The sequence below is a fragment of the Dama dama genome, chromosome 13 (genome assembly GCF_033118175.1).
Source record: "Dama dama isolate Ldn47 chromosome 13, ASM3311817v1, whole genome shotgun sequence".
In the NCBI taxonomy this organism is placed as follows: domain Eukaryota; kingdom Metazoa; phylum Chordata; class Mammalia; order Artiodactyla; family Cervidae; genus Dama; species Dama dama.
Window position 1 is genome coordinate 14,448,073 of NC_083693.1, and position 144,179 is coordinate 14,592,251.

The following is a 144,179-nucleotide window of genomic DNA, read 5'->3' on the forward strand; positions in this document are numbered from 1 at the left end:
CAGGAACTCTGCATTCAGTTGGATATATCTTTTCCCTTCTCCTTTGCCTGTTGCTTCTCTTCTTTTCTCAGCTATTTGTGAGGTCTCCTCAGATAACCACTTTGCCTTTTTGCATTTCTCCTTTGGGATGGTTTTGGTTACCACCTCCTGTACAGTGTTACAAATCTCCATCCATAGTCCTTCAGGCACTCTGTCTAACAGATCTAATCGCTTGAATCTATTCATCTCCTCTACTGTATGATCATAAGGGATTTTATTTAGGTCATACCTGAATGGCCTAGTGCTTATCTCTACTTTCTTTAGTTTAAACCTAAATTTTGCAATAAGGAGCTGATGATCTGAGCCACAGTCAGCTCCAGGTCTTGTATTTTCTGACTCTATAGAGCTTCTCCATCTTTGTCTGCAATGAGTATAATCAATCTGATTTCAGTATTGATCATCTGGTGATGTCCATGTGTAGAGCTGTCTCTTGTGTTGTTGGAAGAGCATGTTTGCTGGACCAGTGTGCTCTCTTGGCAAAACCCTGTTAGCCTTTGCCCCTCTTCACTTTGTACTCCAAGACCAAACTTGCCTGTTACTGCAAGTATCTCTTGACTTGCTACTTTTGCATTCCAATACCTATGATGGAAAGGTGTTCGTTCTAGGAGGTGTTGTAGATCTTCATAGAACCGTTCAACTTCTGCTTCTTTAGCATCAGTGTTTGGGGCATAGACTTGGATCACTGTGATGTTGAAGGGTTTGCCTTGGAAATGAACTGAGATCATTCTCTTGTTTTTGAGGCTGTGCCCAAGTACTGCATTTCAGACTCTTTTGTTGACTCTGAGGGCTACTCCATTTCTTCTAAGCCATTCTTGCCCACAGTAGTAGATATAGTGGTCATCTGAATTAAATTCACCCATTTTTGTCCATTTTAGTTCACTGATTCTTAAAATGTTAATGTTCATGCTTGCCATCTCCTGCTTGACCAAGTTCAACTTACCTTGATTCATGGACCTAACATTAGATCTCTATGAAATGTTGTTCTTCACTGCATCAGACTTTACTTTCACCACCAGACACATCCACAACTGAGCATCATTTCTGCCTTGGCCCACCCTCTTCATTCTTTCTGGAACTGTTTCTCTGCTCTGCCCCAGGAGCATATTGGACACCTACCAACCTGGGGAGCTCGTCTTCTGGTGTCATATCTTTTTGCTTTTTCATATTGTTCATAGAGTTCTAGAAGTAAGAATACTGGAGTGATTTGCCATCCCTTCTCCAGTGGACCACATTTTGTCAGAACTGTCCACCATGACCTGTCCATCTTAGGTGGCCCTGCAAGGCCATGGCTCACAGCTTCATTGAGTTAGACAAGGCTGTGATGCATGTGATCATTTGGCTAGCTCTCTGTGATTGTGGTTTTCATTCTAGAGACTGTGGGATTATAGTTCTCACTTCTTCTGTCTGCCCTCTGATGGCTGAGGATAAGAGGCCGGTGCAAACTTCCAGATGAGAAGGACTGGCTGTGGGGAAAATTGGGTCTTATTCTGGTAGGGCCATGCTCAGTAAATCTCTAATCCAATTGTCTGCTGATTGATGGGGCTCTGCTCCCTCCCTGTTAGTTGTTTGGCCCCGGAGTCTACAGGCTCTACAGTAGGGCTCTAGGGAACCCTCCCAAGGACTTATACCAGCACACACCTCCCAGGACTGCTGCTGCCAGTGCCCCCAGAGGCTGGCCCCTGCTGACCCGCGCTCCTGCAGGAGACCCTCAGACACTCACAGGCAGGCCTGGCTCAGCCTCTGGGCGCCACTGGTCCTCTCCCCTGGCTCCTGGTGCACACACAGTTTTGTCTGTGCCCTCCAAGAATTTCTGTTTCCCCCAGTCCTGTGGACGCTCTGTAATCAAATCCCTACGGCCTTCAAAGTCAGTTTCCCTGGGGATTCCATTTCCTTTTGCTGGATTCCCGGGCTCTGGGGCCTAGAACCTTCACAACCTTCCTTCAGTAACTGATGGAAAAAGTAGACTCAGCAAAGATGTTTTAGATCAACTTGATCCAACTGACATTTACAGAACACTACACCCCAACTCAGCAGAATATACTTTTTCAAGTGTTCATAGAACATTTCCAAAGGTAGATAATATTCTGGCCATAAAATAAATGTCAAAAAGTGTTTAAAGATTCAAATCATACACAATGTTTTTTTTTTTTTCTTTTCTGGTTGTCATGGAATTAAATTAGAAATCAGTAACAGAAAGATATCTGGAAAAATCCATTTCTCAAATATTCGGAAACATCTAAATAATCCATGAGTCAAAAAATAAAGGGAAAATTAGCATTTTAAAAATATAAAAATACAACACTCAAAACTTGTGGGATGCTGGTAACATAGTACTTGTGGGAAAATTTATAGTATTAAACACCTATATCAGAAAAGAAAAAGGTCTCAAATCAGTTACCATCTCTCCTATCTCAAAAAACAAGAAAAATAAAAGCAGACTAATCCCAAAGTAACTAGAACAAATGAAATAATAATGATCAGAGTAGGAATCATTGAAAAAGGAAATAATAGAGAAAATCAATAAAACCAAAAGCTGGTTCTTTGAAAGAAAAAAATCAATAAAATTGAAAAATCTGTAACCAAACTAATCTGGTGGGGGGAAGAAAAAATACAAATTACCAATATCAGAATTGAGGAAGATAATATCACTATAGATTCTGTAGATATTAAAATGATAAAGAGGAAATACTATAAACTTCATGCCAATAAATTTGATAATTTAGAGGAAAAGGATAAATTTCTTGGAAGACACAAACTACCAAAGATTATTTAAGAAAAATAGGAAACCCAGGTGATGCAGTGGTAAAGAATCTGCCTGCCAATGCAGGAGGATTGAACATGGGTTCAATCCCTGGGTTGGAAAGATTCCCTGGAAAGGAAATGGCAACCCACTCCAGTGTTCTTGCCTGGGAAATCCCATGCACAGAGGAGCCTGGTGGGCTACAGTCCATGGTGTTGCAAAGAGTTGGACATGACTGAGCGTGTATGCACACACAGATAATCTAAATTGTCCTATGTCTATTAATGAAATTGAATCTATAGTTTAAAAGTTTTCCACAAGAAAAACTCCAGGCTCAGATGGCTCCCCTGGTGCATTCTACCAAACATGTAAGAAAGATATAATACAAATTCTACACAAACTCTTGCAGAAAATCAAAGCGGAGAGAACTTTCTGACTCATTCTATGAGAATACCATTACCTCGATATGAAAATCATGCAAACACCTTACTGAAAAAAAGAAACTATAAATTAACATTTCCCAAGACATTTCCCATGAACATAAATGCATAAATTCTAAATCAAAATCAATAAAGTTCTATAATTTATAAAAAGAATAAAAAGGCCATGACATAATGAAGAAGTGTGAATTGTTTTAACATTGAAAACCAGTCAGTATAATTCAACGTATTAAAAAACTAAGAAAAAAACACCATATGATCTCAATAGGCACAGAAAAAGCACTTAGCAAAACTTAACACCAATTCCTAATAAAACTCAGTGAACTAGGACTAGAAAGGAACATCCTCAACTTGATAAAGGGCATCTACCAAAAACAACCAGTTGTATCCATACCAGAAAGGAAAGTAAAACTGTTATTATGTGCAGATGATCTGACCATCTATGTAGAAAATCTGATAGAATTTACAAAATGTTATCTGAACCTTTGAATTTAGGATGGTTGTATGATTGGTCAGTATGCAGATTTCAATTGCATTTCTGTATACTAGCTATCTAATATAAACAAAAGGAAACTGAAACCTTAAAATGATATTCTCATTATCACCAAAAACAAGAAATACTTAAATCTGAAAAATATGTAAAAGATCTGTGTATTGAAAACTATAAATCTTTGCGGAGGGAAATAAAACATAAATAAATAGATTACATAGAAAAAATAGGTACATAAACAATATATCTATTTATTTATGAGTTACAAGATTTCATATTGTTATATGAACATTTTTCCCAAAATTGATCTAAAGATTCTATGCACTATCAATCAGAATTTCAACAGGCATTTTCATATAAATTGACAAGGCAATTCTAAAATTTGCAAAGGATGTAAAGTATTCAGAATATCAGAATAGTCAACTTCAAAAAAGAAGTTGGAGGTCTAACATTACCCGATTTCAAAACTTGCAAAGCTACAGTAACCAAGACATTGTCCAGGAGGCAGTGATCAAGACTATCCCCAAGAAAAAGAAATGCCAAAAGGCAAAGTGGTTGCCTGAGGAGGCCTTACAAATAGCTGAGAAAAGAAGAGACGTGAAAGGCAAAGGAGAAAAGGAAAGATATTCCCATTTGAATGAAGAGCTCCAAAGAATAGTAAGGAGAGATAACAAAACCTTCCTCAGTAATCAATGCAAAGGAATAGAGGAAAATAATAAAATGTGAAAGACTAGAGATCTCTTCAAGAAAATTAGAAATACCAAAGGAACATTTCATGAAAAGATGGGCACAATAAAGGACAGAAATGGTATGGACCTAACAGAAGCAGAAGATATTAAGAAGAGGTGGCAAGAACACACAGAAGAGCTATACAAAAAAGATCTTCATGACCTAGATAATCATGATGGTGTGATCACTCACCCAGAGCCAGACTGCCTGGAATGAGAAGTCAAGTGGGCCTTAGGAAGGATCATTACAAACAAAGGTAGTGGAGGTGATAGAATTCCAGTTGAGCTATTTCAAATCCTGGAAGATGATGCTGTGAAAGTGTTACACTCAATATGCCAGCAAATTTGGAAAACTCAGCAGTGGCCACAAGACTGGCAAAGGTCAGTTTTCATTCCAATCCCAAAGAAAGGCAATGCCAAAGAATGCTCAAAGTACCGCACAATTGCACTCATTTTACACATTAGCAAAGTCATGCTCAAAATTCTCCAAGCCAACTGTGAACTTCCAGATGTTCAAGCTGGATTTTAAAAAGTCAGAGGAACCAGAGATCAAATTGCCAACATCCATTGGATCATTGAAAAAGCAAGAGAGTTCCAGAAAAACATCTACTGCTTTATTGACTTATGCCACATCCTTTGACTATGTGGATCACAACAAACCAGAAAATTCTTAAAGAGATGAGAAGACCACACCACCTTACCTGCCTCCTGAAAAAACTGCATGCAGGTCAAGAAACAATAGTTAAAACTGGACATGGAACAACAGACTGGTTCCAAAATGGGAAAGGAGTACGTCAAGGCTGTATATGGTCACCCTGCTTATTTAACTTCTATGCAGAGTACATCATGCAAAATGCTGGGCTGGACGAAGCACAAGGTGGAATCAAGATTGCCGGTGAATCAAGATCGCCAGGAGAAATATCATAACTTAGATATGCAGAAGGCACCACCCTTATGGGAGAAAGCGAAGAAGAACTAAAGAGCCTCTTGATGAAAGTGAAAGAGGAAAGTGAAAAAGTTGGCTTAAAACTCAACATTCAGAAAACTGAAAAGATCATGGCATCCAGTCCCATTACTTCATGGCAAATAGATGGGGAAACAATGGGAACAGTGAGAGACTTTTATTTTCTTGGGCTCCAAAATCACTGCAGATGATGACTGCAGCCATGAAATTAAAAGATGCTTGCTCCTTGGGAGAAAAACTATGACCAACCTAGACAGCATATTAAAAAGCAGAGACATTACTTGGCCAACAAAGGTCCATCTAGTCAAAGCTATGGTTTTTCCAGTAGTCATGTATGGATGTGAGAATTGGACTATAAAGAATGCTGAGCGCCAAAGAATTGATACTTTTGAATTGTGGTGTTGGAGAAGACTTTTGAGATTCCCTTGGACTGCAAGGAGATCCAGCCAGTCAATTCTAGAGAAATAACTCCTGAATATTCATTGGAAGGACTCATGCTGAAGCTGAAACTCCAATACTTTGGCCACCTGATATGACGAACTGACTCATTGAAAAAGACCCTGATGCTGGGAAAGACTGAAGGCAGGAGGAGAAGGGGACGAGAGAGGATGAGATGGCTGAATGGCATCACCGACTCGATGGACATGAGTTTGAGTAGGCTCCGGGAGTTGGTGGTGGACAGGAGGTCACTGCAGCCCATGGGGTCGCACAGAGTGGGACACGAGTCTACGCCTGAACTCACTGCTTTTAAGTGTGCAGTTGAGCAGTGTGAAGCGTACTCACGTTTTTGTACAGCAGCCCTCTAGTTTAACCTTTCAAAACAGAAACCTTACAGATTAAACAACCATTCCCTCTTCCTCTTTGCCACCTTCTGGCACTGGGCGTCTACTTTCAGTCTCCATGAATTTGACTGCTTTAACCTCATATAAGTGGAATCACACAGTTTTTGACCTTTTGTGACCAACTCATTTCACTTAGCATAATACCCTCAAGGTTCATGCGTGTTGTAGCAGGATGATCCATGTGTGACAGGATTTCCTACCTTTTTTGAAAAAATTGAAATATAGTTGATTTACAATGCTGTGGCAGTTCCTGCTGTACTGCAAAGCAACTCATATATATATAATATATATATATATTCTTTTCTATTTTTTAAAAGTGAACAAAAGCACTGAACAGACAGTTCACCAAAAAAGACATATAGATAGGTATTCATGAGAAGGTCCTCAGCATCATTAGCCATTAGGAAAAAGCAGATAAAACCACTATGAAGTTCTACTACATACTTATTAAAAAAGTTAAAATGACTCACTATTCCAAGTGTTGATGAAGATGTGAAAGAATTGAAATTCACTGCTAGAAGAAAAAAAAATGAGAAAAGTTTTGCCAGTTCCTAAGTTGAGGGCTTCCCTAGTGGCTCAGATGGTAAAGAATCTGCCTGCAATGCAGGAGACCTGAGTTTGATCCCTGGGATGGGAAGATCCCCTGGAGAAGGGCATGGCAACCCACTCTAGTATTCCTGCCTGGAGAATCCCATGGACAGAGAAGCCTGTCAGGCTACAGTCCATGAGGTCACAAAGAGTCAGACACAACTAAGCAATTTTCACTTTCAAAAGTTAAATCACACTGCTCTGTAATCCAGTCATTCCTCTTCTAAGTATTTGCCTAAGGGGAATGAAAGCATGTGTTCATATGAAGACTTCCACATGAATGTTCAGAGCAGCTTCTCATGTAACAGCCTAAGTCAAGAGCAATACAAATGTCCATCAGTGGGTGAATGCAGGTGTGTTCATAGAATTCAGTGCTACTCAGCAGTAAAGTGGAATGAACTCTTGATACATGCAACAACATGAGTGGACTTCAAAATAATGTACATGAAAGAAGCCAGATTTTTTAAAGTAGATACTCTATATTTCCATTAATGCAAAACTATAGAACATGCACCCTAGTCTATAGTGATCAGTGTCCCCGAGGTAGAGGTTGGGGCAGGGAGGGAGTAACGTTTGGGAATGACAGATGAGTTCACTTTATTGATCATGGTTGTCTCAGTCTGTTCAGGCTGATACAACAAAGTACAACAGATTAGGTGGCTTATAAACAACAGAAATGTATTTCTCACAGTTCTGAAATCCTGAAGCCTGAGATGAGGGTGTCAGCACAGTTGGGTGAGGTCCCCTTCCAGGTCTCAGACTTCTTGCGTCCTCACATGGTGGGAAGGTCTAGAGAACTCTGCGGGTCCCTTTGTAAAGATGCTAACCTCTTTCATGAGGGGTCTCCATCCCAAGGGCCCTACTTTCTGATGCCTTCACCTCAGAGGTTAGGATTTCAGCATATGAACTGGGAGGGGGGCGCAAACATTCAGCTTATAGCAGTGGTGGTGTTTTCACAGATTTATGCTTGTATAAAAAATTTAAAAATTGTACATTTGAAATATGTGCAGTTTATTGTAAATCAATTAGATCTCAATAAAACTTAAAACATTTCTGTTCAAATGACTGGCGAGGTTTCTATCCCCTGACTAGACCCTGATGGCACAGCTGGCACTGATGGGGGATCAGAGCTCTCTGTGGGATCTGTGAGTCTCTGCCAGTTTTGCTTTCTTGGCATCACAAAGTTTGAGTCCAGGTGTGTCATGCACAGCTCCCATGTCTGAGCGGAAGTAACACAGCTTCTCATCCTGCTGATGTTCACCACTTGTAACTTGGCTTCATTACTATGAAATATTTAGAAATAGAGAATGTATTGCAGTGACATAAATGCTAATTTCTCATTAAACCAAATAAAACAGTGATTGGAAAATGACATAAAACCCAGAAACTATGGAGTAGAAACCAATTATACTAGTTTAGTTAATCTACTTCTGTTCACTTCAACATCATTGAAATGTTCGGCATCAGGGCCAACTGTGTCGAGGGCCACTTTTAGTTTGTGACAATGAAAGCATGTTAGTGATGAGATTTTTCTTGTGTTTGCTAGGTGGGAGGGCACTTGTGCAGGGACCCCTCTGAATTCAGGTGTCGGTCGAAACTGATGTCCTCCTTGCGGGGAGCAAAAGCAAAGCAAATGCTGTGTGCAGTTGACCACACCACCAACAGTTTAATCAGAAAGATTAAAGGTGGCTTTTTGAGGAGAATTGCAAAAAAAACATTTGGAGCTCTGGGGCCTGCAGACAGCCTTTCCAGTGTGAACCCCTTTGCAGCTGTGAATCTGGGCAGTTGCAGGAGGAATCTGCTCCCATATACAATCAATTTACACTGGCTGATACTTTTCATATATTGAGAAAATCAGCCAATTTTCCACAAGAAAGCAGATATCCATGGCTCTCAAAACTATTTGGGTATCAGAGTCATGAAGGGGAAGTGAGTGCTAGACCTACACTCCCCCAGAGCGTCTCACTCAATTTCAAAATATGAGGAAGGGGTAGGTTCTAGCTGACTGTTTAGTTCAATTCCTCTCATTTTTACAGTATCATCAGCTAGTTAGTCACAAATCCAAGACCAGGATATCACTTTGGCACATGCTGGTAAAGTGGAACCGTAAAATAAAATACCTGACATTATTCTCTTTTGAGTCCAAGATTACAGGCCTTCTGGTAACAGAAATAACTACGCACCATAAGAGGGCGCCATTGTCACAAAGTTCTAGCGCTGCTCTAAGGTTTCTTGTGTGTACTGCTAAGAGTTTTGAAAGATGGATTTTTTTTTTTTAAGTAGGGGGGAAAAGATGTGGCAAGAGCTCCTAAAATTATGGGAGATCCAAAAACTAAGTCCAAGGATGAGCCAGTACAAAACAAATGGAGAAAGAGATCCTGAAATGAGTACAGGCATGTCCATTTTGATGGTTTGAGAAGGCTCTTAGTATTTCCACACCTGGAAGAACACTTATGTGATATGCTAAGGAAACTGGAAAGTAAAAGTAATTAGACCTCATAAATTAGACTTCATTTTAACCAGTTCCTAAGGGGCAAGAGACAAAGCTTGAAAGAAGATATTTGGGGGATTCGGTCTGAGGCATTCCGGCCCAGAAGCCAGGCTGGTTTGGGGGCAGCTCTCACCGTGCGGCCAACTGGCTCCAGTTTTCCCGTCTATTAAACTAGAGCAGTTGAAGCAAACACGTCATCAGGGAGAATCTGTGGTCTTAATGGTAGGTAAATGCTCTGCGAATAGCATTTTAGGGCTTCACCTTGTAGGAAATGGGTACTCTTTTTGGAGAGGTGGATAGATAATACAGTCACACACTAAAAAATCAGAAGGGTATTTAAAAGTATCGATTGGGAACTCCTGGCTTATGTCTCTCCTTTCAACCAGCCCCACCACCCACGCCAGGTTTCATTTTTATTTCTTGTGTATTCTTCTAGTGTTTTGTTGTAAAGACACAAGCAAAATTCTTATTCTCTCTGCTTTTTGTCCTGACGGAATGGCAGTCTCTCACTCTAAGAAGGGTGAGGATTTCGTCGCCCTGTTTTACATCTGCAGAATATCTCATTCTCTGATGGGTACAGTGTGGTTTACTTCCTCAATCCCCTTTAAATGGACACAGGTCTAATCATTTACTATCATACACAGATGACAGAGAATAATCCAGTACAAGTGTCATTCTGTACTGGTATGACTGGAGGAAAAATTCTCAGAAGTGAGGGTGCTGAGTCAAAAGTAAATTCATTAGTAATTTGCCACTGTGATGAAATTGCCGTCCAAACGGGTTGCAGGACTTCACTCTCCCAACTGGTTTCAGAGCCTCTTTCTCCAGATTCCCCAGCAGAATGTCTCATCTCACTGTGTTTATTTTAAACTCTGGTAGAGGCCTTACCACCATGATTGATAACAATCTTATCACCCATCACTGGGTGATAGAAGTCTTTATGACCCTAGCCTGAGCAGAGCATGATAGCATGACAACAAGGTGTACAAATAAATGAGCAATGCAGTGAGGTCATTTATCGAGTTTTATGGTGTTACAGTTTTCTTATCCTCTCATTGCCCTTTATGTGTTTGTGGATCTGAATTTCTGCTGCCTCAGTTTGAAGCTTAAAGCTTCTTCTGCAGCCTGAATTCCACCACCCCCCGCCCTGACCCCCAGGCAATTTTATGCTTCATTAGGCCTCGAGTAAAGCAAAGAGAGTTTGAGTTGCACATCTGGAACATTTCCACAGACTCTCAGGCCTGACCACCACTGTGTGCAGCCTCAGGTGGCAAGATGGCAGACCAGCTGACCAGTGTCTGGGGGTGGGGAGGCTCTCCTTCCCTCTTGAGAAATGGAAGCTTTGTCTGTGCAAACTCTCCAGCTGTGAAAACTCCAGCACGGCTTTAAAGATTAATGGCATTACTTGCAATGAATGGGAAAGGCAAACTGCTCTGCTCCGCAAGGATTAAGTCTTAGACTAGGAACAAACTGTCGCCAGCCTCTGCAGTGAAGTTATCTCCCAGAGAACACTCAGGCAGTTTCCTGGTGCTGGCAGCCACCAACGTTTTCTAGTTAGTAAGATTACATCCCATCCGGACAGCACACAGAGGGGTGCTCAGTTCCTTGTCTCTCTCTCCTATATACACAAACACTTGCACTTGTGTGAGATACACACACTGACTCAGAGTCTGACAGAGGAACAGACAGAGCTGATAAGCAGAACAGGGAAGTGTAAAGTACATTCTAGCACAACCAGCATCGCAACCATTAGTGTGTGGAAGCCAGAACATAAGGCATATCACTTGCCCTTTCCTGCATCTGGCTGGAAATGCTGCAAATACAAGGGAAACAGGGAGCAAAATTCATTAGCTAATGAGGACCTTAAATGTCAGTTTAACAGCAGCATTAATAATAGAGCAAAGTTTTATTGGGTTAATAGAGGTTAAGTGGTAATATTAGTAAAATGGTCATTATAGATTTTCTTCTTTGCAGGCCATGAACAGAGCCTTCTGAAAGCACAGATTATAACTCCCTCCTCTGCATTTTCTTAAAAGAGGCATTTCTAAAGGTTTTAAAAATTATGACCACTTTTTGCATTGCCCCCTGTTTGAGGCAGGAGTCTAGTAGCTGTGTCTTTAAAGAAGCCCTTACAGGGAACTCTGTCGGTTGTTCAAGGCTTGCTGCCAACAAACAATTGAGGTATTTACCAAGGGTTTCCAAGAAATTGCTGCAAATTATATGAAATATTATACCTGTAACAGGCATTCAATATATTAGGAACAGGAAAAAAATGTAACATGTGTGGGAACAGTGTTGCAATTTGTGAGAAAGTATTCAGTAATGTAGGTAGAGATGAATCACAGTGATGAAAACAGAAAGGAAGTTGGATGATGTGGCACTTTTGAACAAATTTTTCATCATCTGTCCAGAATCACTGAGGAGAAACTTCTAACATGAACTAGTGGAAAGGCTCACAAGGAAACGAAGACCCTGAGGGGTCTGCAGATGCTGGTCCAGGGGGTACCCTCCGTGCAGAAGGAAACCGAGGCCCCACACTCGACCGGAGGCCCTGATTCAGCCCAGGCCGCCTCATGGGTGGGGTATGCCTTTAGGAGTCTTCATCACTGAATACCTCTATCTGATTGTGGTAACGCCATTTCTTTTTTAAATGAGAAGGACGGTTAGTGACTTCAACTTAACAGAGAGGGCTCCCAGTACAGCTCCTAGGAGGAACATTTTTTCCTCAGTTTCCTGAGGTGAAACGCCTAGGAAATCTGATGAACCGACTTCCTCACCTTTGCAAATAAATAAAGGAAAAGAAGACACGGGGAATGAGGACCTGCTCTGGCCTTGAGGGAGTTCCGGGGCGAGGCCATGTGTGTGCAGGGCAGGGGTCTCAAGAGGCGCGCCCTGCCCCAGGTCCCTGCTGGTGTCAGCTGCGTCTGCGGTGGGGCCAGTCTCTGGACGGACCTCCGTGCTGCGCTTATTTGTCTGGCTCTTGGGGCCTCTGGCTGTTCCTGCAGTCCTTGGTTCTGGGCACTTGCCTCCAGCTGTGAAATCCTGCCACACAGGAGAGTTCTGCCTCTTGATGAGTGAGAGGCCCTTGCCTCCTCACTCCTGGGCCCCTCCCCAGAACTGCCTTAGCCAGACAGCTGCAGAGGCGCTTCCTCTTGACTTCCCCAGGAAGCTGCCCCGACCCCAACGTGCAGGCTCTTGGAGACCCTGGCCGGCACCTTCACGACCCAGCCCTCCCTAGTCTCCTGCTTGCTTCTAGCCTAGCATCACCCCCAGCTTGTCCAGAGGACTCGACCTGTGTAGCATTTCCCTTGACCCAGGTGTGTAAACCTTCAGGCCCAATCTTTATGGAAAACAGGTTATTCTCTCTACTTTAAGAAACACACACTCCCATTGAGTCTACAGGTGTGCAGCTAAGGCTGCTGACCTGGGAACTGATGGGGACCTAGGAGCCAGGAAATGGAGGAGGACAAAACATAATTTAAAAAACTAAGATCATGGCGTCCAGTCCCATCACTTCATGGCAAACAGACAAGGAAAAAATGGAAACATTGACAGACTATTTTCTTGGGCTCCAAAATCACTGTGGAGAGTGACTGGAGCCATGAAATTAAAAGATGCTTGCTCCTTGGAAGAGAAGCTATGATGAGCTTTGACAGTGTATAAAAAAGCAGAGACATCACTTTGCCAACAAAGGTCAGTTCAGTCAAAGCTATGGTTTTTTCGATAGTCACGTATGGATGTTAGAATTGAACCATAAAGAAAGCTGAGCACCGAAGAATTGATGCTTTTGAATTGTGGTGCTGGGGAAGAAGACTCTTGAGAAGTTGGGTCTCAAAACCTGCCTTAAGAAATCTGCAGCACTTTTATGGATGTGAAGAGCCAACTCATTGGAAAAGATCCTGATGCTGGGAAAATTTGAAGGTAGGAGGAGAAGGGGATGGTAGAGGACGAGGTGGTTGGATGGCATCATTAACTCAATGGATATGAGTCTGAGCAAGCTCCAGGAGCTAGTGAAGGACAGGGGAGCCTGGCATGCTGCAGTCCACAGGGTCACAAAGAGTTGAACGTCATGACTGAGTGACTGAACACACCACTTATGTGCTTTTAAATCAGATTTTAGTCTAGGTGAGGAAACAGAGTAGTTTAAAGTAAGTCAGAAAATACTGAAATCACTATGTCAAAAAATTGAACATCTGTACCTAGCTAGATTTGTGCTTTATGGACATCATTGTGAATTATGAGGCTGTTGCTGAATTTGGGGGAACTTGGCATTTGCGGCTTATGGTCTTACTGGAAAGCCCTTTGACTGATTTTTGAGTCTGTGATTCATGATTATGAGTTTTGCATTTTTCTCAAAACCACTGTTGGAATCCTGTGTTCACTGTATAATGAGTATTTTATTTTTAGATGTGGATCACCTACCCAGGGAGCCTGTGGGAAGGTGGGTAATGAACTATATCTGGCACAAATCACAAGTGCCAAAGAAAGTACTGATATCCAAAGAATACTAAGAGTGACCACTATTTAACTGCAGAGATGATATCTCTCCTGTAAGATGGCACTTTAAATTGTGTAATATTTCATCATTTGGTCATCTTAGCAATGAAGAAAGATCCAAGGTTTACCCAAGCATGCTTATTTTCTATCCCTAATTCTTGGGTTCATTTGTTTAAATGAAGGCCTGAAGTTCCCTGTCAGGCCGAGGAAACTACTGTGCTGACTGGGAGTTTCATTAAAAAAAAAACCCCAACACACTGGTGACTAAATAATAATACCGTTTACACAAATATTTGTTGTGTGGTCATTTCATCAGCTTTTGTTACCTTAGCTGTTTTAAGAAGTGCATAAAATTCAAAATCCATCATAGAGAAACCGGTTCTCAAACACTGTCTTTAGAAATCCACGGCACTTTTATGGATGGATTATGTTAAAAAAAAAAAAAAAAAAAAAAACAGACTCAGATTAGAGACACTAACTGATGAGTTTCCACATAGAATGTAAATAAAAGCGTATTAACATCGTCTACCATTTCTTCAACATCCTTTAAATGCTGCCAGTGTTAGAAGGCTGGACACTTGAGTATAGCTTTTTTTTTTTTCTTCTTTCTTTTTTTAGCTTAGAAACTAGCAGCAGAGAACAAGGTAGCTGAATTCACGGTTCATTCTGCAGTCATGCACGTTTCAAACGGCTCCTGAGCTGTTTACGCTATACATGCTCGCTCGTACCCACAGAGCTGCGGGAACAAAGATACAGTGTGAATCGGCAGGACGCAGGGAAGGTGGCCGGAGAGGTCCGCCCGGCTGGAGGGCTGGGCGTGGGGAGGCGGGTGTGTCTGAGGACAGTGTGTGCAGGAGGAACGTGCGGCTCGTCCTCCACGAGTGCAGTGTTCGAGGACCAAGAAGCCCCTTCTTAGAAATCCCTGCTAAGATCCACGCTGGCGCAGCATCTCGCGGCAGCCGGAGGCCGGGCGGGACGGCCTCGGGCCAGCGCCGCGCGCCGCGGCAGGGATGCCCAGCGCGGGCTGGCGGGGCGGTCCGCCGGGCGGGTAACGGGCGGCCGGGCGCCTAGCTCCGGGCCCCAGGCGGCGCCGAGCCCGGCCCACGCCCCCTCCGCCCCGGGCCGCCGCAGACCGCGCGGGCGGGGCTCCGAGGTGGGCTTTCTTTTTCGGGCAAACTTTCGCCACGTGAACCGCCCCCCATTCACCGCTGCGCCAATCGCGCGGCGCGGACGGGTCCCGAGCGGGGCCACAGCGCGCCGCCCCCTGCGCGCCGTGCGTGACGTGCGGCGCCCCCGCGGCGATAGCGCGCGGAGCCGGACGATGAGCAGCGGCCGCGCCGGCGCCGGCCAGGGACAGCAGCGCGCCGCGCGCAGCGCCAGCAGAGCTGAGCGCCCGGGGGGCGCCGCGCGGGGAGCCGAGCCGGCCGGGGGGCGCGGGGCGCGGGGCGCGGGCGGGGGGCCGCGGCCGGCGCGCGCCGGGCATGCTGCGCCCCTGAAGGCGGGGGCGCGCGAGCGGGACCGAGCGCCGGCGCGGGGCCTGCGGGCGGCCCGCGCTCCACGATGGGCACGACGGGCCCGCCGCAGCCGCGGCGCTGCCCGGGCGGGGCCGTGTAGGGCGGGCTGGCCTCGGCGGGCGGGCTGAGGGCGCGCGGGGCGGCGGCGGCGGCGGCGGCCCGGCGGGCGGAGCGGCGCGGGCATGGCCGTGCGCGGCCGGCGCGCCTGGCTCAGCGTGCTGCTCGGGCTGGTGCTGGGTTTCGTGCTGGCCTCGCGGCTCGTGCTGCCCCGCGCCTCCGAGTTGAAGCGGGCGGGCCCGCGGCGCCGCGCCAGCCCCGAGGCTTGCCGGCCCGGGCAGGCGGCCGCGGTGCCCCTGGCCGGCGGGGCGCGCGGGGATGCGCGCGGGCAGCGGCTCTGGCCCCACGGCGAGGCCCAGGATGGCATCCCGCGCGACAGGAACTTTCTCTTCGTGGGAGTCATGACCGCTCAGAAGTACCTGCAGACCCGCGCGGTGGCGGCCTTCAGGTGAGCCCCCCTCCCGGGCGGCGTCCTGCATCCGCGCGCGCTGCCCCGCGGCCCGCCGGCGGCGCGCGCCTTTGCCTGCTTCCCAGACCCGGTGCTCGCTGGGCTTCCGTGGGGCCGCTGTGCCCCGCGGGGCGTGCCCGGCGTTGGCAGCGGGCTCAGGGGCTGTATAGTGAGCGCAGCGCTCAAAAGCAGGGGCTTTGGGGTTCAGCGGACAAGCTTGGCCCCTCTGGATGTAGTCTTCTCGCGGACTTTCAGCTCCGCACTTCATCTTTTCTTCTCCAAGTCCTTTCCTTTGTTGAATGAGCACGACTGAACATTTCCAAACACTCCTAAGAGTGTTTGGAAAACTCAGCACAATTCTGGTGATAGTGGCGGCAGCGGGGCTTATTATTTGAGTCTCTGAAACCTGCACTTTTAGCCTTGCAGAACTAGAGCCTGTGTAAATTAATTTGGTTAGAGGCCTTCCACTTGCAGTTTTCACTGTTGGAACCATTCTGGTAAATGGAAGGGATACACGCTGCATACTCAACCCCACCAGACTGTTTTGTAATTGGAAAGAGAACCTTTGGGAAAAGCAATTCTTGGCTTATGTTAGATTTGTTGTTAACTAGCCCAATTTAGTGACGTGTGAGTTATCTGGTATCTGGGTCCTAGTTGGCCATATAAGTCAGAAAAGTGGCTGGAATCATGTTCAGGATTAACAAAGGGATTAGCCAAAGTAATCTTTTAGAAGAGTGAAAGAGAGATGATATTGGAATGAATTTGAGGTAGAAAAAGGATGTATTAATAGATTCAGTAAAGAGATTTAATGGAAACCTTATATGTGTGAAGTACAGAAATGCTTACCCTACAGATAAGATTTGGTATTCATCCAACCACAGAGCAAACCAACCTGAGAGGTCTGCTGGGAATGGACTCTTAGAGCAGTCATTACTGAGCGAGGCCAAGCTGGTTGTTGTTCTTAGTTTATAACCATCACCTTTATAATTTCAGCTTTTAACTGTAGTCCTGGTCTAAATTTTCAGGCATTAGATGTTGTGAGGAGAAAAGCATCTTTGGATCTCTGTTCCTCTAAAGGAGGAAATAAAGGGTTGAAAAGGAAGGTGAAAGAGCAATAGAGAATGTCTGCCTTTTCAGTGCATTGATTCCCCATTCCTGTGTGTTTCCACTGGGATCTAGTTTAAGTCCATAACCTAGGTTCTGCCAGAAGGGGACTGAGTGCCTAAAAAGGTTAGAAAAGGTAGCATAAATTTGACTAAGATCATGACTTGGGAACAAACGTGCAGATCATGGTTTTCTCTCAGATCTGTTGAATTAGGTGGAGTTGTGCTTTTTGTTGTTTTATGGGTGGTTGTTGTTTTTTTTTCCCCACTGAAGTATAGTTGATTTACCGTGTTTCAGGTGTACATCAAAAAAGCATTTGATTTTTGAAAAAAAAGAATATATAATCAGGAATTGAGGATGAGCTGTATGCATTGTTTACAGTATGGTTTTTAAAGTAAATCTATATGACTTCAATTTGGTGACAAGTTCTTTGAAATCACAAGTTTGGGACAGTTACCAAAGTGGTTTGTTCAAATAGTGGAAGTGGAACTCCCTGCCCCCCAAGCGAATACTTTTTCGTAGATACAAAATCACAAACTAGAAGGGGTCTGGTAACACCAGCAATACTTATAAAATGGTTTGCAAACTGGATACTATTTAACACTTGGAAATGATCTTTCCCTAAAACCCATGCTTAAGGCTCTATGCTTGGCCTCCTTTCCAAATCTCCTACCTCATCTTTTTTGGATGTAGGATTTTATCTCATTGTTTATTTTCTTTAAGGCAGCTAGGGAAAAGTAGACACATAATTTGTCCTTTGGCCCTTCTTTGTGGAAGTTCTGCCTTTTTGATAAATCCCTTACTAGGAAATGGTATATTCTATTCAGTCCTTCTGTCAGCTTTCCTGCATACTTTTTCTTGTATCGCTCTGATCTTAAGTAGTCACATTAGTTGGAGCCTGGGGGTGGACCTGCCTTTCTGGTTAAGGTCCTCTGCTTCTCAGCCTGTCGACATTGTGATTAGCCTGGCTGCAGGAGATGACACAAGACGATTTTAGCCGTAAGGAACTTTTGGGGAAAGCCAAAATTGGGATGGAGGTTATAGGATGTAACTTATAATTATGGCTTTGCTGTGCTTTGCAGCCTGGGCCAAAAGTCCACACTCAGCTCTTAAACTGGAAATTTCACGCAGTATAAAAGTTGGCTTGAATCTTCTAGCACAGGGTAGAACTCTAGTTTGGCACTGAGTTCTACATTTCCGCTGAAAGGTGAATACATTCTTTACCTTAGGGAAAAAGTCAATGTTTTTGTTTATTAAAGTAAAATTTTTGTTCGGCTTCTAGGTCGAAGGAGATGGCAGTGTTTTTAAAAGATGGCACTGTGATGTACTTTTATGCTAGGAGGTTGACGATGTCAGGATTCAGATTTAGGGACTACTAGCTGTCTTAGATTTAGAAAGGAGCTAAAAACCCTTTGAAAAATTCAAGGAGATACACTTGTCTGCGCTAAAGTTGGTGCACTTAAGTGATGGGAGAGCACCATCATTACAGACTTTTCAGTTCTGCTGTATGCTTCCAATGAGGAGAGGGAGCGCCAATAGATGTTAGCAGTGCATCGATAGCTGAAAGCAGGCGAAGCAAAACTCAAAGTGTGACCTTCAGACAGGCCAGCAGTAGCGCTCCTTCACAGGCACCGAGCAGATACCATAGCTCTTATGTTCAGGGGAGTGATCTGGGTTCATCAGAATGATCCCATACACTTAGGTTTCATCCCTTCGTTCAACAAATACGTGCATGGTGCCTTGGGTCTGGACTCTGAATGTTTGGGAACCCCAAAGTGAAGATGCTTGTTCTCATGGAGCTTCTGTTCTAGTGAGAGGGACAGATACTTAAAAAGAGGGTTTCAGCTAGTGATGAGTGCTGTGGAACAAGTAGAGCAGGGTGAAGCCAGGGTGAGGTGATATTCTCTCTCTGTTAGATGTCTGGGGAACACCTCCGAGAATGTGGTGTTTGCTGAGATCTGGGAATGTCATTGATGAGCATGCTTGGCAGAGGGAAGAGCTGGTAAATTATAAGACAGGAATCAGTTTGGAACTTGAAGATGATCAATAAAAGAAAGAAGATGCGTGTGTGGTGTCATGGAATTTCCCTCTAAGTGAATTAGAAAGCCTTTGGAGGTTTTGGGCTTCCCTGGTAGCTCCGTTGGTAGGGATTCTGCCTGCAATGCAGGAGACCCTGGTTCAATTCCCAGGTCAGGAAGATCCTCTGGAGAAGGGATAGACTACCCACTCCAGTGTTCTTGGGCATCTCTTGCGGCTCAGCTGGTAAAGAAGCCGCCTGCAATGCAGGAGACCTGGGCTCAATCCCTGGGTTGCGAAGATCCCCTGGAGGAGGGAAAGGCTACCCACTCCAGTATTCTGGCCTGGAGAATTCCATGGACTGTATGGTCCATGGGATTCCAAAGAGTAGGACACAACTGAGCGACTTTCACTTGGACGGTTTAGATGGGAAAGGGATTATATGCATTATATTCTGAAAAGTTAATTCATGCTATTGTGTGAATAGGTTATGGCGGAGCAAGGAGCTGTAGGAGGTGGTCTAGGTGAAGATGGTTGGGATGGAGAGAGGAGCATGGCCCCAAGATATATGCAGGAGCCAGAGTTGGAGACATGTTGACAAAATGCCTCAGAGGCCATTAGGCAGAGAGAAATTCAGGATAATTTCTAGGATTTTGCCTTGAAAGAAAGGGCGGGTGGTGGTGTCATTTATTGAGATGGGGAAAACTAGAGGAGGAATTAATTTAGGGGAAGGAGGTAAGGCAGCAGAGATCTGGTTTTGTACAGGAGCGGGTAGATGTATCCTTAGTTTTATAAATGTAATGAATTTTAAAAGGAATTGAGAAAAGATTTATATCTGAAGTGACTACAGTGTTGGAACTCTGAAGCTGTCTTAAACTTAAAATTCCCTTATGGTTCTGGATAGGGTGGTGGTCTACAAGTCAATATGTAAGATTTTTTTTTTTTTTAACTCATATGCAAAATATTTGTATTCTAGGTAATTTCACTTTAAAATGGGTCTGTGATTCTTCCAAAGTAATTTAGTGTGCTGGTTAGTGACAGTTCATTGGAGCCTCCGGCTGGGTTCATTATGTCTTACTGTTACTAACCGCAATTTTTTTTTTTTTTTCATATTTTTCTTAGTTACATCATTTGATATACAGAAGTTAGATGTCCATGTAGTTCAGTCTCTTCCTTTCAGGAAGCGCAGAAAGTTTATTGCCCTGGAGAGGTTTTTTTTTTTTTTTTTTTTTTTGACTGTGCTTCTCAGCTTGTGGGATCTTAGTTCCCCAACCAGGGATTGCAGCTACTCCCTCTGCATTGGAAGCGTGCGGTCTTAACTGGTGGACAACCAGTAAAGTCCCAAGATTTTTTTAAAGAAACATTTTTCTCATTTTAGAAGGGGTACAAATCATCTCACCATCATTTTCACTCCCAATGATACATTGTCTCAGCACTACCTGTTAAATAAACTCCCATTTCCCTACTAGTTTGAAATGCCATCTTCATCATACTCAAAATTCTTGGGTATGTGTTTGGACTTCCTGTTTTGTTTCATTGATCTTTCTGTCTGTTCTTGTTCCAGTACCACCCACTGAAATTATTGAAGATTGAATAATATTTTAATATCCGGTAGACAAGTCCCCTTTGTTACTCTTCTGTTTGAAGCATTACTTGGCTACACTTACCTGTTCTTGCTGAGAATTTTGGTGCTGTTTGGATTTTTTTTTAATTAATGGTTTGATTTTTTTTTTAAATTGTATTTAGATTTCAGTCTATTTTTATGCCCTGAACACTAAACTAATACAACACTATCTATTTATCTTGACTCTTGCTTCCCCTGGCTGAAGATGGGGAACTGATTTGTTCTTTTTCTCAGAATAGAGAGGTGGATGGTTTCCCTTCTTTGGCCCAGGAGTGATAAAGGGCGCTCCTGAATATTAGCATTAGTTTATAGGGAATTATGGGAAGAAAGTTTGAGAAACAGTAGCTTTAGATACAAGAATCTTATTGCAAGATGTTTTATCAATTAGTAGCCTCTTCCTAATGTTTTAAGTGAAGGCAAACTGTTCCTTTTACCAGTCTCCATGAGTAGATCTCATGGACTTTTCCTGAGGGCTCAGACGGTAAAAGCATCTGCCTCCAATGCGGGAGACCCAGGTTTGATCCCTGGGTTGGGAAGGTCCCCTGGAGAAGGAAATGGCAACCCTCTCCAGTATTCTTGCCTGGAAAATCCCATGGACAGAGGAGCCTGGTAGGGTACAGTCCTTGGGGTCACAAAGAGTCAGACATGACCAAGTGACTTCACTTTCACGTGAGCAGATCTCAGAGTTCCTTCTTTCTTGAATGCTGTAAACCATGTTTATCTCGAAACAGTTTACAGCAGTGCTCGCTCTCTCAGAATTCAGTTTGGCAAAAAGTTACCGAAAGCCTTTTATAGTCAAAATAATTAACATGTAAGTGAACTTTACGGGGCACAACCCATTTCACATTAGAAAACTGGTGAAAATTGCAGTCCTGAAAATGAGTTTAATGTTCTATATCATGGTTCCAGATCTGGATGTCTTCAAATAGAATATTCCAAGGATAGTTGTGGTTGCCAATAGAAGATATACACGATTATGTTTTTGTTGCACTGGCAATTTCATTTTCCCCCATTCATTAGTTAAGCTGCAGTTTTTGAAAGTAGATTAATAATTCCATTCTTGTGGAATTAATTGTCTAGGGAAGGAAGCAAATGATACTGTTGAATGATAGGGCTCGAGAGGTGCCTGGACTTTGTTACTGTGTGGGTGCAGAAGAGAGAGGTCTGCACTGACTTATGAAGGGGATTGAGGAAGGTCTCACTCACAGTCTTACCCCTCTTCCCTTACATAGTCTTGAAGGCTGAGCTGGAGTTTCTGGGGCAGACACAACAGCTTCCTGGAAATGTGAACTAGCAGGAGGTAGTGAAGGGATGATGAGAAAGAACAATTCATTGGGACTGGGAGCTGCGATCTAGCAATTCCACTAGAGATGTTTCCAAAGGAATTTGAACATGTGCTCAGGTATGTATTCTATGAAGTGGGAATTGCAAGAGCCTTTGGTGTCCTGCATTAGGAACTACGGACCGTGATTGATTTCTCTAGTTTGTCCATTTTGTGATCTGCTTCTCTAATCGTAAAAAATGGTGTGGCTGAAATATGTTTATTGGAATGAAGAAAAGTTCATAATATATCTAAATGTGAGTAGGCTGTAAGTAATTGTATGCCAAGTATGAGACCATTTTTAAAATCAAATGAAATGTTTCTTTTTGTGTGATATAGAAAAGAAAGTATAAAAAAAAAAAAAGAAAGTATAGAAGATATACTTACCATGATGCTGAATGACTTTTCATATTCTTGGCACTTTTTGTATTTTTGAGTTTTTCTGCAGTGAGAACTTAATTTAAAATAAAGCTACCTAACTACAGTTTTTTAAAAAACAGAGAGATGACAGCTCTTGGGAGGAAATGTGAATGCAGTTTTGTGTGTGTTAATTGCAGATACTTGCAGGACTCCTGGGCACAGGGGGCGTGTTGGCCCTGGGTTCCCTGGGGTTTGAAGTCAAGGCCATTCTTGTTTCAGTACATGACAGTTATTCCTGCCCCCAAATGTAGGGTTAACACATGTATGTGGTGTTACTGTAATTCTTTTCTTCAGTTACTGTATCTGTGCCCTTCCAGATGATACTGAGGAGAGTCGGGTGACAGCGTTTTTACCGTGAGGGCTTTTGTGTATTCATAGTAAGTATTCTCTGCCTCCATCTTCTGTCAGTGTCTTTCTGGCTTCTGGTTCTGGATGAAATTGGAGGAATGAGAAACTTAGTTACAGTGTTAAAGGAGCGAAGCTGGGGCTTGGCCGGTGGTTCAGTGGTAAAGACTCCACATTACAATGCAGGGGACGCCGGTTTGATCCCTGTTCTGGGAAGACCCTCCATACAGAGGAGCGGCTGAGCCTGTTTGGCACAACGGCTGAGCCTGTGAGCCTGGAGCCCACGCCCCGCAGTAGAAGCCTGTGCCCCGAAACAGTGGCCCCTGCTCGCCACAGCTGGAGAAAGCCTCTGTGTAGCAACAAAGACCCACCACAGCCAAAAGATAAAATATATAAATCTCTTTAGAACAAGGTAGTGAAACTGTTCATCTCAGCTTAATTGTGTCATGAGCTGTGTTTGTTCTGTAGTTAAGTACACTTTTCTGTGGATGATTAAAAATGAGGTGGTCTGCTCTGATTTGATGTCAGCTCTGGACTTGCAAAGCCTAAGGATGATTGAAAATTTAGCTATTAATGCCATTAAAATAATTGCTTTGTAAATTGAACCTAGATGTAACCTAATACCAGAAGATAATTGGGCAGGATTTGGAGTGACAGAGGGACCTAAAGACAGAATGAAAGTTTCAGGAAGTTAGTTTTGAATGAAGTCTTCTGGCCTTTGAAATCAGCCCAAACTATGAAGCTATCCTTCGATGGGCAGGTCTTAGCCAGGCAGACGGACAACATGGGAGGCAGTGACTGAAACGGGTGTAAGGCTGCTCTCCGTGTCTGTGACAACTAAAGTTTTCTCAGCTGGGGCTTCCCTGGTGGCTCAGATGGTAAAGAACCCACCTGCAGTGCGGGAGACCTGGGTTCGATCCCTGGGTGGGGAAGATCCCCTGGAGGAGGGCATGGCAACCCACTCCAGGATTCTTGCCTGGAGAATCCCCATGGACAGAGGAGCCTGGCGGGTTGGAGTCCATGGGGTTGCAGAGAGTTGGGCACAACTGAGGGACTGAGTGCACACACACAACAGCGGAGGAGTGGGGCGTGTGGGTGATGGCCAGGGAGAGCGGTGTGAGACGGACAAGCCCATGGGCTGGCCAGTGCACGTGTTAGAGTCAGACCTCACTGGTGGCCTGGCTTCCACAGTTTTGGCTCTGTGATCTCAGGCAAGTTACCTACCTGGCTCTGAGCCTCAGCCTCCTCCTCTGTAAAAGGTGGGTCTCGGTACCTCCCACATCTCGTGGCGTTGTCCTAAGGTTGAGTGTCCGATGTGCTCAGCACGCACTGCCCTGCACGCCGTAACTGCTGTTGAGTTGGTGACTGTGAAGCAGGCTTGATGCCAGGGGGCACTCCAGCAGAGGGAGAAGACTGGCTTCGCAGGAGTTGGCTGTGGGTTCAGGGTGGTTTCAAACAACACTGATTTTTTTTTTTTTTTCTTAAAATTACATTTATAAACTTAATTTTGTTCATGCATGGTTAAGAATTAGTTCTGTGTTCACACTTTTTAAGTGTAAGCAGCAAAATATAAACTTATAGCTTTCTAAAAGTAGCTAAGACTTGAAGCTTGGAAGTGGACCACAGGATCAGAATTTATCTTCTGCTATTAACACTCCAAATTTTCATTCTCGTGTTTCATGGATGGCATATTTGTGGTCTCTGTTGATAAGTGTTTCTGCTGTTTGCTGTGAATCTAGGCTCAAAGGGCAGGCTGCTCTTAATACCTTGGTACTGCCTCCTGGGCTTGTGCCCAGGCCATTGTTGAGGTGGGAAGCTGTCATCTACCCTCCAGCAGCTTTATTGGGGTGGGGTGGGGGGGGCTCATTAATGTTTGCTTTTAGCTTAAGTGAAGTTTTCAGGATTAATGGTAAGTGGTCTAATTTGATTTTTCCTTTAAAAAATTTTCCCAACCTTTGTGATCCCTGTTATATACTTCCCCACCTGCTTCCAAAAAGATTTTGAGATTGCTCATGTTATACGGTCATAGCAGCGAGGCAGTTAAACATTTAAAAAGAGGAAGCCCCGTGTCCGGAAACCACATGCGTAGAAGAGGGAACCTCCGGCTGAGTACTCTGACTGCAGGGCTCCTGGAGGTAGTGGGCTGAATAAGGCTTCTGGTGTCCTGCCAGAGACATGCCTTCTGTTCCAGGAGAGGCTGTGAGTGCTCACTGGGTAGCCTGCCTGGGAAGCCCTCCGAGTTTCCCAGGCCCGTGGCTGCTCTACCTGGCAGTCCAGAACTGTCCTTCATGCACTTTTTCGGGAGGTTGAGCTGAGACCGCTGCTCCGTCGCGTTGAGCCTCCTGTGAGAGCGCTCCGTGCCTTGGCTCCATCTCTTTGCCGTGGACACGGGGGAGAAACTTCCTTGAGGTCTTAGTATCTAGAATCACTATTTCACTTCACCCTGAGCAATGGTGCACAGTCTGTGACTCCTCTTGGTTGCCTGCTGGAAGGCTTACAACTAAATTTGGCGCCGTGTTAGCAGACGTAGAGGACGTGTTACGACTGGGCTCTCACCCCGGGAGCTCACTGGGTAATCATGGTCGGGTACTGAGGTGGGCAGGCAGACCCTACCCTGATTTTGTCCTCTCTGCTACAGGTACCACCTTCATGCCTTGCTCCAACTTTCCTACTTTTGTTTTTTTTTGCCTAATTTTCTTGATTATTCTTTTCATTTTGTATGCATTTTGGTTGTCTTAAATCCTTTCTGTAATAGGGAAGAATATAAATGTGTACATTTAATTATACAAACATAATTACAGGAGCCAAACATCCTGGAATGTAAAGTCAAGTGGGCCTTAGGAAGCATTACTACGAACAAAAAACTAGTGGAGGTGATGAAATTTCAGCTGAGCTATTTCAAATCCTGAAGGATGATGCCGTTAAAGTGCTATACTCAGTATGCCAGCAAATTTGCAAAACTCAGCAGGGGCCATGGGACTGGAAAAGGCCAGTTTTCATCCTAGTTCCAAAGAAGGGCAGTGCCAGAGAATGTTCAAACTACTGCACAGTTGCGCTTATTTCACGTGCTAGCAAGGTAATGCTCAAAAATCCTTTAAGCTAGGCTTCAGCAGTATATGAACTGAGAACTTCCAGATGTCCAAGCTGGATTTAGTAAAGGCAGAGGAACCAGAGATCAAATTTCCAACATATGTTGGATCATAGAAAAAGCAAGGGAATTCCAGAAAAACATCTGCTACTGCTTCCTCGATTAGAATACCTTACCTGCCTCCTGTGAAACCTGTATGCAGATCAAGAAGCAACAGTTAGAACCAGGCATGGAATAACAAGCTGCTTCAAAATCAAGAAAGGAGTATAGGCTGTATATTGTCAAGGCTGTATATTGTCCCCCTGCTTATTTAACTTCTATGCAGAGTACATCATGCGAAATGCCAAGCTAGATGAATCACAAGCTGGAATCAAGATTGCCGGGAGAAATATCAATAACCTCAGATATGCAGATGACATCACCCTTATGGTAGAAAGTGAAGAGGAACTGAAGAGCCTCTTGATGAAAGTGAAAGAGGAGAGTGAAAAAGCTGGCTTAAAACTCAACATTCAAAAAACTAAGATCATGGCATCTGGTCCCATCACTTCATGGCAGATAGATGAGAAAACGATAGAAGCAGTGACAGACTTTATTTTTGGGGCTCGAAAATCACTGCAGATGGTGATTGCAGCCATGAAATTAAAAGACTGTTGCTCCTTGGAAGACAAGCCATGACCAACTAGACAAACAGCATATTAAAAAGCAGAAGCATCACTTTGCCAACAAGGGTCCGTCTAGTCAAGGCTATGGTTTTTCCAGTAGTCATGTGTGAATATGAGAGTTGGACTGTAAAGAAGGCTGAGCACTGAAGAACTGATGCTTTTGAACTGTGATGCTGGAGAAGACTTGAGAGTCCCTTGGATTGAAAGGAGCTCCAACCAGTCCATCCTAAAGGAGATCAACCCTCAATATTCATTGGAAGGACTGATGCTGAACTTCCAATACTTTGGCCACCTAATGCAAAAAGCCAGCTCATTGGAGAAGACTTTGATGCTAAGAAAGATTGAGGGCAGGAGGAGAAGGGGACTACAGAGGGTGATATGGTTGGATGGCATCACTGACTCAGTGAACATGAATTTGAACAAACTCAAGGAGATAGTGAAGGGCAGGGAAGCCTGGCATGCTGCAGTCCATGGGGTCACAAAGAATCGGACGTGACTGAACAAACCAACCAACCTGTCAGTTCGTAGGGGAAAACTATATTCTCCATTCCTTCCTTGACTAGAAATTGCAAAGTGATTTGAATCATATGAGTCCTTTCAAACTTACACTGTAACCATCAGACCACATATGTAATAGTGATTCAGGGCAACTCACAGAAAATCTCCCCTTATTTATAAAAGTGAAAAAGCTTAGAAAATGTGAAAGAAAAGCACTCAATCTTACTCCATTTTTCTCTTTGTTTTTTTTTCCTGGTGAATAGAGTAAAAAGTGTTACACGAGTAAAATTATCTCCTGTGAAGTTCTATTTCTTTGAATGCTTTTTAGTTTGAAGCTTTCCCTAAGACTTAAATTTTTTTTTTTCCCATAACTGTATTTGTTGTAGAAAACATGAAGAAAAGTAAATCCCTTTCTGATCCTCTATCCAAAAATAACTATAGTAAACACTTTGGGGTAGAGTTGTACATTATTTTACTTAGTGTGTGTACTTCTGTTCCCCTGTTAATCCGTATCATGAGTATTCTATTGCTTGCTTTGAAAATTTACCTACATGAATGTGTACCCAGGATGGTACGCATGCTGTAGATGTGGTTTTGTACAGAAATGTATTTCATATAGTTTTTCTTAAAGTGACATAAATAGAGATGGAGACTGTTATTAAATCCCAGTTCAGCAAAGGCGTTCCTCAGCGAAGCTAATATTGTCCAGCTGCGTGACTTCAGTGTGACTTAACTCGGTACAGGGGCAGGGTTTGGAAGCCTGGAGGAAAGGAAGATTATTGGCTTGGCATTCGCAGATTTCAATTATCTTGTCTGCTTTAGCAAGAGTTGGTTATCAGCTCATTGAAAAGTGAGCTTTCTGGCAGGGACCCATTCAAATGTTGAGTGGTTTCAATTAAGTGAGAGCTCTTTCCCCCCAGTTACAAATGTGTTGATGGCAAAGTTGACATTTGCTTATGAAAATTAAGGATGCTAACCTGATCTAACACGTTTGTATGATACTGGGACCTATACTTGTATGTTATGTAAATAATATGAAACTGTATATTTTTCAAAGTTTTTTTTTTTTTTTTAACTTGAGGAATGTTCTTTTGTTAAGATGTTAAAGGAATAAAAGCTGGGGAAAAAAAAAAAAAAGATGCTAACCTGTTTCTGTCTCAGAAAGGGGAGGGCAGTGTGCTTCTTCAGTAGCATTTACTTCATTTCTTTGGAATTATCAATGCCCTCACCTTGGTTCCCCCAGAGTGGTGAATCGTGATTTGTGTTCCAGAACTCTTTAACTTTATGGAGCTAGTTAAGCTAAAGGTATCCTAAGTTTAAAGATTGTAATTTATCGAGATTAAAGGATTTACAACAACTCCATATTGAGAGATTTCCCTCAAATCACCAGCCATCTAAGCAAAAGGGCAGCATGAGATTTTTCCTTGGGTTACCTGAGGAAAAGATAATAATGGCTGGTGTTACCTTAAAACTGCAGAGAGGCTTTGAAAGATGGTTTGAAGCTAGATTGTCTGTTTTTAAAATTAGTTACTTGCTCTTCCTGGACAAATTAATGCTATTTCAGGTTACAGTTCAAGTATTAATCCCCTCACTGATGGATGTACTTCTAGTGCTTCCATCTCTGCATTTTCTTTGGGGCAGCCTTGGGAAGCAGAGCCAGACCAAATGGGTTTTTATCCTCAGTTTAGTATGAAGGATTCTGGTGTTTTAAGTGAGAGCACTTTTAAAGTCTTTTTAGACTTGCACCCTGATGTTGTCTTGAGGCTCATAATATGATAGAACTTGTCATATAGCTTAAGCGTCAGGTTTTCAGCTAGAAATAAGAGAAGCAGCATTTATCTCCATGCTTTCACTTTGGTGTGTCATCTTGAGACTGACTATTCTTCAGCTCGCAGTTTCCTATCTCTCTCATTTTTATTTCAGTACCTTATTTTATTTGCAAACGCTTGTCTTCCCTAATGAGTCACACCTGTGTACTTGCTTATCTCATGCCAGGCTGGCGTTTTTAGATATAAGAATCCACTTCCCCCTCACCCTAACCCTATAAAGCAGATATTTTTTATTATCCCCAGTTCACATAGGCACAGAATGTTTTGCCCAAAGTGAAGGCAGGATTCTCACCCCAACAGCCTGATTCCTGAGTCCATGCTTTTAGCCATCACACACTGTATTGTGTCTTGAGAGCAGGTTTTTCCTCTGAAGGTAGATGTTGTCTTAGAGCCCCTGTATTCCAGATAATCCCATGATGCTTTAGTATTTTAATGGCTTCTGGGATTGACTACTTTAGTACTACTTTGAACTTGGTCTTTGTTGTTAATCACAGAAGCAGTTGGATGGAAGCTAAAGCTAAATTGATTTTATTCATTACCCTTTAAAAATCAGTTGTGAGATACAACAGACTATTTAGCTTTAAATTGCATTTCAGAAGTAGCATGAATGGTAGTATATTTCAACTCAAGTATGCCTGTGGATTTTACCTCTTAATAATTGTATTCTGGTTGTGTTTTGATAAAATTGGTTTCTTTGTGCACATAGGAATATTAATGTGGCCCTCTTGGAAATTTTTCAAAGATAAGAAACAAATGGTTTCTTCCCTTTCACATGCCCACGCATGTACAAAGGTATCTTTTAGTCACTTCACATGGGTGAGCAGTATTTACTGAACACTATTACATGCCAGGGACTAATATATAAGTTATCATATTTTGTGTAGGTTGGGGCTCATTCCCATTTTAAAATGGACTTTCTCTTTACGGGAGGGGTTGATTTCTCTTTAATTGCCTCATTCCTGCTATGTTTGCATACTTCTTTTCAGGAGCATATCATTTGTAAAAATGTAGTAACCCGGTATATTTTCTGTAGTCCAGTCAGGTTTCATTTATGCCAAATTCTTTGTTAAGGATTCTGTAAATGGCATAAGACCTATAGGTCCATTTTAAATCCATAGGCATTAAGGGAAAAATATTATCGGGTGGCGCTAGTGGCAAAGAGCACACCAGTGCAGGAGACAGAAGAGGTGCAGGTTCAATCCCTGGGTTGGAAAGATCCATCCCTGGAGGAGGGCATGGCAGCCCACTCCAGTATTCTTTCCTGGAGAGTCCCATGGACAGGAGCCTGGTGGGCTACAGTCCATAGGGTGGAAAAGAGTTGGACACAGCTGAAGCGACTTAGCACTCATTACAACTACTATACTATATACATTCTAAGATGTGCATTGTTTTCGCATTTTAGCATCTCTGAAGTGAAGATCATTTTACAGTTGCTGGCATTATGTGATTACAACTGGCAATATAGGCATATCTCATAGTTACACTGGAAATTCATAGCTGCTGCAGGAAAACAAGTATCACAAGAATGCAACTCACACAGTTGTTCTGACTTCCCACTGCATATAAAATTTATATTTATGCTAAACTGTGGTCTTTTAAGTGTGCAGTATCATTATGTTTAAAAACCAATGTACATATGCTAATTTTAAAATATTATATTGCTAAAAATGCTAACCATCGTCTGAGTCTACAGAGAACATGTTTTTCATTGATCTTTCAGTCACTTTTCACTATAATAAATACAGTTGTAACAGTTACATACAATAAGACTATATTGGAAAGAACATCATTTGGAAACTATGCTTTTTGACTGTATTAAGGCTAAATGTATGGTTTCATTTATTCTCTATGATATGTTTTTTCTAAAAGTCGTTTGTATATAAATGTATTTTTGTAGCTAGACTACTTCAACTCTTAATACATAGCATAAAGAAAGCATAAGGAAAAATGTAATCTGATGGTCTTAAATCTGTTGTTTGGCAGCAGAATTCGTCACTGTTTTCTCTTAATTGACCCCTAATGTGTCCTTTGGCAGTGGGATGAGCAGTTTCCTATGAAACGCTTATGTTCCAGAACTCAGGGCCCTTCACCTTGATTCCCGTGTCTTCCTGATGTTTTAAAGCATAAAGGCCCCGTTGCTGGGGGGCCATGAGGCCTTGCAGTTTTCCCCTGCTCCCCCCGAGACTGCCCCTGGTCCCTGGGTCTGCTTCTCCTCCTTGAGGTCCCCTGCCTCAGGAAGCAGTCCCTCTTCCGCTCTAGTTTGCATCCTTTCTCTTGGAGAGAGATGTATCTCTGCCCTCCTGTTGACTGCACTTCAGCTGGAGGGTCTGTGTTTTGCTCACCACTGCATCCCTGTGGCCTAGCACATACTTGGCACTTGATGAGCGTTCCAAGAAAATGTGTTGAATGAACAATTTTATTTTTTAATCTTTTGTTTTTTAGAGCAGATGGTTTTATAGGTAGGGAGTCGGTAGTATCAGAAAATTAACCTAAATATCTAGACTTGGTGCCCTGGCGATTTTTCAGCCTTAGCCAAAACATAGTTATCTGGGAAATATTTTAATATTCATCATTCTTTTTTATTGGGATTCATTTGAAAAGAAGTTAGAACTTTGCAATACCCGGTAGTGTGGGCTTCTGTTAAGGAGAAGCATATCAAGTAGCTTTTTATCATCCTTTTGAATGTACAGTGATTCAACATGAGTCAATATGGGAATTTATAGAAATGGGAAGCTTGGAATAAACTGTTCTCTTACTGATGTTTATTTTAATTCCAGGACGTGGTCCAAGACAATTCCTGGGAAAGTTGAATTCTTCTCTAGTGAGGGTTCAGACACATCGATCTCAATTCCAGTAGTGCCACTACGGGGCGTGGATGACTCCTACCCACCCCAGAAGAAGTCTTTTATGATGCTCAAGTACATGCATGACCACTACTTGGACAAATACGAATGGTTTATGAGAGCAGATGATGATGTTTATATCAAAGGAGACCGTCTGGAGAGTTTTCTGAGGAGTTTGAATAGTAGTGAACCCCTCTTTCTTGGGCAGACGGGACTGGGCACCACGGAAGAAATGGGAAAGCTTGCTCTGGAACCTGGCGAGAACTTCTGTATGGGGGGGCCTGGTGTGATCATGAGCCGGGAGGTTCTCCGGAGGATGGTCCCACACATCGGCAAGTGCCTCCGGGAAATGTACACGACCCATGAGGACGTCGAGGTGGGAAGATGCGTCCGAAGGTTTGCGGGCGTGCAGTGCGTCTGGTCTTACGAGGTAAGAACAAGAAGAAAATCTGTTGATTTTGTCATTAGTTCTGGACCAGTCATAGGAAACTATGATAATGTCCTCCTTAACGCTTAACAATTGGTACTAAGTTATTATATATTTTTACATTAGTTCTTTTGAGTTCTCTTTTATTACCTTTTCTCTTAGCTTTTAAATTTACCTTCTGTACTTTGGTCCTAAAATTTTAGTTAATGATGGCTTTTGGGACCCAATGAAAAAGGTTAATACAGGTCACAGTGATACTTTCATGATTTTCCCGAAGATTCATTTAGTCTGACTTCTGATTCTGCAGATGTGATTTGCGAGAGTGTCCTTTTTCTTCCAAAGGCCTGACCCCTTTCATCTGGTCATGCTGACCTGCACAGTTTAGAGACTTATGTGTTTTGAATTCATAAAATGAGTAATGTAAAACAACCAATAGTATTTGGGTTTGCATTTATTTTAAACCTTGACTTTTTTACAGTTACCAAGATCTGGAAGTTTGCAATATAGTTTTCCTCTCAGAATAGGCAGTTTATGAGTTATATTGATACATAAGTGCAATATTTTGAAGGAAACCTACTTGGAGATGTTTTCTTTTTAATAGTTCTGGAGAATATGAGTTAGCTTTTGATTTTTCTGTGTTTATTGGCAGATGTTCACCTCTTGCCTGCAGTTGCAGGATGTGATATTAGTCAGAATGGAAAAAATTATTTAGGTTGTGTTGTGTTTAGATGGATAAAATGCTGATAGTTGTGAGGCACAGAGGGAATCGCTAGACCTTTGCCCAAGAAAAAGAAACGCAGCTTCAGATGTAAACTGTTAGCCTGTCTTCAGTTAATTTTCTAAAGTGCTTATGTGAAGAAATGGTATTCTTGCCTGTACTTGTCTTTTCCCTGGACTCCTTTTGAAATGTCTCCTAATCATACTGTTTCTTTTGTTTGAACTTTTAGGGAAGTGGACACTTGCAAGTATATAGGAAGTAGTCTTCCTACAGTTTCCAATTGTAAAAGATGCCTTTTAAATCAGAATGCCATCTGAGTGAGCCCTGTGGTCTCTGTCTCTTCCCCTGATCCCCGTCCACCAGCTGTTGCTCCTTGGATCTAGGGGGGATTCTGTTTTCATGGATTTTTGCTGCCAGGAAAGCTATTTGGGAATTTGGTGGAGTTTTAAACAAAATACAGCTGACGGTATTCTTGCATTTTCCTCATCCTTAATTAAGTAGTTATAACTTTAACATGTTTCATTATTCTTCAAATGTGTAATGCCCTCTGTATTTTGGAGTGCTTTATACTGCCCCTGAACTCTGAGGAGCTAGCTTTCTTGGTAGAAATGGAGAGGACAGGCCTGCCTTTGAGATGTGCCATGTGCGTGCTAAGTTGCTTCCACCGTGTATGATTCTTTGTGAACCCTACGGAGTGTAGCACACCAGGCTTCTCTCTTCATGAGGTTCTCCAGGCAAGCATACTGGAGTGGGTGGCCATGCCATCCTCCAGGGGACCTTCCCCACCCAGGGATGGAACCCGTGCCACTTCTGTCTCCTGCCTCGGTGGGCAGGTTCTTGGCCGCTCACACCACCTGTCATGCAAGTCTGTCTCAGTGTGGTCACACCGTTAGATCTTACACGCTGCTAGATAGACAGCAACACTCGGTGTCCTCACTTGTCGAGAACTTAGACCTAACGTTAATGCCAAGATGGAGGGAGAAAGTAGTATCCTGAGGTTGTAGGGGTCGGGAGCCAGTTTGAGGGGCTATTTCTCTTTTTACCATGTGATCGCCAAAGTTTTGTAAGGCCTGAAGTGAGGATGCTGGAATCATCCCATCTGTGTACTTGGAACTGCTGGTTAGACTTGATGGGTCTGGTAAACGACCTTATTAAAAAAAGGGCCTGGTGGGGGAGGAAGCCCCCTTCACTGCTTGTGTGACGCAACACTGCTTGTCCCTGCCCAGGATCTCCTGAGTCACCTTGGATGCTGGCCCCACTTCTCTGCGTTTCTCTAAAGCCTGATGACAGTTTTTTCTAGATCCTGCTGGCTTGGCCTCCACAGGGCTTATACCAGATGACTCTCCTTTTGTGGGAGAATATCTTTTACCTGGGCCTTCCCTGCTGGCTCAGAGGTAGGGAATCTACCTGCCATTGCAGGAGACTCGAGTTCGATCCCTGGGTTGGGAAGATCCCCTGGAGGAGGAAACGGCAGCCGGCTCCAGTATCCTTGCCTGGGAAATCCCACTGACAGAGGAGCCTGGGGGGTCCAAAGAGTCGGGCCTGACAGCAACTCAACAGCAGCAGCAATCTTTCACTGGAGTGTAGCTTGTCTTTTCACTTTAAATATGGTATTTTTAATATATGCAAGTTATGAATTTAAGTGTAGTCTAACTCATCATTCTTTCCCTGTGTGGTTTGTGCTTTTCATGTCTTAAGAAATTCTTCCCTTCCTTGGGCCACAGGAACTTTATATATATTTTTCTGTAAATTTAGTTTTGCCTTTCACATAGAGTTTATCACTCTCATTTTTAAGAATTCTACTGAGGCATTTACCACTTTGTTAGACTTTTGATTTCTTTTCTCTTTCCCCTTATGTAGGGCTTTAAGCAGTTCTAACCTGAGAAGTTATTAGAATTTATTGTTGTATTCACCATAATCCCTCACATGGATGAGGAACTTTTATTAAACTTTCTGTAAAATCTAGATTTTCTGTTAAGGCTCACATTATGAGAAATTATTGAGGTGGAGTCTTATATTAAAGACAGTTACGTTAAGCTTTGGATCTTGGAAGGTACTATTATAAACCTAGCCAGAAGGTGTAGTTTTTTTTTTTTTTTTCCTTTTTGCAAGTCCCAAATAATGCCTTGGGATTACACTTATATAATTAAAGTGGCTTCTCGGGAGCAACTGTGAATCAAAATTCAGATTCATTTCTACACTTGTTTTGACTTTTTTTTAGTTCCCTGACTGTAGATTGAACTCATGATCCTCTGCATTTGAAGCATGAAGTCTTAACCACTGTACCACCAGAGAAGTCCCTGTTTTGTCTATTATTAGTGGCTGATTCTTAATACCTGACTTTAAAAACTTTATTTGGCAATCATTTTAATTTTATAGGAACATTACAGGAATTTAAAAAAAAATGCAAGCCTACACTCAGAGTAACCTGTTAGTGTTTTATCCATTTGTGCCGTCATTTGCTTGTATTCCCACTTGCCCCCCATTCCTTCCGGTGCAGAGACACAGACACACTCAGCCACCGTTTAAGGGGAGCTTTCTTTGTGGCCCTTTACTTTAAACAGTGTTAGTGTATTTTGACCACAAATACAGAAATTCTCTTATACCACCACAGTACAGCTTAAGTAAATTAAACATGATGTCTGTAGATTCAGTAAAGTCGCAGCAACATCTCTTCCTTCTCCATTACAGCCTCCCTCCTGGGGTCAGGCATTACCTTTGGTTGTCATGTCTGTTTAATCTGGGATGTTTGCACAGCCTCTTTCTTTGTTTTTCATGACCTTGGCATTTTCAAAACATGATTTTCATAATGAAAAAATGTGACTTAAATATAGTAAACCATTAAGTAGTTTTTAGTAATGCCCTTCAAGGTTTGTTAAAACCTCCCGCTGAGAGGACCTCGCAGCAGAGTGTGGGCCTTGAGACTGTTAACGCCAGGAGAGAAGTCAGGAGGAGCTTGCAAGCCTGATTCACCCTTGTCACACAGGGTCGGTATCACTAACCCACATTCTTTTCTTAAGAAACATTATTGAACAGTTTGAAATGTTGAACAGTTTGAAACAGTAATTTATTTAGGCAAATATATGACATATTATACCATGCAGTACTCTCTAAATAGGAGGGACAAAAAGAAAGTTGAGCCAAGTAACTCATTCATCTTCATTTCTTATTGAAGTATATGTTATGCCTCTGGAAAAGTACACAGATCATAACTAAGTGCAGAGCTCAGTGGGTTTTGGTGAACTGGACACAGCTGGGTAACCAGCATCGAGATCTTTTGTGTATTATTTTAACTCAGTGTTTGACTAGTAATGAATGTGTTTGGGGTAGAAAATAATCATTACCAATGAAAGTTAGTAACAGGAATAGATAGATATAGCAACTTAAAGTGAAAGTCAAAGTCACTCAGTCGTGCCCGACTCTTTGCAACCCCATGGACTATAGTCCATGGAATTCTCCAGGCCAGAATACTGGAGTGGGTAGCCTTTCCCTTCTCCAGGGCATCTTCCCACCCCAGGGATTGAACCCAGGTCTCCCACATTGTAGGCGGATTCTTTACCAGCTGAAACACAAGGGAAGCCCATTTTTAGCAACTTAAAGATCTTTTTAATAGTTACTGCTGTCACGTGGTTCAAAATTCATACGTGCAAAGGGCTTACAAAGAGAAGTCCTCCCACCTTTATCTCCAACCACTGGGTTCCCCCAAAAGTCAGTCACCATAGTACACCTTTACGGTTATACCCCATGCATTGTTTCTTGTTGTTCAGGCTCGAAGTCATTTCTGACTCTGCGACCCCATAGCCTGCAGCATGCCAGGCTCCTCTATCCTGTATATTAGCAGTTGAGTTTGTCTCTCTTACCCCTTTTATACAATGGCAGCATGCTTTACTTACTATGCACATCTTGCTACTCTACACTTACATGTCTTGGAAGGTTTTCAATTTGGTACATAAAGAGTGTTACCTTTTTTATGGCATTCAGGCTATTTTTAGTTTTTTCCAGCAGTGTTTCTAACCAGTCATGTATCCTAATGTTTCCCAGTCTTTTTCACATCATGGCACATGTACTGAGGCAACTGCCTCTACAGGGCTCCTGCCACCCCAGCCCCTAATGCTCTACCCACCCGCTCCAGACCCAAAGGGGTTGTTGTTTAGCACATCCTGAACTGTTTGGGGATACATCAGTATACCAAGACCATCAGTTGTGATGTCTGAGTTAACTGGTAAGTGTTTGTTAAGGGAAACTGGAAGGAAATTGCCAAAGAAGGATGAAAGATGAATGGCCTTTTTCTCTCTCAGAGACTTTAGTTAAGGAGATAAAAATATATATGTTCATGAAATAGTTGAAAAAAACTTAGAAGTGTAAAACCTTGTGATGCTGATTTTAAAAATATAAAACAGGGAAAGGCAAGATCTATGACATTCTTATTTTAGAAAGGCGTATCACCAAGGGAGATTGGAGTTTAGAGCAAAATATATCAAAAGAGTTCTTCTGTGTTAGTCTGACTGGTTTTTAAAGGAATATTGAACAGCCTTACATCAGAAGCTTGAGGTTTTTTCCTTTCATCACAGAAGAAATAATATTTCTTAATGTTGATTGTCATAGAGCTGGTTTGTGTTATACTGGGATGCCTTCCTCATTCCTTTAGGCTGCCCCTTAACCTTACCTGCTCAGGAACCAGGCAAGCTTCTACATGGCTAGAGGCTCAAATACTGAGCACTGCTGCTGCCTGCTTCTTCGCGGCAGAACCCCTTGAGGTCTTATACTGAGTCTTCTTTTGTTCTGGCAGTTTGGTGGTTCAGTTTCCAAGCCCTAATAGATTACCTTCTAATCTGTTAGCACCCCCAGAAGAGGGCTACTGTATAAGGACTGTGTCAGTTGTGAGTGGGAAGGGCACGAAAGGAAGTGAAAAAATAAGAGAAAATGCAGCAGTGACCTGCACAGTAGTCTGAGACCAAATACTATGTTACTGATTTCTTTATAGTTTCATTCAATATGGTTGGAAAACATACTTTGTATTTCCAGTTTTAAAAAATTGCTGAATCCTTTTTATGGTGTCACATGTGATGTACCCTGGAGAATGTTCCACGTGCACTGGAGAAAAGTGTGTACTCTGCTCTTGTTGTGTGGGCTGTTTGTTAAATCTGGTTGTTTTTATGTTGATCAAGTCTATTTCATTCTTTGGCTAGTTTTTCTATCCATAACTGAAAGTCAGATATTGAAATCTTCAATACTGTTGTTGAATTGTCTATATTTCTCCCTTTTATTATGTCAATTTTTGCCTAATACATTTTAGGCCTCTCTTGTAATGTGCATTTATGTTTATAACTGTTATATTTTCATGATGAATGACTCCTTTTATCATTATAAAATTTCTTCTTTTATCTCTGGTAACAATTTTTGTCTTAGTGCAGTCACTCAGTTGGGTCCAACTCTTTTCGAACCCATGGACTGCAGCATGCGAGGCTTCCCTGTCCATCACCAACTCCTGGAATTTGCTCAAACTCAAGTCCACCCAGTCAGTCATGTCATCCAGCCATCTCATCATTTGCTGTCCCCTTCTCCTCCTGCCTCCAATCTTTCCCAGCATCAGGGTCTTTTCAAATGAGTCCGGTCTTCATATCACGTGGCCAAAGTTTTGGACCTTCACCATCAGTCCTTCCAATGAATATTCAGGACTGATCTCCTTTAGGATGGACTGGTTGGATCTCCTTGCAGTCCAAGGGACTCTCAAGAGTCTTCTCCAACACCACAGTTCAAAAGCACCAATTCTTCAGTGCTCAGCTTTCTTTATAGTCCAACTCTCACATCCGTACATGACTACTGGAAAAACCATAGCTTTGACTAGACGGACCTCTGTCGGCGAAGTATTGTCTCTGCTTTTTAATATGCTGTCTAGGTTGGTCATAGGTTTTCTTCCAAGGAGCAAGCATCTTTTAATTTCATGGCTGCAGTCACTGTCTGCACTGATTTTGGAGCCCCCCAAAATAAAGTCTCTCGCTGTTTCCACTGTTTCCCCATCTATTTGCCATGAAGTGATGGGACCAGATGCCATAATCTTAGTTTTCTGAATGTTACCAACTTTTTCACTCTCCTCTTTTCACTTTCATCAAGAGGCTCCTTAGTTCTTCTTCGCTTCCTGCCATAAGGATGACATCATCTGTGTGTCAGAGGTTATTGATATTTCTTCCGGCAATCTTGATTCCAGCTTGTGCTTCATCCAGCCTGGCATTTTGTATGTTGTACTCTGCATATAAGTCAAATAAGCAGGGTGACCATATACAGCCTTGATGTATTCCTTTCCCAATTTGGAACGAGTCATGTTCCATGTCCGGTTCTAACTGTTGTTTCTTGACCTGCATGCAGATTTCTCAGGAGGCAAGTAAGGTGGTCTAGTATTCCCATCTTTTGAAGAATAATCCACAATTTGTTGTGATCCACAATGAAGAAGTAGATGTTTTTCTGGAGCTCTCTTGTTTTTTCAGTGATCCAGTAGATGCTGGCAATTTGATCTCTGGTTCCTCTGCCTTTTCTAAATCCAGTTTGAACATTTGGAAGTTCACGATTCACGTACTGTTGAAGCCTGGTTTGGAGAATTTTGAGCATTATTTTGCTAGTGTGTAAAATGAGTGTAATTGTGCAGTAGTTGGAACATTCTTTGGCATTGCCTTTCTTTGGGATTGGAATGAAAACTGACCTTTACCAGTCTACCAGGCTATTGCTGACTTTTCCAAATTTGCTGGCATATTGAGTGCAGCACTTTCACAGCATGATTTTTTATCATTCGAGATAGCTCAACTGGAATTCTATCACTGCCACTAGCTTTGTTTGTAGTGATGCTTCCTAAGGCCCACTTGACTTCACATTCCAGGATGTGTGGCTCTAGGTGAGTGATCACACCATCATGATTATCTGGGTCATGAAGATCTTTCTTGTACAGTTCTTTGTGTATTCTTGCCACCTCTTAATATCTTCTGCTTCTGTTAGGTCCATACCATTTCTGTCCTTTATTGTGCCCATCTTTGCATGAAATGTTCCCTTGGTATTTCTAATTTTCTTGAAGAGATCTCTAGTTTTTCCCATTCTATTGTTTTTCTGTATTTCTTTGCTTTGATCACTGAGGAAGGCTTCCTTATCTCTCCTTGCTGTTCTTTCAAAATCTGCATTCAAATGGGTATATCTTTCCTTTTCTCCTTTGCCTTTCACTTCTCTTCTTTTCTCAGCTATTTGTAAGGCCTCCTCAGACAACCATTTTGCCTTTTGGCATTTCTTTTTCTTGGGGATGGTCTTGGTCTTGATCACTGCCTCCTGTACAATGTCACGAACCTCCGTCCATAGTTTTTCAGGCACTCTGTCTATCAGATCTAATTCCTTGAACCTATTTCTCACTTATATAATTGCAAGGGGTTTGATTTAGGTCATACGTGAATGGTCTAGTGGTTTTCCCTACTTTCTTCAATTTAAGTCTGAATTTGGCAATAAGGAGTTCGTGATCTGAGCCACAGTCAGCTCCTGGTCTTGTTTTTGCTGACTGTATAGAGCTTCTTCATCTTTGGCTGCAAAAAACACATCAGTCTGACTTCGGTGTTGGCCATCTGGTGATGTCCATGTGTAGAGTCTTCTCTTGTATTGTTGGAAGAGGGTGTTTGCTATGACCAGTGCGTTCTCTTGGCAAAACTATTAGCCTTTGCCCTGCTTCATTTTGTACTCCAAGGTCAAACTTGCCTGTTACTCCAGGTATCTCTTGATTTCCTACTTTCGGATTACAGTCCCCTGTGATGAAAAGGACATCTTTTTTGGGTGTTAGTTGTAGTTCTTCATAGAACCATTCAACTGCAGCTTCTTCAGCTTTGCTGGTTGGGGCATAGACTTGGATTACTGTGATATTGAATGGCTTGCCTTGGAAACGAACAGAGATCATTCTGTTGTTTTTGAAGTTGCATCCCAGTACTGCATTTTGGACTCTTTTGTTGACTTTGAGGGCTACTCCATTTCTTCTAAGGGATTCCTGCCCACAATAGTAGATATAATGGTCATCTGAATTAAATTCACCCATTCCAGTCCATTTTAAGTCACTGATTCCTAAAATGTCGATGTTCACTCTTGCCATCTCCTGTTTGACCACTTCCGATTTACCTTGATTCCTGGACCTAACATTCCAGATTCCTAAGCAATATTTCTCTTTACAGCATCGGACCTTGCTTCTATCACCAGTCACATCCACAGCTGGGCGTTGTTTTTGCTTTGGCTCTGCCTCTTCATTTTTCCTAGAGTTATTTCTCCACTCTTCTCCAGTAGCATATTTGACACCTACCAACCTGGGGAGTTCATCTTTCAGAGTCATATATTTTTGCCTTTTCATACTGTCCATGGGGTTCTCAAAGCAAGAGTACTGAAGTGGTTTACCATTCCCTTCTTTTGTGGACCACATTTTGTCAGAATGCTCCACCATGACCCATCCGTCTTGTGTGGCCCTACACAGCATGGCTCATAGTTTGACTGAGTTAGACAAGGCTGTGATCCATGTGATCAGTTTGATAAGTTTTCTGTGATTGTGGTTTTCATTCTGTCTGCTTTCTGATGGAGAAGCATAAGAGGCTTATGGAAGCTTCCTGATGGGAGAGACTGACTGGGGGGAAACTGGGTCTTGTTCTGATGGGTGGGGCCATGCTCAGTAAATCTGTAATCCAGTTTTCTGTTGACGGGTGGGGCTGTGTTCCCTCACTGTTGTTTGACCTGAGACCAAACTATGGTGGAGGTAATGAAGATAATGGCGACCTCCTTCAGAAGGTCCCATGCAGGCAGGCACTGCCGCAGTCAGTGCCCCTGACCCTACAGCAGGCCACCGCTGACCCAGGCCTCCACCGGAGACTCCTGGACTCTCATGGGAAAGTCCGGGTCAGTCTTTTATGAGGTCACTGCTCCTTTCTCCCGGGTCCTGGTGTGCACAAGGTTTGTGCCCTCCAAGAGTCTACTTCCCCAGTCCTATGGAAGTTCTATAATCAAAACTCATTGGCCTCCAAAGTCAAATTCCCTGGGGGTTCTCGGTCCCTTTGCCAGATCCCCAGGTTGGGCAATCTGTTGTGGGTCCTCGAATTTATTTGGTATAATTGTTCTGCAGTTTGTGGGTCATCTGCTCGGCGGCTCTGTGGTCGCGTTAATGGCAACCTCCTCCAAAAGGGCTTCTGCCACAGGCTTTGTGACCCAGGTCTGCTGCACCTAGAGCCCCTGCCCCTGCGGCAAGCCCCTGCTGACCTGTGCCTCCGCAGGAGACTCAAACACTTAAAGACAAGTCTGGCTCAGTCTCTGTGAGGTCTCTGGGTCCTGGTGTGCACAAGGTTTTGTTTGAGTCCTCCGAGCATCTCTGGTGGGTATGGGGTTTGATTCTAAATGAGATTTCGCCCTTCCTACCATCTTGCAGGGGCTTCTCCATTGCCCTTGGATGTGGGGTATCTTTTTTTGGTGGGATCCAACATTCTCCTGTCAAAGGTTGTTCAGCAGCGACTTGTAATTTTGGAGCTCTTGCAGGAGATGAGCGGAGGTCCTTCTACTCCACCATCTTATCTAAAAGTCTGTCTTATCTGATGTGAGTATAACCACTCCATCTCTTTTGCATGGTACCTTTTGTTCCATCCTTGCTCTTCCATCCTGTTTGCGTCTTTGAATCTAAAGTCTGTCTCCTTTATGGTTGGCCAGCAGAAGGATGGGGGAGGGGTGGTCAGGGAGTTTGGGACTGGCGTGCACACGGCTCTATTTACAGTGGATGACGACAGGGCCTGCTGCGTAGCACTCAGAACTCTGCCCGGTGTCACGTGGCAGCCTGGATGTGAGGGGAGTTTTCCGGGAGGGTGAATACTTATGTGTGTGTGTGGCTGAGTCCCTTTGCTGTACTCCTGAAGCTGTCAACAGTGTTAGATGGCTGTACCCCAATACAAATAAAAGTTTTAAAAAATACAGTGTATCTAGTGGAAACCATATAGTTGGGTCATTTTTTAGCCTATTTTGCCATTCTGCTTTCTGATTGGAGTGTTTAACCTATTTATATTTAATATTACTGATGAAGTGAACTGCCACACAGTTGCACTCATCTCACACATTAGCAAAGTAATGCTCAAAATTCTCCAAGCCAGGCTTCAACAGTACATGAACTGTGAACTTCCAGATGTTCAAACTGGATTTAGAAAAGGCAGAGGAACCAGAAATCAGATTGCCAACATCCGTTGGATCATCGAAAAAGCAAGAGAGTTCAGAAAAACATCTACTTCTGTTATATTGACTATGCCAAAGCTTTTGACTGTGTGAATCACAAAAAACTGTGGAAAATTCTTAAAGAAATGGGAATACCAGACCATCTGACCTGCCTCCTGAGAAATCTGTATGCAGGTCAAGAAGCAATAGTTAGAACGGGACATGGAACAACAAACTGGTTCCAAATCAGGAAAGGAGTACATCAAGGCTGTATATGGTCACCCTGCTTATTTAACTTCTATGCAGAGTACATCATGCAAAATGCCGGGCTGGATGAAGCACAAGCTGGAATCAAGATTGCCAAGAGAAATATCAGTAACCTTAGAGGTACAGATGACACCACCCTTATGGCAGAAAGTGAAAAAGAATAAAGAACCTTTTGATGAAAGTGAAAGAGGAGAGTGAAAAAGTTGGCTTAAAGCTCAACATTCAGAAAATTAAGATCATGGCATCTGGTCCCATCACTTCATGGCAAATAGATGGGGAAACAGTGGAAACAGTGGCTGGCTTTATTTTTTTGGGCTCCAGAATCACTGCGACAGTGACTGCAGCCATGAAATTAAAAGACGCTTACTCCTTGGAAGGAAAGTTATGACCAACCTAGACAGCATAGTAAAAAGCAGAGACATTACTTTGCAAACAAAGGTCCGTCTAGTCAAAGCTATGGTTTTTCCAGTGGTCATGTATGGATGTGAGAGTTGGACTGTGAAGAAAGCTGAGCACCGAAGAACTGATGCTTTTGAACTGTGGTGTTGGAGAAGACTCTTGAGAGTCCCTTGGACTGCAAGGAGATCCAACCAGTCCATCCTAAAGGAAGTCAGTCCTGAATATTGATTGGAAGGACTGATGCTGAAGGTGAAACTCTAATACTTTGGCCACCTGATGCGAAGAGTTGACTCATTGGAAAAGACCCTGATGCTGGGAGGGATTGGGGGCAGGAGGAGAAGGGGATGACAGAGGATGAGATGGCTGGATGGCATCAGCGACTCAATGGACATGAGTCTGAGTGAACTCCGGGAGTTGGTGACGAACAGGGAGGCCTGGCGTGCTGTGGTCCATGGGGTCACACAAAGTCTGACACGACTGAGTGACTGAACTGAGGATTTATGTCTCTCATTTCGCTTTGTGTTTTCTATGTCATGTCTTTTTTTGTTCTCCATGCCACTTTCTTTTGTGTTAAATACACATTTTCTGTACATTTTCACTCATCATTTTTCTTATTTTTTGTTATTTTCTTGGAGGTCACTCTGTTACAATTAACATATTAACTGATAAAAACCTTGGTCAAATTAATTCCAGCTTAATAGCAGTAATACACAAAATCCTTGCTTCTGTATACCTAATTCTCCTCTCAGTCCTTCATGCTGTTATTATATGGAAATTATATATCTCTGTATAATTATGTATGCCCACTGAGGTAAATTTATAATTGTTGCTTTATGCAGCTGTCTTTTAAATCAGGATAGAGAAAAAAAGACTTAGAATTTTTAAAAATGCATTTATAGTATCTTTTGTATTTACCTATGTAGTTACCCTTAATGGACTTCTTATTCATGTGTATTTGTGTTACTGCCCAGTGTCTTTTCGTTTCCATTTGAAAGACTTCAGTATTTCCTGGGTTGGGCGGCGCTGCATTGGGAGGCCTGTGCACCCCAACGAAGAGTAGCCCCGCACAGTGCAGCTGGAGAGAGCCCGCATGCAGGAGTGAAGACCCAGCACAAGCGAAAAAGAAAGATGTTCTTGCAAGTGCGGTCTCCTGGGCACCACTGGCCAGGTCGGGCGATGACGGCTCTCTGGGAATGGCGCTGTGAAGGACGCACAGCCCCTCCCTGCCTCCTGCCTGGGCTGCCAGGCCACTGGTTTTCACTGTGGTGGGGAGCTAGTGCTTTTCAAATTTAATACATTGCTAGGAATCTGGGAAGGGAAATAGGGCAAGTTATAATGTCACAAACCCACTGTTCTTACCAAAATTTCAGTTATTCTTGTAGAAATGCTTCCTGAATTGCTGCAGACCTTTGACTAATATTCAGAGTCCCGAAAAGAGTGCCTGAAAGAATTTCTGGGCATATGTGTTTGTTTCTGTGAGGGCTTCCCAGGTATGGTGAAGAACCTGCCTGCCAGTGCAGGAGACAGGAGAGATGCAGGTTCAGTCCCTGAGTCAGGAAGATCCCCTGGAGGAGGGAATAGCAACTCACTGCAGTATTCTTGCCAGGGAAATCCCATGGACAGAGGAGCCTGGCGGGCTGTGGTCCATGGTGTAACAGAGTCGGACATGACTGAAGCGACTTAGCATGCATGCATCCAGGTGGCCCAGTGGTAAATAATCTGCCTGCAAATGCAGGAGATGCAGGTTCAGGAGATCCCCAGATCAGGAAGATGCTCTGGAGGAGATGGCAACCCTCTCCAGTATTCTTGCCAGGAAAACCCCATGGAGAGGAGTCTGGTGGGCTACAGTTGATGGGGTCACGGAGAGTCGGACACGACTGAACGACTAACGCTTTCTCTTTATAGTAACAGTGTGTTCTTGGAATCTCTGTTTCCTTTTACAATTTTGAGAATACTGTTCTGATGGAACAAATCACAGTTTACCTGAAATGAAGACGTCAGTTGCTTTGGACCTGTAATTATCTTTGTGGCAAGGTGAAACCTCCTATAGGTACTTAAACACCTCTGAAATGGTTTCACTGTTTGATATAGCAGAGTCTTGTGGTTGTGAGCTGTGGGTCTAAGGCAGATAGATACCTCTTCATGATGTTCACGTTTGGTAGGAGTGTGTTAAAGGTATTCTAGGCTTTATATATTCACCACATTTCTTACTGGAAACTCATAACAAGACATGTTTAACTTAATGTTCAGTTGACAGGAAAGGGCTCCTAGCAACATTATCAGGAGATGGGCTCCATGTACCCTTTTCTTTATCTTACAGTACAGCAGAAGAGCATTTCCTGTATAGTTGAGAAGATTGAGATCATAAAGGTCATCACTCCAATTCTTGCAATAAACTGACAGTCTTATCTTCTAAATTGTATCGCAGTATTCAAAGTGCTTTACAAGCCATTTTTAGATGAGTAAAATGAGCTCTAAAACTTACTGTCACTATGTGAAAATGGACTAATCTATGTGAAAAATGCCTCATTACCTAATATTAATAATAATAAACCTACAGTAAACCAGGGCACATAGTGTAAACCACACAGGAAAGTGTGGAGGGCCTGTGGCACAGTTAGGATGAGGCAGGATGACTTGGGAGAACAGTGTGGAGGGGGCTTGCCCTGTCTGGGCCGCCGCCTTCTCTGAAGATGGCTGGGTTTCCGGACTGTTGGGAGCAGTTAGGAAGCTGTCTTGTCACGTCTGGGTGAGGTCTCAGGATGGCAACAGCAAAGGTTTCTAAAGCTGTTAATTCCAGTCATCTCCCTGGTCAACCCCCTCCCATCACCCCCGCCCCGCTACATGTTTCTGTTCCTGCCGTGCTGGTAGGTTCATCTGTACCACTCTGGGGGGCTTCACTGGTGGCGCAGATAGAAAAGAATCTGCCTGCAATGCAGGAGACCTGGGTTCTTTCCTGGATCAGGAAGATCCCTTAGAGGAGGAAATGGCTACCCACTCCAGTATGCTTGCCTGGAGGATCCCACGGAAAGAGGAGCCTGGCGGGCTGTTGTTCATGGGGGTCACAAAAAGTCCCACGTATATGTGTTAATATATGATATTTGGGGTTTTTTTTCTGACTTACTTCACTCTGTATGATAGACTCTAGGTCCATCTGAATCTCCACAGATGACCCAGTCGGACATGACTGAGCAACTTCACTTTCACGTTTCACTTTCATGCAATGGAGAAGGAAATGGCAACCCACTCCAGTGCTCTTGCCTGGAGGATCCCAGGGACGGGGGAGCCTGGTGGGCTGCCGTTTGTGGGGTCGCACAGAGTCGAACATGACTGAAGCGACTTAGCAGCAGCTGCAGCCACAGTCCAAGAGGGTTCCTTTCTCTCCACACCCTCTCCAGCATTTGTTGTGGATTTTTTTGATGATGGCCATTCTGGTTGGTGTGAGGTGTTAATTTCATGGTAGTTTTGATTTGCATTTCTCTAATAATGACTGATGTTGAGCATCTTTTTTCATGCGCCTCTTGGACATCTGTATGTCTTCTTCAGTGAAACGTATATTTAGGTCTTCTGCTCACTTTTTGATTGGGCTGTTTTTTTTTTTTTTTTAATTAAGCTGCATGAGCTGTTTGTATATTTTGAAAATTAATCCTTTGTCCACTGCTTTGTTTGAAAATATTTTCTCCCATTCTGTGGGTTATTATTTTCTCATATGGTTATGGTTTCCTCTACTATGCAAAAATTTTTGAGTTTAATTAGATTTCATTGCTTATTTTTGTTTTTTATTTTCATTACTCTAAGAGATGGGTCTTAAAAGACCTTGCTGTGATTTATGTCAAAGAGTGTTTTTCCTGTGTGTTCCTCTAAGTTTCATAGTGTCCAGTCTTCCCTTTAGGACTTTAATCTGTTTTGAGCTTATCGTTGTGTGTGGAGTTGGGTGGTGCTCTAGTTTCATTCTTCTACATGTAGTTGTCCAGTTTCCCCATCTCCCTGTATTCATTTTATATTCTTGCCTCCTTTGTCATAGATTAAGTGCCCTCAGGTGTGTGGGTTTGTCTCTGGGCTTTCCTGTCCTGTCACCCGTACTTCTGTTTTTGTGCCAGTACCGTACTGTTGATCACTGTAGCTCTGTGTATGATCTGAAGCCGGGGAGCCTCGTTCCTCCAGCTTTGTTTCTCTTTCTCAGGATTGCTTTGGTTATTCAGTGTCTTTTGTGTTTCCTTACAAATTTTAAGATTTTTTTGTTCTAATTCTGTGAAAACTGGTATTGTTGATTTAATAGGAATTGCATTGAACCTGTAGATTGCTTTGGATAATATGGTCATTTTCAAAATGTTGACTCTTCCAATCCAGCAGCATGGCATATCCCTCCATCTGTTTGTGGACTCTTTGATTTCTTTCAGTGTTTTATAGTTTTATGAGTATAGGTCTTTTGCCTTGTTAGGTAGATTTAGTCCTAGGTATTTTACTCATTTTGTTGCAGTGGTAAATGGTAATTACATTGGTTGTCTGTAATCCTTGTGATTTCTCTTTCAGATCTTAGTAGGATCAACGAATCTTGGTTGTAGGTTTTTCCCTTTCATCACTTTAAAGGTATCCTGCCACTCCTTTCTGTCCTGCCGAGTTTCTACTGAAAAATCAGCTGATAACCTTACTGGAATTCCTTTGTATATTATTTGTTGCTTTCCTCTTGCTGCTTATAGTATTTTTCTTTGAATTTAATTTTTGTTAATTTGATTAAAGTGTGTCTTGATGTGTTTCTCCTAGAGTTTATCCTGTATGGGACTCTGCACTTCCTGAAAGTGAGTAGCTATTTCGTTTCTGGTGTTAGGGAGATTTTCAACTATAATCTCTTAAAATATTTCCTTAAAGCCTTTTTTTTTATTATTCTTGTAGAACCCCTATAATTTGAATATTGATACATTTAATATTGTCGCAGAGATCTCTGAGAGCATCCTCAGTTCTTTCTGTATCTTTCTCCTGCTCCTTGGTAGTTATTTCCACCTTTCTGTCTTCCAGCTCACTTACATGCTCTTCTGCATCAGTTATTCTACTGTTGAGTCCTTCTAGTGTATTTTTCATTTCAGGTATTATGTTGTTCATCTCTCTTTGTTCTTTAGTTCTTTGAGGTCTTTGTTATACATTTCTTGTATTTTCTCAATTCTTGCCTCCATTCTGTTTCCAAGATTTTGTATCATTTTTACTATCATTACTCTGACCTCTATTTGAGGTAGTTTGCCTGTTTCCTCTTCATTTATTTGATCTTGTTGGTTTTTACCTTGCTCCTTCGTCTGTAACATACTTTTTGGCTGTCTCTCTTCTTTGATGGGTAGGGTTGTTTGCCATGAGGCTTCTAACGCTGAAGTTTGTTTGCAGCCAGTTTGGTACAGCCAGATCTCGGTACCTAGATGGGACCTCACTCTGATTAATATTCCAGGAGGTTTCAGATTCTCTGTTAGTTCAGTGGTTTGGACTTGATACCCGTCACCACAGAAGCTCAGGCCTGACCCCCAGCCTGGGGACCAAGATCCTACAAGTTGCATGATGTGGCAAAAGAAGAGAAAGGACAGTACAATAACAAGAAAATAGAAAACAAAATAAAGTTGTAAAACTTAAAAATATATTAGGAAAAGTAAAAATGTAAGTGAAGCAACTATAGCAAGGTAAAACAAGGAACAGCAGAAAAAAGAAGAAGGGAGCAGGGGAAAACAAGCCAAGAGTAACATAGCAATAACAAAGTGTAAGAAGTAACAGTAAGAAACGTTATTAGAAATAAAAATATAAATGAAACAAGGTAAAACAGAACCACAACCTAAAAAGAGAAAGGCCAGAAAAGACCTTTGCTGTAGGATGTCTTACAAATAGCTGAGCAAAGACGACAAATGAAAGGCAACGGAGAAAAGGAAATGTATATTCATCTGAATGCAGAGTTCCAAAGAGTAGTAAGGAGAAATAAGAAAGCCTTCTTAAGTGAACAATGCAAAGAAATAGAGGAAAGCAATAGAATGGGAAAGACTAGAGATCTCTTCAAGAAAATTAGAGATACCAAGGGAACATTTCTTGCAAAGATGAGCACAATAAAGGACAGAAATGGTAGGGACCTAACAGAAGCAGAAGATACTAAGACAAGATGGCAAGAATACACAGAAGAACTGTACAAAAAAGGTCTTAATGACCCAGATAACCATGATGGTGTGGTCATTCACCTAGAGCCAGACATCCTGGATTGTGAACTCAAGTGGGCCTTAGGAATCATTACTAAGAACAAAGCTAGTGGAGGTGATGGAATTCCAGTTGAGCTATTTCAGATCCTTAAAAAATGATGCTGTTAAAGTGTTGGATTCAGTATGCCAGCAAATTTAGAAAATTCAGCAGTGGCCACAGGACTGGAAAAACTCAGTTTTCATTCCAATCCCAAAGAAGGACAATTGCAAAGAGTATTCAAACTACCACACAACTGTGTTCATTTCACATGCTAGCAAGGTAATGTTCAAAATCTTTCAAGCTAGGCTTCAATAATATGTGAATCATGAACTTCCAGATGTTCAAGCTGGATTTAGAAAAGGCAGAGGAACCAGAGATCAAATTGCCAGCACCCATTGGTTCAGAAAAAGCAAGAGAATTCCAGAAAAACAATCTACTTCTCCTTCATTGACTATGCTAAATCCTTTGACTGTGTGGATCACTACAAACTGGAAAATTCATAAAGCGATGGGTATACCAGACTGCTTTACCTGCCTCCTGAGAAACCTGTATGCAGGTCAAGAAGCAACAGTTAGAATGGGACATGGAACAGTTCACTGGACTGATTCAAAATTGGGAAAGGAGTACATCAAGGGTGTATATTGTCACCCCGCTTGTTTAACTTATTTGAAGAGTACATCATGTGAAATGCCAGGCTGGATGAAGCACAAGCTGGAATCAAGATTGCTAGGAGAAATATCAGTAACCTCAGATATGTAGATGACACCACCCTAATGGCAGAAAGCAAAGAGGAAGTAAAGAGCCTTTTGATGAAAGTGAAAGAGGAGAGTGAAAAAGCCAGCTTAAGACTCAACATTCAAAAAATGAAGATCATGGTATCCGGTCCCATCACTTCATGGCAAATAGATGGGGAAACAGTGGCTGACTTTATTTTCTTGGGCTCCAAAATCACTGCAGATGGTGACTGCAGCCATGAAATTAAAAGACACTCCTTGGAAGAAAGCTATGAAGAACCTATACAGCATATTTAAAAGCAGAGACATCACTTTGCCAACAAAGGTCCATATAGTCAAAGCTATGGTTTTTCCATTAGTCATGTATGGATGTGAAAGTTGGGCCATAAAGAAGGCTGAGTGCCCAAAAAATTGATGCTTTCAAACTGTGGTGCTAAAGAAGACTCTTCTTCTTGGACAGCAAGGAGATCAAACCAGTCAATCCTCAGTGAAATCAACCCTGAATATTCATTGGAAGGACTGATGCTGAAGCTGAAGCTCCAGTACTTTGGCCACCTGATACAAAGAGCTGACTCATTGGAAAAAACCCTGATGCTGGGAAAGATTGAGGGCAGGAGGAGAAGGGGACAACAGAGGATGAAATGGCGGGATGGCATCACCGACTCAATAGACATGAGTTTGAGTAAGCTCTGGGAGTTGGTAATTGACAGGGACGCCTCACTTGCTGCAGTCCCTGGGGTGGCAAAGAGTCAGACACGACTGAGAGACTGAACTGACTGTAGAGGGTGGAGGTTGGGCAGCTTGGGACTTTGGTGTAGGCAGCGTTTAGGATGTGTTTGGGGCCTAGACTCAGGACCCACAGGGCCAGAAAGGGCCTCAGAGGGTGAAGATTAGATCCGGGACCTCAGCAGGCTCCCTGGGACCCAAGTGGGAATAGGAGACACTGACCAATTTCCTCTGCTATCTTCTGCCCTCCCAAGGGTCTCCCCCTCTCCACTGATTACGCTCAGTGCTGGCGGGCCCCTCTTGGGATAGAAACCCCTCCCCAGCTGCCCCTCAGGGGCACAGGTCCCCTCCCTGGCCTCTACTTTTCCTCCCCTCTTCCTCCCCACCCACGTCCTACCTGGTGGCTATGGGGTCCCCCCGTCCCCTTAGGTGTCTGTGGTTCACAGCCAGTGCCTGGGAGGCGCCCGAGTTGTGCAGAGATGGGAAGTCTTCATCCTCCTAGTCTCCCATCATCTTCTGTTAATTGTTCTCCTTGTTCATGTTTAAGAACTATCGATGCCATTTATTTACCCTTAAAACATTCCCCCTGATCCAGTATATTTTGAAACTGAGTAGAGACCATAGTTGTTTGGTTAATTGGCATCATTTCCTTTAACCCCTATGGAGAGCTCTACCCTGGGTGGAGGAGAGCACGGAAAAGGAGTTTAGACTTTTGCCTTCCCAGCGAGGAACTTACCGTCCAGTTGGTAGGGAAGCCACACTTGGCACACAGTATCTCTCATCATTTATGTTTGGTAGGCTAATGCTTTATATATATATATACATATATATATATATGTATATATATATATATATTTTTTTTTTTTTTTCCCTTTCTTCCCTCTTGTAAGCCATGTTAATTGCAATCTGGCAGATAAAAAAGTCAGTGATGATGAGTGCTGGTCAGCAGTAAATCCTGAGTAAATGCATCTCTGTTAGATGAAATGATGAAAATAAAAAACTTTTGGGCAGAAATTAAATGGACAAACACTTTAAAGCTAAAAGTCAGTGATATTTTAAAGTACTGTTACTTGTCTCTGCAATTTTTGATTTCACAAATATCTATGTGTTCTGGTTATAAATCTTCTCAAGGCTCAAGCTTTCTTCTTCCTTTTTTTTTTTTTTTTTTCCTATTTTAAACCTCAACCTTTGTTAGTTGCTATGAACCATAACTTGAGATTTGTTTATCAAACAAACTTCAGTTTAAAAAAGTAGTTACAAAGTATTTATTCGTCACTATGGCGATTTTGGGCTTCCCAGGTGGTGCTGGTGGTAAAGAACCCTCCTGCCCATACAAGAGATCTGCGTTTGAAAGATCCCCTGGAGGAGGGCATGACAACCCACTCCAGTATTCTTGCCTGGAGAATCCCATGGACAGAAGAGTCTGACGGGCTATAACCTGTAGGGTTGCCAAGAGTCGGACACAACTGAAGCGACTTAGCACACAGACATGGTGGTTTTAATAGTCACAAATTGTTTGATAACCTTCCCTCCTGGAGGTGGAGCTTCATTACCCTGCCCTTGCATGTGGACTGAACTTGGTGACTCAGTTTAAATGAATGGAGTAGAGAATAAAAAAGCTAGTAACTTTATATAGAAACCCCTGGCATGCCAGGGGATGGGATGTGATGAGAAAGCTCTTCACGTCTGCCTTCGTCCTCCATCAGAGTTGTGAGAGAACATCAGACGGACCGAGCTGAGGCGCATATTGTAAAATACTTGGTCATGGTCATGGAAAGTGAGGAAAGACTGAGGACCTCTCCCAGAATGGAACAAAGGAGATGCGGCAGCTGAATGCAGTGTGGGTTCCTTGGTTGGGAAAGAAAAGGGACATTGGTGGGAAAACTGGTGAAGTCTGAATCAGGCCTATAGTTTGGTTAATAGTGAGTTAATGTTACTTTCTTAGTTCTGATGTGCTGAATAGTTACATAAGGTGCTAACACTAGAGGAAGCAGGGTGAAGAGATGGGAGCTCTCTCCACTGCCTTTACCACTGTGCTGTAATTCTGAAATTATTTCAGAATAAAAAGCAGTAAGAACCCATTGCTGATTTATTTGGCCATAGGAGTGAGGTTGCCGTCTCTGCCACCATGTCACATTGCCCGCACAGTGCTTTGGGGAACCGGGTAAAATCATAGAAGACCTTCTGTGAGTCTTAAGTTTATCAGACAGGATGTGATTTTTAGCTTATTGACTTCTAGGAAATCCAAGACAGAAAGACCTTTGTTTGAGAGGACTGCAGACTTTTAACCCTCATAAAGAGCTTATCATTGGAGCAAGCTTATAATGCACTGTGTTATTACTGTAAGAAATTTGTAATGGTACCGTTACGGCAGAACTTTTCCCTGGCTTAAAGGAATCTTTCAGCTTTCACTCAGCAATTTAATGCTAGCACCCTTGCTGATGTCATCATGTTTAACCGTATAATGTTCTGCTTCTGTGTTTCTGTTTGTGGACCTTTGCAGGGATTAAATCAGTACAAAATTATTTTCTTTGATGTCTGTCATCATTATTTTCAAAGATTTTTTTTTCAATTCTTTCAAAACAATTTTTTTCTTTTGATAAATAGGGTAGGTACTACTTTTCCTTTCATGTATGTTAACATCTATGTATTTCTCTTCAACAGGAACACTCATTTAAAGACGTGAGGCTTATTTTTATTGACAACAATGTGGTTTATTTAAGGCAGAAAGATGAGTCCATTCTGAATTCTTTCTTACCACCCAAAGAACACTTCTGTTTGCTTTTTAGGTTTTTGTAAGTTGTTTCTGTAATCATTTAGAATTCTGGTTGTTTTATTAGGATCAGGTGGGTATGAGATCCCAGATGATGCAAGCACACTTAAATTTTTCTTAGTGGTTAATTCATTAGAAAACTACCTGCATGCCCATTGTGTGGCAGCCCTGTTAGATGCTGGGGTTGCAGCAGTGAGCCCAGCCCAGCACTCGTGATACATTCACTCCTCCAGGGGAACATCAGAGAATAAGGAGACAAATACCTATTGTCAGCTGGTGCTAAGCCCTCTGAAAAAATACAGGCATGAGAAGAGGGTAGAGTGGTGGAGGGGTGGGGGAATGTTGGTCCCGCTGGAAGAGTGAGAAGCCCGCCTTGCTGTGTACGGGTGGGTCATCTCCAGCAGAGGGAATGGGGTGTGCAAAGCCCTGGGGCAACGGATGGTGCATGGTTAGGTCTAGTGGCTGGAGCACGTGCGTGAGAGGCCAGGGCCTGTAAGGCCTGCCCACAGTTAGGGCTCTGGGTTCCGTGTGAGTGATCTGGGAAGGCCGTCTGGGTTGTGGGGAGAGGAGTGCAGCTTGCTGGTATTTCAAAAGGATTCCTCTGGTTTGTGGATGAAGAAGAAACTGCAGGGGAGCAAGTGTGGGAGCAGGGAGATTGGTGAGCCAACCCCAAGAGGAGGGAAGGGTAGCGGGGCCCAGGGACAGAGCAGTAAGAGTGGGGGGAAATGGTTAGACTGTCGGTGCATTTCAGAGGTGTTGCTGGTAGGGTCTGTTGAGGGATGAGATGTGGGGAGAGAGGAAAGTTGCTTGAGCAGGTAGAGGGTTAAGGCGGTGGGAGAGACTGGAGAAATTCAGGCTAGAAATAATGTGGGTCATCTGCATCTAGACATTTTCTGCATCCAGAGGTCAAATAACATCTTCCAGGGAGTTAGTGGAGATAGCAAAAGGGCTGTAAGGCTGAGCCCTGGGGTTGCCAGGGGTTAGAAGTTAGAGACAGAAAGGATCCAGCAAGGGAGACTGGGCAGGGGAGACCGGTGAAATAAGAGGAAGATCTTACCTTGGATTGATGTCTGCTTAGTTTGAACTTGCAGTGTTTGAACACCCGCCATTGAGGTACTTGTTATAGTTGATTTAAAAGATCATAATATGGGAGGTTGTTTTTTTTTATCAAAAGTGAACATTTTCTTCTTTAAAATGATATGGGTAGGCATGGTGGGAGGTTTGCTGGCATAACGTTGAGGAGCTTTTTTTTATCAGCTGATGACTAGTGTATGGGAACACTTCTGTTGTTTGGTTGCTGAGTTGTGTTCTACTCTTTTGCGCCCCTGTGGACTATGGCCCGCCAGGCTGCTCTGTCCATGGGACTTTCCAGGCAAGAATACTGGCGTGGGTTGCCATTTCCTTCTCCAGGGGATCTTTCCGACCCAAGGATTGAACCCACGTCTCCTGCATTGACAGGCGGATGCTTTGCTGCTGAGCTCCCAGGGAAGCCTGTGAGAACTACCTGAAACTAAGTCAGCACCCAAACAGAAGCCAGAACGTTGTTTGCTTGGAGCAGTAAGCCCTGAGGCTTGTGTACCTGTGTTGTAGAGGTTTTATTTATCATGAAATTTAACACTTACTTATATTGATTTTTGAATGACGTGATTTTGCTTATTTTTGAAAAGATAAGCCACTCGTAGTATTGCATGCATTGATCATGTAATCGCTGCACAACCTTTACTAATTGATAGAGAGATGTAGCAGGGGCTCAGCCTTTCTGTTACAATTTTTGGCTTAGAAAACTGTTATTAATCAATGGAAAGCCTGTTTATCACCAAGTGATCTAAGCTGTTTTATAATAGTTATGGTAGATCCGTAATGTTTCCCAGTGGACATTTAACTTAGAAGGCAGAAATCACTATTAATTTCAGGAGAGAGCTTTAATTGAGCATTATTCAGTTAAGCCATTGTAACAGATAATTTGTTTTTGGAGAGGGGTGAGGTTTAAAGTATATTTTATGCTTTAACCTCTGGTCTCCAAGTCTATTTCCTCTTCTCTGAAACAGGGTTACTTAACTCATCCAGGGTTGTACAAAAGGTTAAGTGCTTGATTCCAAATTTGAATCCAGGCAGGCTAACTGTAGATCCTGCAGTTCTAACTCTGATGCAATGACATTTTCTTTTTCTTTATAATGCACTACACTCTGCCTTTTTACTGTAAATATTGCCATTATTCATTTGAAAAGAACCAGTAACATTCAGTGGTCAGGAATCTGAAAAGAGGGGAAGATTTTTGTGGTTCTTACATTTCTTTATTTGGTAGAGTATTTTTAGTACTCTCATGTAATACTAAGATAATGTTTAATGGACAGCAGTTAGACGTAATGGCACTCTGTCGGTTTTCTTTGAGACTCCTGCCAAGCCAGTGTAAATGACTTGTTTAAAGCAGTGATGTCATGGGTTTAAAGTGGTGGACCTCAACCTAAGAACAAACAAAGGCAAGTTTGATTTTCAATCCCTAGATTTATTCTTAGGAAATTTTCATTGTAAAAGCAGCAGAGCAAACGTTCCTAGATCAGTTTCTTGATAAATTTTTAAGCTAGTCCTAAAAATTTTCCAAAGGTCTTTAAAGATCAGGATCTTCTTAAACAAGTTCTTTGGATTCTCCAGCCTTGAAGGAGGTGTTTATTAACTGTAAGGTGAATCTTAGACAGTTTAAAAGACGGCAGTATTTCACATTTGTAGTTGATTTTGTATGGTATTGTGTGGTCATGCCTATAGAAAGAAAAAAGCTGACAGATCCTTGATTAGAAATCTTCATTCTCTGCACAGTTTTGTAGGAGAAATCCATGTGATTAGCGTTCTGACTTAATACCTGTAGCAGGTTGAGTAATTGTCACCCAAACGCATCAAGTGCGCATCCCTCAAATTAGTAAATGTTACCTTATTTGGAAAATGGGTCTTTGCACACGTATTTAAGTAAGGACTTTGAGATAAGGAGATTTCAGTTGGGCCCTAAATGCCATCCTAAGTGTTTCTGTAGGAGAGAAACAGAGGGAAGGAAGACAGACACACAGAGAAGACAGGCAGAGATGGGAACCATGTGGCCAGGAGCCCGGAATGCTCGCAGCCCGGAGAAGCCGGGAGAAGGCAGGGCGGAGCCTTCTCCATGGGGTGCTAGATCTCCCCGGCTAGATTTCAGACTTCTAGCCGCCAGAACTGTGCCTGTTGTGTTAAGCCACCCAGTCTGTGGTCATTTGTTATAGCTGGCCAGGAGATGAATACAGTGTGTTGCCCAGAAATGCTGCCCCAGGAGAGGGCAGGACAAAGGTTTCACAGGCCCGTCGTGTGTTTATCGGGCCAAGGAGAAGCACTGTCTTGCTCTGCGGCGGGTGTGGCGAAACCTTTCTCACAGGTGTGTTGCACTAGTACCTGCAAGCTCCCAGTAATGGCCGCTCTTATTGCTTGGTTTTTGTAAATCAGAGATTTTCGGAAGTGTGCTCCCAGACCCGCAGCCTGAGCACCATCTGGTTCTCAGGTCCTGCTCACTTTGGTATCAGAAATCAGAGCCCCCAGGCAGACTTAAGCATGTATCGTAGTCACCTCAGGGGCTTTTTTGGAAACACGGTTGCTGAGCCCCATCCCCTGACTGGAATCAGCAGACCTAGGGTGGGGCCTGAAAATTCACTTTTCTCACAAGTTTCTGGGGGATTCTGATGCTGGTCCGGGGACCACACTTTGACAACCATTGGTGTAACATTTGATTGTGAGTAGGAGATTTTGGTTTGTTTCATTGTGTTTTAAAATAAATTTTTGACTTGAGAACAGTTTTGGATTTACAGAAAAATTACAAAGAAAGTGCCACAGCTTATTCAGACATCCATAGTTTTTACTAGTGTCTTTTCTCTGTCGTCACCTCTCCTCACGCTCCTCTGCCCTGTAACAGCTTCTTAAACCGTCTTTGTTTTTGATGACCTTGACAGTTTCGAGCTAGGCATTTTGAAATGTCCATCTTCTAAGACTTACCTATTGTTTATCTCATGATTTGGCTGGAGTTGGGGCTTTTTAAAGGAGGACCACAGAGGTGAAGTGTCATTCTTATCAGATATCATCACATGACTTATCACCATTGAGGTTGACCTTGATTACCTGGCTGAAGGAGTGTTAGCTTTCTCCTCTGTAAAAATTCTCTCTCATTTCCACACTGTGCTATTTGGAAGGAAGTCACTATGCGCAGCCCCACCTTTAAGGAGTGAGGGGTTATGCTTCCCTGGTCTTAAGCTTGGAGTACCTGCATATATATATCACAAAGGAGTCGGACGTGGCTTAGTGACGAAGCAACAGCAATCTGCATATATTACTTAGAATTCTGCATGGATTTGTCTCTTCTCTCCCGTTTATTTGCTCACTTTTTTTTTTTTTAAATCATCTATGGACTCATGGGTATTTTGTATTTCGGATTATATACTACTTGATTTGGTTGCTAAAATTGTTCCAGGTTTGGCCGTTGGGGCTTCTTTCAGTTGGATTCCCTGCGCACCTCCCAAATACTCCCTGGCACTAGAAGATGCTGCAGGCTTGTCTTATAAATTTTCTGCCCCAGTTTTAGAATCAGGCGTTTCTTCAGGAAGGCCAGCCAGGCTCCTTCCCTTGGAGAAGAGTGTTAGAAACCAAGGCCTGGGTGCTGGGTGTGCTCGCTGCTGTTTGGGTATCATTCACTCCTAGGTGCCGCCTTCATGCTGACATCTGTGTGTGTATACTGACCTGTGTACATAAACATGTCCATAAATATTGCTGTATGTAATTAACTGTGTGTCCAGCTGTATCTGAGTGAAACCAAATACGAGCTAGTACTGACGTCTCCAACTGGAATCAGTACCACATGAACCACTCTAGCCGTCTCCTTTCCACTGCAGCAGTGAAAAGCCTGCCTCTCACCATCCGCCGTCCCTTGGCTTAACTGCTCAGGTCCTTTGCCTTTCCTCTCAAATGGCTTCATTTTTATTTTTAATTTTTTGGGTGGGCTGCACTGCATGGCATGTGGGAATCTGCATTCCCTGACTGGGGATCAAACCTGCACCCCCTGCAGTGGAAGTGCAGTCTTAACCACTGAACCACCAGGGAAGTAAGCCCCTTCAGTGATTTTTAAATGACTTTAAATGCTGTGAAGTTCCATGGGTTTTGACAAATACGTGCATAGTGTTATACGGCCATATTGCAGTTTCATATAACATAGAATAGTTTCACTCTGCTCAAAAATCCGACTGGATGGACATGAGTTTGAGCAGACTCCGGGAGCTGATGATGGGTAGGGTGCCTGGCTGCAGTCCTTGGGGTCACAGAGAGGCGGGCAAGGCTGAGCAGCTGGACTCACGGACCTGCAGAGATCCCTGAGCTTCACCCGCCTTCCCTTTACCTCCGAGCCCTTGGCAATCACTCGTCTTTTTACCAGCTGTATAGTTTTACTTTTTCCAGAATGTTATAGAGTTGGAATCATACACTGTGTAGCTTTTTCTGATTGGCTGCTTCACTTAGGAAGAAATGCTTGATTTAAGATTCATCCATGTCATTTGTGGCTTGGTAACTTATTTCTCTTTATTGCTTCTAGATATTTCATTGTCTGTTTTTACCATAGTTAATCTGTTCATCTATTGAAGGACAATTTGATAGTTTTTAGTTTGGGTAATTATGAACAAAGTGGCTGTCAAATTTTTGTGTGTGACTTTGTATAGATATAAGTTCTTAAATCAGTTGGGTAAATTCTGGAAGTGTGATTGCTGGATAATATGGTAAGACTATGTTTAGCTCTGTAAGAAGCTGCCAAGCTGTCTTCCACAGTGGCTGGCCCAGTTTGCATCCCCACCGGCAACGAGAGCAGTTTTTTGTTGCTCTCATCTCTCCAGCAGTTGGTATTGTCAGTGATTTGGATTTTAGCCATTCGAATGTTGTTTTCCAGATTTTTAGTACCCTGTTTATGGTCAGTCTCGGCTGGTGTGCCTTTTTTTGGTTCTGTATTTCTGTTTGTGATTTGGGCTAGGTTCAGGTGGGGAGGGGCAAGCAAGGTGACCAGGTTAAGAGTCTGGAAATGTACAGTCATCAACTCTCTTTTGATGTTTTCCTCCAGCAGAGACGGATTTTATGCTTCATATCCCATCCTTTTCCCCTCAGAGTGAGTGAAATCGCTTAGTCATGTCTGACTCTTTGCGACCCTGTGGACTGTAGCCTACCAGGCTCCTCTGTCCATGGGATTTTCCAGGCAAGAGTACTGGAGTGGGCTGCCATTTCCTTTTCCAGGGGATCTTCCCGACTCAGGGATGGAACCCAGGTCTCCAGCATTGTAGGCAGACGCTTTCCCCTCAAAGGCAAATAAAATGACAGTGATATAACTGAAGGCACATCTTGCAGAGACTGGACTTTTTTTAAGATGACATTTTTACCATCTGATAGAAGCGGTACAGACTGATAGAAGGATTGTCCCGCTTTTAAGCAGGCAGAGGATCAAAGATGAGTAAGACTGGACCCAACTGTCAAGGAGCCTGTGGTCCCGCAGGGGAGAGCATGTAAACTCACATCTCAGTGGGAAGTGCTGCCAGAGTTAGGAACAGGGTGTTTTAGGAAACCAGAGAGACTGGGGTGGAGGAGTGGGGTGGGAGGGAGAAGCCCATGTTGGAGGACAGTTACCCAGAGCCTTATTGGATGGTCCCAACCTCACAAGGGTGAAGTAACAGTAAGTCCCATAAATATGGGATAGTCTGATCTGCTGTGAAAGAAAGCTGAGAGCCAAAGAATTGATGCTTTTGAACTGTGGTGTTGGAGAAGACTCTTGAGAGTCTCTTGGACTGCAAGGAGATCCAACCAGTCCATCCTAAAGGAAATCAGTCCTGGGTGTTCATTGGTAGGACTGATGCTGAAGCTGAAACTCCAAGACTTTGGCCACCTGATGGGAAGAGCTGACTCATTAGAAAAGACCCTGATGCTGGGAAAGATTGAAGGCAGGAGGAGAAGGGGACAACAGAGGATGAGGTGGCTGGATGGCGTCACCGACTGGATGGACGTGAGTTTGAGCAAGCTCCAGGAGTTGGTGATAGACAGGGAAGCCTGGCGTGCTGCAGTCCATGGGGTTGCAAAGAGTCGGACACGACTGAGTGACTGAACTGAACTGAACTGAACTGAACTACTGTGAAAACTACATGTGTGTTAGTATAATGGGATGGTAGGAAATGAGACTGGATAGATGGATGAACCAGAGTGGTTAGATTTTATTTTAGGGAATAAGGGTGTCCAACATACACCCTATTCTTTGCATACTGCCTTGATGTTTCAACAAGTCTTTTTTGTGATTAGGTAACAAGTAAACGACCTTTGTATGGAAAAGCTGAACTTTGTGTTACTGATAAAGTAATTCCAAGGAAGAGATTAAAGACTTGCACAGTTTGTTCAGAGGGAGTTGAATATATACTCAGCTTACTTTGCCTGATTCCTCCAAGGGAACTTGTGTGAATCAGAATCATCCCATGTTGTGACAGAGGAAGGACTCTAAAATTTCCCCAGATCCTGACAGTTACAAAACTGCCTGGGACAAATCAAGGAGGAATTAAATGTGTTTCAGTGTAGCTGTGTTGTAGTCATACTGAAGGTGTTTACTGAGCTGCTTCTGCTCTGAGACAGGAAGACCATAGACTCTACCTCTTAACCTTAACTTCCTCTGGCCAAGTGTGTGAAAAATCTGACTGATTTTAAGGTACTGTATAATCTCAAACTATGTAATGGGTAATTACTATCAAATCTTGTACCAAGGTTAATAAGAGATCTTTTCAGCTTAATTTTTTCCTTTTCATACATTTTTACTTAAAGCATTTGGGAAGTTTGACCAGGGTGAGTGAGTAGGAGGTAAGACAGATACTGGACTGAAAGTCGAAGACAGGGACTTCGAGAAACTTGATCAGTATCGTAACAGTACTGACTCCAGAGTGATCTTAAAAGGGCTAAATTACAAAGTTGGAGGCACTTTTTACACATTCTATGTTGAACTTGCTATTTAAATTACCTTTTAGTGTAGGTCAGTCCCATACTGGTAGACTTCAACATATGGCTGTGGCCATTCCCTTCCAGTAAACTGACACGTGTGTAAGTAGATACCTCTGTGGGTGCAGTTGCTGCCTTGACTGTTTGTGCATCCTGTCCTGCAAGTTGAACATAGAAAATACAGAAAGGTTCATTTTTACTGCCTCTTCTCCTCTTTTGTTGACTTCATGCGAACATATCTCATTATTGCTCCATAGCAACTGACTTTGTAATTTTTATTTAGCAGCTTTTTTTTTTAACATGGAACTTTGAGTTTGTATAACAATTTCCAGTCTCTCAAGTATCAGGGATCAAAGTTTTTACTTAGCCTCTTTCTCTTAAAACAGAAAAAGCTTCATGGCATACAGGTGTGCTGCTCCTTGTCATTTTTCTATAAATCTGTGTAAATTGAAATTTTACTAGAATAGGTAGCATTTTAAATGCTCTGAGTGTTGTGTCCCTTTGATCTGAAATAGGGTCTCAGTCTTTCTTGAGTTTTAGACCTTGATGCTTTCGAAGAGCATAGGCTGGTGAAATGTTTTATCAGTTTGGATTTGCTTATTGTTTCCTCCCAATTAGATTAAAGTTATGCCTTTGGGGCAGGAATATGATAGAAATGATGCTATGTTCTTCTGTTTTTAAGTGCATGGTTTTGATTTGTTCTGTTACTGTTGGTATTAACATTGATCACCTTATTCTCTACTGTGAAGGTACTTGCTCTTTTTTTTTTTTTTTTGATTAAAAAAATGTTATTGAAACATAGTTGCTTTACAGTGTTGTGTTAGTTTCAGGAGCACAGCAAAATGATTCAGTTATATAGAGATTTTTTTCCATATTCTTTTCCATTATAGGTTATTACAAGACATTGAATTACAAGACATTGAACTTGTGCTATACAGTAAATCCTTGTTTATCTATTTTATATATAGTAGCATGTATCTATTAATTCCAAACTCATATCTATCCTTGCCTCACCTTAGTAACCATAAGTTTTTTTCTATGTCTATGAATTTGTTTCTGTTTTGTAAATAAGTTCGCTTGTATTTTTTAGATTTCACATATAAGTGATATCATATGGTATTTATCTTTTCATGTCTGACTTGCTTCATTCAGTATCATAATCTCTGGCTCCATCAATGTTTCTGCAAATGGCATTGTGTAATTTATTATGGCTGGGTAATATTCCGTGTGTGTGTATATATTTGTGTGTTTATCTTTATATATATATATCTTTATCCATTTATCTGTCAATGGACACATAGGTTACTTCCATGTCTTGGTTACTGTAAATAGTGCCACTATGAAAGTTGGGGTGCATGACTCTTTTTTTTGTAATTAGTGTCATTATGGAGAGGTATGTTCAGGCTGTGTCAATATCCTATTTTTCACCAAACTCATACCCTCTAGTTTTAATAGCCATCAATGATTTTTAGCTGAACAAATGATTGCAAATGATTGCCAAATGATGCTTTTCTAGTTGCAGTCATTTTTTCTACCTTTATTAGTTGAAACTAGATAATTCTTTCCATCTATTTATTCTTTCCGTCTATTCTGAAACTAGATGTTCTTTCCGTCTGTTTATTTATGTATGTGTCTATATGAGGATGGATCTTCTAGTGGGTGATAATCTTTTACTGTTATATTTTGCTGTGTCTGAATAATCCCCGATTTGTCCAGTGGCCATCTTTTTTTGTTGGCTTCTGGGTCTTTTTGACTTGTATCTGTCTTTATTTTGAGTAGTTTCTTGCTTTCTTCCAGGCTTCTATTTTTTTCCCTATTATTTCTCTGCAATCTGCCATATCTCAGGCCCTGGATCATTTTAATGGGAAATATCTAGAAGCCAAGAAAGTGGAAAAGTGAAAGTGTTAGTCACTCAGTCATGTCTGAGTCTTTGCAACCCCATGGACAGTAGCCTGCCAGGCTTCTCTATCCATGGAATTCTCCAGGCAAGAATATTGGAGTGGATAGCCATTCCCTTGTCTAGGAGATCTTGCTGACCCAGAGGTCAAACCTGGGTCTCCTGCATTGGAGGCAGATTCTTTATCAGCTGAGTCACCAGGAGAAAGACCTAAGGCTCTAAATGTGCACATTGCTATTGGGGTATTGCCACTCTCAGGCCTGTTCAGTGACTTGAACCACAGATGTGTGTGTGCGCGCGCGTATCTGTATCCATGAGTTTACATTGGCACCCAGAACCCCAGTTCAGCACTAAAGGATCACTGTAATGCTCTCCCTTTCCACACTTGTCTTCCTTTGGCAGTTGAGGGGTCTGGCCCCCTCTGCCCTCAGGCGCGCGTGCTCACGGGGTGCCCCCGCTGCGTGTAGCTGGCAGGCCGCCCCTCTTGCCGTTTGCAGGCTCTTCCTCCGCCCCTGGTGCTCCCTGCCTCCCGTGGGGGCCTTGCCTCGCCTGCTGTCGCTGGCTTTACTTCAGGGGAAGGGTGCAGATGAGCAGGAAGCCTCAACCCATCTTTTTTTCCTTTTCATAACATCTGTATTTTGTGGAAGTACAGTTGGCTTGTAATATTTCAGCTGCACACCAAGGTGATTAATTTATACATATACACATATATTATTTTTGAGATTTTTTTCCATTATAGGTTATTACAAGATATCAACTATAGTTCCCTGTGCTATATACAATAAATCTGTGCTGCTTGTTGCATATTTTATTTTTTTTAGTTAGAAATATAGCATTTAGTTAGAAATATAGCATTCTAGTTATACTAACTCAAACAAGTGGAGTTTAGTTAGGCAAAAATAAGTTTTCTAAGATATATATTGTACATACTATCTATATATATGTATACAAAAGCTTTTCTACTATGCTTGATAAAGGCTTGAGAAAGAACATCAAAAAAAAGAGATGGAGAAATTGGAAAACATAAACTAATGAAATGGGAGCATTGAATATGAAATAGAAAAAAAACAAACTGGATGAAAGAAAAAGATCTTCTTATAGTCCAGTTGTTTTTAAATATGGCTGCTTGTTAGAAACATATCTGGAGCTTTGGAGGACAAAAGCAATAACTGGGCATTTGTATTTTTCAAAAAATTCCAAGATAATTCGATATGCATCTGGATTTTTAAAAAGTGACTTCAGGTTTTTCTATTAAATGGTAGTTTTGGTGATACAGAATTCTATTATTTTTCTTTTGACCAATCATGATACAATGATAATTAAGTGAGTAATAGTTACATAATCACAATAGAAAAGATGTTTATCAGTTTTCACAATCAGTAGCCAGACAAAAAATAAAAGAAAATTACAATTATAAGCCTTAATGGAAACATGATTAATCTAATAATATAAAATGATACAGTTTGGGAGCATCAAGCAGAGTGATGTAGTAAGTGGAAGTGCATATATGCTGCACACGTTTCCGTCTGCCCAGCTAGTCTGTGTTTTTTGTTTGGTGCATTTAAGCCATTTACATTTAAGGTAATGATGATTACGTGTGATCCTGTTGCCTGTTTCTCAGTTGTTTTGGGTTTATTTTCTGTAGGTCTTTTCCTTCTCTTGTGCTTCCTGCCTGGAGAAGTTCCTTTAGTGTTTGTTGTGAAGCTGGTTTGGTGGTGCTGAGTTCTCTTAACTTTCGCTTGTCTGGAAAGCTTTTGATTTCTCCATCATATCTGAAGGAGAGGTTTGCTGGGTAGAGTATTCTTGGTTGTAAGTTCTTCTCTTTCATCATTTTAAATATGTCATACCATTCCCTTCTGGCTTGTAGAGTTTTCTGTTGAGAAATGAGTTCCCTTGTCGTTTTTCCCTTGTTGCTTTTAGTAGTTTATCTTTGTCTTTAATTTTTGTCAGTTTGATTACTATGTGACTCCGTGCGTTTCTCCTTGGATTCATCCTGCCTGGGGCTCTCTGTGCTCCCTGGACTTGGTTGACTGTTTCCTTTCGCATGTTTGCGAAGTTTTTAGCCCTTATGTCTTCAAATATTTCTCAGGTCCTTTCTCTCTTTTATCCTTCTGGGACCCCTAAAATGTGAATATTGGTGTGTTTAGGCCTCTTAGGCTGTCTTCATTCTCTTTCATTCTTTTTCCAATATTCTGTTCTGCGGCAGTGATTTCCACTATTCTGTCCTCCAGGTCACTTATCTGTTCTTCTGCCTCAGTTATTCTGCTATTGATTCCATCTCTGTTTGTCCTTTAGTTCTTATAGGTCTTTGGTAAACGTTTTTTGCATTTTTCCCATTGTTTTCCCGAGATCCTGGATTATCTTCACTATCATTATTCTAAATTCATTTTCTGGAAGGTTGACTGTCTCTTATTTCATTTAGTAGTTTTTCTGGTGTTTTATCTTGTCCCTTCATCTGGGACATAACATCTGCTTTTCCATCCAGATTAACTTTCTCTAATGTGGTTTTTATTCTAGCTATGGGATTGTGGTTCTTCTTGCTTCTGTCTGTCCTCTGATGGAGGAGGCTAAGAGGCTTGTGTAATCTTCCTGAGAGGAGGGACTGGCAGTGGAAAAACTGGATCTTGCTCTGGTGGGCATGGCCTTGCTCAGTAAAGCTTTAATCCAATTATCTGCTGATGGTTGGGGTTGGCTTGAGGCAGCCCAGCCCTGGGATCTGTGGGGTTGATGGTCGGTTAATGGTGACCTCAGAGAGGGCTTACACTGTGGGGGGCCTTCCTGGTTGCTGCCCCCAGTGCCCCCGCCCTGTGGGGAGCCCTGCTGACCCACGCCCCCACAGGAGACCCTCCAATGCCAGCAAGTGGGTCTGGTTCGGCCTCCGGTGGGATCACTGCTCCTTTGCTCTGGGTCTTGGTGTGTGTAGTGTTTTGTTTGTGCTCTCCGAAACTGGAGTCTGTTTCCCCAGTCCTGTGGGAGTCCTGCAGTCACATCCCGCTGGCCTTCAAGGTCAGATTCCCCGGGGATTCCCAGTGCCTTCATCAGATCCTCAGGCTGGGAAGCCTCACGTGGGGCTCAGAACCTTCATAAGAGTGGAAGCGCTTCTTTGGTGTTACCGTTCTCCAGTCTGTGGGTCACCCTCCGACAGGTATCAGATGTGATTTTATCATGGTTGTGCCTCTCCTGCTGTCTCATTGTGGCTTCTTCTTTGTCTTTGGACGTGGGGGGTCTTTTTTTTTTTTTGGTGGATTCTCACGTCCTCATGTCAGTGGTTGTTCAACAGCTAGTTGTGATTTTGGTGCTCTCACAGGAGATGAGCACACGTCCTTCTACTCCATGATCTTGAACCAAAACCCTTAAATCCATCTTATTACAGGCTTTTGTAATTTTAGTTACCTGAGTCTAGGTAATACCTGACTGTGTCACATAGCAATGTGGTCCTCCTCTTATGATCCTATTGATAAATTTACCAAAACAGTATTTGTTTTGATAGTATGTTCTCTTGAAGATCTGTTTTCTCTCAGTGTGACTTTGAATCAAATTTTCGATTTTTTTTTTTTCCTGGTAAATCAGGTCTTAACCATTTATGTATTCCTTTTAGAGGCCTAACATATTAGGCACTTTATGTGTTTGATAAATTAACATTTATTGGTAATATGATAAAGTTACCTTGAGATTTTAAAGAAATGATCTGTTAAAATTGAAGTAAAATATAAAGTATTAGACTATATAGCTATTAGCCAGCCAGCAAAGTGAATTGTGTTGTAAAAACCAGAATGAATAATTTCTAAAATACCATTATTACTTGGCAAAGTCAATACGTACTTGGTGATACTAATTCTTCCCATTCTGAAGTTTTGTATGGGTATAACTCTTTCCTCTTCTTTTAGCCAAAGTTTTTTGTTTGTTTGTTTCAAGAAATGAGGTGTAGAAGAAAACCTTTCTCATTTTAGGTAGTGAATTTTCTGTTTTTAGCTGACTATGCTACTTTAATATAGAAAATATTTATTGTGAGTGGGCTTTTTTTCTGACTAGACAAGATGTGTTTCAGGCATCCCACTAAAATTTCCCCCCTTTAAGTTTTATTTCTTTGCTGTTGGTTTTGTTTTCTTTCATCTGGTCTTATTTCTCTTAAATAAAATTCTAATTTTAGAACCAGGCTTCTCCAAAAGGGTCCCAAGTGTGTGCTGCTAGGTTAGGGAAAATGAGTAGCTGGAGGATAACCATGGATGGCTCGGGCTTCCCTGGCAGCTCAGTGCTGAAGAACCTGTCTTCCAATGCCAGAGATGCAGGTTTGCCCCTGGGTCAGGAAGGGGTTTAAGATTGAAAGTGAGAAAAGAAATTTAATGTTTATTGGCGACTGCTTTAGACTATGCCCTCCAAACTACAGGAATACTCATCCATTCTTCTCTGCCATTAAGGTACTTGTGTGTACAAAAAATGAAAAAAATAAATACAATTATGTCAGTACAACAACTAAGACCCAGAACAGCCAAAAATAAATAAGTAAAACTATTTTTTTTAATACATTTGTTTTCTCACAGGCTAGATTGTCTCTTTTACTCTGTTCTTCTTTTCTGTAATAAGTTTATTGATGTTGTGTAATGCTCCTCTCTTTTCTGACTTCCCTAGTTTACTTATATAATACCATATTCTTTCAGTGAATAATAATTTGTTATCTGTTTGTTTATTTTCTAAAGTGTTACTTGTATGACATGAGCGTACATAAATCTGCTCTGAGCCACTTCCACAGGAAACAGATGTCAGTTGTGACCGTAGCACTTAGCACTCTGTGGTCTTCAGAGCCCCATGAACCCGTAAGCCAGCTGCTTCTCCCTGCCCCCAGCCTGTCTCAGAGGCTTAGTTGCTTCTCTAATGGACTGGCGTTCAGTCACTAAGTTGTGTCCAGCTCTTTGCGACCCGATGGACTGCAGGCTCCCTTGCCCTTCACTGTCTGTCAGAGTTTCTCAGTGGGTCATTATGACTCTTTAAAAATAAACACTTGGGAATTGGTTCTTCTGCTGCTTTGTCTAACCTCACACCTGGCACAAGAGCCTGATCTGCCCATATGGCCTCAGGTCTATTACCTAGACCCTACCTGTTTGCTCAGATTGCCCCAGCTGGGAGAGAAAGGAGTGTAGGCTTGTGTTTGGGCTTGAAATTAAACTTCTCGTTTAGTCATACACTATGTAATATTCATCAAAAATCAAAGACCCATAGTTTAAGGATGGAACATTTCCCTACCTATATGCACGTGAACTATTAGGTTGGTTCAAACATAATTGAATTTGGAACTGGGAATTTTCAGTCATTATAACTAGACTCAAACACATCTTTATTAATCTACATAGATACCATTGCAATCAACACACTTTAGCCAACAAGAAGTAAGTTTATTCTGTAGCGTAAAAATCAGTGCATTGGGATTCTGTGAACTCTTGGAAAGCACTTACTGCTTCCTGCTGGTCGTGGAAGTGTTTTCCCTGCAAAAAGTTGTCGAGGTGCTTGAAGGAAGTGGTAGTCAGTTGGTGAGCGGTCAAGTGAATATGGTGGATGAGGCAAAACTTTGTAACCCAGTTCGTTCAACTTTTGAAGCATTGATTGTGCGACATACGTTTGGACGTTGTTGTGGAGAAGAATTTAACCCATTCTGTTGACTGGTACCTGCTGCAGGCCTTGCAGTTTTCAATGCATCTCATCAGTTTGCTGAGTGTACTTCTCAGATGTAATGGCTTCACCAGGATTCAGAAAGCTGTAGTGGATCCCACTGCAGCAGACCACCAAACAGTGACCATGACCTTTCTTTGGTGCTAACTTGGCTTTGAAAAGTGCTTTGAGCTTCTTCTCACTCCAGACATTGAACTGGTCATCACTGGTTGTCATATAAAATCTACTTTTCATTGCATGTCACAATCCAATTGAGAATGGTTCATTGTTGTTTCATAGAATAAGAGAAGACAACATTTCAAAATGACCAGTTTTAAAATATTCAGTAGTTCACAAGGCACCCACTTAACCGAGCTTTTTTCATCTTTCCTATTTGTTGCTAATGCTGAATGACTGTAGAATTGTCAACGTTGAGTTCTTCAGCAGCTTCTCGTGTAGTTGTAAGAGGAACAGTGTCAGTGGTTGCTCTCAGTCGTCTGCTTCTGATGGCTGGCCACTGCATTCCTCATCTTCAAGGCTCTTGTCTCCTTTGCAAGACTTCTTGAACCTCCACTGCTTTACAACCCATTTTATGTTTTTTTTTTGTTTTGTTTTTTCATTGATTTTTATTAGTTGGAGGCTAATTACTTTACAGTATTGTAGTGGTTTTTGCCATACACTGACATGAATCAGCCATGGATTTACATGTGTTCCCCATCCTGATCCCCCCTCCCACCTCCCTCCCCATTACAAGTACCCTTTTGAACTCGAATAAGAAAATTGATTGAGTTTGGGTTTTGTCTGATATCATTTCCCTAGTCTAAAATAAATAGAAAATAAGCAATAAGTCATTAGCAAAAAAAAAAAAAAAAACACAAAGAAATGTGTGTTAAAATGATGTATAACATAACCACATTTATTTAAGAATGTATTCCAGTATCAAATGGCAAATTTCGAAAATCCAAAACTGCAATTACTTTTGCACCAACCTGATAGAAATCAGTACCATACCAAGAGCATGGGAGACAGAGCAAATTGTTAAACCAACTTCAAAATTAATGTTTTCCACTTTGAGCAATTTAAGTGTGTATGGGTTTGTGTGTCCCAAGGTCAGAATGGCTAGTACATATAGTCATCAATTGAAATGTCAAATCCATAAGAGTTTTATAATACCATCTAGGTTTGAGTATGTGTCTTTCAGCAAGTGGCTATAAAGATCTGGTAGAGCTGTATATTTTCTTTGATCATCAGGTTTTATAGAACATATACAGATTAATGACTACTTTTTTTATGTTAAGGGGACTACAAAGACTTAAGGTTTTTCCTGACTGATGAGTATTCTGGTTCTAGTAGTACATACTAAGTTTTTTCCCTCCCCTATGAATCATCAGTGTGTTTGGTGGTAATTTAGTAACTAGGAGGCACTGTAAATTATTGGGTATAATAAATTGATGTCATGCCCACAGCACAGTGGGCAAAAAGGATGAATTAGAGACAGAAATAGTAACAAATTTTTGTCCAGGAAACCTCAAAGAATATAATGAGGCATTGCTATGTTGATTACTTAAAAAAAAAAAAAAGTGGAAAATAGATCCAAAAGATGAAATACTGAAACTTTAGGTTTAATAAAAGCAGTTACAGATCAAAAGCATCTTGCTTTATACTTGCGAAAACATCTTTGAACAGCTGAAGAACCTTTTAGAAAAAGTTACTGCCATTCATGATTTCTTTGTTGGTGAATGGACTATTATAGAAAAACACCATGGTCATTTTTAACCTCTCTTTTTGATATTTTTTTTTTTTTCATTTTGAAATAACTTTAGACAGGATAATTTCGAGAATAGTGCAAAGAACTCCTATACCCCTTCATCCAGATTTCCTGGTTGTTAATGTTTACCACATTTGTCTTATCATTTTTCTCTCTATGTATCTGTATTTTTTCTGACCCATTTGAGAATAAATTGCAAACATTATACACTTTTTTCTCCCTACATGTATTTTCTAAGAAAAAGGACATAATAGGAACATGTGATATCAGTGTGACCCCCAATGGGCAGAACTAACTATGATTGCTTGCTAAGTCTCCACCGTGAAATTACTGTTTTCCCCTTTGTAATTAATAGATGCCTATTTTACAGGGAGATGTTTTGAGACCGTGAACTACCCTATTCCTCCTCTATTGCCATCTACTAATTTTAGCATCCATTCATGATTCTTACCTGAATCAATTACTCTGATGTTTGTCAAATGGAGATATTCTTTACCAGATGCTAGTTTATATGTCTGGCAACTTTATAATGGAGCTATTTGGTAATTGTTTACTTTCCTGGAAATAGTTTGAGTGGCTGAATATGCTAAGTGTTTGTGTTGAAATTCAACAGTGTCTCCCTTGTCCTCCCTCACCTTTACTCTTGGGTGTTAGCCTTGACCTGTGCAGTGAGTGGCCCAGTGGAAGAAGGTGTGTGGCCTGTGGGAATTTTGGACAAGACCTCCTGAGTGCTTTCTGGGGGCCTGGGCTGTCTTATAGTCTTCATTCCCCTTTCAGAGACAGTGGCTTCTGGAACTCAGCATATTCCACTTTAAAGCTTGGTTTTAGGTCTAAACACTTCTTAATAAAAATTGATATGTGGTGGTCTTGTTTCATTTTGGAGGAGGAAATGGCAACCCACTCCAATATTCTTGCCTGGAGAATCCCATGGACAGAGGAGCCTGGTGGACTTCAGTCCGTGGGGTTGCAGAGTTGGACACGACTGAGTCACTAACAGTTTCATTTACTTGGAGATAGCTGTTACTGAATCTTATTATCACAGTTTTAAAAAATTGTATGTTAACTGATGGTATTAAAGTTTTCTTCTGGAAACAAGTGACCTTTTTATAGCAGGTCAAAATGGATTCGGGAAGAAAAAAGAAATCTGGGTCTATGTATAAGCCCAAAGATACTGCCGTTTCCACCCAAATTATAGCTGGTTCAGGCTGGTAGGGAAAAAGCCTTCTAAAACACACAATTTATCTCACCAATATTTTGGGTTTTTTTTCCTTTGTGTGTTTTCCATTAAATAGATCTCTTTTAATTATTGGTTCTCATTTTATGATTTTTATCCTTCAGTCTTAACTACCTTTCCAAAATTTCTAAACATGCAAACTACTATTTATAAGTCAGCCTTTTTAAAGTTAAAGGAAGAAAAAGCCCACCACCCTAAGTTGGGGTTACCTCATCCTACCAGTGAGTGCTGCCAGCAGTCCCACACGCCTTGGGTCCCCACTGCCCTTCTTTGCGGAGCCCCAGTCCTCTTCCAGGCCTGCCCCTCCCCACCCTCCCTGGCAGGCTGGCAGGGTGAGAGCTTGTCTCAGCAGCCTCTGAAGCTGCTAACCAGAGCTCAGGGCATGCAGTCTGACCCATCTCGTTAGCTCAGATTGAAAGCTCTGGTGCAGTCAGAGAGTTGAGGGTTGTCTCTCACTCTGGCAATGCCCTTGGCTCAGGTGCTACTGACCTGAGATCACTTCTCACCCCTCCGGTCACTTCTCGCCACGAAGGCAGCATCCAGAGCGCTCTCGGTCTCAGTTCAGGAATGGTGGAAGGTGACAGTCTTCCTTTCCTTCCGTCCCATCTGGCTCGCCTGGTCTCCCTGAGCATAGGGAAACCTCAGAAAGCCGTGAGCAGCCCTCCCTGTGCCAGGGAGCGCCTGTCTGCGTTTCTTCCCTGCCACCGGCTCTTTCTGCCCCTTGTCCCCTGTCCACCCATGGCTCACAGCTGCACTTCTCAGCGCAGACTTATCTCCTGTGACTTGGTGCCTTCTGCCTGCTTGCCCAGCATCCTGCTGGGAGAAGAGCCCACTACTCTACCCGTTAAATGCAGCAAATCGGCCCCATGAAGACTCAGAGTGAGATGGGGGTTGCTAGCCAACCGCCTACCTGCTTTTTGGCATCTTTCTTACGAAATCTTTTCTGGCTTATCCGTTTGTCCCACACCTTTGTGCCACAGGATTTGAGAGATGATCCTTCCTGCCAGAGTGCCTTCGTGTTGATACTCATGGGCGGGGCACATGTGGGGTAGTAGGCACCGGTTCTTGAGGTCCCCTTTCTCTGACACCAGCCTCATTATGTTCCTTATAGAGTAAGTTTTGCCAGGGGCATGCATCAGAATCTCAGTTGATTCTGCCATGTTCTCCTCATGGAGAATCACTGCTCTGTAAGAAGAGTTTATCTTCTGTCTGTCCTCAAGCTACCCAAACCACCTCCCCACCCCCGGTCACCCACACACCTGTGAGCACACCACACCCTGGGAGATCCTGGGAGGGAGGGCTCAGAATCAGGCAGCAGGAGATCATGTGGCAGAAAGTTCCCAGGTTCCTGGACCCACAGATTTTGGCTCAGGAAAAGACTGAGTCCCAGGGGGACAGGGCGATTGGTACGTAAGGTATGGGGTGGCTGCCAGCCCCAGAGGGGCCTCGGAACTGGGCCTGGTGGAGATGGCTGGAATGCGAGGAGACCTCGGTATTACATAGAGCAGCTCTTTGGGGTGGATTTGATTACTCCCAGCAAGCAAGAAGCATGACCAGTTACCTATTTGAAAGGTCACCCCGACAGGTTTAGAGGAAGGTGAGGCTTGGGGGCAGGGAAGACAGAAGAGATTTCTGCAGCAGCCAGGTGAGACATGATGAGGGTCAGCGATAACCAGGACTGTGGAGGAGGGACGTGTCGGCAGCACCTGGGCTGCCCTGCAGGTCGGAGGCAGCGGATAACCAGGCATCCTTGTCAGCGCCTGTTTGTGTTGTCTTGGAGAGCAGTCTTTGAATGGGCCCCCGTAGCTTGTTCATACTATTAATTTACCCTGAATTATAACCCTGGAAGGGACTTTCATTATTTCACAATTGCTTTATTTCAGTTAAGCTGAGACTTGTTTGAGAACACATAGCCTGTAAGGAGCTAAACAGGCTCTCAGCCTGGGGTCTCAGCCTCCTCTTCACAGCATATGTGCCAGTCACATAGATCAGACCTCCATAATTTTCTTCACAGCTGGCAGTTTGTGGCGGGGGGAGTCAAAACTCCCCTGTTTTTTTTTAACCTTGAAACGCATAAGAATGAAAAATTTAAAATCTAGAAGTAAATCGGCTCATTAAATGACTGCAGATGGTGATCGTGTTTTGTCTTCATCTGTATTGTCACCTAGATGATGAGTACTTGAAAAATATTTACTTCATGCTTTAGAGTACTGGGTGACTGTACACCTATGCCTGATATATAGTAGGTATTCAAAAAATATTTGTTGTGAAAAACAAGTTGTTTTCATTTGTCGTGAAATGAATTGTGTAGATGAAGTCACTTTTTCTCATACCTTATTCAGACTGATGCTTCTGGGAGCTTTTGTGACTCATTCATATCCAGTTGCTCATGCAACTCCAGTGCTGGTTAGAAACAGGGATAAAATGAACAGAATCTGCAGTTCGTGGTCTTTGAGGGTTCTATTTCAGGGAGTGTTATGTCATGTTTTTGTCTTAAAACTGCCTTTATGTACAAAACCAAAGCAAAATGAATATATACCACAAAGTATAAAGTATGCAGAATTTGATGCATTATGTTTTCTGCTTCTGGTGTTACTGTTTTCAGATTTTTACTTTCCCTTGAATCAAGTGTTTATTTTAAGCAACTTACATAAAATTTTTAATTTTGAAATTGCTTTTTTTAAAGAGCTGTATAGATAGCATCGAGAAGGTAGGAAGCCAGAGATGTGACTTCCATGGGTGTAATGGAGTGCCTTGTGTGAGGGAGACGAGACCTGGCCCTGGTCAAGAGTGGTGGGTTTGGGGGCAGGAGCAGAGGGCAGGCAGCTGAGGGCTGCAGAGGGGGAGGGAGCTGTGGGGAGGGCACCGCCCTGGGCACAGTCTCTGCGTGCCTGGCTTGGCCCTGGTGAGCAGAGGCTCTGGGACAGCGGCGGCTCTGCCGTCACTCACTGGCCTCTGCGTGCCTGGCTTGGCCCTGGTGAGCAGAGGCTCTGTGACCAGACGTCGGCTCTGCCATTGCTCGCTGGTCTCCTTGTCAGCTCAGCTGGTTTCCTGATGCTCTTTGTCTTCTTCTGTTACATGGGAATGATCCCCAGGACTGGCATGAAATCACATGAACTATGTAAAATCCTGCTCAGAAAATAGTTGCCACATAATTTTTGAGAGATGTCATCCTGCGAAGTTACATATGACTTAGGAGAGGGCTGAACACCGTCACAGCCACCTGAGAAATACAGTGGAGATGGACGTTAGTTTCTTTCTGTAGGCGTGTATTCCAGGGTGGAAGGGACTCTGTTCCTCGCAGTCATTTAGGGACCTAAATGGGTCTGTATGTAGTTCCATTTCTCTGCGTTGTCTGGTGGCCTCGCCCTCAGCCGCATGGTTATGGTGCTCTTGGTACATCTACAGGACGAGACAAGGGCCTGGGGAGACAGAGTCAGGCTGGAGAAGATACCAGCCGGCAGGAGAGCATCTGGAAATCATGGCAGTGTACCAGGATCAGATGTTTAAGAATTACAATTGCATAATGCCATTTAATTGACTTTTAGGTTAAAAAGCTAATATGAGATCTGAATGGGAAATAGGTTTCTATAAGCATTTCCATTGGCAAGAATCATTGACTGTTAGGAATACATTGTAGTTCTGTTACAAGATCAAACCAGTCCATCCTAAAGGAAATCAATTCTGAATATTCATTGGAAGGACTGATGCTGAAGCTGAAACTCCAATACTTTGGCCACCTGATGCGAAGAACTGACTCATTGGAAGAGACTCTGATGCTGGGAAAGATTGAGGGCAGGAGGAGGAGAAGAAGATGATAGAGGACGAGATGGTTGGATGGCATCACCAACTCATGGACATGAGTTTGAGAAAGGTCTGGGAGTTGGTAATGGACAGAGAAGCCTGGCGTGCTGCAGTCCATGGGGTCGCAAAGAGTTGGACACGACTGAGCGACTGAACTGAACTACAAAACCAAACTTGGGTCCATGAGCAGCAAAACCAGTCAGTCCACTGACACCAGATTATGGTGAAGAAAAGTGCAGCATTTATTTGCAGGGTGTCATTTGCAGGGCTTCCCTGGTGGCTCAGGCAGTAAAGAATCCACCTGCAACGCCGGGAGACCTGCGTTCAATCCCTGTGTTGGGAAGCTCCCCTGGAGGAGGGCATGGCACCCCACTCCCATGTTCTTGACTGGAGAATCCTCCATGGACAGAGGAGTAGGCTATGGTCCATGGGGTCTCAAAGAGTCGGACACAACTGAGTGACTAAAGACAAACAAGCAGAGAGCACGGAGAACAGGTAGCTCATACTCAGTAGATATGAACTTCCTGATGGCTTTCAGGGAAGAGCTTTTAAAGGCAACATTAGGTTGCCTTTAAAGGGGTGAGGGGTGCAGAGCAAGGATTTCTTCTGACAGGCTGGCGATGAGGTAGCAGGGTGGTGTTTTGGGGACCTTAATCATGAACCTTCTGGTTCCAGGCAGTCTGGGGCCTGCGTTTGTCCTCACCATCCTCCACCTGGGACGTTTCTGTAGAACAACTCGAAGATTTGCATGAGATTGTTGACCTATCATGACTTTTCTTGCTTGACTGCTGTTCCTTTGTTTCTATAATCTCTCACTTTGCTAATTAGTTACTAATTGAGTCTCCTTTTTGTTAACTCAGGGAAGGCCTTGGGAGACTAAAGACTTTTTTCTACAGACAAGAAACAGGGGACTTGGAGGGGGCTTTTGTACCAGGGAGGGCTTGGCAGGGTCCTGCTGGGTTTCAGTATTATCCTGTTTACTTTGATAGCCTTAGTCCTGAGGGGAACAGAAAAGCGACTTGAAAGTTTCTGATAGAAACTTTACTGTTTCAGATAGAAAGGTTAATGATAAGCTTGCAGGGAAACTCAGTTCTATGAGGGGCTCCCTTTCATTTGTAATTTCGGTTTTATTATATGTAGTATGGTTTTTTGGTCTTAATTAATTAACTTTATATAAGTGCCATAATTTAGGGTGCCCTTAGATACTTCCCCTGAGTTTTTCCTCTCATGGAAAAACATAGTGGCTGTAATAGTAGGATATAATGTAGGGACTTAAGAATATTCTTGAGTTATAGTATGAAACTAGAAAATCAGTCCAGCTGGGAGTTTCCTTTGGGGTATCTCCTTTTAAATTTATTTTATGTGTCTTTTAACTTTACCCCTACTGTAACACTGAGACTGGGAATGCATTTGTGATTAAACTTCCATTTGGGGAGCATGGAAATGCTTTATTACTATTATCAAAGCTTAAAGAAAATATAATTAATGGGTTTGTCAACTGAGAAAAGGTGTACAATGTGAGGGTTGTGAGTTAAGTTTTATTTGGGGCAAAATGAGGACTGCAGCTCAGGAGTCAGCAACTCAGATAGCTCTGAGAAACTGCTCTGAAGAGGCGGGGGGAACGGTCAGTATATATGTGATTTTGGTGATGGGGAAATGCATGCAGTCAAGCATGTGTCTTTGTAGAAGGTTTCTACTAGTCTCGTGGAGCTTTGCTAGTCATGAGGAACAGTTGTCACTATGAAGGATTTTAGTGCTTTTCTAGTTATGGGGAGATACAAGAACTGGGCTCATAAAATCAGCTCCTGAAACTCTATCTGAGGATCTGCTTTCCAGCCCCCGCCCCCACCCCCAGCACAGAGCACCTCGTGTCTGCCCTCCACCCTGAACTCCTCTCAGCAGGGATTGAGGATCAGCAGTTGCAACAGCACAGTCTAATTGTTGTAGATGGCAGGTGCCAGTTTGAGATTGTCAACTTTGCAGTCAAATTTACCAATAATTTGAGGGAAAATAGATTAATACCACCTTTTTTGGGGCGAGGAAATGGCAACCCACTCCAGTCTTCTTGCCTGGAGTATCCCATGGACAGAGGAGCCTGGTGGGCTGCAGTCCATGGGGTCTCAAAGAGTCGGATACGACTGAGCACACACAGCACCACCTTCTTTGGGAAGAAATAAAGCAAAATCTGTGATACTTGAGTATTTGCATTGTACTTGCTTGCATGCATGCTAAGTTGCTTTAGTCCTGTTTGACTCTTGATGCCCCTATGGACTGTAGCCCACCAGGCCCCTCTGTCCATGGGATTCTCCAGGCAAGAATACTGGAGTGGATTGCCGTGCTCTCCTCCAGGGGATCTTCCTGAACCAGGCATCGAACCTGCATCTCTTAAATCTCCTGCAATGGCAGGCAGACTCTTTACCACTGGTGCCATGGGAAAGCCGTTACATTGATTGTACTTGAAAGTAAGGTACAACAAAAACTAAAATAATTAAAACTAAATATATATTGCTCCTTTGTATTCTAGGAATGTGTCTGTAGTTCATGGTGAATTACTTCACAACTTTAAACCCCTTGAGGGAAAACCTGTTTTTATTCATAAGCCATTGCCCCATCAGTACTTGCTGAATTAATGAACATCATTTCTCACATTTCACACAAATGAGGACAGAAGGTGGCTCCAGACAATATTTAAAGGTAACAAGGAAAAAGCAGCAGCAGCTTAGAAATCATTGGAAGGACTGATGCTGAAGCTGAAGCTCCAATACTCTGGCCACCTGATACGAAGAACTGACTCATTAGAAAACACCCTGATTTTGGGGAATATTGAAGACAGGAGGAGAAGGGGACGACAGAGGATGAGATGGTTGGATGGCATCACTGACTCAATGGACATGAGTTTGAGCAAGCTCCGGGAGTTGTTGATGGACAGGGAGGCCTGGCGTGCTGCAGTCCATGGGATCGCAAAGAGTCGGACACAATTGAGCGGCTGAACTGAACTTGGGTCAACATAATATGTAACTTGAATTCGATTCTAAATCTTTATGAAATTCTCTTCACTTGATACACTTTCCCCCACCAAAGATTTTTTTAATGAAAGAAGTTTGTACTTCTAGCCTTTGGTTGACATATGACTTATTCCTTTACTTTTAACCTTTCAACTTTCTTGCTTCTATGACATTTTTGCTTTCCTCATGGCTTATAATTTTAGTGACTCTTTTTCTTTGCATAAAGTCCTGATAGCTTGATTTTATTTAGCAGTCACTGTTGTTTCAAGAAAATAAAATGGTCAAAAGTAGAGTTATTACTCAAGTGTGGTGTGTTTATAAAATAAGTATATACACACTACCTAATTTACCAAGTATAATTTGGTTTTGTTACTGAAGCTGAATCTGGCCTCTGTACCCAACTCCAAATTAAATCTCAGAGAAAGAATTTTGAGTGAAGTAGGAAAGAAGAGCATTATTGCTTTGCTAGGCCAGGCCACAGCAGGTTTGTGCCCCCAAAACTGTGTGTCCCCCATTGGAGAGAGTAATGAGAAATATTATAGTAATGGGTTAAAGAGGGCATAATCAGGTCATAGACCTTCTGATTGGTTGGTGGTGAGGTTAAGTGGAAATCAGCATCATCAACCTTCTGGTTCCCATCAGTCTGGGGTCTTCATGCTGTGGTTAGGATGTGGGTGAGAATGAAGGTCACTCAGTCATGTTAGAGTCTTTGTGACCCCAACGGACTATACAGTCCATGGAATTCTCCAGGCCAGAATATTGGAGTGGGTAACCTTTCCCTTCTCCAGAGGATCTTCCCCACCCAGGGATTGAACCCAGGTCTCCCGCCTTGCAGGCAGATTCTTTACCAGCTGAGCCACAAGGGAAGCCCCAGAATGCTGGAGTCGGTGGCCTTTTCCTTCTCCAGCAGATCTTCCCGACCCAGGAATCGAACCGGGGTCTGCTGCATTGTAGGCAGATTCTTTACCAGCTGAGCTACCAGAGAGCCCATGGCATACCATCGTTAACTGTGAACTTCTCCCACTTGGTGGGAGCTTCGGTATCTGCAAAACAGCTCAAAGATATTGTGTGTATACCTTGATGGGGAATCAGGACCTTACCCCACAGCTGTACTGTGGTTTCTCTTGGCTCTTTCTACCTTGTCTTGCATCACCTCCCTTCCCTAATTAGCAGCTGCTTGAATTTACCAGTTGGAACTCAGAGAAGGTCTTAGAGGCTGAATGAAGCCTAATTCCTGTAATCAGATTAATGGGGGACATAGGAAAGCTTTTATATGCAGGAGCCCCACAGGGCTCTGCTCAGAATCTTTGTCTTATATGTGAATAAAGATGTGTGTGCATTAGAACGAATATCTTCCAAGTGTCAGCGGAGTAGTTGCTGTTGTTCAGTCACTAAAGTCATGTCTGACTCTCTGTGACCCCATACACTGTAGCACACCAGGCTTCCCTGGCCTTCACCATCTCCCAGAGTTTGCTCAGATTCATGTCCATTGAATCGGTGATGCTATCTAACCATCTCATCCTCTGCAACCCTCTTTAGGGTAACTGATTCTCTTTTTTGCATTTTATAATGGCTGTGTATTACTTTATAATAATTTTTAAAGGTTTGAAAATAGTCATCATGAGCAAGTTAAGTGTTTCTGCAGGATGGCATTCAAAGAATCACCTGGCTTACAGTGGAGGTTTTTGAAATGAAGACTACACTTCATTCATGAAATCCCCCCTTATTTCATTTAATAAGTCTTTAATAAGGAACACGTTGTGGATCTATTCAGAACTTATGGCAGACAGGTAGATGGCATATTTTCTTGGCCTCCTTTTCAGAAATAACACTCTTGAAGTAGATTTCTGACTTTAAAGACCTCAATGGTTATTCCCCTCAGCCCCGCTCACGGCTCTCACTGTCTCCCCTTCGCCTCAACCAGACGCACACATGCACTGTGGGAGGCTGTGACTTCATTTGGAAAGAGTGACAAGGTTAGACAGTGGGGTGTGCAGGAGCTCAGAGACCATTCATGTGTAGTGGTTCTTTTCCCAGTAGGAGTAGCAAGTTCTTGGTGTGATTAAATTCCACTGCATTTGGTGTTTAGGAGCAGTTATCCCATTTTCCTTCTGTGCTGTGCTTAGTCACTCAGTCCTGTCTGACTCTTGGCGACCCGTGGACTGTAGCCCACCAGGCTCTGTCCATGAGGATTCTCCAGGCAGGAGTGCTGGAGTGGGTAGCCTGCGCCTTCTCTGGGGGATCTGGAGGCAGACTCTTGACCAGCTGAGCTACCAGGGAAGCCCATTCTCTTTCCAGTACTTGATTATTAGTTATATTAGCTTGCTAAAAACTTCATTTGGGTTTTTCATACAATGTTATGGAAAACCTGAACTTTCTGGCCAACCTAGTATGTAAAGGTGCAGAATATTAGGTAGGAAACAAGGGCCCTAAGGGCAAGATTGATGGCTCAAGAGTTGTACTGGCCACAGAATTCAGAGGAAAATTAATTTAGAAGTTATCATTTAAAATGCATTCATTAAAATATATTATTTTGAAACGTTATCTAGCCTGCTTAAATGTATCTCAGCAGAGGTCCACCATGTGAAATGTGTTGATAAGTGAACAGGCTAAAAAACAAGAGGATAAACTCTTAATTAGTGGAGATAACTTTACCAGGAATGAACTTTCTCATCATTCTGTTTTCTTTCAATTTAGAGTACCCCAGGCCCATGTGTAAATAAACGTTAGTGATAAAATAAAAGTTACCCTTTCTTGTTTTTGCAGCCAGTTTTCTTTTCAGTTTTCTGACTTAGAGATTCCTTAACTCCTGTTTCTAATAAAGGTTTTGCTGTCCAACACTCAGTCACTCCATCCAGAGGGCATGGGGGAAATTACTCAATACTTTTAAGCTACTTCTGCTTTAAAGACAACTGGGCTGGCACTTGGATCCCACTTGGTTCTGGTGCTGGGCCAGGGCTGGCGGCTATGGGCTGCCTTTAAGCAGCTTTGAGGAGGAAGGAAGTGGGTGGAGAGGGCGGTATGGGATCTGCTCCAAGTGCAAGTGGCACTGTCCCTGAAGAGGCCCCCCTCTCCCGGCACACCCCTGGTGCTGAGACTCAGTGCCCGTGGCTGCTCCCTGCTGAGACTCAGTGCCCCCCCGGTGCTGAGACTCAGTGCCCGTGGCTGCTCCCTGCTGAGACTCAGTGCCCCCCGGTGCTGAGACTCAGTGCCCCCGGCTGGTCCCTGCTGACACTCAGTGCCCCCCAGTGCTGAGACTCAGTGCCCCCGGCTGCTCCCTGCTGACACTCAGTGCCCCCCAGTGCTGAGACTCAGTGCCCCCGGCTGCTCCCTGCTGAGACTCAGTGCCCCCCAGTGCTGAGACTCACTGCCCCCGGCTGCTCCCTGCTGAGACTCAGTGCCCCCTGGTGCTGAGACTCGGTGCCCCTGGCTGCTCTCTGCTGACACTCAGGGCCCCCCAGTGCTGAGACTCGGTGCCCCCGGCTGCTCCCTGCTGAGACTCAGTGCCCCCCCAGTGCTGAGACTCGGTGCCCCTGGCTGCTCTCTGCTGACAGTCAGGGCCCCCCAGTGCTGAGACTCACTGCCCCCGGCTGCTCCCTGCTGAGACTCAGTGCCCCCTGGTGCTGAGACTCAGTGCCCCTGGCTGCTCTCTGCTGACACTCAGGGCCCCCCAGTGCTGAGACTCGGTGCCCCCGGCTGCTCCCTGCTGAGACTCAGTGCCCCCCCAGTGCTGAGCCTCAGTGCCCCCAGCTGCTCCCTGCTGAGACTCAGTGCCTCCCCTGGTGCTGACACTCAATGCCCCCCAGTGCTGAGCCTCAGTGCCCCGGCTGCTCCCTGCTGAGAGGCAGTCCGCGCGTGGCTGAGGCAGCAGCAGTCACCGCTCCGGCAGGGCGGGACGTCGCTGCTGGCCCTGTCCCCTCTTCCTTGGTGCCAGGATGTTTTGTGTTGTGCGCACATCAAATCGGGGCTTCTTCATTCTTCTCTTTGCTCTTATACTGCCTGGCAAATTTTGGTCCCACTGTGCATGTGTGTGTGTGTGTGTGTGTTTGTATGTATATGTTAACTCACTTCAGTCCGACTCTTTGTGACCCCACGGACTGTAGCCTGCCGGGCTCCTCTGTGCATGGGATTCTCCAGGCAAAAATACTGGAGTAGGTTGCCATGCCCTCCTCCAGGGGATCTTCATGACCCTGGGATCAAACCCAGGTCTCCTGTATTGCAGGTGGACTCTTTACCACGAGCACCACCTGGCAAGCCCCTTTGGTGTCCACACACACAGACAGACACTTATTCAGAAAATTTGCGGTAGTCACTTCCTGCTTTTAAACCTTTGATAAGATCGTGCTGTTAAAATTCTGTCCATCTCTCTCCCCTCCCCCCTTCTCTTCACAGAAGCACACACACACACACACACACACACACACACACACACACTCTCTCTCTCTCTCTCTCTCTCTCTCTCTTTCTCTCTCTCTCTCTCTCTCTCTCTCTCTCTGTTATGTAACTAACTTATATTGGCCCCACAGCCGCATGAACGAGCCTCGCTGTGAGCCGGCCTGGAGGCACTGTAGTAGGACCTGTGGGCTGGAGGAAACACGGCCCCTGGGGCCCCGGAACTCAGGGAGCCGGCCACGGTCTGCTCTGGCAGGGTGGGTGAGTGTGGAGTGGACGGGCGCCAGCTCCCGGGAGCGCGTCCTCTCCTGTCTGACCTGCTGTGCCCTCTGCAGCACCTCCCTGCCCAGCTGCTTCTGACCAGGCTTGGCTCTGATAGCCCCTGGCTGAGCGCCTTCCCTTCCTGAGTCTGCAGAGCCCCCTCTGCCCAGTCTCCCACCTTCTGGCCCTCGGCCTCCTGTGTCACCTGCTCTTTGCACACTGCCTGTTCCGGCCCTGCAGGGTGAACCCCCGAGAGCAGGGCCCGCCCCGCCCCCGGGGGCCTGCACCACCAACCCCACCCCACACCATGTGTGGGATGCGCGGGGCAGCAGGACCCCCACAGCCTTACACGTGAGCCCGACCCTCCCAGAGGTGCCGCTTACTAATGCCTGCCTGCCTTTATGGGTTGGAGGTGAGAGGCCTCTGTTACAAAGTCCAGTGCCCCTGAAGAACCCTTTGGAGGAAAAGCCCTGCATTCTCATGTGTAACTTCTAATAACAGAGTTCCGTTGAATGGTTGTATGAGGGAGGTAGGTTGTCTTAGAATTTGTTTTATTAAAATATAGTTGATTTCACAGTGTAGTCTTAGTTTCTGGTATAGAGTGGAGTGATTCAGTTATGTGTGTGTGTGTATACATAGTATGTGCATGTATCTTTGTGTCTATATATATTTTCTTTTTCATCTTTTACATTATAGGTTATTACATGACACTGAACATAGTTTCCTGCACTATACAGTAGGTCCTTTGTTGTTTATTTTATATATAATGCTTTGTATCTACCAATCTCAAACTCCTAATTTATACCCACCCCCCCTACACTTCCCCCTTTATAACCATAAGTTTGTTTTCTGTGAGGCTGTTTCTGTTTTGTAAATGAGTTCATTTGTATCATACTTTAGACTTTACATATAAGTGATATCATATGATATTTGTCTTTCTCTGATTTCTTTCTCTTGGTATGATAATTTCTAGTTTTGGCAACTGAATCATATTCCATTGTGTATATGTGTCTGCGTATGACATCTTCTTTATCCACTCATCTGTTGATAGACATTTAGGTTGCTTACATGTCTTGGCTATTGTAAATAATGCTGCCATGAACTTGAGGCACATATATCATTTTCAGTTAGAGTTTTCTTTGGATATATGGCAAGGAGTGGGATTGCTGGATCATGTGGTGATTCTACATTTAGTTTTTGAGGAACCCCCATGTTATTCTCCATAGTGGCTGCACCAGTTTACATTCCCACCAGTAGTTATAGGAGGATTCCCTTTTCTCTGCATCATCTCCAGCATTTATCTAACTGGTATGAGATGATCAGTTCAGTTCAGTTGCTCAGTCGTGTCCGACTCTTTGCGATCCCATGGACTGCAGCACGCCAGGCCTCCCTGTCCATCAGCAACTCCCGGAGGTTGCTCAAACTCATGTCCATTGAGTCGGTGATGCCATCCAACCATCTCATCCTCGGTCGTCCCCTTCTCCTCCTGCCTTCAATCTTTCCCAGCATCAGGGTCTTTTCCAGTGAGTCAGTTCTTCACATCAGGTGGCCAGAGTATTGGAGCTTCAGCTTCAGCATCAGTCCTTCCAATGATTTCTAAGCTGGTGCTGCTTTTTACTTGTTATGTTTAAATATTGTCTGGAGCACTTACTGTTAAGTGATTAATCTTTCTGTCCTCATTTGTGTGGTGTGAGAAATGATGTTCATTAATTCAGCAAGTACTGATGGGGCAAAGGCTTATGAATAAAACTAGGTTTTCCCTCAAGGGGTTTAAAGTTGTGAAGAATATGTGCATTTGTGGAGAGAATCAAACGAAAAGGAGCATGGTGTCTCGTAATAGATGGCCAGAAGCTCAAAGAATACATGTTCTCTTTCTGTAAGGCTTTTTAGTTTAGATTACTGTCTTAAAGGACAAAAGATTGTACCCATTGTGATAGTTAATCATGTGCATTTTTATTTTCACTTACCTCTTTCCACAAAGGATCTGAAATGTAAAGTATTTTATATGCTTATCTAAATGGTTTGTTTTGTCTAGAGCAGTGAGTGGATGGATGAACCAAGGAAAGAATGAAAGAATTGATCATAAATAACAATCCAGAGAAAAAAGATTTACTGTTTCCGCCAGAATCTGTTTTCATTAACATAGATATTTTGAGGACTTTTTTCCCTAGTGGGTGGCCTGTGTTTTGTTGGTTTGTTTAAGTAATAAGCTCCATTTTTTGTAGTTTTAGTTTCGAAGCAAAATGTACTGAGTTCCCACATACCCCAGCCCTCCCAGCCCACTGCACAAAACCACCCCAATTGTCAACATCCCTCCAAAGTGGTACATTTATTACAATCTATGAAACTGCACTGATACATCGTAATTAACCAGAGTCCATAGTTCACCTTAGGCTCCCTCTTGGTGTTGAACATCCCCTGGGTTCTGAGGTGTGCGTGATGCCACGTGGCCCCCACTGTAGCATCATGTGGAGTCGTTTCCCCGCCCCCACCTGTTCATGCCTCTCTCTCACCCGCTGGCAGCATCGGTCTTTCTATTGCTCCTCAGTTTTGTCTTTTCCAGAATGTGGTGCAGTTGGTATTACATGGTATGCAGCTTCTTTAGGTGGGCTTCTTTCACTTAGTAACATACACTTGCAGTTCTTCCATATTTTCTCACGGCTTTATAACTATTCTTTTTAGTTCTGAATAGTATTCCATTTTCTGGATGTGTCACCGTTTATCCATCCACCTACTGAAGGACGTAGGAGACGAGAATAGCCACCCACTGCAGTGTTCTCGGGCTTCCCTGTGGCTCAGCTGGTAAAGAATCCACCTGCCTTGGAGACCCGGGTGCGATCCCTGTGTTGGGAACATCCCCTGGAGAAGGGAAAGGCTACCCACTCCAGTGTTCTGGCCTGGAGAATTCCATGGACTGTATAGTCCATGGGGTCGCTAAGAGTTGGACACAACTGAGTGATTTTCCCTTTGACTTTCCAGTAATCTTGCCTGGAGAATTCTTTGGACAGAGGAGCCTGGAGGGCTACAGTCCATGGGGTCGCAGAGTCAGACACAACTGAGCAGCTAACACAGTCTGAAGGACATCTTGGCTGATTGCAAGATTTGGCAATTATGATCATCCATGTGCAGGTTTTTTTGTGGACACAAGTTTTCAGTTCAGTTTGGTAAATACGAAGAAGTGCAACTGTTAGATCATACAGTAAGAATACATTTAGTTTTATAAGAAATTGCCAAAATGCCTTCCAACAAAGTTTTTCTTATAATCTTTTGTAAAAGAAAACTTTAAGAATTCAAGGGTTTGTGTGGTGGTTGTGTATTGAGAATCCCTTCTCAGACTTAACACAGGTTGTTTTAACCCCACAGAGTTCATTAAACTTGAGCATCCCAAGCCCACTCTTGATCCACTAATTCAACTGCATATTCCTCAGTGCTGTGTTCAGTTCAGTCGCTCAGTCGTGTCCGACTCTTTGTGACCCCATGAACCGCAGTTAACCAGGCCTCTCTGTCCATCACCAACTCCCGGAGTTTACTCAAACTCATGCCCATCGAGTCGGTGACGCCATCCAGCCATCTCATCCTCTGTCGTCCCCTTCTCCTCCTGCCCCCAATCCCTCCCAACATCAGTGTCTTTTCCAGTGAGTCAACTCTTCGCATGAGGTGGCCAAAGTACTGGAGTTTCAGCTTCAGCATCAGTCCTTCCAATGAACACCCAGGACTGATCTCCTTTAGGATGGACTGGCTGGATCTCCTTGCAGTCCAAGGGACTCTCAAGAGTCTTCTCCAACACCACAGTTCAAAAGCATCAATTCTTCAGCGCTCAGCTTTCTTCCCAGTCCCACTCTCACATCCATACATGACCACTGGAAAAACCATAGCCTTGACTAGACGGACCTGGCTGAAATACTGACTTGAATGTGTGAAACGAATCTGTAATACACACCGTTGGCTCTAAAGTGGTGGCTCTGCTTTGTGAGACGTGCAGGGCAACAGCTGTGCTTCCCCCACCGCCCCCTCCCCCAGTCCGCTTGCTGCCTTCACCCGGTGGCCTTATCTCGCAGCTACAGCTCTCGTCTTTCATTAGTCCCTGATAATTTAAAAGCCGCTTGAATCTTTAGGGGGGGCTTTGGTGAGATATTACTTGATAAACGTGGAAAGTTAAATGCCACAGGGACTTACCTGGCAGTCCAGTGGTTGATAAGACTTTGCCTTCCAGCACAGCAGGTGCAGGTTCGATCCCTCTTCAGAGAGCTAAGACTCCAGGTGTCTGTGTCCAAAAAACCAAAACATAAAGCAGAAGTGACACTGTAACAAATTCAGCTTTAAAATAAATAAAATATTTTAAAATAAAATATTAATGGTACAAAATATCTTTAGACAGAATGAGATTCCATAACAGATCAGGAATAGACTTTTGAAAAATCCTAGAAGGAGATGAGGGAGAAGGCAATGGCACCCCACTCCAGTACTCTTGCCTGGAAAATCCCATAAACAGAGGAGCCTGGTGGGCTGCGGTCCATGGGGTCGCGAAGAGTGGACACGACTGAGCGACTTCACTTTCACTTTTCACTTTCATGCATTGGAGAAGGCAATGGCAACCCACTCCAGTGTTCTTGCCTGGAGAATCCCAGGGACGGGGGAGCCTGGTGGGCTGCCATCTATGGGGTCGCACAGAGTCGGACACGACTCAAGTGACTTAGCAGCAGCAGGAGATGAACTTATAGGCCATATTTGACCCACAGACTTATTTTGGCCTGTGTGTTTCTTTTTCTAGTTTGAACTGGTTGCTGAGATTTAAAAGGTAGAAGATTCTACACAAAACAGCCAGATTTTTAGCATCTCTTTAAAAATCTGGCCTCACAGGGCTATATTCCTGTATGTCCTGCTCTCCTGACTCCCTCTTGTTTAGTTTTATTTTTGTTCTGCTTTGTTTTTTGGTGATCTGGACCACAGCTTAACTCAGTTTGTCACAAAGGCTTTTGGTCAAGTGTGAGAGCTAGTGTGTCGCTTGTTGACTGGAGCTAGTTGCTGGTTCTGTGAGTGATGGATCAGCAGAGGCCAGTGGGGGCTGGACCCGAGTACCTGCTGAGTCGAGTTTCAGAGGGAGCCCCCCACTGGTGTCCTGTGTCAGGCTATTCAGTGCTGGGCTCTGTTGCATATGAGAGAGACAGAGAGAGTGTGTGTGTGTGTGTGTGTGTGTACACGTGCTCACGTATCCTCTGTTTGTGGCCACTAGTGTATGTGTGTGTATCCTTTCTTCATATGTGGCCTTGTGAATTTTCCCTGCAAGGTACAATGCCTTTAATGTGAATGTGTAGTCAGGTATTTGGTGCTATATTTGCATAAGACTTTGGTCATTTAAAGATAGTTCTGCATATACTTTTATTGTCTGATGTAGAAGTCCTAAATTACTGCCAACAGTTTTCATTTACTTTGCCAAGATTAATTCTCAATTATTTTGAAATGTGTCAGGCTTTTTTAAAAGGTTGTTTTTAAATTTCAAAATTTAACACTAACCAAGACACGCATATAGTTCTTTTTTTTTTTTTTTTTTACCATTAAAGACCCAGCTTAATTCCCATGGAAAACTTACTTTCTTGAATAGAGTCTTTAAAACACTAAGCACCTAATCCTTGAACTTAATTGGATGAAAATTGGCAAAGCCTACACAAAACTAATTAGAAGAGACCTAATAGGGACATGTAGAGTAACCATATGTGTTGAGAGCTGGGAATAGGCCCAGTTTATACCAGTGATCTTGACCTAATTATCAACAGATTTCCTCTTCCATCTCAGAAGATCCTGCTTCAGGCAGTAAAGTTTCTGGAAACCCTACCTGCAGGTTTATGACATTATTAATTTAAGTATTTAAAACTTGTGAATATAGTTATTTTGAAACTACCACTAGTTATGGTCTCCTGACACTTACACAATCCATATTTTCTTTAAATCAGTTCTCAGGACAGAAGGGTAAGAAAAATTCTGTGCAGTGAATTAAAACACTGCATAAGTCACAGTTAGAAATAGCTGTCCATCTGGAGCAGTGATAGTCTATTGATGTGGCTGAAATCTGTACTTAATGATGACATTAATGTAAACAGTTAATGGGAAGAGTCTTGACTTAATGAGAATGTTGATGTTCATTGCAGAGGACAAGAAGGACATTTGCTAATGAAGACTATTGAGGTGTTTGTTAACTGAAGATTAGACGAGGGTAGTTGATAGTTATTCCCAGCTGGCTAGAAGTTCCTGGGAATAGAGTGACCTTGCTATTTATTAACCCCTTTCAGATTTACAATAGAATGACTCAGAGTCTTGAAACATCTCCCGGAAAAGAGAGAGATTTTCTGGAATCCAAGATTATGGGGCTGCTTTTTAAATCAAAGATTAAGGGCTGTTTTATGGACACTGGAAATTAACTTCAAACGTTCAGTGGTACTCCATCTTGAAAAGCCTTTAGAGTGTTTTCAAAAAGGTATTCCTTGTGATTATTAAATAACCTATATGCATTGATTTGTGTTTTCTTCTGCAGTGCTTTTAAACTTTGCATTTTATAATATTTTTCCAAAGAATGTGCCAAGTAATAGATCACTGAAATAACTTGTTAATAATAAATCCTTGCTCTAAATTTGGTACTATGCAAAATACATGTTCTTTATTACCAAAAACTTAACATATTTGTTACCTCTAGTGTTACTAAAGTGAACTGTTACGAATTTCATATTCTTAACTCTTTTTATTTATAGCATAATTGGAGGTTTGTTTTTATGAGATGGAAACAGTTCATTGGGATGTGTTGTTACCCTTTAATACAGTTTGATATGGTAAAGGTAGAATCCTGTAACATCCTGATGTTACGCCTTCAACCATATCAGGATGGATGGGTTGAAGAACATCAGGGCATGTCTATGGGACTGGTTCTACAGTTAGCACAGAAGAGCTTAGAATTCTTCACTTTGAAGGAACCTCTGTACAATCATTTTATAATGAGAAAACTTGAGGCCCAAAAAATTCAAATGACTTGTCTGAAGTCTTATAACTTACTGGTTATAAGCAGTAAGTGTCAGTATGTAGTCTTATTTTTTATCTGTTATTCTTTAAGTTGTTATATTCTAAACTTTCTTTCAGAGAAATGATAGTTTTATTTCTATTATCAGAAAATTGCCAAGTTTTCTTAATGATATGGTTAATTCCTCTTAGAGACTGAAAAGTTCGTTCCTGTTGAATCCAGAAAATTCCCTGGAGTTCAGAAATTAAATCTTACCTGCATTTTACCTGCTTAATGGGGAACATTGTAGTAAGCAGTGGAATTAGCTACCATATGAGGAAAAGAGGGACAACGGATAGGTGGTATAGATGGTCAGCTTAATGATCCAGTTATTTCTCATTCAAGTGCCTAAGAGCAAAATGGTTCAATTTCATCCTACCCACAACATGCCTTCTTAAATGCAAGTGGACACCTTCAAAGAAAAGCAAAAGGTTGGAAAAACCTGAATAACAGCGGAGAAACTAGTCAAGGTAAAAACAAAGATAACTTGAGGAGAGCTTTGCCAGAGATTCCAAAATCAAATGCAGATACCTGAACTACTACAAAGGCAGAAATGAGACCTGTGAGTGCTGAGGTGGGTTCAGCTGAGCCATGGATGGGGCGACGTGGGGTGTAGCGCTGAGGGGTAAATGCCGGGGGCCCTGACCCCCGGCCAGGGCCGCCCCGCAGGCCTGCGCAGGTGGGTAGGAGGGCAGCGTCTAAGCACGGGCTGCTTCTCAGGACCTCCCTCCAGCCCCCGACTCCTTTTCAGGTTCAGCTCACAGAGCATTCTCCAGCCTTCTTCCCTAACCTGGCCTTCATATCTCACTGACATTTTTACTTTGAATTATGCTTTGTTTTTCTGTTCTTAATTTGAAAGTTCATTTGTTGTATATATTTCTCTCTTCAGAAGTTTCCCTGAAATCTGAATTTTTCCTCCTCCTCTCCTATTGTGCCACATTGAGGGTGAGAAGAAAGTGATTTCTTACCTCTGCATGGTATAAGGCTTTGGCTTTGTATAGAAGTTGAAGGAGATTCCTAAATGTGCTAAATGACCACGAGGTGCTAAGGGAAGCCAATTCAGGCAGGGTCTGACTATTGCTATTAATACACTTATGTGGAGGTGCATGTCATCACCTGTTATATTTTGTCTACTTCTCTGTAAGGTACTTGCACCTTCATTTGCCCTTTTAGAAAGGGAGCTAATTCACTGGCATTTATTTAGACTTTTCTTAAGATCCTAGCAAGTACGTCACTCCATCCTGTGTGCCAAGTGACTGGCTTCTTTGTCTAAAACATTTATCTTGTAGCAGCATTAGTGGACCAAGTCAATTGCTTGGAGTGAATTGAGAAGGGGAAGCACTAACTAGTCTGGGTATAGACTTGGCCTTCTTTGGAATAAAATAAGTGCTTCCTCCCCTAAACACACACACACACACACACACACGCACAAATGTGCATACGCGCTCTGTCTTGCAACAGATTTCTTCTCAGTAAAAGAAAAACAGAATATAATACAGCATTTCTTTCAGCCAAACCTTAGCCAGAAGGTGCTTACAGCAACTTTACTATAGCTTAAAATTCTCAGTCTGCAGTGGTTCCAGGGGATCAGAAGCCTGCTAGTCAGTAATTTTCTCTTCTCTGTATTTATGCCTTCAGCACACTGAAACTCTGTTGCAGGTAGAGCTGGTCTACAGTTCGGTCACTATGAAAGTAATGGCCATGAACTGCTTCTAAAACATTCTGAGAAATGTTTCCCTGAAAGTGTTTGGAAACCTGGTGTCGTATTGAGTCTGTAAGAATTATCAGTCATGCGTGGAAGACCTGCTTTCACAGAGGACTCCTGATGGACCTCGCGCTCCTCATGCAGGGTTTTGATAGCCAAGAATAAAACGTGCAGTTGTATACTGGTGTCTGGGGAGTGAAAAACAAATGACAGCTATATCCTTCGGTGGTCTGCATTCTCTTTCAGAACACGCTGCTGCTTTTCAGGTTTTAGTATCCTGACCAGTAGAACACAGCGGTATTGTATGCTGTCTGTCCGCATCAGCTGTGTTCCTCGATACTTGCTATGCTTCAAGACCACTGTGAGTCGTTAATTCAGGTTGAGTATCTTGCAGTGTGTCAAGCGCTGTGCTGGGCTCTGGAGATGCAGGCAGTGAGCCGTCTGTGCACTGGGACCCTCAGCCTGCTGCCCAGCTCTTTGTCCAGTCTGTTCCAGCTGCTAGAACGGAAAGACTGTAGACTGAGTGGCTTAAACAGCAGCAGTTCCTCACAGTTCTGGAGGCTGGAAGTCCAGGATCAGAGTGTCAGCATTGTGGTTTTGGTAGGACTCTCTAGGTGGTTTGCACACAGCCATCTTCCTGCTGCGTCCTCTCCTCCCTTCCACCCCCTGGTGAATGAGGTCCCCTGTCTCACTGTGGGCCCTACTGTCACGGCCCATCTAAGCTCAGGCACCTTCCAAAGGCCCTCCCTCCTGACACAGGAGTCTGGGGCGACACAAACCTGCAGTCCACAGTACCGTTCTGGGAGGACTTCCTGGCGTTGTCCTTCTGGGCTCTCTTTTCTTCCTTCTGCGTTTTCCTCTTGTTTCCTGGATCCTGGGTCATCTTTCCAGACTTATCCCCTTGTTCTGGGTGGGCACATCCACTAACAGTTTCCGGGGAAAGAATGGATGCAAGGTGAAATGTGAGTCCTTGAATTCCTGAAAGTGTTTCTTCCCTCTTACTTGATGGATAGTTTGGTTGGGAAGAGAATTCTGTATGAAGAAATAATTTTCACTTCCCACTTTTGAAGGTGGGAAGGTGGGAACAAAATTATTCTTTAGTTTTGTGTATGTTTAGTGCCACTCCAGTTTCTGAATTATTTATATGCAGCCTTTTTTTTCTCCTCTAATAGTTTTACCTGTAGCGTTCCCAGTCTGTACTCTGTTCTGGGCACTTAGGATTCAATCCAGGCATCTGAGCACTTTCATTTTAGACCCTGTTTTTGTATTTTCTTCCCCATGTGCTTTCTCTTTCTAGAATGAATACATTTCTCTCCTGTGTTCCATTTTTGTTTTGGTTTTTCTATTTTCTGGTGTATTCTTCAATTTTATCTTTAAACTCTTTTTGTTTTGCTATTTTATTTTAATTTCAAGTGCTTATTTGTTTTCTGATTGTTCTTTTCTATAGTATTCTATTTTTGTTGTACAAATACAGTAGCTTCTCTTTGAATCCCTCGTAGTTTTTGTTTTGGTTGCAGTTTCTTCTCATCCCATTGGAACCCTCTTTCAGTTGCCTGATGGTCTTGGCTGTTGATTGTCACTTGAGACTGAAGCATTGAAAAACTAAGTGGAAGCTCTGTAGGCAAGATTTTTTTAAACTAGTAGCTTTGCTGTCTCCCTGGTGATTCAGATGGTAAAGAATCTGCCTCCAGTGCAGGAGACCTGGGTTCAGTCCCTGGGTTGGAAAGATCCCCTGGAGAAGGAAACGGATACCCACTCCAGTATTCTTGCCTGGAGAATTCCATGGACAGAAGAGCCTGGCAGGCTACAGTCCATGGGGTCTCAAAGAGTCGGACAGGACTGAGCAACTTTCACTTCACATCCCCCTCTTGTCAGCTTTGAACTTATCTCTACCCAGGTGTTCACATTTCATTTTTGGAGAGATTGAACTTAAGGCTTATGTGCTTATCAGTGAGGTAACCCCAGAGGAATAAAGAAAGCTAACCTATAGACAGGGAAATTCAGGGATAACTACTGTAAATGATTTATGCATTAAGAAACCGCCAGTATTTGCTACTCACCAGTGCTAGTTTACTTGGAACAATTGACAGGCAACCCTACATGAATTCTGGCCGAAGACCCATCATCTAAATGCCAGAGTGACTGGGAGCGAGTTTCTAAAGATGTTGGGCATCTGCAACCAACGGCCTCCCTCCACTCCTGAGATGTTCTGTGGGAGGAGCTGTGGGGCTATACCTGCTCCGTGCTCCCCGCCCCTCCTCTTCCTGCGCGGTGCTCCCAGCCCCTCCTCCGTGTTCCCAGCCCCTCCCCACTCTCCCTGCTCCGTGTTCCCCGCCCCTCCCCACTCTCCCTGCTCCGTGTTCCCCGCCCCTCCCCACTCTCCCTGCTCCGTGATCCCAGCCCGTCCCCACTCTCCCTGCTCCATGTTCCCCGCCCCTCCGCTCCCTGCTTCATGCTCCCCGCCCCTCCTCTCCTTGCTCCGTGTTCCCCGCCCCTCCCCACTCTCCCTGCTCCGTGTTCCCCGCCCCTCCCCACTCTCCCTGCTCCGTGTTCCCCGCCCCTCCTCTCCCTGCTCCGTGTTCCCCGCCCCTCCTCTCCCTGCTCCGTGTTCCCCGCCCCTCCTCTCCCTGCTCCGTGTTCCCCGCCCCTCCTCTCCCTGCTCCATGTTCCCCGCCCCTCCTCTCCCTCCTCCGTGTTCCCCGCCCCTCCTCTCCCTGCTCCGTGTTCCCATCCCCTCCTCCTCTCCCTGCTCCGTGTTCCCCGCCCCTCCTCTCCCTGCTCCGTGTTCCCCGCCCCTCCTCTCCCTGCTCCATGTTCCCCGCCCCTCCTCTCCCTCCTCCGTGTTCCCATCCCCTCCTCCTCTCCCTGCTCCGTGTTCCCCGCGCCTCCTCCGCTCCCTGCTCCATGTTCCCCGCCCCTCCCCACTCTCCCTGCTCCGTGTTCCCCGCCCCTCCCCACTCTCCCTGCTCCGTGCTTCCAGCCACTCCGCTCCCTGCTCCGTTCTCCCAGCTCCCACACTCTCCCTGCTCCGTGATCCCAGCCCATCCCCACTCTCCCTGCTCCATGTTCCCCGCCCCTCCGCTCCCTGCTCCATGCTCCCCGCCCCTCCTCTCCGTGTTCCCCGCCCCTCCTCTCCCTGCTCCGTGTTCCCCGCCCCTCCGCTCCCTACTCCGTGTTCCCCGCGCCTCCGCTCCCTGCTCTGTGCTCCCCGCCCCTCCTCTCCCTGCTCCGTGTTCCCCGCCCCTCCTCTCCCTCCTCCGTGTTCCCCGCCCCTCCGCTCCCTGCTCCGTGTTCCCCGCCCCTCCGCTCCCTGCTCCGTGTTCCCCGCCCCTCCTCTCCCTGCTCCGTGTTCCCCGCCCCTCCTCTCCCTGCTCCGTGTTCCCCGCCCCTCCTCTCCCTACTCCGTGTTCCCATCCCCTCCTCCTCTCCCTGCTCCGTGTTCCCAGCTCCCCCACTCTCCTTGTGCTCAGCCCTGGAGCTCCCCCACCCCCTACTTTTTGCAGCACCAGTATCTTTCCCCAGGGTTCTCAGGATTAAATAAATTGGCTTACTCTTCAGAGCAGTCTGTTAGGTTTCAACTTCCTTCATGCTCCATTTTCTCAGAATTTGGGGACATTTCCTGTCTTCTGTGTTTGTGACCCCATTCTCTTGGTCCTTACGAGTTTATTCCTTTTGCATTTCTTTATTCTCTTTTAAGAGCATTTGGGAAGGAGACTCATGTGGGTTCTACCACTTATATTTTAGCCTTAAGCCTCTGATTTATATTTTAAGAGGATTGGTTTTGGTACTGTGCAGAATTGAGGAACGAACAAAATTCTGTGAGGAGGCCCATTGGGAGACCGAGACATCAGCCAGCAGGGCGGGATCAGAGCAGAGTTGAGACGCTGGTGCAGATAGGGTTGGCAGTGCAGGGCGAGGAAGGAGCCCACCTGCTTCAGGGCATCCTCAGTGTTGGAAAGCAGCTTTTACGGCCAGGCTGATGGCCCGCTGTGTCTGAATTCTTGAAAATGTAAAAGGGACCTTTCCAAAACAGTCATGGTTCTTCGCGCTCATTTTCAAAACTTTGGAAGATATAAGCAGGCAAAATGGAAACAATTTGTAATTATAACAAATATTTAAAGTCTCTGCCAAAATCGTTAGGAAACCTTCCATCATATAGCTTACAGTGGTGACTGTACTTTTCCCTGACCTCAGAGCATTGGGTTTTGCCGAGTTCTTTGCTGTGATGAGGATGTTGCTTGACCTTTGAGTGACTCTTCTCACGAGGTGGAGTCCTCAGGAGGAGGAAGTGGGGTCAGGTGTCTCGCCTAGCTAATTTGATGTTGTAAAGGCTGACTTTGTTAAACTGTAAGAATAACCTCAAGTTATTGGGACATATAGGGGTTAGGGTCAGAGGAAGGAAATAATTGAAGGTATTTGTTTCTTATCTTTAGCATCTGCAAAGGGTTTTCCCCAGTGTTTCTTCGTGGTTTTGAATCCTCAGAGGACACTCACTTGTCACCTTGGAGCCATGTACTTCTTCCCCAGAAATTAGCCCAACTAGAAAATGAATGGTGAAAATACTTTCAATAGGAATTTCATTAAAGTTCTTTTGTTGTGACCTGTCTAAAGAGTGAAATTAAAAGAAAGTTAAATTCTTATGGTCCTTGTGATCATCATCCAAACTTTGTCACTTTTCTTGTTTATCATTCTGTGGCCTGTCTGTCCGGGGCTGGAGGAGTTCAAGCATCAGTTACTGCAAGCTGTCTCAGCAAATCAGGTCATTTACTAAGTTGGGTGTTTTAAGTAATTAAGTGCTGTTTGTGCTAAGAGAAACAGCGAGTGGGCACTTGCACACATGTGGGTGAGCACCCCGCGTGCCTGCTGCTCAAGTGAGAAGGGTGGTGCTCTCTCCAACATTAGAGACACGCTCTCTGCTTCCTTTTCTTTCCTTCTTTTTTTGCTTGACTACCTGTTCCACTTAACTGTAACATTTGGAAATTATTTCAGTGGATAATTCCATGTGCACACGCACTTTGTGTGTGATTGTAGATTACATGGAGAGCACAGTCGGAAATGATGAGTTCCAGGCTGGCTTGCTCTTCCAAGGACAGGACATAGGTGGTCCGCGTCCAGCAGACTCGCGGCTCCAGGGAATTGAGCCAGTGGGTGTGCGCAGAGCCCCTGCTCAACACCAGGAGCGTTACATGTGTGCCTTTTTTCCCCCTGCTTAAGCCATTCTTTGAAAGCATTTCTCTTTTTTTTTACTCTTATTGGCTTCATTTATTGGTAGCCTGTGGTAATTGTATAGAAAAAGAAAATGCGGTGTAAAAATATTAATCTGTATTTTTCTATTATAACTTCAGTGGCTCAAGAAAAAAAAAAAGTCAAAAATACGACTGTCCAGAGGCAAATAAACTCTTGATCCAAATCCATGTACCCTTGTCAAGAGTTAGTTTTTAGTAACATGTTCAGAAAAACAAAGTTGAGCCACAAATGAAACAAAGGCTAGGTTATCAGATACCAGCTGCAAACGTTATTTTTACTAAAACATTTCTTGCAAATTTTTAAATTATTGGTTCTAGAAGGCTTTGTAAAGGTCATCATTCTGTTGCTTGAATGTACTGGGTAATTAAGTATATTCCCTATCTAGCTTGAGGCAACAGACCTTGTTTTGGCTGAAGGACCTCACACTTTTGTTTCCCCAGCCAGTGTCCTAAGACAGAGGGAGAGTGGATGGGGTAACGATCCCCCTTGCCTTGCCTGCCCTTCAGCTCTGCACTGGCGCTTAAGACCTGGTGGCCAGCAAGCCGGCCCTCTCAGGCCTGCCTAGGAACACACAGATGATTAAGGGACTCTCAGAGTGTGGTCCTGGCAACCTCGCTGACCCTTGGTTTTACCACAGCATGCCTTGCCAAGTGGCAGGCCTCTTTCTGCGTGTGGCTGGGTGGTTTTCTTTCTGCTCAGCTCCCTGGAAGCAGCATTTGTCTGTGCTCGGCTCATTCTCCTGGAGTTCTCCTTTTCACCCCGCTGATAGCGGTGTATTCCTGTTTTGATGGCAGCTCCTTTGGGTGCCAGTCTTCAGGGAGGGGACCTTGGCTGTCTGGTCCCCTTCCCAGGTTTGGTGGGGGCTAAAGGTGGCGTTCTCTTCCGAGTAGGCTGAGTTGGTGCATTGTGAGCTCAAGATTGTACTTTCACTTTATGGAAAAACTTTTTATCATAGTTCCATTTGCCTACAGAATTGTATTGACCAACTTGGTTATTGATGAAGTATTGTTTCTATAAGCAGTGTACTATTCTTCTACTCTCACTGCTGTATTTCGAGCTTTCCCTAGAATCTTAGGTATGCTCTGACTCATTTAGAAAGATTTATAATACAGAGTATGCAGATATATAAGGACATACAAGAAGGGGGGGGACACTCAGCCACATATTACTAATAGAAATCTTGTTTATTTCCTCACAGATGCAGCAGCTTTTTTATGAGAACTATGAACAGAACAAGAAGGGGTACATTAGGGATCTCCATAACAGTAAAATTCACCGCGCCATCACACTGCACCCGAACAAAAACCCACCCTACCAGTACAGGCTTCACAGCTACATGCTCAGCCGCAAGATCGCTGAGCTTCGCCACCGCACCATCCAGCTGCACCGCGAGATTGTCCTGATGAGCAAATACAGCAACACCGAGGTCCATAAAGAAGACCTCCAGCTGGGAATCCCTCCTTCCTTCATGAGGTTCCAGCCCCGCCAACGAGAGGAGATCCTGGAGTGGGAATTTCTGACTGGGAAATACTTGTATTCAGCTGCTGACAGCCAGCCCCCGCGAAGAGGGATGGACTCCGCACAGCGCGAGGCCTTGGATGACATCGTCATGCAGGTCATGGAGATGATCAACGCCAACGCCAAGACCAGAGGGCGCATTATTGATTTTAAGGAGATACAGTACGGCTATCGCCGAGTGAACCCCATGTATGGGGCCGAGTACATTCTGGACTTGCTGCTTCTGTACAAAAAGCACAAAGGGAAGAAGATGACGGTCCCTGTGCGGAGGCACGCGTATTTACAGCAGACCTTCAGCAAGATCCAGTTTGTGGAGCACGAGGAGCTGGACGCAAAGGAATTGGCCAACAAAATCAATCAAGAATCCGGATCCTTGTCCTTTCTCTCCAATTCCCTGAAGAAGCTTGTTCCCTTTCAGCTTCCTGGGTCCAAGAATGAGCACAAAGAACCCAAAGAGAAAAAGATCAATATACTGATTCCTTTGTCTGGACGGTTTGACATGTTTGTGAGATTTATGGGGAACTTTGAGAAGACGTGCCTCATTCCGAATCAGAACGTCAAGCTCGTTGTTCTGCTCTTCAATTCTGACTCCAACCCCGACAAGGCCAAGCAAGTTGAACTCATGAGAGACTACCGCATTAAGTACCCCAAAGCTGACATGCAGATTTTGCCCGTGTCTGGAGAATTTTCAAGAGCTCTGGCCCTAGAAGTGGGATCGTCCCAGTTCAATAATGAATCTTTGCTCTTCTTTTGTGATGTTGACCTTGTATTTACTGCAGAATTTCTTCAGCGATGTCGAGCAAATACAGTTCTGGGCCAACAAATATATTTTCCAATCATCTTTAGCCAGTACGATCCAAAGATTGTTTATAGTGGGAAGGTTCCCAGTGACAACCATTTTGCCTTTACTCAAAAAACTGGATTCTGGAGAAACTATGGGTTTGGCATCACTTGTATTTATAAGGGCGATCTCGTCCGAGTAGGCGGCTTTGATGTTTCTATCCAAGGCTGGGGGCTTGAGGATGTTGACCTTTTCAACAAGGTTGTCCAGGCAGGTTTGAAGACATTTAGGAGCCAAGAAGTAGGAGTAGTCCATGTCCACCATCCTGTCTTTTGTGATCCCAACCTTGATCCAAAACAGTACAAAATGTGCTTGGGGTCCAAAGCATCAACATATGGGTCCACACAGCAGTTGGCTGAAATGTGGCTAGAGAAAAATGACCCAAATTATAGTAAAAGCAGCAATAATAATGGCTCAGTGAGGACAGCCTAATGTCCAGCTTTGCTGGAAAGGACATTTTTAATTAATCTAATTTATTTTTCAAAAATTTTTTTGTACGATCAGTTTTTGAAGTCCATACAAGGGGATATATTTTACACATGGTTTTCTTACAAAGGACTCCTTGAAGATTGAGCTTTTTGAACAAAAATGTGATCATGTTTGCCTTTTGAACACATTTTCTTGCTAAACATTATGTAGCAGACGTGCTTAATTATGACTTGAAATGTACCTGAGGAGCAAAACTTTTTTTTAATATTTCTTTTTCAGACCTCTTTGCTATAGTCCTATGGCAGAAAACATGAACGTTACTGCAAAGTATTATTGTAACAAAACACTGTAACTCTGATAAATGTTTTGTTTTGACTGTTAACTTTGCACAGATTCTACCTTTTGTCTTTTTTACAACAGTTTTTTTAAGCCATTTCATGTTCCGGTTGTCAAATAAGGAAATGTGATAGTAACTGTGTCATCATCCTCAAGAGCTTTTCAAACGTGGTTGTTTCCCCAAAACTTGTCTCATTTTTCAAAACAAGGGAAGCAGGAAAACATAATAAGATAGATGGCTGTTCTTATTGCAATTAGTGTGGCCTGATGGACCTGGCATTAGATTTCAAGAAGGATCTGGCACTTTTTCTTCTCCAGACCCTTCTTTTTAAAAGATAAAATATAAATATTTAGAATGGCAAAGAATTATTACCATAAATCTAATGTATGCAAGGTTAAACAAAATAAACAAAACTTAACCCTAATGAAAGCATTGGGGGGAAATGTATCTGATTTTGTTCACTTCATCCTATCTGTGTTATGTTGACGGAGATGGGTGTCTCATTTTTAATTACTGTTTTGTTCTATCCTTTGTATCTGAAATACCTTTAATTTATTTAATATCCATTGTTTAGAGCTCTACCATTTCCCAAGTACCCGTTAGTTATTAGTATTTATGTGTATAAGGAGTGTTTAGTATATTTTATTTGCAGTAAACTGATCTCCAAAGATTTCTTTTTAAAAACTCTTCCCTGTCCTCAATTTTTACATTCCTTACTGTTGTACTAAATATTGAGTGTTCTTTGATAATCCTGGTGCTCATGTGTTTTGGGGACAAAAGTGAAATGAATCTGTCATTACACCAGAAAGTTTGTTTTAGACTCACAGAACAAATGTGCCTTAATAAATTTTTTTTTCATTTAGATTTCAAACAGTAATAGTTTTGTCATTTTAATATACATCATTGGAGATCTGCTTATTTGTAAATAGCCTATTGCTCATTTGGAAAAATAAACCAGTGGACAATATTTTTCTATTGTACTTTTCAAAACCATTTTGTCTCATTACTCCTGTTTTAGCTGAAGAATGTTATTACATTTGGATAGTAAAAATCTTAAACACTGACTCATAAGGTTTTTCAAGTTATTTGAGGGAAATATTTATGTGCACTGCAGTTGGGAATGAAATGAAACTTTCAAGTGCCTCTTTCCTCTCTTTTTTTGCTAGAATGAATGCATCATCTTATGTTGTTCTTAAAGAACTTGCTGAATCTGTGTTTTATAGAACAAAGGTCTTCAAACCAGATCCAAGCCCCCTCTGGCTTCTTGATATAAGTGTATCTTTCAGGGCCCCTTAGTGAACCTGCTAGGCCCCTTAGAATCTGCATTTTAACAAGTGCCCACTTGCTGGTACTGTGTGCATAAATGTGCTCAGGATTTTAGGGTGGATCTAGCTACAGAATAAATTGCCCACAGTTCCCATATAATCTAAGAATCAAACAAAGTAAGCTCTTTGACGCCAAAGCAGCAAGCTTTGTGGATGTGAATTACACTCCCAGGACAGGTATTTACCATGTAATGACAGTGAAGATCCAGGATAATGACATCGTGCTCACAGTAGGAATTGCTGTCCTTCAGCCTAATTGCCATTTACTTTGTGGGAGTAGTTAGTTTTTCCTTGGAAAAAAGCACAGACATTTTTATTCTTCAGTAAGGAAGAGCATAGTATACATCCTGATGACAAAGTCAGTTAAATTCTCTCCTGTTTATCATAATAGGGAACTGTAGGACAGAGTGTGAGCAATTGCTTTGTTGAGCCTCAGTGGCTATCAGGTGTCCCAGTGATCCTTTAACACCAGCCACTTCCTTCCCTAATCTCATTCTTGCCCACATCTGCTCCTCTTCCTGACATCAGTGTTGATGATGGAGGTGCTACCCTCCCTTCATCAAGACTCTGTCTCTAGAGATGCCGTTGGAGCCCTTCACTCCCCTGGCATTGCCATGCCTGAACTCGGTACCCCCTGGCCTGTGGGCTCACGCTCCAGTTGGACACGCCCTCTTCCTAAAGCACCCCTCCAAATCAGCAGCTCTGGTTCCCCCTGCTGCCCAGAACGAAGACTCTGTAGGCCCCTCAGGGCGCCACCTCCAGCCCAACAGTCTCTTTGTTCATGAGGACGTCAGTCTCTGTCCGCCTGTGCTTTCCCCCTGCCTGGAGCGCTCTCCCTGCCTCACCACTGACTCGTCTTCCAGGAGACCCTGAAACTCCCCGTGTCCACCCTGGTGTCATTTCAGGCCCTCCCAGGGTGGATGTGACACAGGTGGACAGTCTCCCTGGACCACAGTCTTGGGTCTCTTCTAGGCGATGACCGCGCACACCAGGCCCGCGTCTGCAGAAGCCTGCGGAGCCCCACGCTGCCCAGCCCTCCGTCTGTGCTCCGGTCCCCACCACGCACGCCTCCTGGCAGACAATGCCCGGTCCTGCCTGCCCCCTGCACAACCTGCCCCACACTCATGACCTACAGATGAGTCCTTCTTCCCTGAAACTTGGAATGCTTTCTGGTTAGAACTCTGTTTCACTTGTTACTTTAGACTTTATCTTAGCTTGTGTAACTACTTTAAACACAAGAGAAGAATTCAACTGAAATGGCCCATGAACCCCAAGCCAGATAACTCCTGTTAAAAATTAAGGATAATATGTGAAAGTCATAAGGAGGGGTGGATCACAATGCACAAAGATGTGCGCAACCTCCCTCCTTCCTCCAACCAGCCTTCAGGCCCTTCCCGCCAAGAACCACCAGGTTTGTGGGGTTCTGGTACGGAAGGCAGGATGAATTGTGTAATAGGCTGACATTGGTAGCATTTAAAAAATTCACTTAAACGGATAAGGGAGGGCACATGCTTGCTTGAATCTGTGCCAGCCTCTGTTGCCACGAGCAGACTTACGGACTTGTGTTTGAAGGAAAGCAGGCTGGGTGGGCTGCCCAGGTGTGGCTGCCGTGTGGGAGGTCTGCCCGAGTGGAGGCTGGAGAGCCTGTCTCAGGTCAGACGGTGCAGCCGTTAACGTTTGGAGGGCCACATCGCTTTCCCAGCACTGTTCCTCTGAGCCAGTGAGAGAACATGCACGACAGATCTTAGCATGCAGAACTTCGGCTGGAGACAGGCTGCGTGTCGCACGGTGAGGCCATGCGGCAGCCCTCTTGGCACGAGGGAGGCGCCATCTCTCTCAGAGCCTGAAAGCAGAAGGCCTGGGTGGCAATCCCCTCCAGGGCCCTTTCTGAGCCGACACAGGAGCCACGACCCTCGGGAGCTGGTCTGTGTCCCACTGCCCCAGACACCATCTTCCCAGCGGTCAAGCTCCTGATAACCGCAGGCAAGTCTGCCCCCATCTCCTTTCTGCCCAGTGCTCTGACCATATCCATTTCACAAGGCCAACCTGATGCAACTGGGGCAGAGCAAAACATGCAGCGCAGACAGTAGACTGGGGACCTTGGCTAATACTTCCTAACACAACCTTTGTCACGATGTGTGACCGAGCTAAGTGACAAGTCACGTTTCACCTCAGTTCTCAGCACTTGAAAGGTCACCTAGAGGCTCTGGTGTTGTCTGCAGCCACCTTCATGCAGTGTGTCCATGGGGTACCAGTGAGATGTGGTCTCCACACCATCCCCCAAGGTTAAGAGAACGGTGGGTTTACAGAAGCTTTTCTCGCCTTGCAAGTCTTATCCTCCAGGAAGACACTTTGGGGACTGCCTACCCACTGGACAGCTTGCTAGTGGCTGAGGGCCTCCACCCAGTCCCAGACTTCCAAGATCTCCTTATGCTTCCTTGTCATGGGAGGAAGCAGGTGCCAGCCCTCCCTGGGGGGTTTCAACTGCATTGCTGCATGTGAACTCCTGTAATCTCAGCTGCAAAGGAGCTTATTGCCACAGTGCCTGGGGGCCAGCAAGGGGTCTGTCTTGTGAAGTGGCTCCACACAGCTGCCTGGAGGGGTCCCACTGTTCTTTCCCAGTCCTCAAAGAATGTCCCTGATCCACCTGAAGGAAAAGGCCAGCTCACACCAAATATGCTTAGTCTCGTTATAAATATAATGAAACTGTAAATGTTACAATGCAGATCAAATTAAAGCAACTCATTTTGTGTGACTTTCTGTAGAAGTGTTGCTATGTTTCAGGGTTTTGTTTTTTTACAGAGGTGTATGTGGAGGAGGTTGTTGTTTAGTTGGTAAGTCGTACCCAATTCTTGTGATCCAATAGACTCTAGCCCACCAGGCTCCTCTGTCCATGGAATTTCCCAGGCAAGAATACTGGAGCGCGTTGCCGTTTCCTTCTCCTTGGGATCTTTCCGACGCAAGGATTGAACCTGTGTTTCCTGCTTTGGCAGGCAGATGCTTATTTAACTTACATGCAGAGTACATCATGTGAAATGCTGGACTGGATGAAGCTCAAGCTAGAAGCAAGATTGCTAGGAGAAATATCAATAACCTGAGAAATGCAGATGACACCACCCTAATTGCAGAAAGTGAAGAGGGACTGAAAAGCCTCTTGATAAAGGTGAAGGAGGAGAGTGAAAAAGCCAGTTTAAAACTCAACATTCAAAAAACTAAGATCATGGCATCCAGGCCTGGGTCTTCCTTTTGGCTCAGCTGGTCAAGAATCCTCCTGCAATGTGGGAGACTTGGGTTTGATCCCTGGGTTGGGAAGATCCCCTGGAGAAGGGAAAGGCTACCCACTCCAATATTCTAGCCTAGAGAATTCCATGGACTGTATAGTCCATGGGGTCGCAAAGAGTTGAACACAACTGAGTGAATTTCCCTTTCACTTTCAACAAGTCCCATCACTTCATGGCAAATAGATGGGGAAACAGTGACAGACTTTATTTTCTTGGGCTCCAAAATCCCTGTGAATGGTGACTGCAACCATGAAATTAAAAGATGCTTGCTCCTTGGAAGAAAAACTAACCAACCTAGACAGCATATTAAAAAGCAGAGACATCACTTTGCTGACAAAGGTACATATAGTCAAAGCTATGGTTTTTCCAGTAGTCATGTATGAATGTGAGAGTTGGACTATTAAGAAAGTTGGGCAGTGAAGAATTGATGCTTTTGAACTGTGGTTTTGGAGAAGACTTGAGAGTCCCTTGGAAAATAAGGAGATCAAACCAGTCAATCCTCAAGGAAATCAACCCTGAATATTCACTGGAAGGACTGATGCTGAAGCTGAAGCTCCAATATTTTGACCACCTGATGCAGAGAGTCGACTCACTGGAAAAGACCTTGATGCTGGGAAAGATTGAAGGCAGGAGGAGAAGGGGGCAACAGGGTGTGAAATAATTGGATGGCATCACTGACTCGATGGACATGAGTTTGAGCAAGCTCTGGGAGATAGTGAAGGACAGGGGAGCCTGGTGTGCTGCAGTCCATGGGGTTGCAAAGAGTCTAACATAACTGAGCAACTGAACAATGACAACCATGTGGAGGAGGAGATGGGAGTAAAACGTTCACGAAAACCATAGGACCAACCAGATTTGAGGTTGGCTTATCATCAGTGCAGTTAAGCCACTTAAGTGCCTGTTGTCAGATTTTTTTTTTTTAATACATTCAATTTACCATCCATTATATTCCAGTTATGAGGGTCTTCTTTACTTACTACTGTAAACCAAAACAAAGTTTTTTTTTTCCTTTAAGAATATCCTAGCTACATTTCCTTTAAAATGGTAACAGCTATCCATTGATTTCTAATGAAAAAACTTAATAAATTGATTAAATCATTTAATGGTGCAAATTAGGCCAGATCTGGAATCTGCTTAGACAAAGCTGATGCATCCGTAATGAATTTCTCCCTGTTAAGTAGCCCATCACAGTTCAGTCGGTGACACCTCTGGGCTGCCACTTCCTCTTTCGTTTTGCTGATTTGCCCCGACCCATTGCCCCAAGTCAAGCTCCAGCCCCACACATGCCTAGCTCAGTGCTATAAACATATTCCCATTGCAGAAAAGAGAGCATTTCTAGCCAAACCTCATGACTTTCAAATTTATTAATTCCAAATTAAGTTCAGGTCTTTCTTTAGGAGAACACTTCCTGTTACATAACTAAAGGGGAAATCTCATTCGTGTGCCCAGAATGCCCTCTGCAAACTAGAAATGTAAAACTAAAACTGCACATTCAAAGGATCATGTTGTGAAGGAAACATTTTGGAGTTTTAGATGAAGACTGTCTCCTCCACTGTAAATGACAGTGCCTTCACAATGCAAATATAGATTTACTGGGAAGTAGAGAAGGAAAAGGAACGGCCTTTAGTACTTTCCTTGTGTAACATCCTATTCCATTTTGGTAAATTTCTCTAGGGTTTTTCTTTATAGTTTAATGTATGCATACATACTGTTTGGCATCTTGCTCTCCCTCTCCCACTTAAAACACACTGTCTCTACAATTGTCTCTAAAGGCCCTCATGTCTCTTATTAGAGTTGAGAATTTCCCTGCTGTTGGCCACCTTGAGTGTCCTGTTCCATCTTGGATAACCTCGAAGCCTTTTGCACAAAGCCCTTTTCATACTTTGGATCATCAGATCAGTTTCCAGTAGTAGGTCATCCACTTCTAGGGACCTTAGTATTTGGCCACTTCTCACATTAAGTCATTTGGTATTTCACTTGGTCAACATTGACATTTTGTGCCTACTTGTCATTTAATAAAACCTTTTAAAAATAAACCTGAACAACTAAGTGGCCTTCAAGAAATACTGTGGGAATATTGCACCCTGTGTCTTGGTTACATCATCCTGTGAAAACAGAAATTCAACAAACCTAATTTTGTTTCTGCAAAACTTGAGTCATTGCAAAGTGAGAAAAAAGGCAGACAGATTTACTGATGACTCAGGTGAGGGGAGGCAAGGTGCAGGTAGATGGGCTGTTTGGGAATGAGGTACATATCTCCACTCCCAGGTCACAGATATTTGTCCCATGAGATCAAAGCACAAAGCAAGGTACAAAAGTGGCAGCTCAAGGTAAAGGGCTCCTCCCAGACTTTGAGGGGGGTGGGCGTAGACATGCCCAGAGACACTAGGATCCATGTGACCAGAAGCAAGGGCATTTTTCCATAGAGAAAAGTGTACATTTGAACACAAATGGGAATTAATTTCGGTCTTACCACTGACCTCTTACCTATGTTGTACAGAGGTTTTGAGGGTCTATATAAATAGAATTACATATTTTAGATAATATACAAAATATGGGCTTCCCAGGTGGTTCAGTGGTAAAGAATCTGCCTGCCAATGCAGGAGACACAGGATATGTGGGTTCAATCCCTGGTTGGGAAGATCCCCTGGAGAAGGAAATGGCAACCCACTCCACTATTCTTGCCTGGAGAATCTAATGGTCAGAGGAGTCTATAGTCCATGGGGTCGCAAAAGAGTTGGACACAACTGAGTGACTAAACAACATATAAAATATATGTTGACTTAAAAACAATATTCACAACCTAAAAGCTGAGGGTTATGTTTTTTTCTCTGGGAATTATTAGGACTTCAAGCCTGGGAGACAGGATCTCAAGTGACCCTGAGAAAATGGCTCTGAGGAGGTGAGGTGAGGGGCCAGTTTATACAGAAGTTCTGCAACAAAGGGCAGGTAGTCTGAACAGCAAGAGATTATTGTTAATTTTTAAAAACCAGATATCCCAAGTTAAGGAGTTTTGTGCTTTTCTATGTATTGTAAGATGTGAGAATCTGGGCTCACTGAAATCATTCCTTTAGTAAGCATCTCAGCTCTCCTGGGCCAGTATCCGGTGTTTCTTCACATCCTGAGCTCCCTTGGGGCTCACCATTGGGAGTGGCTGCACTCTGAATACCAGTATTCTTCTCCTTCCTACGTGCCCTTAGGGCCCTTCAGCTCACACTGGAGGGCTGGAATCACCAATGACTGTGATATCTTTGTTTACTGATATGGCAGGAAATATTTCATTTCATTTCTCAATAAAACAATGCAATTTATTGTTACTTGGCTTTTGTGCTCCCTGGAAGTTAAAGCCCATGACTGAATTTCAAGGCCCAGGCCGGGGGCTTCCATGAATGATCGTTTGTTAGTAGGAGCAGGAAAATAAGGGCACCTCATGATAGACAAAGGCACCTTGAGACCCCTGTTGGGCCTGGGTGAGCTGGAGGTCTCTGAGAGGCTCTTGGGATCAGGGGAAACCACAGTTAACACGTGCCTTCCCGACTTCTCCTTGGCTGGAGCTGAAGGTCCGAGTCAGTCACCAGGCAATCCCTGGGTAATGAGCAGTTTGGGTTATGATTCACAGGCCTTCTTTAAAATTAGATTTTGGGGCAAGCCTACTCCCAAAAGGGTGTGCCTGCCAGCAAAAGCTCACCAGGGCCAGTTTCTCTGAGGCAGATTGTGAGCACAGCCCACCACGAGCCATGTCCCTGGGAGGATGTGATACATATGCTGTGGAGCTCAGCAAGACAGGAAGCCCTATTCCAGCCCAAGCCAGGGGCCTGAGGTTCAGGGAGTCATGGGGCAGCCTGGCCTCTGTGCCTGCCCACGGCCCAGGGCTTGGCTGCTGGGTGTGCCCCCAGCTGGGAGAATGCGTGACTTCTTTTTCACCCTCTGGTGACTTCCTGTTAGATCGGTCCCTGCAGTGCCAGCCACCATCATGCCTCCCAGCTGAGGGCCTAACGCCACCCTTCCCTCAGAGTGGCTACTGTAGCAGTGTCCTGCCCCCAAGCTGCTTTGGAGATGAGTTTGTCACAGAGTTGTTTGGTTTCACCTCAATCCTCATCCCCTCATCACCCACAGAAGGGCACAGTCCACAGGGTTCCTCTTGCCCTAATTCCTTGCTTGATGTGTCTGCCTTTCTTCAGCTTCTACAGCAGTCAGTTTAAGTTAGAAGGAAAATACAAACAACAAGATGGGGGAGGACCTGTGACATGTGGATCATCATAGGGTTGATGCTCAAATACTACAGATTGTCTGAATGTGAATTGTCGGTAAGGTATAGCTTGGACAACTCTGAAGACAGTTGCTGTGCATATTGAATTCACTTCCAGATTGTGGCACCAGAAACATCATCCCTACTTGGGACAGGAAGCCACTGTGTTGGGTTCTGAATGATGAGCAGATAACCACTCCTTCTGATACAGGAGTGCTGCCAAGTGTGGTTCCTCTGAGTCCTCCAGACACACGATGCGTGATGGCTGGAGTGCTTCCTCTGCAGACTCAGCAGAAAGGCCCTGCATGAGATTTGCCCTGAAATACAACTCCAAGGAATTCACTGCCCTGAAATCTCAGGGAATGGGCCCTGGGCACAGAATGGGGAAGTGTGACTTTTCTCACTAATTTGTATTTCCCTATAACCCACTCACTATACCAATCCGTGGAGAGATAAACCCTGGAGAGGTTGGGGTGAAGGCCAGTGACTGAAAATACAAGAAACTGGGGTCGTTGTGAGGTGTGAAGGGAGAAGGGGCCCCGGTACCAGGCAAACCTGGATCAGTGTCAGGGATGAGCTGGCGAGTACCCACTCACCCACTCGTGACAATGACTTGCACACAGCCCTTCCCAACTCCATGTTCAGTGACATCACGCTGGTGGTCTGAAATTGGTCGAGGTGGGAGGAATGTTTACAACTCAGGAAATGGCAAATGCCTCAAGTCAGGCTTTTTTATTTGAATTGGAATTACCAGAATAAGCTCTGGTTTGCACTGGCTTGGATCAACTCCACAGACAATGGACCAGGCCCTGAACCAGGCCACCTGCTGCTGTGTGATCTCAGGTGAGTTGCCCTTGGCAGAGATTGGCTTCCTCCTCTGAAGTGGGCACAGTTATGATTACCTACAAGACTGAGGAGAGAATTCACAGGACCTGGGGCACCTCCTATCACTGCTTCAGGTAATGTATCACCCCCATATCACAGCCCCACCTAGAAATCTCAGTTGCTCAAGACTCCTTCCAGACACACTTCCGGTGTGTCATCAACTTCCAGATGCACTTCCGGTGAGCCATCTACGTCCAGACACACTTCCGGTGAGTCGTCAAAGCCCTCCAGCCCCTCCAGGACGCAGTCACCGTACGGCCCCTCCTCCCCACCGCAGGGCCTCCTCAAGAGCTGGTGTACAGAGCACCTCCTGACCATTTCCTGCTCCTCCAGGCCAGCCTCCTCTGGGTCTACTCACCCTTCCTCCTAAAGAAGCAAACTTTATCTGGACTCTTCTGCTTAGACAGGACACCGGTTCAAGCCTGGAAGTCATGGCCTGACCGCCCTAAGGCCCTGACTGACCCTGCCTCCTCCCACCTTTCCAAAGACTCTTGAGTTCTAACCCCTGCCCCCGTTACCACACCTCCCCACAAAGGGACAAGATCCCTCTCTTACAGCTCTGAGCTTTGGCCCACATAGCGTCCTGGGCCTGGAATCCCTACCTCCTCTCTTTTTGAGGAAATATGAAGATTCTGTGGCAAGATCTTTTCAGCCTTCCTGGGCACTTTGACAGAGTTCTGTCAAGCCTCCTTACCCCATCCACGCCCCTTTCCACTAATTCCGGTAGATTTTAACTCCTTATTGGGGGTTTCTTGCCTTCACCTGTGGGTCCCTGGCTGCTACATCAGACTGGCCTTAACTGAGGCTCACTCACCTTCATCACCCACCACAGGCCTGCAGGTCACGGTGTGCAGCCAATATTAGTTTCTCTTTACTTCTATTCTAGGCTCTTGGTGGGGTTATTTGCCACCAAATAACATTTGCCATCAAATGACTATGTCTCAGATTTATCCTAAAATCAATGGCAAAATCCTAACAGACTTCCCTTAAAAGGTGTAAAAGACAAATCTCCACAAAATTGAGATGTTCAGCCAGGAATTTAACAGGAATTTCACAAAAATCAACACTCTTCAGAAGAAGATAACAGAATCCAGGGGTTATTTGCCAAGGGGAAATAACAACTAAGATAAAATATTTTTGAACAAACAGCTTGGTATATCCAATTTTTAGGTTAAAGCAATTAAAGAGTTTTCAGTGCAATAATGAGTGTTATTTCGGAGAAATGGAATGTTTCCCTTGTGAATCATGAAACTAACAGTTATAGAAGAGTTACTAAGTGCGGGGCAGTTTATATAAGTTACTCCATTTAATTAACCTCTATGAGATCAGTATTCTTGACTTCAGTTTACAGAGGAGGAATGGAAGTTCAGAGAGCTTACATGACAAGGTCACAGTTAATAAATGGCAGATTCAAAATTCACACTAGGTCGCCCTTTTCCCAAAATTCATGTTGGGGCTGGGGTGGGGGTGTGGCAGGGACATGAAGCAGTGTGTCTACTTGTCAGGGAGATTTCAGCACTCAGTTTAAAGTGCTCACAAATTATCAGGAAATGGGAACCCACTGAATGGGAAGTTTTCAGAACCATAGGAGAATGACAGAACTCATATATACTTTATCATTTAAAGTATCATTATCATTTTTCTAAGTACTTTATCATTTTTCTGCCTTTTTAAAAGGCTGAATACTTTTTAAGACTCCAAAACATGCAATTCAATATAGATGCAATAAAACAATTTTAAAAAATACACAGTACTGAGAAGAGTTTTTGTTTTAGTAACAGGGGAGTAGGGAATAGCAACCCACTCCAGTATTCTTGCCTGGGAAATCCCATGCACAGAGGAGGTTGGTGGGCTACAGTCCAGAGGGGTCACAAAAGAGTCAGACAGAACTGAGTGACTAAACAATAGGAATAACTGTGGAGTATTGTGTATCAGATTAACCCTCCCATAGATAGCAACAATAAACTATGGACAAAGTAGCAAAAAAATAAAAACACAAAAAAAGAAAGTAGAAAAATTATTTGAAGCACTGGAGAGTGACCAAAATCAGGCAAATGCTGAAGGAGATTTGACTCTTGAAAGAAGAGAACTGCATATTGTTATAATCATGCATATTATTTATCCAGGACACTCTCCAGGCCACAGAGCACTGGGGGATTAGAACTAAGAAAGCTCCATTATTATTGGCTTGAGGCATCAGAGGGTGGGGTTTGAATTGACAGTTCATCTGGAAGGGAAAAAGAGAAAGCAAAGGAAGCAGGGAGACATGGAGAGGGGAACTTTGAAATCTGCCTGTCAGCTCCCTTACTATGTCAGTTTCTCCTGGAATTATTGTTGCATGGGGGCAACTGGACAGAACACAGTGGAAAGAATTAACTGAAAAAGCTAGTAAAAGAAAAATTCAGTTGCTTCCCATTGCAGGAAAGTCAGAGTTCAGAATTCCACTAGGTTAGAGGAGCTTCCCAAACACCTTGAAACGTCCATTGAAACTCCATTGGGCTGTATATCAGGAGACAAGACTATATCTCAGATTTATCCTAAAACCAATGGCAAAATCCAAACAGACTTTCCCTAACAAGTGTGAGAAACAAATCTCCACAAAATTGAGATGTTCAGCAAGAAATTTAACAGACAGGAACTTCACAAAAATTAACATTCTTCAAAGGAAGTAAAGTGAAGTGAAAGTCGCTCAGTCATATCCAACTCTTTGGGACCCCATGGACTGTAGCCCACCAGGCTCCTCTGTCCATGGGATTCTCCAGGCCAGAACACTGGAGTGGTTAGCCGTTTCCTTCTCCCGGGGATCTTTCCAACCCAGGGATTGAACCCAGGTCTCCAGCATTGCAGGCGGATTCTTTACCAGCTGAGCCACAAGGGAAGCCCTGTAGTTGTGGCAGGCAGGCCCTCGAGCATGCAGGCTTTAGTAGTTGTGCCCACGGACTTAGTTTCTCCCCAACTTAGCTGCTCTTCAGAGGAAGATATCCAGAATTTCCTCCTCAGTCAAGCCTTTCTTAGTACCTTGGGCAGAGATTTACTCAGGGCTCCCCACTCTGATTCTGGACCCTTTTTGCACTATGTCCTGTTAAATTCTGCTTACACAGGGTCTTCTTGTCAAGATCTGTGGTTGTGTGGCTGCCATAGTGATTAATAACTTTTGATTAGGGGACAGGTATTCAGGGAAATGGGACCTATAATCAAGAGAAGATCCAAGCAAGAGAAACATAATTTTCAGACAAGGTCTCTGAAATAGTTATTATAAAATAGCCAAGGACTTCGTTAGTGGCACAGTGGATAGGAGTCTGCCTGCCAATGCAGGGCACACAGGTTTGATCCCTGGCCGGGAGGATTCCACATGCTGCAAAGTCACTATGCCCGTGCACCACAGCTGCTGAGCCGGTGCTCTCCATAGTGAAGCCCCCGTAGGCCTGTGCCCCGCAACAGCAGAATCCACAGCAATGAGAGGCCCAGCCCGCGCACCGCAAGGAAGAGTGCCCCCGCTCACCACACCCGCATGCAGCAACGAAGACCCGACACAGTGAGATACGTAAATAATTTTAAAAGTTTTTTTAACTAAAAAAATAAAATAGGACTTCTTTGGTGGTACAGAGGATAAGAATCCACTTGCCAATGCAGAGGACACGAGTTCAAGCCCTGGCCTGGGAAGTTTCCACGTGCTACGGAGCAACTAAGCCCGTGCGCACAGCTACTAAAGCCTGCACACTCTAGGGCCTGCGTGCCACAGGGGTTGCAGCCCAGGCACCTAGAGCCCGTGCTCTGCAACCAGAGAAACCACCGCATGCAAGGGCATGTGCACCCCAGCCAGAGGGCAGCCCCTGCTCGCCACCACCGGAGAGTCTGCATGTAGGCATGAAGACCCAGTGGAACCAAAATAAATTAATTAATTAACAAAAAATAGTCAAGAAGTGAATATATGGGGAAACTTAATGAGAAATAAAAACCAGAAAAATGGACTTCATTGGATATTCGGAAAAATGCAATATCTGAAATGCAGAATGTACTAGATAAACTTGATGTTTACTGAAACACAGTACTGTGTACTGAAAATTTTTTTAAATTAGCAAAGCTCTACAAAGACTGATCAAGGGGAAAAAAAAGACTAAGCACAAATTACAAATATGCCATTGAAAACGAGGTTATCACTACAGATCTTGAAGCTATTTAAAGAGTAATAAGAGATAACTTAGTGTCAATTAATTCAATAACAAAGATGAAAGGACACATTTGAAAATATGACAATAAAATTGACACAAGGTGAAATATATACTCTGAATAACTTTATATAAAATAAAAAATTAAATTTGTAAAGAAAAATCTGGCCAGAGGAAAAAATCTCCAAGACCAAATGGCTTCACTGGTTAATTGTATCAATATTTAATTAAGAAATGATACCAATTTCATAGAAATCCTGTTATGAAATAGAGGAGGGGGGAACACCTCTCAATTTCATTTTTAAGACCAACATAAAACCCCAATACAAAATCTGACAAAGATATCACAGGAAAAGACTGATATATCTTATCAACATAGACACAGAGATCCTTTAGAAAATGTTTATTAGCAAACCAAGTCTAGAAACATGTGATGGTTGTGCAGGGACTGTATGACCATTACAGAATTCAAAGGTCACTGACTAGAATTATAACAGAGTAGAAAATCATATAATCAGCTCATAGATGCAGAAAAAGTACTTGATAAAATTCAACACTCATCCATGGTATCAAGTCAGCAAACTAGGAATAGAGGGAGCTTCTTCAATCTGATAAAGGCTATTTACAAAATAACCAGAGTGCTGACATTATGCTTAATGATGAAGTACTGAACACTCTACCCCACCCCTAAAAACAGGCTTCACTGCTTTCCTCAGCCTTGGGCTGGAGCTCGGCGTGCAGAGGAGAGGGTCAGCCGGAGTGCGCTAGCTCTTGGACTCTGTCCACAGTCCATGCAGGCCACGCTCACGCCCTCCCGCTCCACTGCAGAGCCTCTCTACAGGGGCACTGTCTCAGCCTCAGTTGTGCCCCCAGGTATTCAGGGAACATTTGTCACCTTCTGGGCGTCTTCTGCTGCCCGTCTCCAACACGGCCAGGCACAAGGGTAAATCTGAGGTTTTGCTAATATCTCCAATCCTACTCAGGTTGGGGGCACCTGTTCCTTCTGCTCTTATATTTCCAATAACCTGAGGCATCAAGGAAGGGAACAGCAACCCACTCCAGTGTTCTTGCCTGGAGAATCCCATGGACAGAGGAGTCTGGCAGGCTACAGTCCATGGGGTCGCCAAAGTCGAACACGACTTAGCGACTGAAGAGAGAGAGAGAGAGGCATCAAGAAAGATTGTCCAGAGACAGGAAGCCTGATTCAAGCCCTCTCTGTCCCTTGCTTCTCCTTCTCCTCATCTAACGGATCTTTATCTAATATTACGGGTGTGAAATACTAGCTCTGACTTATCTGTATCTTTCTGAAATTCAAGAGTCAAGAACTTGGCTATTTATCATCTATGTTCTGCTACAACAGTCATTCCTGAAGAAACGGAAATAGGAAATAGGCCAGGTGGGTGAATGAGGTGATAACATGGAAGTTGTAGGGTGGTGGAGATATGTATTTTCAGAAGGTGATTCAGCCACACAGTTCTGTTTTAAGGGACTCAGATAAACCCTGGGGCAGGCAGAGAAACAGACCCATGGGACAGAGTAGAGAGCTCAAAAACAGATCTGTGCATATGTGGATACCAAATGTTATAGATCTGTGGAAGAGGATGGATTGGTTTTTCAGTGATGGTGCTGGCAGGGAGCTCAGGTGGGTGCTCTGTGATAACCTAGAGGGATGGGTTAGGGGTGCTGGGAAGGAGGCTCAAAAAGGAGGGCATATATGTGCACATAGCGATTCACATTATTGTACACCAGAAACCAGGACAATGTTGTGAAGCAGTTATACTCCAATTAAAAAATGAATAAACAGTGGCGCTGGGACAATTGTGGAGAATTAGACCACTCAGTCATGTCCGACTCTCTGCAACCCCATCAATCGCAGCACGCCAGGCCTCCCTGTCCATCCTAGATAGCATATTAAAAAGCAGAGACATTACTTTGCCAACAAAGTTCCATCTGGTCAAGGCTATGGTTTTTTCAGTGGTCATGTATGGATGTGAGAGTTGGACTGTGAAGAAAGCTGGGCACCGAAGAATTGATGCTTTTGAACTGTGGTGTTGGAGAAGACTCTTGAGAGTTCCTTGGACTGCAAGGAGATTCAACCAGTCCATCCTAAAGGAGATCAGTCCTGGGTGTTCATTGGAGGGACTGATGCTGAAGCTGAAACTCCAATACTTTGGCCACCTGATGCGAAGAGTTGACTCATTGGAAAAGACCCTGATGCTGGGAGGGATTGGGGACAGGAGGAGAAGGGGATGACAGAGGATGAGATGGCTGGATGGCATCACCGGTTCGATGGATGTGAGTTTGAGTAAACTCCGGGAGTTTGTGATGAACAGGGAGGCCTGGCATGTTACTTTTTACCAATAAATATATAAACCAAAAAATAAATAAATAACAGATGGCTTAAAGACCTGAATGTGAAGGACAAGGCAATACAACTTTTAGAAAGGAACATGGTAGAATATCTTCTTGATCTTGGGATTAAGAAGAGTTTCTTAAAGAAGAACCCAAAAAGTATTAACTTAAAAGGCAAAGAGTAATAAATACATGCACATCAAAATATGTAAAGGAAACCAAAAGACAAGCCATAGATCAGGAGAAAATATTTGCAACAGATACAGCTGACAAAGGACTTATATTTAAAATACATAAAGCATTCCTATAAGCTAATAAGAACAAGACAGACATCCCATAGGAAAGGCTCATCCGTCTTGGCAAAAGGCAAAAGATTTCAATGAGAATTCCACAATGAAGGAAATCCAAATGGCCAATCAATGTGAAAGGATACTCAATTTTATTAGTCATCAGGAGCATGAAAATTACAACCACAATGAAATACTCTCACATGATCACATGACTAGTAAAAATGTTAAAATCTGATGGTCCTTAGTGTTGGTGATGTCTGGGTACTCAGTTGTGTCTGACCCTTTGTGACCCCATGGACTAGCCCGCTAGGCTCCTCTGTCTGTGGAATTTTCCAGGTAAGAATACTTGAGTGGGTTGCCATTTCCTCCTCCAGGGGATGTTCCCAATCCAGAGATCACACCTGCATCTCTTGCCTCCCACATTGGCGGTGGATTCTTTACCACTACTCCACCTGGGAAGCCCAGTGCTGGTGAGGATGTGGAGAAATGAGAACTCGTCCACTGTTGACAGGAGTGTGCACTGACATAGACATAGTGAAGCAAGTTTGTGATTATCTAATCAAGTTGATGATGTACACTTTGTCTTAGAAGCAATTCCACTCTTAAGTGTTTACCTAGAAGAAATGCATCATGTGTGCACTAAGAGTCATCTAAAAATGTGTTCATAATAGCTTTGTTCATGGTAAAACATTGGAGACAACCCAAAGGTCTGCAAGCAATATAAATGGATATATAAATAGAGGTAAGCATATATTCATATAAGAAATACTATATAGCAATGAAAAATAACAAATTATTGTTAAATGCAACAATAGATGAATCTACAAACTAAAAAGAGAAGCCAGCAGAAAGACATTGTAAGTTTTCATTAACACAAAATTTAAAAACCAGTCAAACTAAACAATGTTGTCTAGTTTTTTGTGCTGCGTGCTCAGTCATGTCTGACTCTTGGCAATCCCATGGACTGTAGCCTGTCAGGCTTCTCTGTCCATGGAATTTTCCAGGCCCATTAGAGTGGGCTGCCATTTCCTTCTCCAGAGGATCTTCCTGATCTAGAGATTGAACTACATCTCCTGCATTAGCAGGAGAATTCTTTACCACTGTACCGCCTGGGAAGCCTGCTTGAAAAATAGTAAAACTACCATTAAGAAAGCAGGGAAAGTATTATCATAAAGTCGGGATAGTGGTAGGGGTTTCAAGGGTAGAGTAAATGTTCTGTTTCCCTATCTGTGTGGTCATTTTATAATTATTATTTAAACTGTAAATGTTAATGATCTCTTTTATATTTAGTAATTATCTCACAAGAGAAGTGAGTTAAAACAAAAAAGAAAGTCCCTATAAGTGAGTTAAAACATAAAAATGTCATCTATATCTAAAGATGATTAAAACTCATCTTTCTGATGACAACTGTAAAACATGGGGAATTATTTACATATTAATAAGAATACAAAAGCTGGTTACAAAACCATATACACATTATGAACCCAGCTTAGAGGGGAACATACTCACAGAGAAAAGAGTGGAAAAACTTCAAAAGTGTTAAAAGGGATTCTTTTCTCTTGTACACTTATAAGTAATTCCAAAGTTTTAATGAAGAGATGTTAATTTTCGAGCTTTAATTAGGAAATCAATAATGTTATAAAAATTCTTTGCAGAAAAGTCTGAAGTAAGGTCTATGCAATTATTTGTCAGGATCCATTGTGGGAAATGGGGGACTCTAGAGGCATTTCCAGGAAAGGCGTTTAACAGAGGGGCTAGGTGCCTGCGGTGCTGTTGGAAGGCTAGGGGAGCCAGAGGCGGTTTGTGGGAGGGCCCCCCACGGGGCCGTGCCTCAGAGGTCATTGCTGCCCCCACGGCCGTGCACACCTCCTACACCCACGAAACACCTCGAGACGCTGCCAGCGCGGGGGGCAGCCAGAGGCTGGCCTCTCCCTCAGTCCCACCTTCCAAATCACACAAGAATGCCTCTCGGTGGCGAAACTAACTCATGCGCAGAAGTCGCGTGTGCATGAGTCTGGTGAATGGAATTAGAAGTGCTGTGGCCTCAGCATGCCACCCTGGAGGAGGATCAGAAGGAAGTACCTGAGGGAGTCAGCTTTCCCTTCTGTATTTAATGCTAGGGTTGCCGTACCAAAATGCTATAAGCTGGGTGGTTTAAACGATGGAAATACATAGTCTCACAACTCTGGAGGCAAGATCAAGGCTTGGGAAGGGCTGGTTCCTTCTTCGGGCTGGGCAGGAAGGATCGGTTCCAGGCCTCTCTCCTTGGTATGGAGGTGGCTTTCCCCTGGTGCCTTCATGCGGTCTTCCTTCTGTGTGTGTGTCTGTGTCCACATTCCCCCTTTGATAAGGACATTACTCCTACTGGATTAGCAGCTTCTCCACTCCACTGTGAGCTCATCCTAACTTATACTGGCAATGGCTCATTTCCAAATGCGGTCACTGTCTGAAGTACTGGGGGTTAGGACTCCATCAAATGAATTTGGAGGGGAGATACTATTCAACCCCGGAGGAGGAAATGGCAGCCCACTCCAGTACTCTTGCGTAGAGAATTCTATGGACAGAGGAGCCTGACGGGCTCCAGTCTACGGGGTCACAAAGAGTTGGACACGACTGAGCGACTTATCGCTATTCAACCCATATAGCATCGTTCAAGTTTTCACACACCAAAAAACATGTGGAATTGGGGAGGGGGGCGTGAGGTGGAAGGAAATCCGAGCTTCTCTGCAGATAAATCATAGAACCTTGGATGATGTGCCATGCTGGGAAAGGCCTTGTGGAGGCTGTGACTCAGGGGAGCACGTCTGAGGTCAAAGGTCAGAACCAAGGGCAGGGACGGCGGCCTTCTGAAAATATTCTTCCCAGTGATCACTTTGTTAGCAGCAGGATCCAAGAACTAACAGAACACCCGTTTGTCCCTTGCACCACCAAAAGCTCTTCTTTTGTGGAGCAGAAGAGACCCCTATCTTGTCTCCCTCCCATTTAACTGTTCAAGGGTGAAATCCCACTGCCACCTGGCTGGACTCTTCCCTTGGAGGCGAAGGAAGGAGCAAATGCTGAGGGCTCCAGGCTCGCACACCTCTGTACTATTCTGAGTAGAGCTGAGTTTGAGCCTTGGAAGCTGCTGGGAGGACAGAGAGAGGCCCCGTGAGAAGTGATCTCACCTGGCTGAGACCCTGTCACAGAGCAGAACATAGCCCCCCTCCCCAGGATCTCCAAACCAGAGGGCCTCTCGGCTCCAGTGGCAGCAGAAACGGCCATTGTGAGGCTGGCCTCAGGATCGCCTCCCTGCTGGGATCATCCCCTCAAATGATGAATGCACATGGCGGCCTGAGCTTCGAGTTGGAGCTGAGCCTTAGGACTCCCAGCGAGGGTTTCTCATTTCTGTCCGGTGGGTGTTGGCAGGGACAGCACAGAGGCCTGTGTCCCTGCTGGTCGCTCCCAAGCTTGGAATCTGTTCCTGAAGAAGCCCCAGAGAGGCCAGATGCTGGCCGGTTTCCTCCAGTGGAAGAAGATGCTCCTTTTGGGTCTGCAGATGGTCCCCTTACAAGCCACCTCGATCAGGAGCTCTGGGAGAGGGAGCTGCAGGGAGTGGAAGTTCCCCTTTGGGAGGGGCTGCTAGACAGGCTGGAAATGGCCCTGTGGTCGGTGGTTTCTGTTCAGTACTTTGGGGGTAATTCGCCATGTTCTGGGGATTATTCCTCTTGTCTCCTCTTGGCTTTGCTTCTCCCCCTCCTCTCCTCTTCCCCCCTTAGCCGCAAGGACAGGTTGGCTTTGTAACTTCTCCCTGCATCACCTAACCTTCCACTTGCATCCTGCACAGCCCTGGTCTGAAAACTTTCATGGCTCCCCAGTGCCTGGAGTGGTGCTTCTCAAACTGTGATGTGGGCCTCAGATATGCCTGTAGCCCTTGAAAGGTCAGTGCCTCCTGAGTCCCACCAGAGCCCCAGCAATCAGATCACCCATGGTGATGCCCAAGGACCAGAGTCTTTAACTCACCACACAGGTGTTTTTTTAACTTGTATAATTAAAGAAAAATTATTGTTGTAAAATACATATATCATAAAATTTATGATTTTAACCATTTTTAAGTATACAGTTCAATGGCACTATGTGCTATTATGGACTAAATGTGCCCCCCACGCAAGCCCACGTGTTGAAGCCACAGTCTCTATTTTGATGGTATTCAGTGGCGGGGTTTTTGGGAGGTGATCAAGTTTAGATGAAATCATGAGGGCAGGAATCTAGTGACAGAATCTGTGCCCTTTAACAAGAGGAAGAGAGATCCCTCTGTCTCTCCATGCACATGCTCGGAGAAAAGGACATATAAGTGCACAGCAAGGAGCAGGGTCGTCGTTAGGATCTTCCCAGTCTGACACCATGAGCTTGAGCTTCTAGCCTCCAGAACTGTGAGGAAATAAATGCCTGTTGCTCAAGCCACCAAGTGTGTGGCACTTTGTTACAGGAGTCTGAGCCAGCACAGAGAGGCACACTCACACTGTCGTGCAGTCATCACCACCATTCATCCAGAGCTCTTCATCTTCTCAAACGCAAACTCTGCACCCATCAAACACTAACTCCCCATCCCCCTTTCCCTGGAAAACACCATTGTGCTTCCTGTCTCTATGAATTTGACGGCTCTAGGTATGTCATATGGGCTTCCCAGGTAGTTAAGTGGTAAAGAATCTCCCTGCGACTGCAGGTGACGTGAAGACGCAAGTTTGATCCCTGAATTGGGAAGATCCCCTGGAGAAGGGAATACCATGCCACTCTGCCGGGAGCCAACACACGAGACCCTACCCCTAACAAGGCCATGAGGGAGAAAACCTGACGGGCAAGGCGGATCAGGTTTTCAGGGGTTTCGAAAAGGCCAGCTCACGAGATCCCACCCATGACAAGGTCACGAGGAGAAAGCCTGACAGGCAAGGCAGATCAGGTTTTCAGGGATTTCGAAAAGCTGCCCCCCAGGCGCTCACCTTAAAGATGATACCTGTCTTTCTGATGCCTGCCTCAATGGACAACTCCCTAATTTCTCTGACACAGGCAGGAGGGCCTTCCCTGATCTCTTCCCAAATAAGAATCAATTTAGAACTTTAATCAATAAGTTTCCCAGGTGGTGGTATTTTATGAGATTATTCAGGGTGAAAGGAGTGTTTTAATTTAAACTCCTTTGCTGGTAGTTTGTTAGCCAAATGCATTTATGCCCTTGGAACTAATATGCATGATTGCTTATAATATCCTAATCATAAAATAGCATGAAGAACCTGATTATATAAAAGCCCTAATAGACATAGAGCCTTTTTAAGGGGTAAAAGAGTCCTATTAGAAAACATAAGAAAAATTATTCTGAAGGTGGTTATTGGGTTGTTTGCTTGCTGTGTTTTGCTTGCTGTGTTTTTCTTGCTGTGTTTTTGCTTTTAATGTGCTAAGGTTGTGTTATAGAAACCATTGTTAATATAGTTAAAGATCTAGAGAAATAAGAACTTAACCCTAGTGTGGTAACAATGAGATGGTTGTTAATTGTCAGCCAGGAGTGCTAGGCAGAAGCTGCCTCACCAAAGTCGCAGAGTCAGTGTGGGGTAAACTTCTTAGATAAACACAACTGACAACTTCTGCAAAAGGATTAATTTTTGTGTTAACAAGGTTATACTTCTACTCTGTACTGTTGCCCTATGAGACCTTTCAGTTAAGGTCACCAGAGAAACAGAAAATAGGTTTACATTCACCTGACTTGCATAAAATGTTAATAGGCCCCAAGGCCAGAAGATAATGTACAAGACCCTCATAAACAAAGAAGTATGCAGAAAACACCCTGGTTTCGTGAAGGACAAGCTGACATAATGTTAAACTATCTTCCCCTTAGAAATGTACTAATTTATGGTATAAAAGCCATGGTAAAAAATAAAGCATTGCCAGACTCTGCCAGACTCTCTGCACCCCTGTCTGGTCATTCTCTCTCTCTCTCTCTCTCTCTCTCTCTCCCTCGCAGACTTGGCCCTAAGGCTGGTCTCACGTGTCTTCTCTATCTCTCGCCAACGCCGTTCATCCTGAGGGTATCCCCTGGATCCTGTCGAGGCTGGACCCCGGCACCACTCCAGTATTCTTGCCTGGAGAATTCCACGGACAGAGGAGCCTGGCAGGCTGCTGTCTAGGGGGTCACAGAGAGTCAGACATGACTAAGCACACATACAGGTGTGTCATATAAGGGCAATCATATCTGTCCTTTTGTTTCTGGCTTATTTCAGTCAACAATGTCCTTGAGTTTCATCCATACTGTAACATGTGTCAGAATGTTTTTCTTTTTAAAGGCTGGGTAATATTCCACTGTATATGTTTAGGCCATATTTTGTTTATCCATTCATCTTTCAAAGGACATTTGGATTGCTTGTATATTTTGGTTATTGTGAATCATGCTACTATGAACTTGGATGTACAGATATCTCTTCTAGCCCTTGCCTGTAGTTCATTTGGGTTTATACTCAAAAAGGAAATTGCTGGATCATTTGGTAATTCTATTTTTAATTTTTTAGGAACTGCCATATTATTTTCCACAGTGGCTGTGCCATTATACATTCCTACCAACAGAGCACAAGAGTTCCAGGTCCTCCATATCCTCACCAACAATTGTTACTTTCTTTTTAAAAAAAAATAGTAGCCACAGGGTGACTGCAGCCATGAAATTTAAAGATGCTTTCTTCTTGGAAGGAAAGCAATGACAAACCTACACAGTGTACTTAAAAGCAGAGATATCCCTTTGCCAACAAAAGACCATCTAGTCAAAGCTATGGCTTTTCCAGGAGTCATGTACAGATGTGAGAGTTGGACCATAAAGAAGGCTGAGGGCTAAAGAGTTGATGCTTTCAAATTGTGGTGCTGGAGAAGACTCTTGAGAATCCCCTGGACTGCAAGGAAATCAAACCAGTCCATCCTAAAGGAAATCAACCCTGAATATTCATTGGAAGGACTGATGCTGAAGCTGAAGCTCCAGCACTTTGATCGCCTGATATTAAAAGCTGACTCATTGGAAAAGACCCTGATGTTGGGAAAGGTTGAAGGCAAAAGGAAAAGGGGGCGGCAGAGAATGAGATAGATAGCATCACCGATTCAACAAACATAAATTTGGACAAATTCCGGGAGATAGTGGACAACAGAGGAGCCTGGAATGCTGCAGTCTGTGCATTTGCAGAGTTGTACACAGCTCAGCAATTGAAAAACAATAATCCTAATGGGTGTGAGGGAATTAAAGCATTGTGGTTTTGATTTGTATTTCTCTAATGAATGATGTTGAGCATCTTTTTATGTGTTAATTGGCCATTCATATATCTTCTGTGAATGTCTATTCAGGTTCTTTGCTTGTTTTTAAATTTCGTTTTGTGTTGTTTTTTTTTTTTTGTATCTGCAGGTGGTTTTGATAGAAGGTAGATTGAAAGTGGATTGAGAAGATGAGTCCTGCATGGGGTGTCAAGGACCCTTTGTGAGGGGACCGTGATCCACCTTCTATCTCAGTTTCTGTTTTTCCCAGAAAGCGTGTTTTGTTCTATCTGTATGTTCCCATCTTCTAGCCTTTGTTTATACCCTTCCAAAAACTTGGACAACTGTAGAAGACTTTTCCTTGTCTGCACAAGAACCACCCTCCACCATTTCCTATCAAAATAGTTCTGGTAGGACTGTGGGGTCATAGTGTTCCTCCCCATCCTGACATTGATAGCATGTGACCTGGGCTTGGCCCATCCTAATGCTCCCATCACCGTGGTACCAGGGACTGGCTCAGGGCTGGACATGGGATCCAAGCCAATCCATGTGGCTGTTAGAGAAATGTCTCTTATTGGCTGGGTTGCCCAGCTAAGATGATATAAGCTTGGGCTACTGGCTTCTTCCTTGATAGCATGGTCCACGTGTGGGCAAAAAGAAGAGGTCAACACACAAATGTAAGATGAGTCAAGGTGAGGAAAGTGAAGAGAGAATAACATTGGAAGAGTCCCTGAATCTACGTCTGATGGTAGTGCCCCCTCATTGGATACTTCAGGTATATAAGCCAATAGACTCCTTTTTGCCTAAGCTGGCCTGCATTCAATTTCTCTCCCCAGTAACAGAAAGTTCTGGCAGTGCCCGAGGCTTCCTTCCCAGCTCCTCTGTCAGTCCTCCATGCATTCACCCACCCACTCTTCCGCCTTTTATGCCTGTGGCCTGAAGGGCTGTTCCCTCTAGGGATCTCCAGCAATCAGGGAGTGGGGACACAGCTCTCCCAGTGTTTTGATTTCCAACCCCCCTGCCTGCCCTCTCCCTTAAGACCTTCTGGGTATACATTCACTGTCTGTGTCTTGTGTAACAGAGTAAGACTTTACGGGAAAAGTCATTCTTGTGGTGGCTGGTGTGGGCTTGTGAGAGAAACACCCAGCAAGGCCACCTCGCCCTCCCACACCACAGGGCAGCCTGGGGCGGAGGCTCAGCCCAGAGGAACACAGGGTCTGCAGGGACTTAGAGAGGGAGGGTGTGAAAGGTGAGTAATCGCTGAAAACATGACCTTGTGTCTCCTCGTTGTGGGTATTGAGTACGTGGCTTTTTCTTTTTGCAGCTCCTTTGAGGGTTTCCCGCCCCCGGCCCAGGAAGGGGAAGCTGCCCCCCGGTGTTGCAGAGGGCTGAGCCTCCCCTGGGAGCCTCTGGTCTTTGTGGTTCAGTCCTGGAAGCCGGGTGGGTGGTGGGGGTGCGGCAGAGCTGGACCTTGAAGGCTCCAGCATGGAGGCTGTGACTGGTGCTGGGCTTACACTGTGGGAACGAGTTCTGGGATGACTTGCTCAAAGACAGCATTTTTGTTTGTTTAGAGATTTTTGTTTGAAAAATAAAGAAGTGTTTCTTGAACTCAGTTATTGTGGAACAAGTTCTGTGCTACGCACTACTATGTCCATGGATCACATGTGCCTTGCACTGTTTTTGCTAGTGCTGTTTGGAAGGCATGTTTTATGCTCACACCACGTGCATTTCCCCCAGCTGTACTTTTAGAGTCCAGCTGCTGCTCACAGCCAGTGAGAAATGCTCGAAAGTCGTGAAGCTGATGATAATGATAATAATAGCTAACAGTTACTGAGGGCTTAGCATATCAGACAGTTGTTGTTGCTCAGTCACTAAGTCGCGTCCGACTCTTTGTGACCCCATGGACTGCAGCACACCAGGCTTTCCTGTCCACCATCTCCCAGAGTTTGCTCAAACTCGTGTCCACTGTGTTGGTGATGCAATCCAACCATCTCATCCTCGGTTGCCCTCTTCTCCTCCTGCCTTCAGTCTTTCCCAGCATCAGGGTCTTTTCCTATGAGTCAGCTCTTTGCATCAGGTGGCCAAAGTATTGGAGCTTCAGCTTCAGCATCAGTCCTTCCAATGAATATTCAGGGTTGATTTCCTTAAGGATTGACTGGTTTGATTTCCTTGCAGTCCAAGGGACTCTAAAGAGTCTTCCCCAGCACCACAATTTGATAGCATCAATTTTTTGGTGTTTAGCCTTGTTTATGGTCCAACTCTCACATCCATATGTGACTACTGGAAAAACCATAGCTTTGACTATAGGGACCTTTGTGGGTAAAATGACGTCTCTGCTTTTAATATGGAATGTCTAGGTTTGTCATAACTTTCTTCCAAGGAACAAGCATCTTTTAGTTTCCTGGCTGCAGTCACCATTTGCAGTGATTTTGGAGCCAAAGAAAATAAAGGCTGTCAGTGTTTCCACTTTTTCCCCATCATTTCCCATGAAGTGATGGGACCAGATGCCATGATCTTAGCTTTTTGAATGCAGAGTTTTAAGGCAGTTTTCACTTTCCTTTTCCACCATCATCAAGCAGTTCTTTAGTTCCTCTTTGCTTTCTGCCATTAAAGTGGTATAATCTGCATATCTGAGGTTATTGATATTTCTCCTGGCAATCTTGATTCCAGCTTGTGATTCATACAGCCTGGCATTCCAGGCTGTACTCTGCATTATGAGCAGGGTGACAATATACAACCTTGACATACTCTTTCTCAGTTTTGAACCAGTCTGCTGTTTCCTGTCTGGTTCTAACTGTTGCTTCTTGACCTGCATACAGGTTTCTCGAGAGACAGGTAAGGTGGTCTGGTATTCTCATCTGTTTCAGAATTTTCCACAGTCTGTTGTGATCCACACACTCAAAGGCTTTAGTGTAGTCAATGAAGCAGAAGTAGATTGTTTTTCTGGAATTCTTTTGCTTTTTCTATGATCCAATGGATGTTGGCAATTTGATCTCTAGTTCCTCTGCCTTTTCTAAATCCAGCTTGAACATCTTTGACTATGCTAAAGCCTTTGACCGTGAATGTACTCATTCCATTGAATTGTGTCCTTGAAAATGGTTGTGTGTGTGTGTGCTAAGTTGCTTCAGTTGTGTCCGACTCTGTGTGACCGCATAGACTGTAGCCCTCCAGGCTCCTCTGTCCATAGAATTCTCCAGGCAAGAATACTGGAGTGGATTGCCATTCCCTTCTCCAGGGGATCTTCCCAGCCCAGAGACTAAACTGGCGTCTCTTACATCTAACCTGTATTGGCAGGCGGGTTCTTTACCACTAGGGCCACCTGGGAAGGTTAGATGGTAAATTTTGTGTATGTATAGCTTCACACACACACACACACACACACGTTGAGCTGGGCCTTGCCCTTCAGTGCTTCACTTCACCAGGAAGCCCTGAGGCTATTTCTGGTGAGTCTGACTGTGGGCATAATGTTCTTCCTTTAGCCTTAATATGTTTTCCCAATGCCTTATAAAGAACACTTGCTACTTTAAGGATTGGAGGGAGAGAGAAGGACACTTTAAGAATTTAAAAGAAGATAAAAATTGAGGGCGTAGGGAGTTAATTGGGTTTCCCTGGTGATCAGGAAGATCCCCTGGAGAAGGAAGTGGCAACCCCCTCCAGTATTCTTGCCTAGGAAACCCCATGGACAGAGGAGCCTAGTTGGCTACAGTCCATGGGGCCACAAACGTGTTGGACATGACTGAACGACTAAACAGCAACAGGGAGTTCATTGCCCAGAGTCCTCCCCCAGGGCTTGGGTGCCGTCCAGGTGAACGGAGGTGAGGAGCAGCTGTGCTCCAAGGGACCGGGAAGGCCCTCACTGACCCTTCCTCCTGTCCCTGAGAGGTTCACCAAGATTTTCTGTAGAGCTAAGTAAGCCTGGGTTCCGGTTGGAAGTGCCACCAGGAGAGTGGGGCCTTTTCGTCCAGAAAATGGTGAGGCAATACCTGTGGTGATGACAGTCAGTGTTCAACCCTAACAATGGTCTCAATTTAACAATTAGTAAATAGATAAATTTACTTCCAGATCCCCTGGAGAAGGGCATGGCAGTCCACTCCAGTATTCTTGCCTGGAGAATCTGATGGACAGAGGAGCCCGGCAGGCTACAGTCCATAGGGTCGCACAGTCAGACAAAACTGAAGCAACTTAGCACACACATGCAAATAGATAAATAATAGATGCTACATATTTTTGGAGAAGGCAATGGCACCCCACTCCAGTACTCTTGCCTGGAAAATCCCATGGACAGAGGGGCCTGGTAGGCTGCAGTCCATGGGGTCGTAAGAGTTGGACACAACTGAGCGACTTCACTTTCACTTTTCACTTTCATGCACTGGAGAAGGAAATGGCAAGCCACTCCAGTGTTCTTGCCTGGAGAATCCCAGGGACGGGGGAGCCTGGTGGGCTGCCGTCTATGGGGTCGCACAGAGTCGGACACAACTGAAGTGACTTAGCAGCAGCAGCAGAAGCAGCTACACATTTTAGAGCACCAACTCTGTTTCAGTCACTGAGGAAGCCTTTTTATACCTTATTTTTTGAATCTTCATGGTAACCATGTGGGTTGACGATCTCTATTTTAAATACTTTTCCCTGTAAAATATATCCTGCAAATAAAGAAGCTTGTAATGTGTATTTGTACACTTATTTTTAATAAGAAATTAATTGCCTTAGGGTGACTGCTGTAATAAATAGACCCTTAAATGCCTCATGACTGAAATACAAGGACGCTTCTTATTCACCAGAGCTGGGCAGGGAGGCAGGGTGAGGAGGGTGGACAGCTGCTCTCCACACGGTCACTCAGGGATCCAGGTTGCCAGGGGCTGCTCTAGCTTTAGTCCAGGGTATCTGAGGTTGCCTATCACATTGACACCAGCTAGCTGGAAAGGAAAGGACCTCACATGTCAGTTTTACAGGCCAAGCCTGAAAGTCATGACTTAACTTCCATTTAAATCCCGCTGCCTAGAACTCACCCTCCAGGCCAAACCTAAGCTCAGGAGAGACTGAGAAATGCAGTCTAGATTTGTTCTCAGGACAAAGAAGAAGTGAATTAGGGTTAGGGTGACTCAGGTAACTTCTTGTTCAAACCAGAGCCTTATCAACAGGGAAAGGAGTGATTAAATCATCCCAGGACAGCAGGTACAAATATGGATGCGAACAGACAGTCACCTGGTTTTTGTGAGCAAGAGTAGGCAAAGACAAGCAAACAGCAATGTTTTCTTTGTTTAAAATAAAAGCACACAGCCTGTTCTACACCTTGGCTTTATTTCTCCCACTTAGCAGTAAATCTCAGTGATCTGGTCATAAGAGATCCTGCTTTAGGTATTTTTTCACACAGTGACACTTTGTGAAACAATCTGTTGAACCAGTCCCTACTGATGGATGTGAGCTGTTTCAATTTTTTGCATTACAAACAACAGTACAATGAGTCCATCAGTTTAGGTATGTCTTAAATAGATAGCAGTAGTAAAATGAAGTCTTAGGCTGTTAGGGTAACTGAACAGGACCCTAAGGGGCCTTCCCAGAACAGAATACCCCATCACAATATCCCCCACCTGACTTTCATCTGTGGAAAAACTTTATTCAAAGCATAAATTTAGCCCGAGAAGTGAGAAAATGAAGAAGAAATGAAAACAGTCAAGCAAGACAAAACAATAAGTTTAGCCATTAAGCCAAGTCTTTAGTTTGGAACAAACCTTTAGTTCCTCCTCAAGGGCTACAGAGAATATTCTGAGCCATGTCCTTTGAGCTGTTTTGTAGATTCTGAACCTCTTCCAGGTGGAAGAATTTAACTGTGTGCTGCCCACAAGCATGTAGGCCCCCGAAGGCTTGGAACTAGAAGGTTAATGATGTTGACTCCCAATTACCTCAACACCAACCAGTCCAAAGAACTTCCATGAGCTGGTCATACTCCCCACAACCCTCCTCCCTCACCCTGTCTTTAGAAACCTTTCCCTGAAAGCCTCTGGGGAGTTTAGGCCTTTTGAGCACTAGCTGCCTAGACAGCTTGCTTGGCGCCTGCAATAAACTCTGCACTTTCTTTCACCACAGCCCAGTGTCAGTAAATTGTCTTTATTGCATGCAGGCAAAAAGCATCCTGGTATGAGAACATCTCAAGTTAATGTATTCGATAACTTTCTTTATTTTTGTACTTTATAGAAATAGGGTCAAACATATTCTTTCAAAATTCTGTGATTCTTTCCCAATTTTTGCTCAAAATGGTGTTTTTAAGATTTATGTGATTAATAAGTGAGTAGCCCATATTTTAAAAGTAAGTAGTCTACTTTTGGGAGAAGGCAATGACACCCCACTCCAGTACTCTTGCCTGGAAAATCCCATGGACGGAGGGGCCTGGTAGGCTGCAGTCCATGGAGTCACGAAGAGTTGGACACGACTGAGCAACTTTCCTTTCACTTTTCAGTTTCATGCATTGGAGAAGGAAATGGCAAGCCACTCCAGTGTTCTTGCCTGGAGAATCCCAGGGACGGGGGAGCCTGGTGGGTTTCCGTCTATGGGGTCACACAGAGTTGGACACGACTGAAGTGACTTAGCAGTAGCAGCAGCAGTCTACTTTTGAGGGTTATTTGCACTGTCACTGGTGTTCTGTGACTACTCCCCATACCTAGACGCCTATGTACAAGTTTCCTCTATGACTTACCCCTAACAGTAGATCTGCCCTGTCATAGGGCAGGTACACATCCCTTCATTAGATGCTGTCAGATCCCTTGCTGGACTCTCCCAGAGTGATTGTGCCAAATCAGACTCCCACACATGGAAGATTCCAATGGCTCCACATTCTTATCTTGGCTTTCTTGTGTATTTGAGGCTAAGCAACATTTTCTTTCTTTGTAATTTCAGATTCCTTGTTTACAAACACCTCCCTGTGTCTTTTGCTCATTTTTCCATTGGACTGCTTATATTTTCCATGTCAGGTTGGAGTTCTTTCATAGTTTGAATACTAACTCTTTGTTGGTTACAGTTGCTATGAATACTGTGTGTGACTCATCTTTACTCTCATGATGTCTTCTGATAATGGTTCTTAATGCAGCATGGTCAAATGGATCAGTTTTTCCCATATGGTGGATTTTTTTTGTTTGTTTGTTTCCTGCTTGAGAAGTCTTCCTAGCCTAGGTCTCAATCACTACTTTACATGGGAGCAGACAGTGGTTCAGATATTGGGTAATCTCGTGCCCAGTTTCCAACCCAGTTTGCTCCTCCTGGGGATTTGCCCACACAGGTCGTCTCCCAAGGCCACAGTGAGTCCAAAGATACCTGGGCTCTGATGCTGCCTGGGACCCCCAGGTCCAGTCTACTAACTACCCTCAGGCACTGTCACCAGCTCCTTCTTCAGGTCAAGAATTTTATTTTTCCCCCTAGTGTTCTTCACCGCTAGGGCTGGAATGCTTGTGTGTGACATGTCCTTAGGGCATTAGGGCTCCAGGGCGCGTCTATGAAGGGAAGGCCTCCTGGCGCCTCCCAAGGAAGATCTTTATGGAGCTGGAGTCTCAGGGAAGGGCCTTCAGGGAAAACAGGGATTCGTTAGGGAGGCTGTTTAATGTTACTGTCCTTTTGATGACAATGACAATGGTGATAATGATGCTATCTTGTTGCTATTTGTGTTCCACAGAGGCTGAGAGGAAGAACAAAGATTTGGATTCAACAAGGAAAGCTGGGAAGCAGTGTGAGGGCACGTCCTCCTCTCTCCTGAGGGCTCTTGTCCCTGGGTCTTGAAGAGTAAACCCCATGACCTCAGTTAAAGGAAGCAAGAGAGGGTGAAAGGAAAGAAGAAAGGAAGGAAGAGGAAAGGAGGTCCCCCACAGCCCCGTCATCCCCACATGCACCTCCTTCTGGGTCACGTGCAGGCCCGGGTTGGTTGGTGCACTTACTATTTTGTGTTCCTTTGTCACTTGTATGTTTGTCCTTGTGAAACATACTTAATTTTTAACAGCCATACAAGGCACCATTGAGTTGACAGACGTGCCCGAATATGGCCTTCCTTCTGGTATCGGACAGACACGAGGCTATTTTCAGAGTGAGCCTAGATGATTTAGTCAAACCAGTAGTGGTTAATTTTAATCATTATTTCTTTTTTCTACCTTTTAACTATTTCCTTAAGCTACATTCTCAGAAATGGGATTTCTGGGTAAAAAGGGGTGGATATTTTCATTGCTTTTAAAAGACAGTAGTAGATCTCTTTTCAAAGATGCTGTGCTAATTTGTAAAACTCAACATACATTTCTTGCAATTTTTCAAAGATAAGAGTGGGGCAAGAAAACTTCACCAGAATATCCCTCTAGTGCTTTGGAGGGCTGTTTCCTTACAGAGTTTCAGGAAGGTTCTAATCAGCACCTCTGTTTTTGTGAGAGGAGGTTTTGGTAGACAGGAGGCTGTGTGGCTATCAGGACTAATAAGGGCATTTGGGGACTGTTTGTGGCCAGTTTAAATGCCTACTGTGTAGGGCTCTAGGCTGGGGACCTGGTGAGGGTGACAGGCTATTTGTAGAGACTCCTTTTCCACCCTTGCCAGCCTTACACTTCAGTTGTGGAGTGAAGCATCTGAGGGCACTGCCAACCAGAGCAGGCAGCCTTGCTTACATGGTGGTCTCGTGTCGTTCTCTCAAGAAAGTAAAGGCTTGGGTGATTGTGGCCAGGCCCAACTGTACCCCAAGAGGGTGTGAGTGCTCAGGCCAATGGCCTGGTAGGGAGGCTGAGCCCTGAGGGTCAGAGCTGTCCTAGGCCCAGCTCAGGGACTAGGCAGGGCCCCTGAGAACCAGCTGGAGGATCCAGGCAGCATTAAAGCCCAGGGAGCAGTGAGCGGGGCAGGGGTGTCCCTGCCCTCCTGCCGAAGCCTTTCCCTCTGGCCCTGGGCCTTCCCAGGGACAAGGGACCCACGGTGCAAGGGTGAGGGGCAAGTGCCCCCGGACTGGCTGGGCCACAGACCCACACGCGTGCTCCAGCAGAGGCATTTTTCACAGGACCTGGGAACCCAGGCCCACTCTGCAGGCTACCCCTGAGAGAGGCCAAGGCCTTGGAAGGGATCTGCCCAGGATGTGAGTGTGGGCATGTTTGCTTGGAGAGCAGGGTCAGAGGCTCTATGGGGGCAGGAACCCAAGCAGGCCTGAGTCCGAACACTCAGCACAAACAGACAACCAAACCCCTTCCTGTGTGCGGGCAGAGCCCAGCTCACCATGCCCCACCCCTGCTGCTGCTGAGGTGGACTTCTGGGGCTTCCGGAGCTGGTGGGGTTCGGGACTCTTTCCCTGATGACAGCCTCAGCCATACAGTTTCACAAGCTCCTTCGCTATGCCAACGTCAACATCAACCACAACAGTAGAAGTAATAAAAATAGTGCTAACGGTTGCTTACTCAGGACTTCTCATGTGCCCGCTGCTGTTCTAAGGGTTTTCTATGGTCTCACCACGTGGGAGGTGTTGCTCTCATTATCCCCATTTTACATATGTGGACTCTAAAGCCCAAGAGAGGTTAAGAAACTTGCTCCAGGTCATACAGCCAGTAAGTAGGGGAATTGGAATCATACTGAGGCTGCCTGGCTCTGGAGCCAGTGAGTTTCCTCACTTCCCTGACCAGCTCTTCTGTCTTACAAGATAACAAATGCTCTCACACCTACGGTCCCATAGAAACTGCCAGCAACGGCGTCTGGGGGCAGAGCTGCGGCTCCAAGCACTGAGAAGGGCTGCTTCCAGCACCTGGCTTTCCAGCCAGGCAGCTTTAGCTAATTACCCAATTTGTCTTATCCAATCACTTTATCTGTAAGATGGGGGTATAATCCCCACTTCACTGCGCCAGGGGGAGAAAGGGCTATGAGGATTAAATGAGATCACGTCTCTGAATGTGTGCAGCGCCTTGGTAGATACCTAGGAAATGTGGGCTCCTGGGCCAAGTTCTCTTCCCCTAACTGTTCTGGGTGCACTGGCAGAGGCAGAGGAGTGAATACACAGCAGTGATGAGTCTCTGCATACCACCACACGAGGCTCTCAGAAGAGGCAAACGTGAGGTGTAAGACTCCACCTCACAAGGCCACACTCTGCGGATGGCCTCCAAGAAGCTGTGAAACTGGGAGAAAATCACGCTTCCTCAACACTTTGCTGACAACTGGAAGGCTCTGTGGTTTAACTGCCTAATGTCCTGCTCTCAGTTACATCCTTCTATTGAGTGGCCCTTGGGGACTAACTAATCTGTGAGCCTGGGGCACATGCCCCCTTCAGTTATTAGATTCTCCTTCCAGTTTCACGTCTGAATCCCCAAAAGGCCCATCTGGGAACTTATTCATCTTCTTGACCTTCCTGTTCTATGGGAAAGTCAGCCAACTAGCCAAAGCAAGTGTGTGTGTGTGTGTGTGTGTGTGTGTGCACGCTCAGTCACTCAGTCGTGTCTGACTCTAAAGACGGAGCTATTGATTAATACCATAAAAACATAATGCTGATTTATATTTCAGTTTTATTTTTTGACTCCACTTAAATAGATTGGGAGAAAGAATGAATATGGCACTGTTTATACCATTAGCTAACTGAGAAAATGAGTATTTCAGAAAGGCACTTGGAGCCTCACTTCCACACCTGTCCCCTGTCCGTGAAGAAGAAAGGAGGGTGGACACTGAGCAGGCAGCGAGCAGTAACTGCACACAGTCTGCCTCTTTGTTGCCCAGCACTCATCCCACCCTTCCCCAGCCCCCACAGGAAATGTCACTGCCTCCCATGGCAGAGAGCCAAAGTTTCATATCTCTACACCAGGCCAGCTTCTCCATTAGGCTCGTTGGAAAAGTCCTATGACCTTCAAACTACAAGACAATTCTCTGCTCCAGCATTGGCAGCTGTCACCGGTGCCTGCAGCAAACGTCCCACCCTGTGAGGACACTCTGCTCCTCCTTCGGCCACCTGGCACCCTGCTCTGCTTCTGGGAGTATCTGCTGTAGTCATTACCCACTGTGGACTTGGTCCTGCCCTCCACAGCGATCATCCCTGTCCATTACTCTCGTGGTTACACGTAACGCAGGTGGTCAGAGGCATGCCATCGCTGGGGTCACACAGCTTCCAGTTGGAGGGCATTTGGGGTCCTGAGGGCCAGGGATTGCTGTTCACTTCAGTTCAGTTCAGTCGCTCAGTCGTGTCTGACTCTTTGCAACTCCAGGGACTGCAGCATGCCAGGACTCCCTGTCCATCACCAACTACTGGAGTTTACTCAAACTCATGTCCATCGAGTTGCTGATGTCATCCAACCGTCTCATCCTCTGTCATCCCCTTCTCCTCCTGCCCTCAATCTTTCCCAGCATCAGGGTCTTTTCTAAGGACTCAGTTTTTTGCATTAAGTAGCCAAAGTTTTGGAGTTTCACCTTCAGCATCAGTCCTTCCAATCAATATTAAGGATTGATTTCCTTTAGGATGGACTGGTTGAATCTCCTTGCAGTCCAAGGGACTCTCAAGAGTCTTCTCCAACACCACAGTTCAAAAGCATCAGTTCTTCAGTGCTCAGCTTTCTTTATGGTCCAACTCTCACATCCATACATGACTACTGGAAAAACCATAGCTTTGACTAGACAGACCTTTGTTGCCAAAGTAATGTCTCTGCTTTTTAATATGCTGTCTAGGTTGGTCATAGCTTTTCTTCCAAGGAGTAAGCGTCTTTTAATTTCATGGCTGCCATCACCATCTGCAGTGATTTTGGAGCCCCCCCCCCCCCCCAAAAAAAAACGTCTGTCACTGTTTCCATTGTTTCTCCAACTATTTCCCATGAAGTGATGGGACTGGATGCCATGATCTTAGTTTTCTGAATGTTGAGTTTTAAGCCAACATTTTCACTCTTCTCTTTCACCTTCATCAAAAGGCTCTTTAGTCCTTCTTCACTTTCTGCCATTAGGGTGGCATCATCTGCATATCTGAGGTTATTGATATTTCTCCCGGCAATCTTGATTCCAGCTTGTGCTTCATCCAGCCCAGCATTTTGCATGATGTACTCTGCATATAAGTTAAATATGCAGGGTGACAACAAACAGCTTTGATGTACTCCTTTCCCAATTTTGAACCAGTCTGTTGTTCCATGTCCAGTTCTAACTGTTGCTTCTTGACCTGCATACTGATTTCTCAGAAGGCAGGTAAAGTGGTCTGGTATTCCTATCTCTTAAGAATTTTCCAGTTTGTTGTAATCCACACAAAGGCTTTGATGTAGTCAATAAAGCAGAAGTAGATGTTTTTCTGGAACTCTCTTGCTTTTTCAATGATACAATGGATGTTGCAATTTGATCTCTGGTTCCTCTGCCTTTTCTAAATCCAGCTTGAACATCTGGAAGTTCATGGTACACGTACTGTTGAAGCCTGGCTTGGAGAATTTTGAACATTACTTTGCTAGCATGTGAGATGAGTGCAAATGTGCAGTAGTTTGAACATTCTTTGGCATTGCCTTTCTTAGGGATTGGAATGAAAATTGACCTTTTCCAGTCCTGTGGCCATTGCTGAGTTTTCCAAATTAGATGGCATATTGAGTGCAGCACTTTCACAGCATCATCTTTTAGGATTTGAAATAGCTCAGCTGGAATTCCATCACCTTCACTAGCTTTGTTCATAGTGAGGCTTCCTAAGGCCCACTTAACTTCACACTCCAGGATGTCTGGCTGTAGGTGGGTGACCACACCATGGTGGTTATCTGGGTTGTGAAGATCTTTTTTGTACAATTTTTCTTTGTATTCTTGCCACCTTTTCTTAATATCTTCTCCTTCTGTTAGGTCCATACCATTTCTGTCCTTTATTGTGCCCATCTTTGCATGAAATATTCCCTTGGCATCTCTTATTTTCTTGAAGAGATCTCTAGTCTTTCCCATTCCACTGTTTTCTTCTATTTTGTGTGTGTGTGTGTGTGTGTGTGTGTGTGTGTTGATCATTGAGGAAGTCTTTCTTATCCCTTCAGAAGGGATTAGTGTTATCCATTGAATTATTTCAGGTAATAATTTTACTCAAAAACCTGGTTGGCCTTTGGTATTTTGTTGAGGGTGAGGGGAGGTCATTCCATTCAAAAGGAATCATAGTCAAAGATCTACCCCAGCCTAAGTCTTATACAATAATTCCAATGATTTACCTACTTGGCATCTGTGTTTTGCTTTCACCCTAACTGGATTGTTACTACATTCAAAACAGTAGCCTCATGGGAGATGCCCCTTCATATGCTCTTTTCTGGGGGTCTCTCTGTTAAGATGAAATTCTTAAGAGTAGGACCTGGAGAAAGACCTTGTGTCCCAATTTTATCTCCTGCTATGGCTGTTGTTTGCAGGCAACAATTTCAGTCTAGTGTAAAGAAACTCTGTGTGTGTGTGTAAAATCTTGTAAGACTCTTCTGGAACTTTCACTCCATACAGCTTGAAGGCCACTGAAAGAGGGAGCTTCTCTCATATTGTCACATTCCCTCCTATGCTGCCTGACATCTGGCTCTTTCTGATCTCAGCCCATTCCTCTATTGTGGAACATTGCCTAAAGTAGCCAACAACAGCCCCGTTCTGGATTTTTCCTAACATCTCCCCAAGTCGACAGCCTCACTCAGTGTATAGTCTGTGCCCCACTATTTGGCCAAATGTTTTGCTGTGGCATGACAAGGATCCCCAGCATTCTGTCCTGGAAAGTAGGGTTCTCGTTATCTGCCTCTTCCTCCTCCCTCCCCCCATCCCTGCAGGGCTCCCCTGCCATCCACCAGATTTCGGATCAGTTAGGTGTGCCCTTGGTTGCAAGAAAACCTGAATAATGGGGAGGGATGTATTGGTCTCCTACAACAGGAAGTCTGAGGCAGTCCAGGGCTGGTCCATCATCCAGGGGAATCAGGGCACTCAGGCTCTTCCTTGCTCCCTGTTCTGATCTTTTTGTAATTTTCTATCCTACTAAATCAGGAATAGTTGTTTATATGTGCAACAGAAGCTGTGTCAAGATGGTTAAGCAAAAGAGGAATTTATTAAAAGGAATTTTGGGGGAGGCTGAAGTAACAGGCTAGAGAGGAAAGCACTGCCCCTGGCCCACGGAGCACCAGATGTTACAGAGGGCCTGGTACCTGGAGCCTGACCTCACTGCCATACACGGCTGCCACCAGCAGTGTCCCTCCAGCGCTTGGGGCCTGGCCACTCCTGCCCTCTGAAGCCTCCCTCCAGACTGACGCCTTATGAGACTGAATAGGACTGGGGCGGGGGAGGGGTCAGCTCACATTCTTAAGCCTTCTCTGCAAAGGCGGCTGGGAAGGGATTTTGATGTCTCCTGAAGTTGAATCTGATTGGAGAATCTTAGGTCACGTGCCTGCGCCCTGGGTGCGCTGGGTGCAAAGGAGACCGGGAGGAGAGTTTTTTCTAGTCTACTCGGGGCGCAGGTGCAGAGGGCCCCCGAACAGAGCCAGAGTGTTCTCAAGGTGTGGGGCAGCCCGCGAATGGTGCAACTCCATCTATTGTCTCCTCTTTGTCATCTCGCTTCATTCTGCGCTCCGTGGCCTCCGTCCCACAGCCCCAGTGGACCTGCTCTGGTCAAGCTCGGTGGCCTTCCAGACGTCCATGGGCACGTCTTGGTGCTCACCTAACGTTTTAGCAGACGATCTGTTGAGCTCCTTCTTAAAGCACTTCTCTTGCTTTCTGCAGCCCAACTTTCTCCGAGGTTTTCTCCTCCTCCTCTGCCGCTTCTCTGTCTTCTCGGCTTACTCTTCTTCTACCTCTGACTTCTAAGTCTGTCGCGCACTGCTCCACTTGGGCGATTTTCATCTATGTTTTAATGGCCTCACATTCGTATCTCTAGTTCAGATCTCTCATCTGAGTTCCCGAGGGCCTTAAATCACTTGTATTTGGTTGTTCCACAGCATCTCAAACTTCATAGGTCCAACACAGAACTCCTGATTTCCCATTTTGATATATCTAACCTCAACCAGTGTCCTCATCCCAGCATCTAGTACCATCATTTTAAAGCCAGGAGTTCATGAGGCTCCTTTTTTCCTTCCAATCTCAAATCCAACCTAGCAGCAAGTGACATTGGGTTCTAGATCCAAAGTATATTTTGAATTCTCTCCACTTTTCTCTATCTGACATCACTCTCATTCAAGTAGTCATCACTTTTTACTTGGATTGCTTTTAAATTTCTTTGAATGCACTTTTAATTCTTTTTAAAATATTAATTTATTTTAATTGGAGGATAATTACTTTACAATATTGTGATTATTTTTGTCATATAACATGAATTGGCCATAGGTATATATGTGTCCCCCTATCCTGAGCTCCCTCCCACCTCCCTCCCCACCCCAGCCCTCTGGGTAATTCCTGACCACCTACTTTGGGTGCCCTGCTTCATGCCTTGAACTCACACTGGTCATCTGTTTTACATATGGTGATATACATGTTTCAGTGCTATTCTCTCAAATCATCCCACCCTCATCTTCTCCCACTGAGTCCAAAGGTCTGTTCTTTACATCTGTGTCTCCTTTGCTGCCCTGCATGTAGGATCATGGTTACCCATCTTTCTAAATTCCATATATATGCATTAATATACAGTATCTGTCTTCTCATTCTGACTTGTTTCACTCTGTATAATAGGCTCCAGCTTCATCCACCTCATTGAAACCACTCAAATGCATTCCATTTTATAGCTGAGTAATATTCCATTGTGTATATGTACCACGACTTCCTTATCCATCCATCTGCTGATGGATATCTAGGTTGCTTCCATGTCCTAGCTATTGTAAACAGTGCTGCAATGAACATTGGGGTACACGTGTCTCTTTCAATTCTGATTTCCTCGGTGTGCATGCCCAGCAGTGGGATTGCTGGGTTGTGTGGCAGCTCTATTTCCAGTTTTTTTAAGGAATCTCCACACTGGTCTCCATAGCAGCTGTACCAGTTTTTCATTTCCACCAACAGTGTAAGACGTTCCCTTTTGTCCACACCCTCTCCAACATTTATTGTTTGTAGGCTTCTAGTCTGTTCTCCATGCAGGAACAGAAGAGTAGTATTTCTCAAGCATAAATGCGAACACATGACTCCTCTGGGGAAATTTCTAATAGCTTTTCATTTAACTAAGAATAAAATTCATGCTCTCTATTATGGCTTATGTGGTCTGCATCATTCTGTTCTTACCTCCCTGACTGTGCTCCAGTCTTTCAGGAAATTGAGCACGGTAACATTTTTCCTGCCCCAGGACATTTGCACATACTACTCCCTGTCTGCCTAATGTTTTCCCTTGCATTTTCCCCATGACTAGCTCATTCTCCATCCTTCTGATCTCAGTTTAAAAAACAGGCCGCTGATCCCCTAGTGTTATTATCTCAGTCCTTTGTTTATTTTCTTCACAACACTTGAACACTTGTAATAGTTTTGTTTGATTATTTCCTTATCTGCTCCTCAACTTGAATACCAAGTCCATAAAGTTAGGGACTACCCTTGTCTCATTCACTAACTAGCAGAGTACCTGAAGAGTAATCATTAAATAAATAAGTGCTGTTTGAATGATTTATCTGTTTTCCCTCAAACATACCCCAACACCTGGTTCTTTAGAAATCTTTGTTGCTTCATCTCACTTGAGCACTTGGGCAACTGTTGCCTGTAGAGTATGTTCCTGTAGGGGGGAAGTAGTTTTGTAAACCCATGGCCTACTCAGCTCTCAAGCTGCATTTACAACTAATTGATCTGATCTTAAACTTTTTCACAAGCAGCAGTGAAAAGCAGCCAACCAGCTCTCTGTCAGGTTTGCAAAGCCCTGTTGACCACCTGCCATGAATCCAAAGAGCTCTGTGGCTCTTTGCATGCTTATAAAAGGCAGTTTCCAGTTCCCTGGAGGATGCAGACCTCCTGACTGGCTGGCATGTTGACATGTGTGATGAAAATTCTCCAGAGACTCAGGTAAAGTGTGTGGGGGAGCAGATTCCCCAGGCAGGACAAGGTGTTTTGATTTATGGCCTGTTGCCCTTTTCCACTGAGTGCAAGCCAGAGCTCATGCACAGGATGGTTTTGTTCAGGCTTGTGAAGTTACAGAAATAATCCTGTATGCCTGAAATCTCTAGTTTATAGCATTAGAGTTTGTGAGAGTGGAAAGGGAGCTCTCCACTTCTTGTAACCATGTATAGTATTTATTAGGCACCAGCTGTGTGCCAGCCCCCAGCTAGGCCTTTGTTCACATTGCCTTCAATCCTCACATAACTCTGCAAGATGAATGGGCCTATGCGTTATAGACAGGGCTTCCTAAGCTCTGAGCAGGCCTGCAGCTGCAGAATGGAAGAGCTGGGACCATGGCCAGGCCCTGAGAACACCTTTTCCAACTCCTCTGAAGAGAAGCCAGAGTTGCAAAGGCAGCTTGGACCAAGATCCTCTGCAGGTGGGGTTACCTTGGGGGTTCCTGGGTCTGTTCCTTTTGTAGGAGCAGAGACTTGGCAGTCTAGGAATGTCCAGCCACAGGGTGGACAGGTCGGGGTGACCTGGACCCCATCTTGGCTGAGCGGCCTCGCCAGAGCAGGTCTCAACCCCCACAAGCCTCCCTCCAGGTGTTTGGGCAGGTCCCAGCAAGTGGACTGACAGCCTTAGCCTACCTTGGGAAGCGCGGACTCCTTAAGGGAGGAGGAAGCTTAGACGGCTCCTTGGCACTTAGTCAGCAATTACTCTGTCTCCAGCGGGCCCTCCCCTCGTGTCTCTCGGCACGTTTATCACACCACTGTGCTGATTGGTATTAGTGCTGCTGCTGTTGTTGATATTATTATTATTGCTATACTAGCCGTTTTCATACCGAGGTGGGAGATTGTGGCTCATTTGTTTTGTATCCACAATACCTGGAAAGCAGGAGTGTGGGATCGATGGTTGGATGGATAGGTGGATGGATGAGTGGGTCAGTGGGTGGATGGACAGGGGATGGGTGGATGGGTGAGTGGATGGATGAGAAAGTTGAGGGAGGAGTTTCACCTCCATTTGCCCAGTCATCTACCACATGGGCTGACAGTACCCCAGGCCGCCTTGCCCTAACTTCCTTGTCTTCCTCCTTATCCCTGTTGGTCTCTCTTCCCATACTGACAGCACTTGACTTGGCTGGCTTTGGGCCCTGGCATCAGGCAGAGTGTCCATCCTATTGGTTGGTGTGATGGGGCCAGTATGTGGCACTGGTCACCAGAAGTGGGGATAATGATGAGGAAAGGAGCAGGAGCACCAAAGGGGGCCCATGAGTGGAAGCTCTAATCCTTCACCTGTCTGAGCAGTGCTTCCAGCAGACCTTTCTTCCGTGATGGAATTTTCTGTTTGTGCTGTCCAGTATGGTAGGCCCTAGCTCCAAATGGCTGTCAAATAATTGATGTTGTTCGGTTGCTAAGTCATGTCCAATTCTCTGCTACCCCACGGGCTGCAGCACACAAGGCTTCCCTGTCCTTCACCATCTCCCAGAGTTTGCTCAGACTCAAGTCCATTGAGTTGGTGATGCCATCCAACCATCTCATCCTCTGTCTCCCCCTTCTCCTCCTGCCCTCACTCTTTCCCATCATCAGGGTCTTTTCCAATGAGTTGGTTCTTCACATCAGGTGGAAAGTATACTTCATAAAGTATTGGAGCTTCAGCTTCAGCATCAGTCCTTCCAATGAATATTCAGGGTTGATTTCCTTTAGGATTGACTGGTTTGATCTCCTTGCTGTCCAAGGGACTCTCAAGGATCTTCTCCAACACCACAGTTCAAAAATATAAATTATTTGGCATTCAGCCTTCTTTTTTTTTTAATTTTTAAAATTTTTTCTTTTTCATTTTTTTATTAGTTGGAGGCTAACTACTTTACAATATTGTAGTGGTTTTTGTCATACATTGACATGAATCAGCCATGGATTTACACGTATTCCCCATCCCGATGCCCCCTCCCACCTCCCTCTCTACCCGATCCCTCTGGGTCTTCCCAGTGCACCAGGTCCGAGCACTTGTCTCATGCATCCAACCTGGGCTGGTGATCTGTTTCACCCTAGATAATATACATGTTTCGATGCTGTTCTCTTGAAACATCCCACCCTCACCTTCTCCCACAGAGTCCCAATGTCTGTTCTGTACATCTGTGTCTCTTTTTCTGTTTTGCATATAGGGTTATCATTACCATCTTTCTAAATTCCATATATATGTGTTAGTATACTGTAATGGTCTTTATCTTTCTGGCTTACTTCACTCTGTATAATGGGCTCCAGTTTCAAACATCTCATTAGAACTGATTCAAATGAATT

General features: G+C 44.1%; 1 protein-coding gene across 2 annotated transcripts; it reads left to right on the forward strand.

Annotated features, from left to right (window-relative positions):
* The first annotated feature begins 15,515 nt into the window (after positions 1-15,515).
* On the forward strand, positions 15,516-102,025 carry CHSY1 (chondroitin sulfate synthase 1). Of its 2 annotated transcripts, none has more exons than XM_061158556.1 (3): positions 15,516-15,838; positions 31,523-32,018; positions 99,228-102,025. In XM_061158556.1, exons 1-3 carry the CDS (start codon positions 15,516-15,518, stop codon positions 100,818-100,820), a joined length of 2,412 nt encoding a protein of 803 aa, XP_061014539.1. In that variant the 3' UTR covers positions 100,821-102,025. The 2 variants fall into 2 exon arrangements, with proteins under 2 accessions (XP_061014539.1, XP_061014540.1); XM_061158557.1 differs by lacking the exon at positions 15,516-15,838 and adding an exon at positions 21,852-21,984.
* The last annotated feature ends 42,154 nt before the right edge of the window (positions 102,026-144,179 follow it).

Coding starts and splice junctions, on each gene's coding strand:
- CHSY1 (XM_061158556.1), top strand. CDS start 15,516: ATGGCCGTGCGCGGCCGGCGCGCCTGGCTCAGCGTGCTGCTCGGGCTG. Junction 15,839..31,522: donor CGCGCGGTGGCGGCCTTCAG/GTGAGCCCCCCT, acceptor TTTTAATTCCAG/GACGTGGTCCAAGACAATTC. Junction 32,019..99,227: donor AGTGCGTCTGGTCTTACGAG/GTAAGAACAAGA, acceptor ATTTCCTCACAG/ATGCAGCAGCTTTTTTATGA.